The following is a 122,557-nucleotide window of genomic DNA, read 5'->3' as shown; positions in this document are numbered from 1 at the left end:
GTTGTTGTTAATGTATATTTTCCACAACGCAGTCCTATTTAGTTTAAATTAGTTTAAAGATGGAAACAGGCCCTTCGGCCCACCAATCACTTGTCACAGCAGTTCTACGTTGACACACTTTTTCATCCACTCCAGACACACTAGGGCTAGTTTCACAGATGCCAATTAACCTGAGAACCCGCACGGGATCTTTGTTTGGGATGTGGGAGGTAACGGGAGCATCCGGAGGAGACCCACACGGTCACAGGGAGAACGTGCAAACTCCACACAGACAGCAGCCCAGGTTAGGATCGAACGCGGGTCTCTGGCGCTGTGAGGCAGCGCCTAAGTTTGATTGTATCCTTCGCTCCAGTTTCCGGGTGTGCCTTACAGCTTACACTTTCTGAATCATCTCCATTTTCTGTGATTCTGTGCGCGTTCGCCCGAATCCACATGCCCTAACCCCTTTGTGTAAGAAAGAACTGCAGATGCTGGTTTAAATCGAAGGTAGACACAAAATGCTGGAGTAACTCAGCAGGACAGGTAGCATCTCTGGAGAGAAGGAATGGGTGACGTTTCGGGTCGAGACCCTTGTCTACTTACCCTAATAATAACCCCTGTCTTCATTTGACCTCTCCTCAGTTCTTTTCTCGTTTGATTTTCCGTGTATCCTCGAAATTTGGTCCCGTTTTAAACACGCTGGCCCTCCAATTCACTTTATTCCCTCTATCATATTTTGATATTTTTCTTTAATGCTTGCCGCCCCGTAATTTGGCCTTTTGCTGTGTTCACAAGGGAGCCCGTGAATGTGACAGGCTAATCGTTTTATGCAAACCATTTATTTTACCAGTCTGAAGAAGGGTCTCGACCCAAAACGTCACCCTTTTCTCCAGAGATGCTGTCTGATCTGCTGAGCTACTCCAGCTTCTTGTGTATTTGTCTGGAGGCAATGGAGCTCTTTACATATTTCGTCCATCTAACTCCTTCAGAGAGACACAAGGAACTGCAGATGCTGGAATCTTGAGCAAAATACAAAATGCTGGAGGAACTCAGCGGGTCAGGCAGCATCTATGGAGGTAATGGGCCAATGACGTTTTCTGTCAGGATGCTTCTTAATTCGCTTTCACATTGTGTAACAACAAACAGCAAAGCTATGAGGCATCTTTATTCAAATATACAACAAATTATCCAAGCATAGTTTTGGTGTAACATAGATCAGTGTGTATGTTATATAAAGTTGCTCATTGATTCAAGAGTAAATTAATCAAACACCGATTGAGACAGTGTATCAACACTGTTGGCTCTTTCAATTAAATATTTGACCACCTTGGCCATGATTTCCCCTGTTTATCACCATGACCCTGTGATCTTTGTTGGTGTTTGCTTATTCTAGAATGTGTTCATTTGAGAGGATGCAGAATGTAACACTTGACTTGGCAAATGGCTTGTAACAATCACATGTTAATGCAGATCGAGAGGGTGGGGTGTGCAGAAATAGTATTTATTTAAAAAGGAAGCAATATTTGTAAAGGCTTTTCGCTTCACATTCTCGGGTGTTTTGCAGGTTCTGCACTGTCCAGCACCACAGAGAAGGTGCTGCTGCAACGTTGAAAAGTTATTTAGTCTGTTCGGATGAATGGCTCAAGATATAATTATTAGTTAGTTTAGCTTAATGTCACATGTACAAAGCTACAGTGAAAAGCTTTTGTTGCATGCTGACCAGTCAGCGGAAAGACTATACATGATTACAATCAAGCCATCCACAGTATACAGATACATGATACAGGGACAAACGTTTATGCAAGAAAAAGTCTAGTAAACTCCGATTAACGATAGCCTGAGGGTCTCCAATGAGGTAGATAGTGGCTCAGGATCACCCTCGAGTTGTTGATAGGATGGTTCAGATGCCTGATAACAGCTGGGAAGATTGTGGTACAATAGGAACAAAAACAAGGACTTCACTAGAGACTGGAATATTGAGCAAAAGAAAGATCGCTAGAGCAGGGTCTGAAGAAGGATCTTGACCTGAATCATCACCTATTCCTTATCTCCAGAATGTTTTTTCCAAAAAGCTTTTTGTGTCTATCGCTGGAGTAGGTTTAGGCAGCATCTGTGGGGGGAAATAAGCAGGCAAATAATTTGGGCTGGGACCTTTCTTCAGACTGGGATCCCAGCCAACACTTTCTTCTCAACTAAAAGCTCCGAAAACATCTCTTATTTTATCTTGCAGCAATTTGCGTGATCTGATGAACAACATACTTACGAATTGTACGATTACAATTTTTAATTGTATCATTTTGAAATATCGCGTTTTGTAAAATTCCGAAATCCCTTCTCAAGCAAGACCACTAAAAGCAGTTATTTTTATCTTGTGCTCTTCGCATGACCTTGTTGTGTGCAAGCAGCTCATTTTTTATTGTATCATTTTGTAGTGTTTTTTAATTCAGAAAATGTTTTAAATATGGGCAGCAAATTAATGGTTTGTATAAAAATAAACTGTCTCTCCCACCAGTGGCACCAAACATAAACCACATGTCTACTACAGGATATACAGTATATACAGCTGAATGGAGCCACGAGAGACTGCATATATCCAGCTGACGTGCCTGAGGCCTGACATCTACTCATGTCTCATGTAGGAGACACAGCAGCTGGTGTAATTTTATGAGGTTTTCAGTCAGTCAACTCCTTTCCTGAACTCTTCTTTATCAGTCTACATTAAAAAAATGTAGAGCTACTGCGGATCTCCAGATTTATATATTCTAGTTTAGAGATTAAGTGCTTCTATAGGAAAATAAGATAATACCCGGTTCATAATTCAATTGGCTTCTTCCCCAGATTCCACACAAAGAAAACAATTGTTTTACTTCAGTGTTGCTGCGCACATCAAATGGTTGCAGTTAAAACTAATTTCCAAATAGAAGAAAATATTTATTGGGCTTTTTTCTAGTTGAAGTTCATGTACTCAGTTGGGCAGCAAGAATATTACTCAATTTGTCCGAAAAATATATTGTCCTGCAAGGTTCTACTATGGAAAAAATATTGAACAATCTGGGCATCCTACTCTTTTTTTGCTAGCATACTTTCTGTGTTATAAGCATTAGCGTTGTCTAAAGCACGAAGTAAATCAGACACACGGAACTGCAGATGCTGGTTTTCAAAAAAAGTAAAGATACAAAGTGCTGGAGTAACTCAGCAGCGATGTTTTTTCCTGATCTGAAACGTCACCAATCCACGTACCCCAGAGATGCTGCCTGACATGCTGCATTACTCTAGCACTTTGTGTCCTTTTTTATTTATCAATAAAAACCAGATGGGTTCATTCTGAACATCTTGAAAAAGAAGTTCTTTCGCAACACACACATAAATTACTGGGGATGCTGTTTAGACTGATGCTCCTGTGCTATGGTCTATGACATTTGTTCTTTTCATGGCAGAGCGATTAAACACATTAACCCTGTGGAGTTTTTTGGAGTCTCAAGAAGTTAGTCCCACTCATGGAAGAACGCCACACAACTTTGCTTGTTGCCATCCTCTTATAAAATAATTCCTACTTTCTGGATCTTGTAAGCAGCACTCTGATGAATGGCAAAGATCACATTACAAAAGTAAGTAGTTATTATTGCTGCAGATGAATGAACTCAGAACCCAAAAAAAGATTGAATGCATCAGAACATTTTCTCCGAGATCTTTGGTTTCCTCCCACACTCCTCCAAAGATGTACAGGTTTGTAAGTTAATCGGCTTGGTAAATGTAAAAAAAATGTAGGATAGTGTTAATGTGCGGGGATCGTAGGTCGGCGCAGACCCGGTGGGCCAAAGGGCCTATTTCTGAGCTGTTGTCTAAAACTCTAAAAGTACGTCAACACAGACTTATATGCGGATATCTGGTTATATCTGACGCGAACTGCATTTGAGGGAAGCTTTGTCAGGAAGATAGCTATGTAGACATGTGAATTTATTGCAAGTGGAACTGCAAACAATCTATATCACAGCAACAGTAGTGTCATTAACAATTAAGATCAGTACCATTCTCTAGCTTCAATATTTTTGACGTCATCAAGGTGACCTCTAAATCAATTTGTAAGGCAGAGATAGAAAACAGATTATTGATACATAGTTCCGGAGGGACAACCTGATCATTAATCTAAAGGGAAAAGGAGAAATTGCAGATGCTGCAAATTGGCTTTGATTGAAGGCATCATCTTAATAGCAATGGAAATATAAATTATTTTAGTCTTTCAGAAAATGTACGTCGTGACCTAGATAGTCAAATGAATACTGTCAGCAACTTGTATCTTGGGAAATGAAAACATGTAGTCAAATAAAGCAAATCTAAAATGCTGCTATTCATAATCAGTTTGTAAAACAATAAACAAGTTGGAGATACTCAGTCGATGAACCAACATAGTATCATAGCAATATTTACCAGAATGATTAAGAAGGAACTGCAGGTGCTGGAAAATCGAAGTTAAACAAAAAGGCTGGGGAAACTCAACGGGTGAGGCAGCATCTATGGAGCGAAGGAAATAGGCAATGTTTTGGGTCAAAACCTTTCTTCAGACCCTTTTTGTTTACCAGAATGATGCCTGGATTACTGGGTATTAGCTACAGGGAGAGGTTGGACAGACTTGGCTTGTTTGCTCTGAAGTACCGGAGGATGCGGAGAAACCTGATAGCAGTATATAAAATTATGAGAGGCATAGATAGGGTAGACAGTCAGAATCTTTTTCCCAGATTGGAAAAATCAAATACTAGAGTGCATAGCTTTAAGGTGAGAGGGGCAAAGTTTAAAGGAGATGTGCAGGACAGGTTTTTTTTACTCAGAAGGTGATGAGTGCCTGGATTGGAACACACTGCCTGGAATAGTGGTTGAAGCAGATACATTAGTGCTATTTTAAAGACTTTTGGAAAGGCATATGGATATGCAGGGAATGGAGGGATATGGTGTATTTGCAGGTAGATAACTGATGGTTTTGCCATTATGTTTGGCACAGATATTGTGGGCCAAAGGGCCTGTTTGTGTACTGTACTGTTCTATGCTCTACATTCTAGCATCTGTGGAGAAATTAAACAGTTGTTTGAAATATAATTTAGAACTCCTTTGCTTGGAGCAACCAAACACGGAATGGGTGACCAATTTGTAGAATGCTTCTATTTTGTTATTAAAGGTGTCTCAGTTGCTTGTTACTTTAATTCTTCTTTCTATTCTCACTGTAACCCCTCACAGTCCGTGGCCTTCCACACTGTTACCACAAACCCCAACACAGGACAAGGAAATGCTACTCATCTTCAGTCTGGACACATGGCAGTTTTAGTTTTTGAGAACTGTGAAACTTGGTCAGCATTAAAATAGGAAATACTGGCAGTCCCGTGCAGAACTGCACGCAAAAGCCAGCAAATTCTTTGCCAATGGGTCAGGTTGTCCGCCAATGCTCCTGGCTTCCACAGTGGAGTCGGAAGGACCTCATTCAATATTTTAAATCAAATTTACAAATGTGTAAGATCTTAATTATTTTCCTGTTAAACTATTTCAGATAAACAGTCTTTCCAGTTTCTGTCAAATCTGGCAGTTCTGCTGGAAGGTCATAAAGCATGTAACATTCACCTGGTTTTGATCTCCACTCAGATATTACCTGACCCTATGAATATTTCTGTAACTTCACTTTTTTGCATCTCACAGTTCCAATATTTATCTTCCCTGTTCTCAATTGTCTCTAATTTCACATCCTCCAGTCCAATTGGTTATGTTTAAGAGGTTTTATCGCTTTTTTGGATGACATGTATGTTATCTCATGACACAACAGATAGATAGATAGATATAATTTAATTGCCACACAACCAAGGTCGGTGGAATTTGGGTTGCCAGCAGCGGTACAGTAATAAAGAACACACAACCACAATAAAAAATTTACACAAACATCCACCACAGCATTCATCACTGTGGTGGAAGGCACAGAACTTGGCCAGTCCTCCTCCATTTTCCCCCGTGGTTGGGACCTCCACCCTCCACAGCCGTTGCTGCGGGCGTCCAGATGGTAAGGGACAAAGTCAAAGTCAAGGTGAGTCCAGGATCGGCTCTTCCCAACCAGAGACCGCGGCTTCAGGCTGGTGTAGGCCGCAGGCCGGCGGTCAAAGTTTTAAAGTACCTGCCGTGCCGCAGCCGGAAGCACCGCAGTCTGCAGGGCCGGCGGTCGAAGCTCCCCTCCAGATGGTTATGTGTGACATGAAAAGCTGGAGTAACTCACAGCATGTCTGGAGAAAAGTAATAGGTGACGTTTCAGGTCGATCCGATTCCTTTTCACCAGAGATGCTGTCTGACCCGCTGAGTTACTCCAGCTTTTTGTGACTCCCTTCTGTTTACACCAGCATCTACAGTTCCTTCCTACACAGATGGTTATATGCTATCTAGGTTTTCCAAGATTCCCTTGGTTTTCAATCTGTCACAGATATTCCCTTTGTCCTCTTCATCCTTCCTTTCGATTTGCTTGACACATCCTTGTTTTCGTATATTTTCATCTCTGAAAACATTAACTCTCTTTTCCTCTGCACATATAGATTTGATTTATTTGACTACATTTTTAAAATATTTCCAAGATACAAGTTACTGACAGTATTCATTTGGATATCTGGGTCCCTATATACATCTATGAAAAGAGCTAAAATAGTTCCTATTTCCATTACTATTAAGATTATGCAGATCAATGTCATGGTACCCAGTCAAAGCTTATATGTCAACATCAAACAAAAATCAATTCTCAGTCTCAGAAGTGATAAGTTACTTATTTGCATCAGCCACAAAAATAACCCGAGTGCAGATAAATTGAAATTTAAACAAGATCATTATAAAACATATCACAGATATGTTGAAGACACAATACTTCAGAAAACTGAATATATGTTACAGCACACCGGCAGAAGATTATTGGGATTTTCATTCTTTGGTGCACATTGTGTAATTTTGGTCTACAAAGAAATTTAATTATTAAAGAAAAAACAACCTCCGGTCAAGGCCAGAAAAGGTTATAGATAACTATCAAGACAAGGGCCATGTAGAACCATCAGTGTACTCAGTATTAAATTACCTTGAACTGTTAACTTTCATTCTTCTGGGAGTCATCCCACTTTGGAAGTAGTAAGAACATTGAACGGTTGCAGCATTCCAGTGACATTCAGGTGGCCCTATATTTCCATCTGTTTGGTCATGAGGTGAAAAATAGGAAAGAAAATAGCTTTTCACTGTACCTTGGTGGTCGTGACAATAATAAACTAAACTAAACTACACATGGTGTAAGGTCCCTTTTGTTCCTTCTGTGCAAGGCGTCCAGGACAACATGCTGAAGAATGTACAGAAGGTTATTTGACCCATTGCAAAGACTCAATTGAGAAAGGCCATTGTATAAGGATCTGCTACCACTGACGACCTGGAACCCATGCAAATTCCTTAATCCATTTGTTCATGAAAAGATCTGCAAAAGGAAAATCAATGTTATGCTGATATGATCAGCATCTTTAATGTAAACAGAGGTGCCTGCCTTGTGCTGTGAATTGTACAGTATGAATGAACATAAGCTGCAATGCAAAATTTCTGAAGGTTTGTTTTTGAGATAAAAAGAGAGCCTTCCTCCAGTGAAAGTTTTTGTCAATGGAAATTAGCAATAAATTGTTGTCAGTCTTGGTTCAGCAACTGTTCTGCACAAGACGATTGCAAAGGGTTGTGGATGCGAACCAGCCCATCATCCAAACCAGCCTTCTCCCCCATCAACTCCATCAGTCCAGCTACACTTAACGCTACCTCAATAAAGCAGCCAACATAATCAGGGATCACTTACACCCCAGTCATTCCCTCTTCTGAACGAACTAACCCTAGTGTGCGATATCTGGAACCAAGAGCCAACATTTAAAATTCAGGAGTCAGACTATCAGGAGGGTGTTGCAAGAAATCTCTTCACTCAGTAGGCACTGAATATTTGGAAGATAGACACAAAGTAGTGGAGTAACCCCGCGGATCAGACAGCATGTCTGGGGAAATATTTGGAATTCTGTACTCAAGAACAACAGGAAAGGTTTGTCAGTGGGTATATTGAAGACAGAAAGTAGATTTGGATATTCAGAAAATCGAAGGTTGTCACATCAATGTAGCAAAGTGTAACTGAAGTAACAGTTCAAACATAACTCATGGAATAGCCTACTCTTCCATAGCTTCCATAGAATCACAGAAGCACACAGCACAGAAATTAGCCCTTTCGGCCCATGCAGACCATGATGTCCGTTTACCTCCTTCCCTCTATGTATATCCTATTTAGAAACATAGAAAATAGGTGCAGGAGGAGGCCATTTGGCCCTTCGAGACTGCACCACAAAAGGGGATCTAAGCCCCTGTACAAATAGCTTTTTAATATCTTAATTGTATGTGACTCCACCACCTTCTCTGGCAGCTCGTCCCAGATAAACACCAGCCAATGTGTGAAAAACATCCTTCAGATCACCTTTAAATTTCTCCCCTCCCACCTTAAATCTATGCTCTCTAATTCTAGGCCTGCTTGCCCTGGGAAAGAAGACCATGCACTTCATAATGTTATAAACTCCTATTTAGCTTCCTGAGAATAAACCCATCCTATCTAATCTCCTTATAATTACATCTCTCCATTCCAGGCAAGAACCTGAATCTCCACTGCACTCTATTTCACTATTTGATTGATTGAACTGATTGATTGAAAGATACAGCATGGAAACAAGGTCTTCGGTCTATTGAGTCCGCCAACCATCGTTCACCCATTCACACCAGTTCTATGTTATCCCACTTTCGCATCATTAGGGGCAATTTGCAGAAGCCAATTAAGCTGCAAATCCACACATCTTTGGGATGTGGGAGGAAACCAGAGCACCCAGGGGAAACCCACGCAGTCACAGGGAGAACGTGCAAACTCCAACTGCAACAGCACTCAAGGTCAGGATCGAACCCGGATCTCTGGTGCTGTGAGACCGCAGCTCTACCAACTGTGCTGTCGTGCTGCACTCTCTCTTAATACAATTCTTCATGTTGTGTGCTGATCAGAAGTACAAAAGGACTTTATGTTCTTCTGTTAAGTTAAGAAAAGCTTTGATCAAATCATTTACTGTTTTGATTAAATATTTCTAAAATGTTTATGAAAATAGAAAAAAATGTAACAACTTAAATTATTGGATAACTGACTTACTTCAAGCTAATATTTTCTCTTTGTAAAGTGCAAATCACAAAATGCAATCATTTTGCAGAAAAGCTGTCAAGGTGAAAATACTGAAAACATTAAAAAGAAAAAAACAGAATATTTTAACTAAGATTCTAAACTCTAGAAATATTTATTTAGTCGGGTTAAATAGTCTTATGAAGGAAGTATTTTGGCGATCTAGCCCACTTAACCTGTCTCTTACGTGATTCCAGAATTGTTTCTTTTGATGATATCCTTCTCCCTGACACCAGGCTTGAACTAGACTATTCGTTTCATGGTATAACATGAAATAGTTCAGCAATAACTTTCTGGATTCAGCTAAGTCGTACATAAAGATTTACTACCCTTTGAAGGCTCAGAAGGCCAACTTTTAACAACCATGTTTTCCAAAGGCAAGGGTTAGTCTTTGATAATTCTTTCCACTGTCAGTCTCCTGTGTTTGAAGTCAGTACCAAAAGTCTTACTGGAGCCTTACTGAATCTCAAGGTGGTGATTTCATTTTAAAATTCCATGGAGGATCCAGTAATAGAACTCAACGCTTGCAACGCTCTGTAAATGATTAGTGATAGTGCATTTTCAATTATCTTCTGATATCCTAGAACAATGGCTGGGAATAATACAGAAGATGCAGGGTCAGTTCATTCCAAAGAGGAAGAAAGGTTCTAAGGGGAGTAAGGGGCAACCGTGGCTGACAAGGGAAGTCAAGGACAGTATAAAAAGAGAAGTAAAACATAGCAAAGAGTGGGAAGCCAGAGGATTGGGAAACTTTTAAAGAGCAACAGATGATAACTAAAAAGGCAATACTGGTGAAAAGATGAAATATGAAGTAAGCTAGCCAAGAATATAAAGGAGGATAGTAAAACCTTCCTTAGGTATGTGAAGCGGAAAAAAAATAGTTAAGACCAAAGTTGGACCCTATGAAGCCAGAAACAGGTGAACTTATTATGGGGAACAAGGAAATGGCAGACAAGTTGAACAGGGAAGACACTAAGGAAAACACAAATAAACTCCCAGGTGTGGTAGTGGCCAGAGGACCAAGGGTCACTGAGGAAGGAACTGAAGGAAATTCACATTAGGCAGGAAATGGTGTTGGGTAGACTGATGGGACTGAAGGCTGATAAATCCCCAGGGCCTGATGGTTTCAAACCAGGGTACTTAAGGAAGTGGCTCTAGAAATTGTGGATGCATTGGTGACCATTTTCCAATGCTCTATAGATTCAGGATCAGTTCCTGTGGATTGGAGGGTAGCTAATGTTATCCCACTTTTTAAGAAAGACTGGAGAGAGAAAATGGGGAATTATAGACCAGTTAGCCTTATATCGGTGGTGGGGAAGATGCTGGAGTCAATTATAAAAGATGAAATAGCGGCACATTTGGATAGCGGTAACAGGATTGGTCCAAGTCAGCATGGATTTACGAAGGGGAAATCATGCTTGACTAATCTTCTGGAATTTTTTGAGGATGTAATTAGGAAAATGGACAAGTGAGAACCAGTGGATGTAGTGTACCTGGACTTTCAGAAAGCATTTGATAAGGTCCCACATAGGAGATTAGTGGGCAAAATTAGAGCTCATGGTATTGGGGGTAGAGTGCTGACATGGATAAAGAAGTGGTTGGCAGACAGGAAACAAAGAGTAGGGATTATCGGGTCTCTTTCAGAATGGCAGGCGGTGATTAGTGGGGTACCGCAATGCTCGGTGCTGGGTCCGCAGCTATTTACAATATACATTAATGATTTAGCTGAAGGGATTAAATGTAACATTAGCAAATTTGCAGATGACATAATGCTGGGTGGCAGTATGAACTGTGAGGAGGATGCTATGAGAATGAAGGGTGACTTGGACAGGTTGGGTGAGTGGGCAGATGCATGGCAGATGCAGTTTAATGTAGATACATGTGAGGTTATCCACATTGGTGGCAAAAACAAGAAGGTAGATTATTATCTGAATGGTGCCAAGTTGGGAAAAGGGGAAGTCCAACAAGATCTGTGGGGTACTTGTTCATCAGTCACTGAAAGTAAGCATTCAAGTACAGCAGGCAGTGAAGAAAGCTAATGGCATGTTGGTCTTCATAACAAGAGGAGTTGCATATTGGAGCAAAGAGTTCCTTCTGCAGTTGTACAGGGCCCTAGTGAGACCACACTTGGAGTATTGTGTGCAGTGTTGGTCTCCAAATTTGAGGAAGGCATTATTGCTATTGAGGGAGTGCAGTGTAGGCTCACAAGGTTATTCCCGGAATGGTGGGACCGTCATATGTTGATAGAATGGAGTGGCTGGGCTTGTATACTCTGGAATTTAGAAGGATGAGAGTGGATCTTATTGAAACATATAAGATCATTAAGGGATTGAACACGCTAGAGGCAGGAAACATGTTCCCGATGTCGGGAGAGTCCAGAACCAGGGGCAAAATTCTTAAACTAAGAATAAGGAGTAGTCCATTTAGAACGGAGATGAGGAAAAACCTTTTCACCCAGAGAATTGTGAATCTGTGGAATTCTCTGCGTCAGAAGGCAGTGGAGGCCAATTCTCTGGATGCTTTCAAGAGAGTTGGATAGTGCTCTTAAAGATAGCAGAGTCAATGGATATGGTGAGAAGGCAGGAATGGGCTACTGATTCAGCCATGATCACATTGAATGGCGGTGGGTGGCTCGAAGGGCAGAATGGCCTATTCCTGCACCTATTGTCTATTGTCATTAACACTTCATTCAAACATTGAGCTCTCGCGTTCTTTTCCAAGTTTTGTGCGGGATGTTTCGTGTTTGCACTACCCTGTACAACTGTAAATGTTTTCCTGATGTGCAAATAAGCATTAAAGTACAGTTTGATTTACATTAAATGATTATCCTAATTAGTCATTAGTGGACCTTGCGAACAATGCATTCATCAGGTTAAAGTGTTTCCTGAGTCACTTAACAGTTTGCTCTCTTGCATACGACCCACCGAAAAACAGAGGCTATACTGAGGTTAATAAACTTCAACTGAACCCAGGCCAGCAGACTTCGTTTTGTTGCCAGCTGAGGTCAATGATTTCGAAATTGCTAATTCTGTCAGCAAACAGGACACATAAGACGTTGCTCAGAATAGTGAAATAATAGGCTGGAGCTAGCCACGGATTATGTACTGGGCTGCAGAGCAACAATTTAAATGGAATAGTCATGGCTTTTTGGTTTGTCATTAAGGGAAGAACCCCCAGCCTTTTTTCTGCCTCAGCTGTTAACCAGCTTCAATTGTAATAATTTTCAGAAACTTGTTTTGATAACTTACAGACAAAGAATGTTAAAGATAGCCACTCTGCTTGGTCCCTAATCACATTTTAGAGATACAGCCTGGAAGTAGGCCCTTCAGGCCGAACAGCAATCACCCCGTACGTACACTGGTACTATCCTACATGCTAAGGACAATTTACAATTTACAAGGAGCCAATCAACACCTCCGCTCGGTCCGCATTAACCAACCTTACCTCCCGATGGCTCAGCACTTCAACTCCCCCTCCCACTCCGTATCCGACCTCTCTGACCTGGGTCTCCTCCATGGCCAGAGCGAGCAACACCAGAAATTGGAGGAACAGCACCTCATATTCCGCTTGGGGAGTCTGCATCCTGGGGCATGAACATTGAATTCTCCCAATTTTGTTAGTCCTTGCTGTCTCCTCCCTTCCTCAGCCCTCCTGCTGTCTCCTCACATCCCCCTAGCCTTCGGGCTCCTCCTCCTTTTTCCTTTCTTCTCCCCGCCCGCCCACCCCCTATCAGTCTGAAGAAGGGTTTCGGCCCGAAACGTTGCCTATTTCCTTCGCTCCATAGATGCTACTGCACCCGCTGAGTTTCTCCAGCTTGTTTGTGTACCTTCGATTTTCCAGCATCTGCAGTTCCATCTTAAAGAACCTACAAACCTGTTTGTCTTTGGAGTGTGAGTGGAAACCGGACGGCCATGTGAAATCCACGTGGTCACAGGGTGAATGTACAAACACCGTACAATCAGCACCCGTAGTCAGGATTGAACCTGGATCTCTGACGCAGTAAGGCAGCAACTCTACTGCTGCGCCACTGTGCCACCCTAAGCTAATTTTAACTAATCTGCGACTGCTGTAATGGCATAAAACATTTGCCTTTCTTTACATTTTCAAATCTTCTTCAATTCCTTTCTTCATTTTTTGTGCTTTGTTTTCCCCTCCTGCAGTGTCGTGTCCAATTTGTCTTATTTTCCTTACTCGGAAGCTGAGTTTGCAACCTGTTCCCTGGTTCTTTGCTGCATAACTGGTTTCCAGAGACCTGTGTGCTGATTGATTTGCTTCTCGCCTACGGGGAAATACTTTGACTCGTGCACATTTACTGATTTTCCCAGATGGCTTACTGAAAGCTTTGTTGGAAGAATGGCTGATATTGATCTCCATGCTCCTACTCTGCATGCAGTCTGTTTGTGTATATGTTCAAACACTCATCAAAATATACTTCTGATGCACTGTGCGGCAGAGTGGCGCAGTGGTAGAGTTGCTGCCTTACAGCGCCACAGACACAGGTTCAATCCTGACCAATGGTTCTGTTTGTATGGAGTTTGGACCTTCTCCCTGTAACTGCGTGAGTTTCCTCTAGATGCTCCGGTTTCCACCCACAGTCCAAAGGCGTACAGGTTTGTAGGTTAATTGGCTTCTGCAAATTGTAAATTGTGCTTAATGTGTAGAATAATGCTAGTGCACAGGGTAATTGCTGGTCGTCATGGACTTGGTGGGCCTGACGGCCCAAAGTAAAGTGATGACATTGGTCTCGAACAAGCACCACCCAATGTTTTATGTGCAGGTGATCTAAAGGTACAGTTATGGGCCTGTCCCACTTAGGCGATTTTCAAGTCACCGGCAGTCGCCTGAAAAACCGGGAACTGGAACGGCGACTGTCAGAGTGGAACACACAAACACATCGCTTCCTTCACCAGCCCGTGTGATTTTTTTAGGCAGCGCTCACCCCGCTTGCCCTGTCTAAAAAATTCACACGGTGCAAAGCCAAGGTGATACAGACACACACCGCGATAAACCGGAAGGTTGGCGCTGTAAAAAGACGGCTAAAGCACAGTGTACGGTAAGTCTAAAAGAAGGGGGGGGGGAGAAGGAGTGGAAACAACTTTTAAGAAGCCAGAGATACACGGCTGTGAAGCTCGGCGAACATTTAACGTTACCGGTCAGTTATCCTCGGTTCTGAAAACTACTGCTTTACCTTTTTTTCCCCAATGAGCCAATGGAATTCACCGGTTAGCACTGGCTACAACCTTCGAGAATCTCCGAGAACCTTCGACCTCCTGACAACCCACTAGGACTTCCTGGCGACCCACCTACGGCTCGAGAATTCTCGCTATTCTCCATGGTGGCTTCATTCTAGTCTACGCTAATTCACGGCGACAATAATGAGGCCGTGACTAGTCCTTTGAGCCAGCACCGCCATTCATTGCTGATTGTCCCAAATCAATAACCCGTGCCTGCCTTCTCCCCATATCACTTGATTCCACTAGCCCCTAGAACTCTATCTAACACTCTCTTAAATCCATCCAGTGATTTGGCCTCCATTGCCCTCTGTGGCAGGGAATTTCACAAATTCACAACTCTCTGGGTGAAAAAGGTTTTTCTCACCTCAGTACTAAATGGCCTCCCCTTTATTCTAAGACTGTGGCCCCTGGTTTTGGACTCGCCCAACATTGGGACCATTTTCCCTGCATCTAGCTTGTCCAGTCCTTTTATAATTTTATATGTTTCTATAAGATGCCCCCTCATCCTTCTAAACTCCAGTGAATACTAGCCCAGTCTTTTCAATCTTTCCTCATATGACAGTCCTGCCATCCCAGGGATTAATCTCGTGAACCTACGCTGCACTGCCTCAATCACAAGGACGTTCTTCCTCAAATTAGGAGACCAAAACTGTACACAATACTCCAGATGTGGTCTCACCAGAGCCCTATATAACTGCAGAAGAACCTCTTTACTCCTATACTGAAATCTTCTTGTTATGAAGGCCAACATTCCATTAGCTTTCTTCACTGACTGCTGTATCTGCACGCCAACTTTCAGTGACTGGTGTACAAGGACACTGTAATTTTTACTGTGTAATTTTTAACGCAAAGGGAAAAATAGAAGTGGACGGTTATGTAGCAACTCTGGAGAGAAGGAATGGATGATGTTTCGGGTCGAGACACATCTTCTGAGTTAGACAATAGACATTAGGTGCAGGAGTAGGCCATTTGGCCCTTCGAGTCAGCACCGCCATTCAATGAGATCATGGTTGATCATCCCCAATCAGTACCCTGTTCCTGCCTTCTCCCCATATCTCCTGACTCTTCAGGCCCTTCAGCCCGCCGTGTCCACGCCGACCAGCGATCCCCACACACTAACACAATCCTACACACACTAGGGACAATTTACAGCCAATAAGCCTACAAACCAGTACGTCTTTGAAGTGTGGGAAAAAACCGGAGCAGCCGGAGAAAACCCACGCAGGTCCCAGGGAAAACGTACAAACTCCGTATAGACATCACCCGTAGTCAGGAACTAACCCAGGTCTCTGGCGCTGTAAGGCAGCAACTTTACCGCTGTATGCCGATTTATTGTATTTTTTAATTTTATGTTTCATTGTTCCATTGTCTGTACACAAGACAATTAAACATTCACGACTCTTGATGTTGGTAAATCGCTTCAGTGTTTCCTCTAGTCTTGGCATCATTTAAAAAATACTTCAAATAGTTTCTCCCCATATGGGCCTCTCCTCTCTCCATAGCCTTAAGGCTTACTTTCTGCACCATTTCCAGTACTTTAATCTGTGAACTAAACTTGTACTTTTAATGTTTTCTAGATCATTGCATATGAATAACTATTTGCATGCACTTAATTGTCTCAATACTGTAAAGCCTGATGGTACTGTTATACTTCTTAATAATGCTCACAACATTTGTTATAAATTCTCTGGTGTCTCCTTGCTTGTTCAAATAAATTTTATCACCTACACTATCATCAAAGCAAATCCAAAAGACAAATTTGAAAGGTAAGGTAGTAAAGATCTCAAAATAAAGAGGTGTGCATTAATGCAACTGTTTTCATACCCTCTAAATGTCCTTAACTAATTAAAAGTAGCATGGAAAGAGGGATATTCTGTAATACGTAATAGATGAAAGAATGGATTGACTCGGCTTATATTCACTGGAATTTAGAAGGATGAGAGGGTATCTTATAGAAACATAAAATTCTTAATGGATTGGACAGGCTAGATGCAGGAAAAATGTTCCTGATGTTGGGGGAGTCCAGAACCAGGAATCACAGTTTAAGAATAAGGAGTAGGCCATTTAGGACTGAGATGAGGAAAAACATTTTCACCCAGAGTTGTGAATCTGTGGAATTCTCTGCCACAGAAAGAGCGGAGGCCAATTCACTGGATGTATTCAAGATAGAGCTTTTAAGGCTAACGGAATCAAGAGATATGGGGAGTAAAGCAGGAACGGGGTACTGATTTTGGATGATCAGCCATGATCATATTGAATGGCCTATTTTCTATGTAATATACCAATGAGCAGATAATCTGATTTAATGGCATTGACTTAACATTAACATTTTCCAGTGTAATGCAGGTAAAACTCCTCTGTTATTTTAGACATTGGTACAGAATCTTACACCTCCATCAATGAGGCCAGGTGGAGCTCACATATATACACCCCTTCCAATAATTAAATTCCTGTAGAATGGAATTGATTGGCATGCTCTAGCATGTGGGAGAAATTCATTTTCATTTGATGTACACAGTGGAAATCGTCAATCATCATTTGTTGTCACCTTTCTCAAGTTGAGTTTATGCACAAAGATGGTGCAGTAGATACAATGAAAATCTTGCTTGCAGCAGCATTGCACTTTATTTCTGCAAAAAAGTATTTGTTTTGGTGGGAATGCAAATTGGTCAATGCTCTTTGTGATAAAACCACAAGCGTCTGTAAAACTAGCTAACCTTCCTGTCCCCCACCAGTGTGAATGATGTATCATACTACAAAATATAGAAGGCACCGAGTTCAAGACATTACAATTGCACTCACTTTTAACTGGTGATAGGCAATGGACGTTCCCCATTTCTAATGGATTATTATTTATTTTACGCCTTGACAATCACTGATTAAAAGGATTGCTCATGGTATTCATACTAGAATTAGCATTGCTCCTCAGTTACACATTGCAACTTTGAATATAACCTCAGGAAAAAAAAAGCAACAGGCACCAAGAAAACATCACGTTTGCTTATTCGAGTTTCCGTATCAAAGATTCATCACGTCAAATTTAGAAATGCAATCAACCTTTTGATAGTGATTGTATTTTGTTTTTATATAAAGTGCAATGCTCACTTTCTGCCAGTAATTTGTGCTCAAAGTAAATATCCAGAGAATAATCCAATAAATACATTTGCAGTTGCATAATGAGTAAAATATGCTACACAAACGTCTGCTAAACATCTCTTCTCAATACAATACAATACAATACAATTCAATTTATTGTCATTAATACCACATCTTAAAAAATAATAGCAAAGGGTAGCAGTCTGTGAACAATTCATTTGGGCTTATTTTATTTCTGAGTTTAGGTTGGGGAGAGCAGGCAGTTGTTGAGATCAATGCAACAACCAGGCAAGAGGTACAGACGTCTGAAAATTCATACCTCCAGATTCAGGGACAGTTTCTTCCAAGCTGTTATCGGGCAACTGAACCATCCCATAACCAATTAGACAGCGGTCCTGACCTACCATATACCTCATTGGGGACCCTCGGACTATCTTTAATCGGGCTTTACTGGACTTTATCTTGCACTGAACATTATTCCCGTTACCTGAACTGTGGACTGCTTGATTGTAACCATGTATAGCCTTTCTGCTGACTGGATAGCACATAACAAAAAAGCTTTTCACTGTACTTCAGTGCATGTGATAATAAATCATGGAGTAAGCTGCAAACCTGGCAAATTTTAAACATCGGGTCTCATTTTAATCCTCTCAGTTGTTTGTTTCCAAAAGGAAACAGGTATCCAGCTGGACAACCTGAAGACATTTCTCAGGGCTGGAAAGGACACAATGTGCTGGAGTAACCAGGCAGGTCAGGCAACATCTCTAGACAATATGGAGACGTGATGTTTTAGGTAAGGACCACAAGACAGCTTGAAATGTCACCTATCCATGTTCTCCAGAACTGCTGCCTGAACTGCCTGGTTACTCCAGCATTCTGTGTCCGTTTGTGTATTAACCAGCATCTGCAGTTCTTTATTTCTACTCTCATGATGGGAAGCCTGCTGTGAATTTCAGGGTAACACTCTTAAGTCTCTGAGAATATTTTTGTTTACATAAAGAACAGCCTTGTGCTCACACAGATAAATACAGTTCCCTGCACGATACATGGACTCAAAAAGGCTTGTGCTGGGAGAGATAAGGCAAAGTAACATTTTATTCACTATATTTTCAACTTGATTGTTAATCCCAAAGATATAATGGAAACCGACAGGCCGGGGCGGGGGGGGGGGGGGGGGGGGGGGGGGTGGATAGAGAGAAGATATCTCCATTTGTTAGGAACTCTAGGGGACTTGATGGGACTAGCAAGGACAATATATCCTTACCTCAACTCCAGACATATTGGGTATAAGAAAGGACTGCAGATGCTGGTTTACACCGAAGAAAGACAAAATGCTGGAGTAACTCAGCAGGTCAGGCAGCATCTCTGGAGAAAAGGAATAGGTGATGTTTCGAGTCAAGAGCTTTCATCAGACTCAGATCTGGTGAAGGGTCTTGATCCACACATCATCTTTTCCTTTCTGCAGATGCTGCCTGACCCGCTGGGTTATTCCAGCATTTTGTCTCTTTCTCCAGACACATCCATGTGGTTGACTTTTAACATAGACCTTGGACAAGTAGGAATGGATAATAAATGCAAGCTTTATTAACATTTACAGCTTGAACAAATAAAAACAAACCTTTCCTTAAATTCAAGTTATCCATGAATAGAATTAACCAAAATGCAAAATACATTTGCATTTAATATTATTTGTAATAAATAAAGACATTAATTCTGACTTAAAACTTTTTCACCCAAGTTGGAGCCATCTACTTATATAATGAAAAATGACAAACCAGATTTCTTCAAATTAAATACCTTGGGAAATCTGAATAAAATGTTCATTACCTATAATCAGCAGCAGAAAAAAATGACGACAAATCACAAGAAAGCAAGTGACCTAGAGCACATGCAGTGGCCAACAGTTTAAGTCTTGAAACTGATTAAAATATTTATTTTACAAGGCCCATGAAATCATGAAAGACAGTCTGTAGAAAATCATAGTGACTGTTTATTACATTTTGTGAGTAATGCACAAATATCAAATGATCATATATTATCTTTTTATTGAAACAATTAATATTTTAATGCATATACTACTTAAAAATCCCAACACCAGAAAGAAATAAAGTGTTTAGATAGATAAAGAAGTCATTGAAATTTAAAAAATAGGCGCATTGGAAAAAAAAAAAAAAGATTTGTAAACAATCTTATTTCAAATTATTCATTGTATCCAGCCCACCCCCCATGATGAAAATTTCTCCTTTCATTAATCAAAGTATAAGAACTGAATCTTTACTCTATATTGGAAACAATCATTGTTGCACTTTGATTTTTCTAAATGTTTGTAAGTATAAACAGGTTCGACTTTGGAAAAAGATTATAAATATATCAAGACATCCTTTGATAAACACATTTTTCTATTGCATTAATTTTTTCATTTATTCCCATTATACTAAACTCAACCACTAATATAAAAAATGCACAAGACTTACAATACATGCAGCAAATCTGAAAAGACTGCACATTTTAAATTAAGGCAAAATATACACTTTACTTAGAGATATGGCTCGTGTCCCAAAGACATTGACATTTTGACATCAGTATCTACTGAAACAATTTTTTCCCTCTATTTCCATTCACCTCAGTGCTGAGATGGAGAGTTTAGAATTTAAAAAGACAACATATACAAAGTGTACGTGAACAGTGTTTAAAAAGGATTCAATTTTTCCACAAGAAATTGCAGCACGTTTTCTTAGGATGGAAAATGGTAATAGCCATTGTGTTAAAAATTATGTTACACGCGTTTAGGTTTTACAAAACAGTGCAGTAAAAGATGGACAAGTTTGGACTTCAGTGCTCACATTCAGTATTGTTGATTCATATTAACGGACCCAGTCTTTGGGGGTTTTTAATACCTCAAGTATTTCCGCCTCCCTGGTGCCTTTGGCAGGATTATGCATATATTCCCATCTGCAGGACAAAAAAAAATAAGTATAGAATATGAATGAACTGCAGACTTGATGTCTGTCTCCACTTTTCAAAATAACCAGGTGACCTTTAATGAAATCGGCATAGCTTTGTGTCTATCCATGTACCAGCGGCTTTGACACCCCATATCTGCTAAAACACTACTTTATCTTGTGAGAAAAATCACTGTTAATGTGAGATTTCAAAATTATCAGTGAAATGAAGGAAATTATAACTGCAGGAATCCAATTTGGATGGGATAAATTCAATGTCACATAAATTATTTTAGTATCTTCACCATAGTTGGGGAGCACTGGTAAATGAAAAGATAAAGAACAAATGAGAAGTATTACCAAAAAAAGGTAATGATTTGTTAATTTTTGCACAAATTTCAACTATTTAATGAAATACATCTTGGGAATTCTCAGATTAAAAGTAAACATGATAAAATGAGTATGAAATATACAGCAGGGTAAAACTAATGCAGTTGGTAGAGGTTTTGTGTAATTCAAAATAATTAAGCTTCAAGAATTTTAAAGTGTCATTTTAATTAGCAAGCACCAATGCAACTATACACAATCCATCACCATGAACTCAGTTTTTCTAAATGATGAGAGTATGTCAGCGTTTAATGCGAGATGGTTAACGGGCAAAGCTGATGAGACTGTCAACATTTGTAATGAGCCCTTACCTAGCTGTCAGGGGAAGAGACATCAGGATGCTTTCTATCCTGGATCCTGGAGTTGCAAGACCAAACTTTGTTCCTCTGTCATAAATTAGGTTGAACTCTACATATCTAAAAGAGATAAGAGATTTTTTTAAATGACAATAGTTAGGAAAACAGGGCACACTCTGGCAATATTAGAATACAGCAGAACACTAAGATCGTGTCACAAAGTGCTCGAGTAACTCAGCGGCAGCATCTCAGGAAGACATGGTTAGGTAACCCTTCCTCGGGTTTCTGACCCGAAATGCCACCTATCCATGTTGTCCAGAGATGTTGCCTGACCCGCTGAGTTATTCCAGCACATTGTGCCCTTTGTTGTAAACCAGCATTGGTTCATTGTTTCTACAAAGATTGTGTTAGTTTTCTGCATTAAATTTGATTGCAAGGTAATGGACTAAAGTCTAGAAAAATGCCAGAGTTTAAAAAAAATTTGAATATCATATAATTTTGCAACAATTTTTATCATTCCGAAGCGCCTTCAGGGCTGTGGGAAGAGGATACAACTATTCTTTCTTCATTAAAGACATTGGTTCAAAATGATTGTTCTCTCCAAATGAGGACCAAACATACAATGCCACCTACTGGATCTATTTTGCATAGTTCCACTCAGGGAACTATGTTACAAAAGTTTTCTGGAATCAAACAATGGGCTAGTTACTATATCATTTTTCCCCACAGAATTTCCTTTGCTTGGTATCCGTACTCTTCCTCCTCATCCTTGTCCTCCATGAGGCAAGGCTCAAATGAATCAGCACTGGAAAGCTATCTAAAACCTTTTTGTACACATCTATTCACCTTCAACCTCATGCAATCCTTTAAATTTACCGTAACAAATTTAAAATGTTCAAATATTTTGCATACTGGCAGTGAAGGTGGTTAGTAATAATAACTTGTGCAAATTAGACCTAGTCATCTCAGTGTCCAACTCATTTGGTTTTATACTAGCCCATGAAGAAATAAACTAAACTTTGCTTGAAAAAAGAGCCAACTCTTGTATTAATAACTACATATGAGAAATGTAATGAAACTTGTTTTTCTTTTAACATTTGATGCATTTCAAATTCCCTCTATGGTTTAAGTAGGTGGCTGCTGCTGTTTATTTGAAGGGCCAGTGATGCTTTGACAACTCCCTGAGTTGTGGGAGATAGCAGATATTATCAATACCTAGAAATGGAAAGCTCGGACAAACTGAAATTATTTTCTTGGAAATGGAAAAATATTTCTGCAGGCTTCCAATCTGCTTCAGGTCAGATACAAAACCTACGCATAACACAAGATATAGAAGAGTAGAGTAGGCCATCTGGACCTTCAAGCCTGTTCTGCCATTCGTCACAGCCATAGCTGATCTCTTATCTTAGCACGATAGCCCTGCACTTTCCCATTATCCCTCAATTCCCATAACATCCAGAAATGTTATTAATTGCTGTTTTGAACAAATTCATTGAATGAGCTTTTGAAATTCTCCAGCTTGGAGAACTGTAAAAGGTTTCCCATCCATCAAGTGAAGAAGTAATTTCTCCTCATCTCAGTCCTAAAATTGTCTCTCACTTTTCTAATACCAGACACCGTGATTTCTGGTTAATGACTCTACAGCCAGGGAAATAGCATTTCAACATTTTCAGTCAAGGAGGCGACAAGTTTACTGAGTTCAGCTACACTGCAAATAGTGTGCCTCATGCTTCATCCTGAGAGCTTTGCACTTCTGGTGGAGAAGACACTAATAGTCAAATAAGGTGACACCTGCAATACCGACAGATTAGATCATGGTCAGAAAGTCTGCATCACTCACTCAGGCACACAAAACAGAGAAGTAAAAATATGTTAGCATTTTCTAAGTAGTGAGAGAATGGGAAAAGTTGATGTTCCAAATGACTTGGGTGTTCCTATATCAAATCAATGAGAGTTAGCAGGCAGATGCAGCACGCATCAAGGTGGGCAAACAGTAAATTTAGTTTTTTTGCTGTATTTTGTCATTGCCCTAGTTTGCGTGGATTGCCTCCCAATCTTCTGATTTCTTCCTACATTACAAAAACATGTTGGTAGGTTAATTTTCTGCTGTAAATTGTCCCTCAGCGCAAGGTAATGGCAGTTGGATCAAGGCTGAAGAACCCAGAGTGTGTTACTTTGCCAATGTACCAGGACTGAACAATGTAATTCCTACAATTGAAATCACAGAAAGATGATGGGCATGTGATGCAGAATAGTTTACAGCAATTAAGAATAATGGGACTGATGAGAATGTTCTGTGAGCTGACACATCAGATTACTACTATATTCAATGGAACTGTGGATGGCGATTTATCTGCATCTATTTAACAAATGTGCCTTCTGAACTTCTAGTGGTTAAAATAAAAGCAAATGTTTCCCCTAACTAAAAACCCTTCAATCAGTCATTATATTGGACCATTGGCATGAATCAGCTTATTACTGAGAAAAAGTTCCTTGCAAAAAGATGACAGCAACTGCTGGCAAAGAATTGAAGATTGTTCTGAAGACAACTCATTTACAATAACCTTTATTGCTGATGCGCTATTTTGTTTGGTAGTTCTCTAGAGTTGTGACACTCAAGACTGTTTGATGTTTGATCCTTGTTTGATATTAATAAAGCTCAGATTATTGGATTACCATATTGCTGATTATAGGTACTTGCTTTGTGTAAATTTGCTGATGTACTTCCAACATTACAATAACAACATTTCAAAGCTACTTATTTAAATTGGGCAACATGGTATAGCCTGAAAGGGAACTAAAAGACACTTTGTAAAGTATCTTTTTTATGGGGAAAGAAGACTTTCAAGCAACCACATGGTGATCAAATAATCAGGTTCGACAAGATACTTTCCATCAAGGATTTCACTCAACCTACCTGCCTCTTCGGAGCTGCTGCCATGCTTTTTGCTCTGGTGTAAAAGAGTCATGGACGTGCTTCTTCACAATGGGAACATAGCATGGAACCACTGCCTGGGCACAGCTGCGCACAAATTTGAAGAGCTCTTCCGCGGAGGGTGAATCCAAGTCATCAAAGAATATACCGCCCACTCCTCTCCGCTCTCCACGATGCTCGATGACAAAATAATTGTCGCACCTTCATGTGGAAAAGTGGGAAGGTGGCAGTTACATATTAATAAACATTCCCAATTCCTCTTTCTCCCACTTGTTTAATAACCATGTTTTGACTATGGTGGTGCACATACTAATGTACACATTGACATGATTACGAATGTAATTTGTACTTTGGGGCCAGAATTGGAGGAACATTAATTTGAAGGTTAGAGCTGGCAAAGATGATAAACTTCAGAAGGATGCATTCACTTTTATTACAAGTGCAAAGAAAAACCATAAATAACTTCCATGTGGCAAGAGTTTGAAATTATTACCTACGGCAATGAATGATTAAGCATAAACCATCCTTTTGGATCTCTCTGGAGTTCCAAGTCTATAAAATTACTCCACGCTGGGATGCGACATTCATTATAAGAATTAAGACCAATTGATAATTAGTCCCCAATGCCAAATTACTTGGACAGTGTGACCATTGCAGCTGCTAGAGTGATTAATAGTAGAGTAGTGCAGGGAGAGAAAGATTCCTTGCAGTACAACTCAGTGGCGATCACATTTGTAAAAAAAAAAAACCTCAAACTGTAAAAATATAATGAAAGCCTCTGTTCTTCCAGCAGCACCGTCTTGTATAGGTGCTTGGATGCCAAGTATTACCACTCTGGTTAACCAGACAGGTATTTCAAACACTCTACTTCTTATACCTTGAAAATTACCACGCGGGTTTTCTCCGGTTTCTTCCCACATCCCAAAGACAAGCAGGTTTGTAGGATTATTGGCTTCGGTAAAATTGTCCCTAGTGTGTGAGATAGTGCTGGTGTACAGGATGATCGCTGGTTGGCGTGGACTCAACGGGCTGAACAGCCTGTTTCTGCACTGTATCTCTAAATTCTCTAAAGTCTAAAGGATGCATTCTCATGGTCAGACTCTCAGACATTAAATGTTTAAGCACAAACTTATACCATCACCCGGGTATTATTACTACCAATCCATACATTGGCTAGCAAGGATGCTAGAAAATGGTAGGTCAAAGACATTATGAAGCTGCTAACATCTTCCATGCGGTTGAACATAAAATTCAGTCTTTGAAGCAAACAATTGGATGCACAGCGGAGCATACAGCGAGCTTTGTACAATTAATCTTGAGTGAAGCATCAACTTTAAACAGTGACCCACCCACTACTAACTGCTAAGTAAGTGATAAGCACTGACATTCATGACCTTTTGTTTGCCCCTGATTATGGCATCCTCGTCCAAAGTCACTGTGATCTGCCTTCAAGAACAAAATTCATGCGTAATCTTACAAATATGTTTGGTAATTTATCTGTTATGACTCTTATCAATGTGAATAGGTCGCAGTACTTGCGACATGAAGGTTACTCTAAATCTCCCCAGTGGTCTGCACACGTAGCTTTAAACATCAGGCATATTCAGGCAAAGAGAGCAAACTTTCAATGTGCAAATGTGCTGTTAAGCAGTGAATTTAAGTTGATCCAAACCATATTGTCCCATTTCTCCACTCGCTGTATTATATCACAGCGAAACTCGGTATCGCAACACATAGAACAGAAGGTTCTATTTACGTGGAAAATGTGCTAGAAAATAAATTATAGCTTGTCTATTTTACTGTATATTAAATGCTAACAGTGAGACATCCTAACCAATCTACAACCATCTCATTAACATTTAAGATAACCTGACAACTAGTTACAGAACTTTTTGCGCCTCTCAAAAGGTCCCAAATGGTGTGTAGAATGATGCTTTGTTGTAATAATTTGTGAATTATGACAAAGTCTAGTGCAGAAAAGCACTGCACAGGAACAGGCCATCCAGTCCACAATGTCTGTGCCGAACATGATGCCAAGCTAAACTAATTTCATTTGCCTGCACCTGAACCATGTCCCTTATTCCCTGCTTATCTATATACAAATGTACAAGCTTCGTAAACGCCGCTATTGTATCTGACCTCTGGCAGCATGTTCCCAGCGTTGTTTGTTTGTGTGTGTGTGTGTGTGTGTGTGTGTGTGTGTGTGTGTGTGTGTGTGTGTGTGTGTGTGTGTGTGTGTGTGTGTGTGTGTGTGTGTGTGTGTGTGTGTGTGAGATCACATCTACTCAGAAAAACAACGCGCGTACGGGAAATTTTTTACAGATTCCTGTAGTTTTATCCCGTGGAGTCCAAAATTGTTTTGTCTGAAAAATTAACGCTTTGTTTCTCGAGTCATTTATGAAAATGTTCACATATCTGAAATGTCTTTGAAAATAGAAACCCAGCGGCTTTGGCTGATGACGCCACAATGGCTCGGCGTGCTGCGTCTGCCCCCCCGAGTGACGTCCCCCCCCGCAAGTTGCTGACTCCTCCCCCAACGAGCTGCCACCCCCCCACGAGCTGCCGACCCCCCTCCTCTCCTCTCTCCCCCCTCCGCTCTCTCCATCCTCTCGCTCTCTCTCTCTCCCCTACCCTCCCTTCCCCCTCCCTGCTTCTCCCCCTCCATTCCCCTCCTCTCTTTCCCTCTCTGACCTGCCCCTCTCTCTCTGTTCCTGCCCCCTCTCTCTTTACCCCCCCCCCCCCTCTCTAGATGCGCCTGCGAGTTGGGGGCTATGCATCAGTGGATAGGGTGGGTATGGGGTAAAAGGAGTGAATTAATAATATTAATATATCAACGGGCGTGATCAGTGTGTGTGTGTGTGTGTGTGTGTGTGTGTGTGGGGGGAAGATAGTTAGTGTGTGTGTGGGGGGTGGTTAGTGTTCAAGTGAGTTTATTGTCATGTGTCCCTGATAGGACAATGAAATTCTTGCTTTGCATCAGCACTAGTTTTTCCCCTTCTCTTATCTGTGAATTCCATTTCCCTCCATCTCCTGTTTGCTTTTATTCAATGCAGGCAAATATTAACATACAGTGAGGATTCTCCCAAACAAGCAAGTATTGCCCACCCAGTATTGCATGCAGCTGAAGTTCCGGTTGGGTAATCATTAAAACCAGCGTACAACAACTTTCCTCAAGCATTTGTGGAAATTTTGCAGTAAATATGTCAAATTATCCATTTTACTCACCATTTTTTAAAAGCTGGATAATAACTTCGATCATGTTTATCACAGGCTACCTTGAGAGTTTTGTGAAAATGAACTGCATCATCTTTATTTAGGTACGTAGGCGTCAGATCTGTCCCACCACCAAACCACCATGTCTTTTGACCTTGCAGACAAAAATTAGCAAACTTAATGGGTAGCCTAACAGCAACATTTACTTTGCACTTACAGGAACATTCAATTTATAGAATAAGAGTAATTGTTTTTTTTAAATAGCACTTCATACCCCACGAGTGAAAAATGAAGAGTCTCTACATGCCGTAACAAGCGGATATTAAAGATTGATCACAAACACCAGGTTAATGTGGCATCAACAGTCTTTCTCTGCTATAATGTGTGTCTTGATAACATAAATTAGATATAACGTGATTAATAAATTAGGGAGCAATTTCTACCATGGCTATTTTAACCAATGTCTAGAAAATTACTCAAAAACAACTTTAGGAATTGTCAAACAGAAAAAAAGTTTCAGGCAAAAAGTTGTTTCCATTTAACCTCCCCCCGATAATCAGATACCATTGACTCTTAAGAACATTGTCTGTCAATTTCACAGCAGATGGCCAGTGAAAAGCAATCAATTATTTTGACACTCGTGCAACAAAATTCTATTAAACAATGCAACATTCAGCCTTTAGTATTTTTAACTTTCAGTAACAAAAATACTTATACCTTCTAAAAGTAACTCAAGGTAAAATATTAGCAGACACAATATCATTGCACACATTGATTAATAGAACTATACAGAACAGAAGTAGGATCTTCAGCTCAACTTCTCCATGCCAACCAAGGTGCTTAACCAAGCTAGTTCCATTTGCTTGCACCTGGCCCGTATCCCGCCAAATCTTACCTATCCACATACCCGTCTAATTGCCTTCTAACATTTCCCCTTAAGAAACCTCAATCATATTGGTGAGACACAATTACTTATGCACAGACCATGCTGACTACTCCTAATCAGCCCTTCCTTTCCAAATGCAATAAATTAGCAATCTACCATTAAACACATAGAACATTTTAAAGTAGTTACCATCTCCTTCTTCAATTTCAAAATATCGATAGTTGAAATGAATGGTTGGAATGTGAGGATTCTTGGCATGGATCACAGAACTCACTCCCATGGCACAAAATGGTAACTTCCCTGCAAACCAAAGCAATACATGCCAAAAAGGTGACTAAGCTATATTCATGGTTTATTAAACGTTTACTTTTACACATTTATATCCTGAACCAAACCCAGAAGTTCTAAGCATAAAGAATTCCCTTTATTACAGATCCTCCTCAAATCAAACCAGCTTCAACAAACAAAAGAGGTGCACTACTCAGACACAGGACATCACCGTGACCGCCAATGGCAACTAAAATTGTTTGAAAGTGGATAACTGTAAATAGGCCTTGGACAGCAGAGTGGTGCAGCTGGTAGACCTGCTGCCTCAGAGGGCCAGATCCTGACATTGGATGCTGCATGTATAGAGTTTGAACGTTCTCCAGGTGCATCCCAAAATATGTAGGTTTCTAGGTGAATTGACCTCTGTAAATTGCCCCTAGTGTATAGGGGTGTTGATGGAAAAAGTGAGATAACATAAAACTGGCGTGAAAGGGTGGTTGATGGTCAGCGTGGACACAGTGGGCTGAAGGGTTGTATCTCTAATCTAAACTAAAATCAAAATCTGGTAAAAAGGGATCACATGCAGGTCGATGCTACAAATCAAAATTCATGTTGTTGTATTCTACAGATAATACAAGTGAATGTGATCATCTGATAAGCTCATTGCTAAAATTGAAAAGTGTCATAAAACTACTTTTGACAACAGCAAAATGCACAAACAGAATAGATCAGGCCGCATCTGTCAAAAATGTCACGTTTTTGTTTCAGGTCAGAATCATCAGAATTGGATGCAGGAAATGAAACTGCATTAATGTGCAGAGAAAATGTCCCTTTCCACACATATCCCTCCCCTGGTTTTATATTTCACTCCTCTTCTTCCTTTATCCGACACGCTTTTGTCTCATTTTTATCTCCAGCTATTCTCACTTACTCGACTCATCTGCCACCTGCTCCCTCCCGTCACCAGTATCCATCTATCACATCAGGCACAGCCCCAACCCTACCTCCCTTTTCCAGCTTTCGCCCCCCCCCCCCCCTTCCTCCTCCCCTCTCCAACACCCTCACCCCCCCCCCCCCCCCCCCCCACTTCCTATGCCATCAGTCTGAAGGGTCCCAAATCCAAAAAGGCATCTGTCAGGAACCTAGGAGTATATTTGGAGAATTAGGAATGGAAGTAGTAAAGGCAAAGGCAGCAAATAAACTGTTGTGCTACCCAAATAGCTTTTGAGGTACAATCACAATTTCATATCCTAGGATTGCTCCTTTACCATCTTTTGACTTCAATGTTTTTCCTCTGCTCCTCATCTGTTTTGCAGCATCTTCGGAAAGATTTCCAAATACCACAGAAACATTGACCCCAGCTTTCTCGAAGACTTTCCCATCTTGAAGCACGCAGCTAATGCCACCACCACCTGCAATTATAAACAAGCCCCAAAGTAATACTTCGAAAGAAAATTAATTCTATCGCCATAGTCATGTTACATAAAATACTTGCATTGGGCATTCACTTAATCATTAGATTCACATTTTTGTTTGCTTTAAGTTGTGGATAGAAACATACAGGTAACGCCTTCTACAATTGTGCTCCACCATAATTGAGATTAAGATCTGATCTTCGCCTTTATTACGAGGGAACTATAATATAGAGGAGAGGACATCTTGCTTCGATGATATCAAGCACCAAACCAGGCCACGTCTAGAACATAGTAGAGAGTTTTGAGCACTACATTCTTAGAAAGGATACATTATATTGTAAGAAGTGCAATATTGAAAGGATATGCTATATTGCAAGGTGCAATATCAAATTTCCCATGAGAGCTTAAAAATGTGAAATTCAGACAGGACAAATGGTTATAGGGTTCCTTCATTCTGTCGTGTAGCACCAAAATTATGTTTATTGATGCAGCAAAGTGCTGGAAATACTCAGCAAGTCAGATTAAACCAGAGGGTAGAGAAAAGGAAATTAATGCTGCTCAGCTCGAAGATTTATTGTCAGCAATGAGTTACTAAACAACAAAACCTGGCTGTAACAGATGGAGTTAATAAATTCACCCACGGAGTTCTACTGTCCTGCTACATGGACTCACGAATGATGATGAACAATTAAACAGCTAATGTGAGGAGACGGTTACATGAACATCCTTATGGGCCTATCCCACGTACGCAACTTTTTCGGCGATTGCCAGTATCTGTCATAGGTCGTTGCAGGTCGGCAAAATTTTTTTAACATTTTGAAAATCCTGTGGCGGCCAGAAAGACCCCACGATTCTTTGGGCGACTGAGGAGACTACTCACGACCATACAGGTGACAGCCCGGCGACATGTCGCGGGGCGAAGCCTGTATGGTCGTGTGTAGTCATGCAAATAGTCGTACCTTGTTCTGGTACTAGTTTAAAGATACAGAGCGGAAACAGGCCCTTCGGCACACCGGGTCCGCGCTGACCAATGATCCCTGCACATTAACACTATCCTACACCCACTAGGGACAATTTTTACATTTACCAAACCAATTAACCTACAAACCTGTATGTCTTTGGAGTGTGGGAAGAAACCGCTTATCTCAGAGAAAACCCGTGCAGGTCATGGGGAGAACGTACAAACTCCATACAGACAGCACTCGTAGTCGGGATCGAACCCGGGTCTCTGGCACTGCATTCGCTGTAAAGCAGCAACTCTACCGCTGCGCCACCGTGACTGCCCTGCGCCACTCTTTTATTCCAATGTTAATCCCCGGTTACATTAAACAATAAAGCATAGGAACAGAACTTGGACATTTGATCCTGCCCCATAAATCAGTATGATCATGTTCGATCATTCACTCAACGACCCTGGTCCCACCAACTTTAATTCGAGCATAAATATATTCAAGAAGGGAGATAGACACAAAATGCTGGAGTAACTCAGCAGGATAGGCAGCATTTCTAGAGAGAAGGAATGGGTGACGTTTCGGGTTGAGACCCTTCTTCAGACTAGTCAGGGGAAAGGGAAACGAGATGTAGACAGTGATATAAAGAGATATAGAACAAATGAATGAGAGATATGCAAAAAAGTCATGGTGATAAAGGAAACAGGCCGTTGTTAGCTGTTTACTAGGTGAAAACGGGAACCTGGTGCGACTTGGATGGGAGATGGATGAAGGTTCAAGAAGGAAGATATATTGGAGAATTCCACAGGGCCCACCATCTATTAATTGAACAAATTTCTCCTGTTGTGGATTCCAAATGACATATCCCATATCCTGACACTGTGAACCTTACTGTTCCCCATCCATCATAAACATCCTCCCTACACCTGGCAAGTACCATTGAAATCTTATAGTTTTTGTGAGATCTCTAAACTTTCTCACAAACTTCTGTGACAATCAGACTACATAACTCAATCTCGCCACCTCATAAGAATGTCCAGTAAATATTTGTCGCACTCTCCCCACAGCATGCACATCAGATAAGGAGACCAAAACTGCACGCAAAATGCCAGAGATCAAGGTTGAGTATAGCCGCTGTAAAATATTCCTGTTCCTATACTAGTGGCACCATCCAACAAAAGTCGGCAAAATAATAATTCAAGAGTAGTTCAGTAACCCGACTATACTTTTGTATAAAGTAACCTGATGATTGCCTCTTCCACAGTCCAAGTCGAATTGAGCATGTGTGCAGGTACACAAAAATGCTGGAGAAACTCAGCGGGTGCAGCCACATCTATGGAGCGAAGGAAATAGGCAACGTTTCGGGACGAAACACGTTGAACTTTTTTTTGTCTCGTTCTGTACTATGTTTACATATTCTGTTGAGCTGCAATAATCTCATTGTCCTATTGGGGACATATGACAATAAAACACTCTTGACTTGAAATTAACCAAACTATTCAAAATATCGGTTCTTGATAAAACACTGTGATGGTTCGTCAACCCCAGGACAAAGTCTGTATGCTTCATCCACAATACTCTGATAGTATCAATGACACTGGTGTCCCTACAACTTCCTCTACTGTACTCGACATGCATGGATATCAGCACGTAGACGGACAGTATTGGGAAATACCTTCTTCGCGTTGCCATCGGTCTACTTTGAATACCTGACTGTCTTCGACCTCAGCCAAGGCTTTGCAAACATCAGCCTGGACTTCCATGATCAGCAATTCCATCTTAGTCCTCATGTCATCCTTATTTTCCAGCAGTTTGTTGATATCGGTCACCGGATCCGACATGAAGTGATTGCATTTCTGTAATATTTCATCCAACGCGTGCTGTTGCTCTCGGTCAGACGGGCTCTTGGAAACCATCAGAGCTTGGTTACGTCTGAAGCCAAAGCCGGCTACCGTCACTCCAACCAGTGCGGCGGCGCCCACCAGGAGCCCCTTGTGAAAACCGCCGGCCCGCGCTGTCTTGCCCGAGAAGCAACGGGAAACGGCGGTGCTGCGTGGGGTGGGGACGGAGAGAGCGACGCCGGACTGCGGGGCTCTGGCGGCGGGGAGAGCCTGAGCAGTGGCCGGGTTGCTGGTGCCCAGCACGGAGCGGCGCAGCGCGGTCAGAGCCAGGAGCCGCGACATGGCTGCAGAGCAGAGCGCGAGACGCCGTCCAGCGCCGGGTCCACGTTCCAATCGGGGATGTCAACTGTCAACTGTCAACCTGGACAATGTGCGCGCGCGACCCTGCAGCCCCGGGAGGAGCAAAGATCTTAAGCTATAAGATCTTTGAGGAGGAGGAGAGGGTAACACAGAGGAGGAAGGGGCGGGGGAACGGGGAGGGGGAAGAGGAAGGGGAGGAGGAAAGGGCGGGGGAACGGTGAGGGGGAAGAGGGAGGAGGAGAGGGAAGGGGGAGGGGCGGGACAACCCGAGGAACAGCTGCTGCAGTTAGTTGGCCGAAGTACATTCTGGGATTTGTTGTCAAATAGGGAAACAGTCGCAGCCAAAGATCCTAGATGATCCTAAAGATGGGAGGGAAATGGGGGAACAGGGGGAAAACATTTACAATAAAATTAACTAAAATATGTGATGTGATAGATGAGCTATATCAAACACTGTTCCCTACAACACTGACTACACCAAGGATGATAGAGCGGAGTGCATACCGGAGTCGCGTTTGCATAAACAAATGGCGGCCGTGACGTTCCGTTACGTACTACACGTCAGTCCATTGGATTTCGGAGGAGTGATTCCTCTAGTATCTTTGGTCGCAGCGATTGATCGTCCGACCGAAGTTTGGTTGGAGGATTGTAAATGATTGAATAAACCACAGTGCACCAAAGATGCAGTACACTGCAAATATCCTATAGCAAGCAAGGTAGACCACTCCTTCTAAATGCAAGCGGAACGTGGGCCTTTTTTTCATCCATTTCCGTAACCTGACCAGACTCGCAGTGTAATCAACGTTGCGGGGGAACAGTTTGTGATAATAAATTATAATTCTGAAAATGAGGAGAAGATTTTTCCCAAATAACTTTGATTTTTACGAGGATGTTTCTGTAACCGGCTTCCGTCTCCGCACTCGTATCCTATGGGATCTTTGGTGCGGAGACGGAAGCTGGTTACAGAAATGGGGCCTAAAATTACCCATGAATCTGCCCATGACCGTACTACGTCCTTTTCGTCGAGTGATCTATCTTGCTTGCTATAGGAGCTTTGGTGCACTGTGGTATAACTTTCGGTGTCACGGAAAGCTAAAAATCTGGTCACAAAGTTTGAATTCTGTGAGACTGGTAGAAATCCAAAATTGCGGTGCCCAGCGGGTACATCGAACGATTGGGTGAGTTCCAGCAAAGCCAGAAAAAAGTTCAGTGCGTACATTGAACGTTTAGAGATGTTTTTTGTGGCAAATAACATAACTGAAGTAGAAGCTTCTGATGCGGAATCAAGACGTATGAATGAAGCAACAAGCTAGGAAAAGAGCAATTTTCCTCACTGAAATGGGTCCCAATGTTTATGATACAGTAGAGAATTTGTTAGCTCCAGCCAAACCAAAGGACACGCCTTTGAAGGATATTCTTAAGAAGTTAACAGAACATTATGACCCTAAGCCCTTAGAAATAGCTGAAAGCTATCGATTTGTAACGAGATGCCAACTTCCAGAGGAGGACATTGGTCATTTTATTGTGGCACTCAAGAGGTTATCAATTCATTGTAATTTTGAAAATTTCCAACATCGGGCGGTAAGAGACCTTTTCCTGTGTGGACTGAGAAGTGAGCGGATCCGAAGTAAGCTGATGACGGTATATCACCTGACATTTGAAACAACTTGTAAAACTGCTTTGTCAATGGATATGGCAGAGAGGGGTTCTAGAAAAGTCAGGACAACTTCTAGACAAGCAGCGGAAGAGTTGAACAAGCTGCAATCCAGCAAACCAAAGACGCATAAGTCGACAAAGACGTCAGCGAATCGTTATCCATGGAAGGGTAGCTAGACTAATGCAAAGTCATGCTATCGCTGGTAGGGCTCACATCTAGCATAGTTTTGTCTGTTCTTCAAGGCGGTGTGTTACTCGTGTCACAAGACGGGACATTTAGCGAAGGCTTGTCGCTAGGCTAGGCAGAGCAAAGGTTCATAAACAAGTAAGCATCTTCATTCTGTGGAACAACTGCAGGCAAAGGAAGAGCCTTTCGACATATACACCATCTAGAGCAATGAGCTAGTGAACCAGAAGACAAAGAATGTGTCTGTGCAAGTCCAGTTGAATTGAGTTCATGTTAGCATGGAAGTTGACACAGGAGCATCTGTGAGCGTGATTCCAGAATTTGTGTATCGGGAGAAGCTGAGTCAAATTCCTTTGGAAGCAAAGCGAATCGAGCTACGTGGCTACTCTGGAGAGAAGATTCCAGTGTTAGGATGCGTACAGGTACCAGTTAGGTATAAGGAGCAACAGGCAGAGTTGCCTCTCGTAGTTGTTAAGGGAGATAAGCCTGGTTTGCTAGGTAGGAATTGGTTGCAGATTTGAAGCTCATCTGGGACGAGATATTCCTCGTTCGCGAAGAATTTAAGTGTCCGGAGGACGTAATCGAGCAACATCCGAAGGTGTTCAGCGACCAGGGCCGTATGTACTTAAGGACAAGGTTGATAAAGAACTGAAAAGACTTGTAGCTGAGAACATTATCAGTAAGGTAGAAAGTAGTGAATGGGCAACACCCATTGTAGTTGTACCTAAACCTGATGGTACTGTTAGACTTTGTGGGGATTATAAGGTAACCGTAAACCAGGTACTGGAAGGTAGCATACCAGATACCCTACCAACGGCAGAAGATTTATTTAGCACCCTCACAGGCGGCCAAGTCCTCACAAAAATGGACTTGACAAATGCCTACTTGCAGTTAGGTGTAGATGACGAATCTAAATCCAAGCTGACTATCAACACGCATTAGGGATTGTTTCAGTTCAATAGGCTCCCATTTGGCATATCATCAGCCCCAGGGATTTTTCAAGGGGTGATGACACAAATTCTAGAGGGAATTGAAGGGGTGGTGTGTTACTTGGATGACATCCTCATCTCTGCCCTTGACAGGCAGACACATGATGAAAGGTTGGCAGTGGTACTCAAATGCCTTGAAACACACAGTTTAAGAGTGAAGGCACAAAAGTGTGAGTTCTTTCAGAACTCGGTAGAGTACTTGGGTCATAAGATAGACAAGGATGGTCTACACCCTACCAAGGGTAAAGTTGATGTGATCAAGATCGCGCCCACTCCCAGAAACATCTCTGAGATCCGATCATTTTAAGAATTAGTGCATTATTATGGGAAGTTCGTGCCAAATTTGTCCACCTGTTTACATCCCTTGAACGAGCTCTTGAGAAAAGATGTACCACGGAAGTTGGCACGTGAATGTGACCAAGCCTTCGAGGCATGTAAAGCTCAGTTGGCAGAGAGTACAATGCTGGTTCATTACGATGTCAATAAGCCAATGAAGTTCACATGTGATGCTTCACCATACGGTGTTGGTGCTTTGATCTCTCATGTGCTAGAAAATGGAGAGGAGAGGCCAATAGCATTTGTGTCTAGAACACTCAGTGCCAGTGAGAGAAATTATGCGTAAATAGAGCGAGAGGCTCTTGCATTGATTTTTGGCTTTAGGAGGTTTCACAAATACTGAATGGTAGCCATCGACAGTGATCCTAAATCCAAAAGCGCACATACCAACTCTGGCAGCAGCCAGAATGCAAAGATGGGCATTGATATTGTCTGCATACCAGTATGATATTCAGTATGGTAAGGCAGCAGAGCACAGCAATGCTGATGCCATGTCTAGATTACCTTTGGAATTGGAGGTTACCCCAAACAAAGAGGACGTGTTTTATTTCTCTCATGTAGATGAGTTACCTATCACATCAGGGGACATTCGGAAGGCTACTCGCACTGACAGACTTTTATCAAGAGTGCAGGAGTATGTTACAAATGGATGGCCATGCAAATTGCCGGATTCAGAGGCGGAACTGAAACCATTCTTTGTACGTAGGAATTAACTCTCAGTAGACTAAGGGGGTGTCATGTGGGGAGCGAGAGTTGTAATCCCTGAAAGATATGGAGTAAATATGCTAGGAGATCTTCATGATCAGCATTTAGGAATGTGTTTAACAAAGAGTCTAGCTAGAAACTATCTATGATGGCCTGGTCTAGATAAGGACACAGTACAAATGGTGAAAGAGTGTAGCACAGAGAGTGGTGAATCTCTGGAATTCTCTGCCACAGAAGGTAGTTGAGGCCAGTTCATTGGCTATATTTAAGAGGGAGTTAGATGTGGCCCTTGTGGCTAAAGGTATCAGGGGGTATGGAGAGAAGGCAGGTATGGGATACTGAGTTGGATGATCAGCCATGATCATATTGAATGGCGGTGCAGGCTTGAAGGGCCGAATGGCCTACTCCTGCACCTATTTTCTATGTTTCTATGTCAAGCAGTTGGAAAGAATCCACCAACAGTACTGCTACAGCCATGGAAATGGCCGGCTAGATTGTGGCAAAGATTACACGTTGACTTTGCAGAGATAGATGGACAACAATTGTTCATTGTGATTAATAGTCACTTCAAGTGGGTTGAGTTGTTTCTGATGGACAAAATGACATCCAGCAAAATGATAGACATTTTGCGAGGATTGTTTGCGTCCTATGGATTTCCAAAGGAAATTGTGTCTGATAACGGACCTCAATTCTGTTCACAAGAGCTTGCGCAATTCATGAAAGGGAATGGTGTAAAACACACTAGAGTCGCTCCATACCATCCCGCTTCAAATGGAGCAGCAGAACGCACAGTGCAAATTGTGAAGCGCACATTAGTCAAACAACTGCTGGATCCAAATCCAAAGAAAAGACTTGTCTCTATCTCACAAACTGGCTAACTTTCTGATTACATATCGAAACACACCTCACACCACTACGGGTCAAACGCCAGCTGAACTGTTCTTGAAGAGAAAACCAAGAACAAGGTTTTCACTGTTGAAACCAAACTTGGCTCAAACAGAAGAAGAGAAACAGGAGAAACAAAAAGCATATCATGACAGAAGTAAAGGGAAGGAGTGTTGAGTTGAATCAGAAGGTAAAGGTGAAATACCATCATCACAAGTGGGTAAAGTGGTTACCTGGAAGAGTAGTGGGAAAGTGCAGACCACGGACATACTTGGTCAAGATGTTTGGAAGTGGAAAGGTGAGAAAAGTACACATTGACCATGTCATGCCTATGCAAGCACAGACAGGTTTGTAACCAGATCAATTAGACGAGTCAGATAATTTGGTTACCACTCAAGTACAGGTACCGACGGATGTACCAGAAATGGTACAAGAAGGTTTCCAAGATAGTGAGAGTTTGAACCAGCCTGAAAATGGAGGTTCAAGTGTGGTTGACAGTCAAACAATATTGACTGATGGACTGAAATCTATGAATGTAGGACAAAAGGAAGACTTGACTCGATCAAAAAAATGAGTCCATGTGGTTCTTAACAGTCAGAAACTTTTGGTCAGGGAAGATATCCAGAAAGAAGGAGAAACCCAATGGTTAAGTTTAATTTGTGAAGTTTATTTTGTGAAATGCACATATCATTGTATATGCAACATATATGCATGATGCCCTCATTTTATTCAAGTTATATACAAATAAACTATCAGACAAGATTGTAATAAATTCATACCGTTTTATTATATTCAAAAATGTCAACAATGTTATATTCAAAAATGTAAACAAGGTGATAACTTTTTCATTAAGGTGGGAGGCGTTGTAATAGCGCCCCCTTTGGTCGGAGGATTGTAAATGATTAAATAAACCACAGCATACTGTGCAGTCGATTTCCGGTCACCAGTGAGTCAACTCGTGTTCTGTGTCTGAGCAGAAGATATCACAGTTACTTGCTGGAATTTGTATTCCAACCCAGGAAGCAGCCACATGCAACTGATTGTCCCACTGAGTCGCCCCAGCTTTTTGTGTCTATCTGCAGTTCCTTCCTACACAACTGGTCTACTGAAGTGCTTTCTGGGAGTTGTAGTCATACCCTGGGAAGCAGCCACAAGCAACTGATCGACCGAAGTGCTTTCTGGGATTTGTGGTCTTATTCTCGCAGCCAGAAGGTGCTTGGCCCAGAAAGTCACTGAAAATAAAATAAAACTCCATTCGTTGGAAATACGAAATAGAAACATAGAATACTAGAAATCCTCAGCAAGTCTGTGGAAGGAGAAACAGAGTTAATGTTCCAGGTGAAGGTATTTTATCAGAAGGCCTATAGAGTTGATATGATATGGGTCCTCGCTTTGTGCTGCATTTGGTCGACGACACTGCAGCATTGAATCATGTAATTTAGTCTCTCCTGCTGCTACGGATGAAGAGGTGATATTAATTCTGCTCGCACTCGGTCTGATGCCTTGAAACTTCATGGGATCTGGAGTAAATGTTGAGGTCTCACACGATTAATGTAACCCAAGTTGGAGGACTATGACACCCTGGCTGTGAGGATCTTGAGAGATCTAAAGAGTCCCTGAAGAAAATGCTGAAAAGATGCACTCCCTAGATTCTGAGAACCTTCAACATTGGAAAGCCCACAGCCACGGCTCCCCTATTTAAGAGAGGGAGGAACTAAACCAGAAGCAATAGACCACTGAGCTTAACAACTATTACTGGGAAAATGTTGAAATCTAATTCAAACAGCAACAATAATAGGGAATTTAAAAATCATAATACAATCAAGCAGTTGACAAAGAGTTATAAACTCACTGGGTTGTGTCGAATAGAAACGGGTCGTCGACCTACCACATCCATGTCTACCTCTTTGTCTATCTGCACTATTCCTTTTTGTCCACATAAGGTATATGTCCTATACTTTGCCTCTTCAAGTGTCTGTTTAAATATCTATTAAACATAGTAATTGTGTCTGATATCACCATCTCCTCTGGTACCAAATTCCAGATATCAATAACTCTCTGTGAAAAAAAATGTTATCAAATGCCTTTAAAATCTCCTTCCTCTCACCTTGGGATTCCCTTCAATCAAAGAAGGGATTCAATCAATCACTTTGCCTCCTATTTTTTTTTGTAAGTGCTCTTCTATACACTGTACACTTTAAAAAATATCCTTGATTTCAATTTTTAAGACCTTCCACATTCTTCCTATTTTTTTCCAATCTAACCTTCAAGATCCTTTGTCATTCTAGGTACCATAATCTCGCAAATTTGTCTTTCACCTTGACTGGAACATGCTGGCCCTGAACTCTTACTAATTCTCTTTTATAAGTCTCCAATTTGTCAGTTGTCATTTTGCCTGCAAGTATCTGCTCCCAATCTATTTTTGCAAGGTCCTCTCTAACAATATTGAAATCTGTCTTTCTCCCAATTGAACACCTTAACTTGAGGACCAACTTTATTGTTTTCCATAACTACCTCAAATCTTTTAAATCAGCTTCTGGATTGATCTATATTTGATATATACAATGACGATTGAGGAGATATATTCCTTTCCCCCAATGTGGCTTTGCAAGAAAAGACAAATGTATTGCTATATTTATTTTCCCCAATATGTCTTTACAATTATACTACCTCAAATTTGTTGATCTAATATTTAGCTTGAGTTTTCAGATGCAGCAAGGAAACAGGCCTTTTGCCCACCAGGTCCACGCCGACCATCGATCACCCATTCACACTATGTTATTCCACTTTCTCATCCACTGCCTACACAGAAGGGGCAATTTGCTGAGGCCAATTAACCTTCAAGCTGATGAGTCTTTGGGACGTGGGAGGAAATCGGAGCACCTGGAGGAAATCCGCGTGGTCACAGAGAGAACCACACAGGCAGCACCCTAGGTCAGGATTGAACCCAGGTCTCTGGAGCTGATGAGGCAGCAGCTCTGCTGACTGTGCCGCCTGTTGAGATAAATTCAATTGAAACTTAAGGAGTTACGATTTTTGAACATCACGCATTAATCTTCTTTCGAGATTGATACATGACCGTTGATATATACAAAAAAGAGGAACAAGACACAAAAAACTGGAGTAACTCAACGGGTCAGGCAGCATCTCTGGGGAAAAGGAATAGGTGGCCCGAAACGTCACCTATTCCATTTCTCCAAAGATGCCGCCTGACCCGCTGAGTTACTCCAGCTTTTTGTGTCTACATTCAGTTTAAACCAGCATCTGCAGTTCCTCTCCACACAAAAAAAGAGGAAGACGTAGCTGCAATGTCGTGTTGTACCACAAGTGGGCGTGCGTTGCAGTCCCATGAATTTTTACCTAACATTAGTAATGCAGTAAAAACATATATATCTGAAATGACTTTATACCATTCAGCACTTGGACAACCACGAATTGCTGTCTCTCCATTTAGCACAAATTTAAGATTTTAAGTGTTTGTGGTGCAAATTAGGACTACCATGGAAAACCCCTGTTTTGACACATTTATCTGGAAAGCTAAATTGCACCGAAACTAAAAAAAAAGCGACATCAAGTGCCCAGGGTTTCAGGAGACGGGCACTGTGCACTTAAAAAACCGCGACTGGGACAAGAATGCTTAAATTTCTTGGCAAAACAACAATAGGCGTCACAGGTGCGTAAATTTGCTTGCGGACACTGAATTATTTCGAGTAGGGCGGATTCTCACCTTTCTTGGGCTCTCATTTTCAAGTATCTCCCAGTCCTATTTCCTTGTACCGTGAGCTGCAACAACAGTATATGTTTAAATGCATTCTCCCTTTCTCGCTACGTACATAATTTTACGCTTCTGAATGCGAGTACTTAGATTACTGGTTCGCCAGAGACTGGAATTGCTTCAGCCTCCATTAATTCAAGGTTGGTGGAAGAAATAGGATTACAATCGGTTCCACCCACAGCTGCTGACGCTCTGGTGGTGTCAACCCATCCACCAAAACAGTCGCAATAAGGTTTTTTTTAAATCCGAAGATTCTAAAGTCATCGAACACTTTGGTGGAAGCGGTAACGAGATTGTGACATGAAGGCGAAACACCTGGAATAGGAAAGTTTTTGCTCTCTCTATTTCGCAATGATTTAACGTTTCTTGGTTAGAGTTGGATGAAAAAACAACAACCGTGAGCTATCAGGATTAGCGAACACCTCTGGAGGAGGCAGAGACTGGCAGCAGTGTTGGAGTTGTACAAGAGTTGGAAGCAGTGGGCGGGAATATTTATTTCCATCTGCCTGTGAAACTGACAAGGAGTAACACGACATCCATTCACCGTCCCTGGAGAACGGGAATTCTGCAGAAATTACGGGGGCGTCAAGTGATGGAAAAAAACCAGTGCCAGTGCCAATTGGGAATTAAAGCAACCCTAACATTTTTCTAAATCCAGACTGCACCAAAGAGACAAAATCGAAAGAATCAAATCGTTTTTTGAGCAGCATTTAGTTCGCGGCAGGGAATGTCTGAATTGCGCAACGCCATGATTATTTTTTAAACAAAATCGAGCGTGACACGTTTTAAAGTACTCGTCCTTGGCAAATTGCAATAAAAAGAATAGGGTTGTGGATAATGTAGACCAATTAAGTCAGACTAAGTGTTACCGCTCCACATTCAGCAAGAAACGGAAAGCAATGTCTGGGCGTTGAACATCTAAAAGTTACAATTTCCTCCCAACTCTTCTCAAACTGGGGACCAAATAATTTTGAAGGAAACTAAGAACCACACCCCCAAAAGGCACACGCAAGTAAACTGCGATCAACAGCTATTGTAGCCAAAAGCGGAAAGATGCGGGATGGAAACAATTCAAGTTTGTATTTTTTGGATATGCTTTGTCAAAGAACTTTGCAGCAGGTGGGGCGAGAAGCCACGTAGGATATAACGCAGCATAAAACAACACTTGGACGTTATAATGAAGAGATTGTAATTGCAGTAAAAACTTTCAGGCAGAACTGGACCTTTAACAAGAAAAAAACCCACGAAAATCGGTAGCTCTGACTCGCAATGTGATTTGGACTCGCCTGCTCTCGGGAAATTGTATGTGTACCAATCAGGTAGTAAGATCCTGCTGTCCTTGTGCCTTCGGGATAGCGTTCTACTCCTTCCCGCGTGCGCCCAAGGGTGGTGTTCTATCCCATCCCGCGAGTTAAGGGCGGGGTTCCATCCCGCGTGCTCCTCTGTATAGCGTTCCACTCCTTCCCGCGTGCTCCCCGGGATAGTGTTCTATTCCTCCCCGCGTGCTCCACGTAATAGTGTTCTATTCCTTCCCGCGTGCTCCCCGGGGCAGTGTTCCATCCATTCCCGGGGCGGGTGCTGGCCTGGGTAGTGTTCTATTCCACCCCGCGTGCTCCCCGGGGTAGTGTTCTATTCCATCTCGCGTGCGCGCTGGGATAGGGTTCCATCCCATCCTGCGTGCTCCCAGTAGTAGTTGACATCCGTTCCCACGCGCTCCCTGGGGTAGGTCCTATCGCGTGCTCCTAGGGGTGGGGTTCTATACTTTCCCTCGCGCCCACCAGAACAGGTTTGTGTTCTATCTGCACGCTCAAGGGGCGAGTGAGGCGATTCTTCCCCACTTGCACCCCGGGGTGGGTGGTTCTTGTCTGCGCACCCCTCGGCTGGGTTGGATTGCATTATCGCACACGTTGTCGATTTTGTGCCAGTGCCTAAAAGAGGCATTGGTTGTGGACCCTGGATCTCCTGGAAGGGAGGTGACCGTGGATAGCATCCTCTCCTTTCCTGGCGTAGCACTCCCCGGACGTGTGCTGGACTTCTGAGACGTTGCTGGACATTTGAGTCGTTGCTGGACCCCTGAGACCAACGTCACTTAGAAATGGGCGTGCAAAGACCGATTTGAAACGATGTGAACTTCTCATCGCACTTGCACGATGACCCTGTTCGATGGAAGTCCAGGGAGACAGATAACAGCGCTTGCCATTCTGGTCTATCTTCTTATCCTCATCCGGACCAAAGAGATGAACGCCTCGGCCATCTTTTCAGGTAAGAGTGAATTTAACAAGTTTGCACAGAAACTGATGTGTAATTGACAATATCTCGAAGCAAATCAAAATTACCGCAGCAATTCAGTATTTGTTGTAATTCTTATTTAATCTCGGTGCCTTTTAATATCAACCTTATTGTTTGTTACTATCCCAGAGGAATGTGATATGCAAACACAACGTTCTGTATCCATGCATCGTATTTGACACATTTTCTGTACAATTACGAGAATGGGAAGTAACTTTCTATTTGATTGCTACTTGTCAAAGATCTTTATTTAAATGATGCAATAATTTTGGTTTGCCGCGTTAACTCCGCTCCTGCTTCTCCATGTAGACAAACTTAAACCATTTTTTGGGTTACTTGCACTTAGGGGGTAATGTCAACATTGTAAACCTTTGTATGCTGTAAAATGAAGCGTGCCAGGGTAATGTGGATGATGCATCCATATGACAGTTGATCCTCAACCCACGTGTAAATTGAATTTTTTTTAAATATCTGTTTAAGCTTTTTTTTTAAATTCCCTCTGAGTTTTCCTATCTGCCGCATGTAACAAGTGGATAGTTGGCCAATTAGCTTTCTTCTTTCCCACTATAAGATAGTTGTTAAGGCACCTGTTTTGTGACTGGGTTACTTCCACATTAATGTAAAGCACTTTTGTTTGAACATCAGTATAAGATAACTGAAGAATGTAACTTCACTGAACACGGGGAGTTTAATGACATACGAGAAGTTGATTTCCTGTCCTACTTGAAAATCATATTTGGTGCAGTATACTGCGGCCCATTGTTAAAATTCTTTGGTGGCTTTCTGCTTCTCAAATGTTTATACTTGCTGTTAAATATTACAAAAAACTAACATGGTGAGGTGGAATGTGCACATTGTGTTGACGGTGATTGGTACAATTGCAGTGTCCACTAAAATGAAGTAGTATGCAATATTTTCATGCTTTGAATATTTCACAGAGCTGCGGCCATTGAACAACACCTGATAGAAGCAGATAAGATTATGTGAGACATAAATGGTAGATGGACAACATTCCATTTCCATGGTATGGGCATATAAAAAAAAGAGTATAAAGGAAGGATCTTTAAAAGGGATTTGAAGGAAATAGTTTTACCAGAGTGTGGTTGACATCCAGAACTCGCTGCCAGAGCAGGTGATGGAATCGTCTACAATCACTACAGTTACGCCACATTTAGAAAGGCACTTGTTATAGACAAGGCCTAAAAGGACACAGTCCTAATGCAGGCAAATGTGATTTAGCCAAAACGTTTAGCATGGACATGACGGACCAAAGGACCAGCTTCAGTCCTGTACAACTCTACGACACTGACTCATACATAGCCTCCTCTTCAGACAGAATATAAACATAGCAGCAAATTTGACAAGCCAAGATGTAGTTTGACTTCAATAAGCGGATCAACAATTAAGGATCGGCAGATAAAATTGAGTTACCTACAGTTGATGAATATATTTTCGTAGGGTCAAGAGGAACATGGCATGGATATTTATGTTAAGTTTTGGAGTGAATCGCAGTAGTATCTCTGAAGAGGCTGAGGGTTTATCGAAAATGCATTTATGTTTGAAGTAGATAACTCAAATTAATATTGCTTTTGATTATGTGGTTGTAAAGTCCTCCTCAAGATTCCAATCTCTCCCAGTGTTACAATTTTGCAGCCCGGCAGACCTGATCCAATGTGCATGTCCAAATACATAGCAGCAGTCTCAAGGAAGAGTGCAACTTATTACAAGGGCATTCACCTGGTCCAAATCTTACATCAGCTCACCGTAGGAAAGTAGAATTACGGAAGCTGAAAGGTATGTGAGGATGCCCTTTAGTCAATTGCTTTTTGCTGCCAGGAAGTCTTTGGCCTCCACTCCTAGCTGAAGACATGGCCTAGACAGAGTACGCTGCATCGTGGAACAAAGCTGAACATATAGTTTGCACTCTGTTTTAATCTATACTGCTATTCCAACATGCTGCATCATGCAATCCTTGTGCCTGTTCTATAACTTCCATCAGTAATTACTCGTAACAGAGTTAAAAACATCAGATAAACTGAGGAATTTGTAACCAAATTCCGAGAGTTGTGTTGAAAGTTGTCAAAAATTCTAACTGTGCTGGTAATAGCAAAAAAAAACGGCGTGTCATTGGAGGCCTGTCTAAATCAATGTATCACTAACACTCGTACCATTAGTGTCACTTGTAAGGACTGAAGTAATAAATTTGTGAATGTTTAAACTTAATATCTTTCACTTTAAGATGGGCCATGTACAAATTCAAGAGTCAAGAGAGTTTTATAATATAAATTTGCCCTAGTGTACATTTTCTGAGTGAAGTAAAAATTTAATTCTGGGCTAACAATTGTGCTGTTAATTGATTGAGTAAAAATTATTGCTGCATATCTATCTCATAGCTATCTAATTTATACAGTTATACATGATGAAAGTTCATGATATTATAGCTATTATTTAACATAACGAATGAAGAGAAGGATTAGCAACTTAATACTTGGATTTTTATCAAAATGCAGATGGATTAAAAAAGAATGCGGTGGGAGGGTTGCTGATGTTTTATATTGGTTGAAGAAAGAAATCTTGTTGTGATGTCCAAGAAAGATGCAAGGAGTAAACGGGTCCTTTTCACAATGGCAGGCAGTGACAAGTGGGGTACCGCAAGGCTCAGTGCTGGGACCCCAGCTATTTACAATATATATTAATGATCTAGGATGAGGGAATTGAAGGCAATATCTCCAAGTTTGCGGATGACACTAAGCTGGGGGGCAGTGTTAGCTGTGAGGAGGATGCTAGGAGACTGCAAGGTGACTTGGATAGGCTGGGTGAGTGGGCAAATGTTTGGCAGATGCAGTATAATGTGGATAAATGTGAGGTTCTCCATTTTGGTGGCAAAAACAGGAAAGCAGACTATTATCTAAATGGTGGCCGACTAGGAAAAGGGGAGATGCAGCGAGACCTGGGTGTCATGGTACACCAGTCATTGAAAGTGGGCATGCAGGTGCAGCAGGCAGTGAAGAAAGCGAATGGTATGTTAGCTTTCATAGCAAAAGGATTTGAGTACAGGAGCAGGGAGGTTCTACTGCAGTTGTACAGGGTCTTGGTGAGACCACACCTGGAGTATTGCGTACAGTTTTGGTCTCCAAATCTGAGGAAGGACATTATTGCCATAGAGGGAGTGCAGAGAAGGTTCACCAGACTGATTCCTGGGATGTCAGGACTGTCTTATGAAGAAAGACTGGATAGACTTGGTTTATACTCTCTAGAATTTAGGAGATTGAGAGGGGATCTTATAGAAATTTACAAAATTCTTAAGGGGTTGGACAGGCTAGATGCAGGAAGATTGCTCCCGATGTTGGGGAAGTCCAGGACAAGGGGTCACAGCTTAAGGATAAGGGGGAAATCCTTTAAAACCGAGATGAGAAGAACTTTTTTCACACAGAGAGTGGTGAATCTCTGGAACTCCCTGCCACAGAGGGTAGTCGAGGCCAGTTCATTGGCTATATTTAAGAGGGAGTTAGATGTGGCCCTTGTGGCTAAGGGGATCAGAGGGTATGGAGAGAAGGCAGGTACGGGATACTGAGTTGGATGATCAGCCATGATCATATTGAATGGCGGTGCAGGCTCGAAGGGCCGAATGGCCTACTCCTGCACCTAATTTCTATGTTTCTATGTTCTATGAATAAGGAAAAACCATCAGGTCTAACCATCGACTGTTTAAGAAAAGGTAGAAAAACAAATAAGCAGGCTAATTTTGTTCCCGAGACAAAAAAAGAAAAGTCAGTAAGTCTAAACTGCAACTATTCTAACAAAAGCAGTATAAAAGTATGAGTTTGCAGAAATTGCATTCAAGAGAACATTTGAAAAAAAATCTATACATTGCCAACGAACAAGAGCAGGGACAGTCCTGAACATGGATTCATGAAATAAAACTGGGAGGTTGGTACTGGTGGCAACAATAACACTACTTGTGGCAGTGGTGAATATAATTTCTTTGTAATGGAAAAGGACTAAAAATAAACCAGCAGTAAAAGTTCTGGTTGGAATGAAGCCAATCTTCTGAGACACAGAAATCATTTGGCAAAAAATGGATAGCAAGCAGCTAATTTAGACTTGCGTCAGAGCAGTGGGAGGTGTTAAAGGATGAAACCGAGTTCAGAACATGTACATTCCAACAAAGAAAATTCTGTCCCCTCCGAAGATGTCAAGGCAAAAAAATGAAGCCAGTGTCCTGAGAAATCAACTTTGCTGTAAGTCAGAGCACAGAAAATGTAAAAAAAATTTAAAAGTGCGTTTTGTTTAGTTTAATTTAGAGATACATCATGAAAACAGGCCCTTCGGCCCACCAAGTCCACGCTGACCCTTAATCACCCATTCACACTAGTTCTACATTGATCCACTTTCCCATCCAGTTCCTACACAATAGGGGCTTCTTCTTACTGCTTATGGCGTGCACAGCCTAAAGTTGCAGGACAACCTGTTCTATTTGATCTTATTTGATTGTGCATGCCGGGTTGATTGCATTCGTTGAAACAGGGCGGACCACGTGAAGGTTGCAATGTTCCACCCCACAATAGGGGCAATTTACAGAGACTAATTAACTTGCAGGTCTTTGAGATGTGGGGGGGAAACCAGAACATCAGGAGGAAACCCACTTGGTCACATGGAGAACATGTGAACTCCACAATGACAGTACCTGAGGTCAGGATCGAACCTGGATCTCTGGTGCTGTGAGGCACTAACTCTATCAGCTGTGCCATTGAGCCACCCTATTAAGAGCAGCATAGAAAATGTAAAAATGTGAGAAATATAGTTGCAAGTATCATCAAGATAAACCTAGATTTTTTTAATGTAGGTTTATCAGAAGCAGTGTCACTGACAACAATTAAGAAGTGACTAGATGAGCATTTGGATGCGTTCAGTTTAATTTATGGTCACATGTACCAAGGAACAGTTAAAGCTTTTGTAGTGTGCTAACCAGTCAGCGGAAAGACAATACATGATTACAATGGAACTATTCACAGTGCACAGATACATGATGAGGGAATAACGTTTAGTGCAAGATACAAACAGTAAAGTCCGATCAAAGAAAGTCCAAGGGTCACAAATGAGGTAGATAGTAGTTCAGGACTGCTCTCTAGTTGTGGTAAGATGGTTCAGTTGCCTGATAACAGCTAGGATGAAACTGTCCCTGAATCTGGAGAAGTGCGTTTTCACACTTCTATCCCTTTTGCCCGATGGGAGAAAGAAGAGGAAATGGTCAGGGTGCGACTCGTCCTTGATTATGCTGCTGGCTTTGCCGTGGTAGCATGAAGTATAAATGGAGTCAGTGCAAGGGAGGTTGGTTTGTATGATGGCCTGCTTCCATACTGTGATTCTATGACTCTATGAAATATAACAGTTGGTCCTGCAATTTGATCTGAAGATGTTGTAGTTCAGTGTTTTGGCTAGATAATCAAATGCATAATACAGTATGTGTTAGCAACTGGGAAATGCAGAGAAACTAAGAGAGGAAGAGTATGTCTAAAAGTAGCAGGTTTAGTGGAAAGGATGGATTAGGAATGTAGGATCGTTGCATTTATTTGCTGAACAGGGAATTCATGGTGTTTCAAGGAGAGATAGTGTGTGTGAGAGAGAGTGTGTGTGAGAGAGAGACATTACTAATAATTCCAATGTTTGCAATGGCTCTCCTGGCATCTTCCATGATTCTGTGCAATTCCAATGACATCCCAGGGTTCTGCAAATTTTCCCTCAAGTTGCATATAATGGGGCAAACAGTACGTCACGTTGGAACAACAATCACCTTCATGTAAAGTGGAAGCACGGATTATGAAGCAGCTGTCAGTTGTTGCTGTAAGGCAGTGGAGGCATGTGGCAGCTATGGTTCTTTCCTCATCCATCAGCCTTTCAGATTCAGTGGCAGCAGCAACAGTTACAGTGCAGTTATAAGGTCACAAGATGATAAGAAATAGGAGTAGAATTAGGCCATTTGGCCCACCTAGTGTACGTCATTCAATCATTGCTGATCTATCTCTCCCTCCTAACCCCATTCTCCTGCTTTTTCCCCATAACCTCTGACACCTGTACTAATCAGGAATCTATCTATCGGCCTTAAAAATATCCACGAACTTGGCCTCTACCGCCTTTTGTGGCAGGAAATTCCACAGATTAGCCACCCTCTGACTAAATACAATTTTCCTCTTCTCCTTCCTAAATGAATGCCCTTTAATTCTGAGGCTATGACCTCTAGTTCTAGACTCTCCCACTTTTGTTTTGAGAGACAAACCACTCAGATTTGAGAGACAGAGGAACTGTTTGGCGGGACACAAGTCCTTCAATGTAGAGAGGGAGGGGAGGGGCGTGGAGAGGGAGGGGGGTAGATAGGGAAGGGGAGGGGAAGGGAGAGGGAGGGGGGTAGATAGGGAGAGAGGCAGAGAGGGAGGGGGTAGAGGGAGAGGGAGGGGGTAGAGTGGGGGGTTGGAGGGTAGAGAGGGTGTGGAAGGGAGAGGGAGGGGGGGTAAAGAGGGTGGGAGTGAGGGTAGATAGGGAGGGAGGTATCTCCCTCTTCCACCACTCCCCATCTTCCTCCTCCACACCCCTCCCCCCATCTCCCTCTACCATCCCACTCCCCACACCATCTCCCCCCTCCCCATTTCCGTCATCGTCCTCCCCTCACTTCCATTCCCTGTCCCAGGACCTACCGTGGAACTCGGCCTGATTCTCGTACTCGGCCCGGCCCTGGCTGTAGACTCCAGCCGTTAGCTCGGCCGCCACCTGGGCTCCAGTCCAGGTCCTGACTTAATCTCCGGATTCGTTCCTGAACCCGGAAGCAGACTCATCATTGGTTCCTGTGGCGTCTTCTTTCTCGGCCCCGGGCTGTTTTTAAAACTTTAAATGATTTTAAAACTTGGGAAATATAGGGAGGAATGCGACGGGAAGATGATTATCGCCTCGACGGGCAAAATGTGAGTAGAATGTGTGACAATGGGAAGGCTGTGGCCTAGGGTTTGGAAGAAAAGCCACAAAGAGAGTTTTAGTATTATACTAGACTAAGTGGGATGTTCACACGGGAGGGCTGGTCCCTCAACACAATATTCCACCTCTCCACTAATTCCAATACTGCTGGCAGGTGGGGGGGGGGGGGGGGGGGGGGGGGGGGCGGGCTTTCTGGAGCGCTAGTATGGGTGTTGTGGGCCAAAGGGACTGGTTTCCAGAGAGCTAGTATGGACATTGTGGGCTGAATGGATTCTTGGGCTGGCAGCTCAGTCACTCAGGCCTGGTTGGCTGGCAGCTCAGTCACTCAGGCCTGGTGGGCTGGCAGCTCAGTCACTCATGCCTGGTGGGCTGGCAGCTCAGTCACTCAAGTCTGGTGGGCTGGCAGCTCAGTCACTCAGGCCTGGTGGGCTGGCAGCCCAGAAACTGCCAGAAATTCTACCCAAAACATGTGAGAGACTGTGTGAGAGAGAAGGGGAAGAGGGTGGAAAATCAATTTTAGAAATGTTTCATCTTTTTCTGCAGATCACAGCAATGAAGGAGGAAAGTCTATCCTGGCCTGGATCTCTCATAGGGATCAACTGAAGGGAGGGAGAAGAATACTGGGGTGAGGTTTAATACTTGCAGGGGGAATACTTACTGATGGGCTGAAGGGACTCCTGGGCTAGTACAGGTCTGATGGACCGAAGGGGCTCTTTAAAAAATAATCTGAGTGAAATCTCAGTGAAAGGCACTTTTTCTGGACTTTTCCTGGCCTGGGACAGGCCTTTTGGGCCAAAGTGCTCCTCCTGGGCTAATATGGGCATTTTGGGCAAAGGGGACTGGTTTATCGGCTAATAGGGGTCAAAATTAGTGGATTCAGGCAGGCCAAACAACTCATTTCATTTCCAAATGCATAGCAGTTTCAAGCACAGGGCAGGCCAAATAGCTCATTGCATTTTCATTTCACTTCCATTGCCGTTGCAGTTTCAAGCACAGGGCAGGCCAAGCCAAACAGCTGATTACGTTTTCACTTCATTTCCATTGCCATTGCACTTTCAAGCACAGGGCAGGCTCAAGCCAAACAGCTCATTGCATTTTCACTTCATTTCCATTGCCATTGCACTTTCAAGCACAGGGCAGGCCCAAGCCAAACAGCTCATTGCATTTTCACTTCATTTCCATTGCCTTGCAGTTTCAAACACAGGGCGGCTAAACAACACATTTCATTTTCATTAAGGTCTAACAAATCATTTATTCAAGTACATTGCATACTCACAGTTCTGTAGTTTCCCAGCTCAGACAGAGAGTCGTGACCGCTCCCTCGCCATCTTGTAGCCCACACTTACGGGTTTTATAGTCCCTCCCCCCTCCCACCGGAAGGGGTGTGGCCTTCATGGCGGTGATTGACAGGAGAGAGAATCTCAAGATTTTTTAAACATTAAAAAGTCTTTTATTTTTCACCAATGGGAAAAATCCTCGGGGCCTGCGCAGCAGAGGAGGACTCTGAGTGAGATGGCCAAAAAAATCACAGCCATATGTGGTAACGTATTTTCTAAAATCAAAGCACTGTGCAAACAGGAAGTGGTCAAGATGAGACTTTTAATTATATAGATATAGATAAAGATAGATACCAACACGCAATGCAAAAAGGAAAAAAAATAGTATGTATTTCAAGCAAGGACAGAACAGTTTTAATTCTTCTGGTTTTGACGTCTATTTATCCTGAAATGATTATTTCTCAAGGCGACATGATATCCCTCATAATGTCAAAATGGTAAACGAGGAATTCATGTAGAAATATTTCACAAAGTTTTTCAGATATTCAGAATAAATGAAAGGTGGTTGAGGAAATGAAAATGTGTGCATTCCGTTTTGGTTCTGCATAATGTGAAGAAGTAGAAGTCAAATAATGGCCAAATCCTAATAAAGGTCCATCACCTCCAAACAGTAAGAGTGAATGGCTTCCAATTAAACCATGTCAGTGTCCTGCTATCTTCTTAGTAGCAGTAGAACAAAGAATTTCCAACATGGTTAAATTGAGCCGCCAAAGTTTATGGTTGCATTTTAAAACATAACCCGGCAAAATCGGTTTGAGGATGGCGGGAGGGGAAGGGGAAGGGGGAGGGGGAGGGGGGGGGGGGGGGTGGGAGAATGGTATGAGTGTGTAAAGTTTACAGAGCTATTAACCTCCTTCTCCCATTTACTTGTTAGAGATCTGTCTCCTTTACTGTCATCTTATCGATAAAATGGCAATAAAGGGCACAATCATCTTTCTTAGCTGTCAGCTCCATTGTCTTCCATAAAACATAACGGGAATTACATAGTCTGATGTTGTACAGCTTGCAGCCATTTGGAAGCCATGCTAACACAAAGGCAAATGTCCTGGATCACTAACACATAACACACTGACAACAATTAGAAGAATAAAATGGATCTGTGTATTGGATTTGAACTGCTACCAGGAGTGAATCAAGAGGTACAGAGCTTGCAGTGAGCGACGAATCATGTAGCACGGAACCAGGCCATTTGACCCATCACGTCCATGCCAACCTTTTTGCCGAGCTACACTAATCCCATTTGCCCACATTAGGCTCATATACTATGCCTCGCCAATTTACTGCTTGTCTCAATGTCTCTTGAATGTAATGATTGACTGTATTTGATTCCACCTAGTTTAGGTGCAACCCATCCTCCTTGTACAGATTCCACCTGCCTCAGTTGCAATTGCAATTGCAATGATCCAAGTACTAAAGACCTCCCGCACAACCCCCTGCCCCCGGCACCAGCCCGTTTTGAAGGGGGAAGTTTTAGGACCGAGATGAGAAAAACATTTTTCACACAGAGAGTGGTGAATCTCTGGAATTCTCTGCCACAGAAGGTAATTGAGGCCAGTTCATTGGCTATATTTAAGAGGGAGTTAGATGTGGCCCTTGTGGCTAACGGGATCAGGGGGTATGGAGAGAAGGCAGGTACGGGATACTGAGTTGGATGATCAGCCATGATAATATTGAATGGCAGTGCAGGCTTGAAGGGCCGAATGGCCTACTCCTGCACCTATTTTCTATGTTTCTATGAAAGCGCCGTTGGCGGAGTTGCAGGCAGCAGCCGCAATCAGGCCGGGCTGGGTGCGGGAGGAGTCGTTGTCGCTGCTGTTCGGGGCCCGTCATTCGCTCCGACCCTCTGTCACGCCACACTTAGCATCTTTCCCACGCATTACAGCCGTCGCCGACACAAAACGTCACGTTCCTTTCTCCAGAGATGCTGCCTGACCCGCTGAGTTACTCCAGTTTTTTGTGACTATCTTCGGTATAACCTCGGCCCCGGAGCGGTGGCGGCAGCGGCAGCGGAGACCCAACTCGGCCCCGGAGTTGTGGCGGAGGCAGCAGCAGCGGAGACCCGACTCGACCCCGAAGCTGTGGCAGCGGCGGCAGCAGCAGCGGCAGTGGAGACCCGACTCGGCCCCGAAGCTGTGGCGGCGGCGGCAGCAGCAGCGGCAGCGGAGACCCGACTCGGCCCCGAAGCTGTAGCAGCAGCAGCGGAGACCCGACTCGGCTCCGAAGCTGTGGCGGCAGCAGCAGCAGTAGCGGAGACCCGACTCAGCCTCAGGGCTGTGGCGGCGGTGGCAGCGGCAACGGAGACCCGACTCGGCCCCGGAACCATGGCGGTGGCAGCGGAGACCCGACTCGGCCTCGGAGCTGTGGCGGCGGCAGCGGAGTTTGGACCGGCCTGTTCGCGGAGCACGGTTGAGCCGCGGGATTTACCATCACCCGGTGAAGTCACAACATCTGGAGCCTGGATCGCCTCGGCATAGAGGGAAGAGACAGAGACTTTAAGATTTTGCCTTCCACCACAGTGAGGAGGTGTTTGGTGAACTCACTGTGGTGGATGTTAAATTTACGTTGATTGTGTGTTTTTGTCATTTTTTATTATATGTATGACTGCAGGGAAATGACAATAATCGAATCTAATCTAAACCAGTATCTGCGTGCCAAGCCGGGGAAAATGACTCGCCGTTTAGGTTGGCCGGTGGTACTTTGGGTGGTCAGTGGCACCCGGGCAACCGCTAATTTCGAGCCCTGCTGAAGCATATTCTGTCTGACAGATGGCATAGTTTAAGACCAGATCATTTGAAAAATATGCTAGTAATTATGTGCAACCAGGGAACTTTGGCAACATGTAGTATACCTTTATATTTTCATTTTTAACCATATTTTGGCAATGGAAACATCTTTTTATGCCTTTTTTTGGTCAATACATGCCTTTCTCGTGCTTTTTTTGTAATTTTATTATGCCTATTTGCCTTCCTATTTCAGAGATTTCTAGTGCCTAAACATCCTGGCTCTATTAATGACATATATATTTCTGTTATACATATTGTTATACTCGGCCCAGCTTTTTATTCAATTATCTAAGCATCCCCTCCCCCCCCCCCCCCCCCCCCCCCCTCACACAAAATTACATAATCTTAAAGGGCAATAAGTTTATTTATATTTATGGTATTGAATTTAGCTCCTTCTATATTAGATCAAGTTCTTGAAAGGTTTCATTAGTGTTCGTCATCAGCACTCCAGTGACTTATGGTTACGTAAAATACATTTATAACAATGTTAGTTGAGGTCAGTGAAAGTCCACTGCATTCAAATTATTTATAGACCTTTGCTATTGTTCTAATTCAGCTGATGATTAACTATTATTTTTGTACTGCATAGCCAAAGAACAAAATGTGCTGTACCTTATCTGGGATTTTAACTTCTTCTACCGTTATGCTACTTTTGTAAAATTTGTTCTAATAAAATTGCATACACAACGTGTTAAACTTATGAAATGCTTACTCTCTCTTCCTGTCAATCCACAAATCCAATTTATATTTGTTAGTGAGGAGAGGTTAGTTGTTTCAAGGGTTAAGCTGCTTTTCTGATATCTTGGCAAAGTAAAATCTTGATTTTAATTGAGGGCACTCGTGCCTTCCGCCAGGACTGTTGGACACAGTATTTTGCCACCATTGTGCTTGCTGAAAACATTGTTTAGTTTCCTATTATTAGAAGGAAATATGTTTACATGCCTTGAAATCTCCAATAATTAACTAAAATTTTCAGAGCTTTGGACTTTCACTGATCTGTCAAAGAAATTTCCATTATCATTAGTCATAGCTACTAAGGTATTATGGGCTCCAGTGCTTTTGCTTGGCTGCAGGGATCATGGAAGTTGTAGTTCCCTCGGAACAGGAAAATTGGGGCACATGTGTGGCGCCGATTGAGAGAGGCGTGTCAGGAAAGACCATTATTCATAAGATCATGCTTTTCCGAAAACATGATTTTCCAGCAGAGCTGTACTGTATGTCCTTGTGATGCTGCAGCAGTTCATGTGATCTCTCATCCCTTGCAGGAGCTTATTGTTAGAGGCCTCAGGCACACAGGTTCAGCCAAATATAAAATACATATCTGCAATGTCTCAATATTCCTGCCATTTTGATCCATGTTACTTAACATTCACAGCTGGTTAATCTTATCTCGCTACCTATCTGTTTTTGCACCTGTTCTATTTCGAATTGACATATTACTGGACAAAAAGATTGACACTAAATGGCAACTTTTTCAAGTAATAAATAATGTTATTCTGATGCTGAAGTGTTGTAATGTTAAACATTACTTTTGAAGTATTCTGTCAAAAATATTCTGTAGCATAGCTAAAATGTTTTCAAAGCTGAATTTGTATCTACTAATGTACATTGAGAACAATTTTCTTTGAACTTGCACCAGTAACTAAATTGCAAATCATCAAGTAGAGAAAATAGCCTTTAGTTCTTCCTCTACATTGTTACAATGACGGGAGGGCAACTTTAATGAACAATTAACTTACTGGAATGTTTTATTTGAATTCAGCTGTCAGTGGCAGAAGCTTTTTTTTAAAGCAAGGATTGAACTAAATTAGAAAAACAAAATCTACCTATATCTATCTATATAGGCCAGAATCTTACGTTGGGGAACGGCTTGAGTTGGAGGACCACGCCTCCCGTTGGGACTATGGGTAGGGAACGGGTGCGTTGGGGTAGCATGACCAACGGGTCTTCACTTGGTATAGTACAGGTGCACAACCTTTTATCCGGAGTTCCGGAAACCGAAAAGCTCCGAAAACCGGACATTTTTTCCAGGATGTCGTCTGCACACCAAAGCTCGCGTTTGGCGCCAAACTTGACCCGGCGCTGTGGCCGCCGACTCCCAACATCGCGGAGCTGGGGCTGCGGGCGTCCGGTCGCGGGCCGCGCTGGATTTGGAGCGCCGCGCAGCCAGGGGTAGAGTTGCCGGGGTCGGAGCTCCAACCGGAGCGGCCCGCGGCCGGACGCCCGCAGCCCCAGCTCCGCGATGTTGTGTGTCGGCGGCCACAGCGCACCGGAGCTTACCGCACAGCGACCCAGTAAGGCATTGCCCGCTCCCCGCTGGTATCCCAGCGCTGCGACGCTGCCGACTCCCAACATCGTGGGGCTGCGGGCGTCCGGCCGCGGGCCGCGCTGGATTTGGAGCGCCGCGCAGCCAGGGGTAGAGTTGCCGGGGTCGGAGCTCCAACCGGCGCCGCCCGCGGCCAGACGCCCACAGCCCCCAGCTCCGCGATGTTGGGAGTCGGCGGCCACCGTGCTCCGGAGTTTACTGCACGGCGACCCGGTAAGGCATTGCCCGCTCCCCGCCTCTCCGACCAGGTAGGGGACTAAGAATTAAAGTTTCCCCCTTCACCCCCCCCCACCACATAAAATCCCTCCAAACTAACTGACTAACATTTAAGCAATGATTCACAATGATTCCCCGGTCTCCGGGGAGGAGGCAGCCGCTCCAGACTTTTCAAGCCGCCCGCGCTACCTACCTAATTACGCTAAAAATCTTCCATTCGGAAATCCGAAAAATTCCGAAATCTGAGAAGTGTCTGGTCCCAAGGCTTTCGGATAAAAGGTTGTGCACCTGTACTTATTAAAAGACTCATCTTGTATGTGTGTGTGTGTATGTATGTGTGTGTATATGTGGTTGTCTTTACATCTTCGCAAAAACACTACGCGGTAACGATCACATTTTTACATATTCTGATTCAGTTTCCCCCTCTAGGCAGAGATCACTGAACATTTTATGCTTTATTTCTCAACTTATTCTTGACTTATTACTGATTAAATTATTTTTTAAATCAAAAGACTTTGAAGTTAAAATGACCAGCTTCAACTGATGACGTCACGATGGCTCGGCTAGCAGTGACCAGCTTCACTGAAGATTTCATCCTATATCTCACATGTTATTCGCGATTAAAGTTTTAAAAATGCCAACTTTTAACAAGATTTTTACTGTTAAAATCCTTCCTCCCAGCCTCCAACACACTTAGATACAATGTTGCAAGACAGAAACACTCTGAACTTTTCACCTCAATGGGATTTTTCAACAGGAGGGGAAGGGCCAATTGGTATTGCAGTTGAAACTTCTGCGGCAGGTAGGGGAAATGCAATTGGAATTTCTTTTAAGTCCACTGCTGAGGGAGGCAGAGGAGTGCTGGAATCTTAACCTTGGGGAACGGGTTAAGTTGCGTTGGAGGAACGGCTGAGTGATGGAATATTGCGTTGGGGGAAGCAGACATATTCTGATTCACAATTTTAATTAACATCATTACTGCCAGCTTCCAACACACTTCGATACAAAGTTGCGACACAGGAACACTGAACTTTTCACCTCACAGGAGGGGGAGGGCGAATTTCTATTGCAACATGGGTGGGAAGTGCAATTGGATTTTTTTTAAAGCCCACTGCTGAGGGAGGCAGGGGAGTGCTGGAAACTTTTGTTCGGGAACGACTTGAGTTGGAGGACCATGGGGGAGGGGGGGAAGGGAGCAGGGTGTGGGCAGCGGGGCGCACGTCAACCAAAGGATTGCGTGTTCAGCGGCTACAATCCAGAGTCCTGGGGGGAGGGGTCATCACGGAAGGGCTGGTTCCCGAATGCAATACTCCTTCGCTCCCGACTGGCGGCTCCCGGCTGCAGGCTCCAGGGCCCGAGTACGGGAGGGGGGGGGGGGGGAGTTGTCGCAGGGGTTGACGTCACAGCATGTGGAACATAGCGCAGGTCGTGCGAAGCAGATCCATTGTGACGTCATCATGTCATCAGCCAAAGCAAGGTGTTTTTTTCTCTAAGTTCTTTCAGATTTTTGAACATTTTGATTAATAACTCGTGAAATAAAGCATTAATTTTTCAGGTAAGACGATTTTGGAGACGACGGGATAGATCTCTACCAGAACACACACACACACACAACAGTACAACTTGATTATTAAAACAAGGACAACTTCAATTCTTGATTTTAAAAAATGGATACAACAATGACCCCAATCATCCCATTCCACCCACTCATAATTCTTCACTCAATCAAAATTATTTCTGAAATATTGGTCATAAATCTGGTGCAAAAATGCTCCAAAATAAGGTTCAGAATGCACCAGAGAGCATCTAAAACCCCAGAGCTTCCAGCGCCCTTAAGCGGGCCCTGGACCCCGGCCGTGTGTGACTTCATGCTTCGCACTCATGATGTGTGCTGTGCACACATTACTTTACATAACATTTTTGTAATCCTGTCATGCCACCCCCCCTTTTTGAAAAGCTTCAATAGGGCCTGCGTCACCTATCTCCACAGATACTGCCTGACTCCAGCAATTTGTGTTCTACTTGTGTTCACCCACACCAAATCCTGGCATCACATCACTCCAGTCCTCAAAAAACTTCACTGGCTTCCCATCTCCCACCGGATCACCTACAAAATCCTGGTCCTCACCTACAAAGCCCTCCACCATCTGGCCCCCACATATCTCATTGACCTCCTCTCCCCCTACCAACCCTCACGGTCCCTCAGATCCACATCAGCCGGTCTCCTCTCCATCCACAAGTCCAACCTCCGCAGTTTTGGGGACAGAGCCTTCTCCAGGGCAGCTCCCAGGCTCTGGAACTCCCTCCCCCAACTGATCCGCAATTCCGTGTCCCTCCCCATCTTCCAGTCCCGCCTCAAGACCCATCTCTTCACCTCTGCCTATCCTTAGCCCCACGTCCCCGTCCCTTTTCATCTGTGCATTAATTGCCTCATGCTGTGTTTTGTATTGAATTCTGTCTTTACTTTGTGTACTAGTCATGTCTCTACTATTTATTTCATTCCCCTTACATGTTTTTCCTATACATGCTCAATTTTTGTAAGGTGTCCTTGAGACTCTTGAAAGGCGCCCATAAATAAAATGTATTATTATTATTACTGCATTCTGTACCATACCATACCAAGATGGCTGTCGGAAGGGAGAGTGTACGCTGGCGCGGTTTGGCTGCCGCTGCTCTCTCTTCACATTGTGTTTTTGATTTTTTTGTCTTTGGATCGAATTCTGTCTTTAATTTGTGTATTGGTGATGTCTTTATTATTTATTTTATTCCGATTATATGTTTTTTTACTCTTGTTAATTTCTGTAAGGTGTCCTTGAGACTTTTGAAAGGCGCCCTCAAATAAAATTTATTATTATTATTATTATCCTCTCACACAATGGTTTGTAAAGAAACCATCTCACTTTGACTTGGTCTTTTTTTTTTTCTGGCCATGGTTTGTTCTGGTTTCTCTGGAATGAAATGAATTGCCAAAGAGTTATTAGGGCAGAATTTAGAAATTGTGTGATTTAGGTCTATTATTTGTCTCAGCAATAATGATGAACGATTGGGAGAGATAAGCAAAGAAAATAGGTCAATGCTCCTAATTTCAAATAAAAAAAGAACAAAATGCTAGTAATATAAAAATCAAATTGCTCAGGAAATTAATTCATATCCAATTATAAAGATGTCCATACAGATTGATGCTTCCCTAAATATTTGAATATGGACCTAATGTAGAGATGATACTCAGATCATTAAACCTGGTCCTGGTTTCTGAGTTTTCAGTCTGGTGACCGCCATAACTGATTTTGGCGAAATGAAAGACACATTAAATCCATGAGGATATATCGTTTCTGTGGTTTTATTATAGTGGTATTGTTTATAGAAAGATTTGTACTTTGTGGTTTCACGTTATTTTGCCAATTTTCCACAATATAAGCCAAAATATGTAGCAAATTGGCAAGGATGAATTTCTTTAGACATCTTGGGCATTAGTGTCTCTGGTGACCAAGCTGTAACACTGATTTATCCTGCAACAAGCTGAGAACATCATTTTGGTAACGAAATATGCAGTTGGAATGGAACTATTGAGTGATCATTGAGATTGATTAATTAGAGGTAGCAAATAATTAAATTATCAATTAAACTGCACAGAAGTATGATGGAAAGCAGTTCAATAATAACCCCTCCGAGCAGCAATTTTAATTTTAAAAGGACTTTTGTGATTGATAAAATGACTTTGTTCAACTGTATCACATCTTTACCAACCCTCCAGCAGCTTTTAGCCTGGATGTTTCCCCAAGACTTGCTAAAAAAGAGTGAATGCCATGGTACTCCAGCACAATAGATATCTTAGAAATGTTGCTGAAGGAAAGGAAATGTTTAGATATGTATTGATCTTGTGAGGAAAAATGGGAAGACTAAATGAGGTAACGAGTATCAGCAGTAGAAAGAGACAAAAGGTTATGAAGATTGGAGGAACATGGAAATACAGATACTGGTTGACAAAAAAGGACACAAAGTGCTGGAGTAACTCAGCATGTCAGTCAGCATCTCTAGAGAACGTGGATAGATGACTTTTTGGGTTGCGACCCTTCTTTAGACTGATTGTAGGGAGGAGGGAAAAGAAAGCTGGGCGAGAGAAGAGGGAGGTCAAAGCAAGGCACGTGATAGGTAGACACAGTCAAGGTGGGGGGAGGTAATTGATAGGCACATGGTTGAAAAATGCCAGAGATTAAAACCCATGGGCGGAAATCGCTTTTGAAACATGGGGGCGGACACAATATCCCACCCTCCTTTCATCACACACACACACACACACACACACGCACGCACGCACGCACGCACACACACACACACACACACACACCTTACTATAACAATCCTGGGGCCTGGGGAAGACTTGAGAGAGTGAAAATGGCGAAAATTAAAATTGATATATATTTGCGCTGAGGCCTAACATCGAGGAGCTGGTGGCCTCCAACTGAAATCGACCTTGAGGACTCCTGTCGCAGAGCCTGTGGACTTACCATCACAGAGCTGGCTGACTTCGGAGGCTGTGGTGGTTTTGCGGCTGCGACTCGACTTCGGAGGCTTCGGCTGCGGGCCCTGTGGACGGTAACATCGGGAGCTCGCAAGTCCCTGGTTGGTGACTGGCTTTCGGGAGCTCCAGCAACAACAGCAGCTTCTTCCACCCCAAATCGTGGGGCTTGAATTGGCCCGTTCCCAGGGCCTTTCATCGCCCGGCGAGGCTTAAAATCGGCCGCGGGATCTACCATCGCAATGACCATCTAGTGTTCACATTAGTTATGCACGAGAACATTTGGGTACCTATCATCTTAGTACATTCAATAGGGCTGGTTGGAAGAAAATGAGTCATCTCCCTCATTCTCCAATCCCTCTTGATGTGTGTTATACGGCACAATCCATTACTCAAGTTAAATTGAGTACACGGAGACCTGCCTATATAAAATTTATTTAAATTTGCACCTGAGTGCTAAAATCGCTATATTTTTTATAATTATAATACATTTTAGCATTTAGAAATTTCAGCACTTTGAGACATAGTTAAATCATAACTTTCACTAATTAACTTGAAAAGTACAAGCTGAAATCAAAACCTATACATTTAGTACAAAAAAAATGAGTTGACCATTAAGTGATTTAAAAAAAACCTCATCCATGCAGTCAAGGATATTTGCCGAATAAAATAAATCTGGTCATGGTTAGAAAAGTCTGTCATGGTCAAATGATGAGGAAGAGATACTGGAAAGAAAATCCCTGCTACAGATTGCTATCCAGTTCATGTGTGGTCTAAAACATGAAAGGATGCAGTTGAAGGTTTTTGGTTCATAAAGTATTATGCTTGGTATGGTGTATAAGAAGATTGTGACTATCTTGGAGATGGTAGCGAAGAATGAAATTCTGTCCTGTGTTAGCAGTAAATGTAGTAATAACCTACAGTGAAAGCATGGCTCTCAGAGCTTTAATCACGGAGAAATTAGAGCATTGTGTGACTGACCGCAAGTGCTACAAGTCACTGTTCTAGATATACCGACAGTCATTGCTCATATGAAAGGCTGTCTGCTGCTTATGTCAAGAAGTGACAAGTAACATTACCTTGTAAAACAAAACACAAGGCAACAGGAGATTTTCTTTCCTGTATTTATTTTCAGGATCTGTGCATCACTGCTCTGGCAAGGCCAGCATTTATTCCCTATCCCTTATTGGTCTTGAGAAAGTGGTTGTGAGATGCCTTCTTAAACCGCTGCAGTACTTGTAGTCAAGGTACTCCCACATATGCTGCTGTTTAGGGAATGCTAGGATTTTGCCTTAGTGATGATGATAGACCTGTACCTGTAATATTTTTCCCAGTTAGCATGGTGTGTAATTGGAGGATAATCTGCAGATCTTGACTTCCCATATATGTGAACATATTGTCTTCCTTGTTGGTAGATCCAACCGGGGGTTTGGAGGTGTAGTTGGAAAAGCCAAGGTGAATAACTGTAGTGCATTGCCGGAGATGCGATTGTTTTCCGGGTCATATCTTCGGTCGGTCTGGGGTCCAACAACATGGAGTTAGCGTCCTTGCTTGAGACTGACTTTGAGCCCCACGCGGGGCCGTGGACTTACCATCGGAGCCTGGGATAAACTCTCCAGCCGCGGCCTGCAGATTTCACCATCGAGTGGGGGGGTGTGTGGGCGGGGGGGGGAGTGTGTGGGCGATGGGGGTGTGTGGGTGGGCGATGGGGGGGGGGGGGTGTGGGTGGGGGGGGGCGGTGTGGGCAGGTGGGGGTATGGGCAGGGAGAAAATACGGGGGTTGTGGGGGATATCACGGGGGGGGCAGGAGCCAGCTGAACGGCAGGAGAGGAGATCGATCGCTCTGTACGTGCGGTTTTTAAGATCTTTAAACCTCGCTAAAGTTTACATTAAACCACCGATCGGAATGAAACTTGGTGCAATCGCAGCACAGGAGAACGGTGAGTAAGCTGGCGAAAAATCGTAGCGCTATCGCGTAACATTTTTGCGCAAATAGAATGACCGCGCAACCAGAAGATAACATGATCAGAGCTTTAGTTACGTATCGATGACTGAATGGCAAATCAAATTCCTCATATGTTGCAAAACATACTTGGCTAATAAAGTATGATTATGAACACAATCACTCTGCATGAGTGTGAAGCTTTAGGGTGGAGTTAAATGGGCTGCTTTCATGCTACTTGAAAGTTGACTGACGACACTGATCCAAGCAAGGGCAAAGTATTCCATACTCTTGATTTGTGGTTTGTAGATATTGGAAATGCCTTAAGCCCCTGTCCCACTTACGTGTCCTTGGCGCACTAATTACGCGACCTCGTGGTCACGTTGAGGCGTGACGGTCCTGCGAAGGTCACGCGCGACTTCATGCGTCCACACAGCCGTCTGGAGCACGTGACATCATTTGGACACAAAATGCAGGAGTAACTCAGCGGGACCGGCAGCATCTCTGGAGGGAAGGAATGGATGATGTTTCGGGTCGAGACTCTTCTTCAGTCTGAAAGAAGGGTCTTAACCCGAAAGAAGGGTCTGATCCAGAGATGCTGCCGGTCCCGCTGAGTTACTCCTGCATTTTGTGTCTATCTTCAATTTTCTTGGCCCCGCTCTGGGAGTAGGAGTGGGGGCGGATCCGGACCACAACGGCCGTGGGCCCCACGCTGAGTTCAACAATCGTTTGCCTGCTTATGCTGCTGCCTGCTTCTGCTGCTGTTGGAGGTGAAATGTTGCGTCGCGCCAGGGTCTTGGGCCTGTCCTACTTTGCACGTCAGTTACGCGACAGGCCGGTGGCGCGCGAAGATTTTGTTCACTACAAAATTTCGGAGCGCAGCACGATATTGCGCACAACTGCATACCCCTCCGCGCTTTTCAATGGGACCGGCCCCGAGTGGCCACACGATGTCCGTGCGCCTCAACGTGATGACGAGGTCATGTAATTTGCGTGCCAAGGACACGTAAGTGGGACAGGGCCTTTAGACTGTCAGGAAATGAGTCACTCATTGTAAGATACCTAGCTATTTATGCCACAGTATTTGTGCACATGGTCCACTTAAGTTTCCGGTCAATGATAACCCCACCCATGTTGACGGTGGGGAGTAGACAAGAAAAATGAAAGTCAAGAATAGGCGACGGGACTTTCTTGATGTAAATTTTTTTACCAAGGATTCATTAATAAAAATCCATCTCTCATCTCTTTAAATACATTGTTACAGGAGTATGGATAGGAAAAGTTTAGAGGGATGTGGGCCAAATGAAACTCATTCAGAAGATACCTTCGTTGGTAGGCAAGGACAAGTTGGGCCGAAGGGTCCGTTTGCAACTCCACATCTCTGACTCCATGATGGAGATGGTCATTGCCTTGACACAAGACGAACTGCCGTGGATGGAATCTAGAACAAAAATCATACTTGATTGATCAGAACAAGAACAGTGATCATTGCTTGGCACTTTATTGATGTATATGTTATTTGTCATATATCAGTCCATGCCTGAATGTTGTGTAAGAAGGAACTGCAGATGCTGGTTTAAACCAAAGATAGACACAAAAAGCTGGAGTAACTCAGCGGGACAGGCAACATCTCTGGAGAGAAGGAATGGTTGACGTTTCGGGTCGAGACCCTCCTTCAGACTGAATGTTGGCTTGGTCTTTCATTCTGTAGGTATGGATAGGCTTGTTTGCTGACGTGTGAATTGAAATGAACTTCTTGCAATCATTAGCAAACACCCCCAATGCGTGATGGAAGATAGATAATTGATAAGCAGCTGAAGATGGTTGGGCCTAGGATACTGCCCTGAGGTCTGCAGTGTATCCAATCCAATCCAATCCAACTTTATTTGTTAAGCACTTTAAAACAACCAATGTTGACCAAAGTGCTGTACAGAAGAATAAACAAGACATAAACAGACAACATAACAGCTCACATTAGGCGCAAAAATTACGTATTACGTATTACATATTACGTATTGGTGTTGGGACTCCCAACAGCCACATCTATGTCCTCTTGCGGGCGTATGACTAACCATTGAAGTGATGGACACCTGTGGACACTGAATATACAGTATGTATAATGATATCAATACAGAGTCCACCACTGTTCCAGAGACTCCTAATAGCGGTGAGTCAAGTCAACAAATAGTAAGGAATGAAATCAATATCACTCAGAGAAGAGTCAAATTTTCCTCTTGTTCATAACAACCTATATTTGAACATGCTGCTCACATTTGGCTATAAAGGCTTACCTCTAATAATTTCAACAGAGACAAAGAGTTGGAACTCAGTTGTCAGGTACCCCAGCATAAAAAATTATTGCCATCAGCAGAGGAAAACAGTAGGGATACATGTCTTTGAATCGTTTTACATTTTTGTGTTTGAAAGGTTTTTAATTCATCATCTTGATTACATTTTTGTCACAATTTGGATCAGATCTATCACAGTGTGAATCACAATTGAATGATTTTGATTCAGCCTTAAAGACTTTTTGATTTGCACTCAACAATATCAATACAACATGACTAATTCCTCAATTTTCTCACCTGTATCTTATTTATGTCACGGTAATTTCATAAAAAGAGAGAGCACTAAAGGTGAGGTTGAGATCAAAGAATGAAATGCAAGAATGAATTGCTTCAAGGTGGCTTTCACACGCCTTTCTCTGAGTGGTATCGTAAAGGTTTTGTAGCCTTAAGGCTAGGGATGATTTATAGCAGGAGAAATTAATGATATTTTCAAAAGGAAAGCAGCTTTAGGGGTGAAACATTAGGTTCATGCCTGATACCTATTATTTAATTGAACATCAAATCATATAGATTACGATCATGTGTCTTTTCTAAGTTTTGTTTTCTGGTGCTAATTTTAGATGTTCTGTAAAGATCAAACATTTGTAAAGTGTCTTGGTGGATAAAAAATCTAAACTGGTGTTTGAAATCTGATGGTGGCCTTGTGTTGCATGTAAAAATCAAATAGTTCAAGATGTATTTTTATAATATAATAATTTAATTTTCCATGGAAAATGAGACCATTTGTATAAGGTGGCAATATAGGGCAAAGATAAATAAACCAGGGATATGAAGGTATAATTCAATCTTCATTCCATTTGCTGACAACTTGCAAATAAACATTTAAATAATTGTTGCACAGTGGCACAGCTGGTGGAGTTGCTACCTCACAGCACCAGAGATGCAGGTTTGATCCTGAACTTGGATGCTGTCTCTGTGTAGTTTGCATGTTCTCCCTGTGGGTTTCCTCCAGTGCACCAGTTTCCACCCACATCCCAAAGATGTGTTGGTTTGTAGGTTAATTGGCTTCTGTAATTTGCTTCCAGTGGGTAGTGAGTGGACCTGAAAGTGGGATATCAAAGAAATAGTGTGAAAGGGTGATCGGTGGTCAGTGTGGACTTGGTGGGCTGAAGGGCCTATTTCCATGGTGTGTCTATAAACTAAATTAAAAGTAGATCTATGGATAATTTGCTCCAGGAAACTAAGAGGAGCACATGCCTTGAGGCCAAGTGTGCCACTAATGTAGTCATGCATTAGGAAAGTAATTTCCATTACACTGTCTGCACTGGCAACTAATGGAAATAGCAATGGTTCTTGGAGAGAAAGTGACTGGCCCGGATGTCAGAACTTGCACAAACTAGCTGGCAGGTGTATTCTTAGACATTTTAACCTCTCCCTAGTCCAATATGAGGTGCCCACCTGCTTAAAGAAACCCATTACCATCCCAGTGCCAAAAGAAAGCAAGGTAAAAAACCTTAACTACCATATAGTGGCCCTGGTATCCATCATCAGAAATTGCTTTGAGGATTGATCATGGAGCACATCAATTCCAGCTTCCGAGACAGCCTTGATCCATTATAATGTGCCTACTGTGGCAACAGGTCCATGGTAGATGCCACCTCCCTGTCTCTATTCAGATTTACAAAACAATGGAGCCCTCATCCCTGGAACATTTGGATAACAACACCACCCATCGGCGGCCCTACACTCAGCCCTGACCCACCTGGACAGCAATAACACCTATCAGGTTGCTGTTCATTGATTTCAGCTCCGCCTTTAACACTGTCATCCCCGCTAGCTTGATCACCAAACTCAGCGGACTTGGCATCTCCACCTCCCTCTGCAACTGGACACTGGATTTCCTCACCAACAGACCATAGTCTGTTAGGGTCAACAACCTCACTTCCTCCACTATAACACTGAACACCGGCGTGCCACAGGGCTGTGTGCTCAGCCCTCTCCTCTACTCCCTCTTCACCCATGACTGCATCCCTAAGTATGGCTCTAACGCCATCATTAAATTTGCCGATGACACCACGGTGGTAGGGCTGATCAGTGACAACGACGAGTCAGCCTACAGGGAGGAGGTCCAGCACCTGGCAGCCTGGTGTGCCAACAATAACCTCGTCCTCAACTCCAAGAAGACGAAGGAAATTATTGTTGACTTCAGGAAGAATAGAGGGGGCAGACATACCCCCATCCATATAAACGGGACTGAGGTGGAGCGCGTCTCCAACTACAAATTCCTCGGGGTACACATCTCGGAGGATCTGTCCTGGTCCCTCAATACCACCAAACTGATCAAAAAGGCGCAGCAGCGCCTTTACTTCCTGAGGAGGCTCAAGAAAGCTCACCTGTCCCCCCAGATCCTGACCAACTTTTACCGCTGTACCATCGAAAGCATCCTGACCACCTGCTTCACGGTATGGTACAGCAATTGCACCACAGCGGATAGGAAGGCACTACAACGGGTGGTGAAAACCGCTCAGCACATCATCGGTGCCCCGCTCCCTGCCATGGATGCCCTCCACCGAAAACGGTGTCTGAGACGGGCCAGGAAGATCATCAAGGACCCCTCTCACCCTAACCATGGACTGTTTGCCCTCCTCCCATCAGGGAGGCGGTACAGGAGCCTCAGGTCTCGAACTAGCAGGATGAGGAACAGCTTTTTCAACAACACACTTACATTGCTGAACTCGGAGTCCCGTCGCTAGATATCTTTGGTCTCTCCATCCACATTGTTAACTTCAATACCATAATTCCAACCATGCTCATCTCCAAACACCTGGACCAAGGACCTCAGTTCTCATCTCTGTACAGGATCCTTGATTTCTTGACCCATAGTCTACAATTAATAAAGATAGTTGATAGAACATCCTCCATGATATGCTCTAAACCAATGTCCTGCAAAGCTGCATTCTCAGCTCCTTATTATACTCATTATGTAACTTCATTGATGTCGTACATTAATCCACCATAGTCAGCTGTACCTCAAACAATGATAAGACGGTGTGCAGGTACGAGATAGAGAACTTAACTGCATAGAATAAAAACAACAAGCTCTCCTACATTTTCAGCAAATTTCAAAGAAGCTTGGCATCGACTTCATGAAGCAGGGTGGAATACACACCTGTATCAATGGTGCTGAAATGAAGGTGGCCAAGAGCTTCAAGAACCTAGTTGTAAATATCACCAACACTTTCTCCTGGTCCCACCCCATTGACGCTACAGCCAAGAAAGCACAGCAACCCCTCAACCTCCGCAGAAGTCGACGGAAATTCAGCATGCTTTCACCGACTCTTCACAATTTCTACGTAGAATGCATCTTATCTGGATGCATCACAACTTGGTATAGCAACTGCTTTGCTCAAGACTACAACAAATTGCAGAGAGCTGGAAATGCAGCCCAGTCCATCATGCAATTTAGCCTCCCCACTTCTTCCTCCCACCCTCAATGACTCCATTTATACTTCATGCTGCCTCGAGAAAGCATCAACGTAATCAAGGATAACTCTCACCCCTTTCATTATCTCTTCTCCCATCTTCTGTCGGGCAGGAGATATAAAAGCTTGGAAGCATGTACCATCAGATACAAGAACAGCTTCCTCCCTACTGTTATCAGAATCTTGAACTTCTCAAATGCTAAGGATGTATTTCCAATCTCCAATTTACCTTGTTGCGACCCTTGCACTTTTTTTAACCACCCTATCTTTATCTGCACTTCCTCTGCAGCTGGTACTCTATATTCTGCACTCTGTTTCTATATATTTTTTTGTACTAGCTGATATATCTGTAAATGGTATGATTAGCCTGGATAGTGCGCAAATCAAAGTTTTCCACTGTATCTTGTTGCACATGATGAAATTAAACCCTAACAAAAATACCAATAGCAAATGGGTTTTTACATCATACCAGGTTTCTTGTGTTGGTAGCAGCTTATCCAAAATAAATGGTGGGTGTGCTGCTCACCAAGTTGTACCTCCACCTAAGGACAATGACATATGGATCTTGGACATCAGCGAGATAACCCAGATGCTACACCTATAATCTAGGTAATGAATAATACGATGGGTGGCAGTTGAAACCATTCCTCAGAAAAGATAGACAGAATATTACGTACTGAGCAATATAATTTTATAAACATTCTTAATCCTTGCTTCTGAATAAATATTATGCCGGGCAATTTTATGAAACATTTAAAAACCTCTCTAAGGAATTACGTCTACCTACCCTATTTTTATTTTACATACCAATAATTCCATTAATTAAAATAAGCATGCTCGGATTTGCAAATCAATGGTTCAGTCACAGTTGGGTCTCAAACATGTCAGCAACTGCAACTATCTAATCCTAAATGTCAACCAGGTGATTCACTGTGATATCAGTGCATTGTAGTAAGTTTCAGCCAACTGTAGATGTGTGTGTTCTCTCAGGATTCAAGAGCTCCAAACCGCAAGTGTAATTTTATGTAATCTAGTCCTGCTTTCTCCTCTATTTGTTCCCTGCTCTTTCTTTCATTGATCAGGGAGATAAGCCAACAAAATGTTCAGAAGGTGCCTTGTGATTTTTGGCATTATTGCACATTATCAGATCAACATTCTGAAAATATAGCGCAATGTCAATGGCATACATAAAATTCCACTCGATACTTTTCTGTGCCTAGCCAGCTATTGCTGCAAAATCTTTAGGAAGGAACTACAGATGCTGGTTTAAACTGGAGATGGACACAAAAAGCTGGAGTAACTCAGCGGGTCAGACAGCATCTCTGGAGGTCTCATTGTATGTTACTTGTTTTCACCAAGGCCATAGCAAACAATGACCCGTCTCCTTTATCATCATTACATTTTTGCATATCTTTAATTCATTTGTTCTAAATCTCTATATATCACCATCTATATCTCTTGTGTTCCTTTCCCCTGACTCTCAGTCTGAAGAAGGATCTTGACCTGAAACGTCACCTATTTATTTTCTTCGGAGATGCTCTCTGACCCACTGAATTGCTCCAGCTTTTTGTGTTCATCTTCGCTGCAAACTCTTTGTTTTATTCAGGTGTGAAATATTAATCTCTCAAATCTCTAATTTTCCCATGCCTAAGCAGTCAATTAGAGCCCCCCATTATCAGCCTATAACTTATTTATTTTAGAGGTAAATAATTATAATAACATGCAAACTGTACTGTTCAGTCAAAATCTTCCACCATTAAATTGATTTGAATGATATTGTAAACATTTTATAAAGTTTTGTAAAATGACACTGGAATTATTTGTGAATTATTGTGCCAGGTAGAAAGCAGCAAACGAAACACTGGACGATGATGGCTGTTTAAAGCAATTGATTACGTATGGAATCTTTAGCATTTAGAAATGTAAAACAGATCAAACTTCATTGAAGAAAAAGTTTATGTTATTTTAACTGATGGAAAATGGCCATTTTCGAAATATTTACAAGATTATTCAAGATAAGAATGAAACCTAATACTGAAATGATTATATTTGGAGTAATGGAAGATGAGAATAAATTGAAGACATCTCAAAATTTATTTTTTAACTATGGTTTAATAATAGCAAAAAAATTAATACTTAAATTTTGGAAAAATACATCAATACCAATGCTTAAAATGTGGATTGCAAGTATGTTGGACACCGTACATCTTGAGGAAATGCGATTCCTCCTAATGGATAAATCAGACCAATTCATAACGAGTTGGTCTCCATTTGTTGTCTTTTTGGAATCATATGGTGCAACACAATTGTAAAAACTAACTGTTTCAGGACTGGACGAGGGATGGTCAAGATTATAAACAATGATCTCCTTACCTTCATTTATTTATTTATTTATTTAAAAAATTTTTTTTTTAAAGAAAAAAAAAGATTTATGTCTTATTCTCTTTTTTCTATTTTCTTTTCCTCAACTTTCTTTACTCATTCGTCTTTTTTCTTTTCCTTCACACACTATATATCTCACGCCTTTCTATCCTTTACTATCTAATTTATTTTTCTTATTCTCATCTTTCTTTATTATAACAAAAAAAATAAGAAGCTGTACATAAAATGTATTATGAAAATATATATTAGGCACTTTGGTGCCATATGGTTGTACTTCTAATAAAATAAAATATTTAAAAAAAAGAAAATGGCCACTTTTTAAATCTACTAAATTGTTTAATCTAGATGAAAGTAGTGTAGATCTATGGGCTTTTCAAAAAGTTACGTAATCTATTTAGAATTACTGTTGAGGGTATAAGGAGGACAAACACATGTTCATATGGTTAAACTGTGGAGCACTCCACTATGAAATGAATGTGATTTTACAAAATGTTGCGAATCCAAAACTTTCATGGCTTAGAGGACAGAAGGCTTGATATCTGTTTTGGAGAGAAGAATCAAGAGTGTTTTATTGTCATATGTCCCAGATAGAACAATGAATTTCTTACTTGCTACAGCACAACAGAATATGTAAACATTATAGAAACATAGAAAATAGGTGCAGGAGTAGGCCATTCGGCCCTTCGAGCCTGCACCGCCATTCAATATGATCATGGCTGATCATCCAACTCAGTATCCTGTACCTGCTTTCATTCCATACCCCCTGATCCCTTTAGCCACAAGGGCCACATCTAACTCCCTCACTTATACACTGTAAACAATATAATAAACGCCCAGCGTATATATATACACACACACACACACACACACACGCACACGCACACGCACACGCACACATACGCAAAAAACAAATAATAGTAGTGCAATAATAACAATAATAGTCTGTAGTTCAGAGCTTATTTGATGTTGTGTTTAATTGCCTGATGGAAGAAGCTGTTCCTGAACCTGGACCTTACAGTTTTAGGCTCCTGTACCTTCTTCCCAATTGCAGGGGTGAAATGAGTGTATGGCCAGGGTGGTGTGGGTCTCTGATGATGCTGACTGCCTTTTTGAGGCAGCGACTCCGGTAAATCCTTTCGATGGTGGGAAGGTGAGAGCCGGTGATGGACTGGGCAGTGTCCACAACTTTTTGCAGTCTTTTTCACTATTGTGCATTCAAGTTGCCCAGTCAAATAGAAAATAGTAATGGTAAAATTCTGATCGATTTACCCAAACTATTTGAATTTTTATAAGGGATAGAATTCCCCCATATCAAGGGGACTTAACAGGGTGGACTTCCACAGTGATTGCCAAGGGAAATTGTTCCTTTATGCCCTCAAAAGGACGAGAAAGGTCATACGAGCTGTGGCTATTCTCTTTGGCAGCTTCTGAAATGTACCGAGAGTATTTACTAATTAACTAACATTTGAATGGGATCAATTATTTCACAGAGGTTAATTGACTCGGATTTTAACTACTGGGACTTTCAATTCGATTGAATTTGTATGAGCTTTTACAGGCAATCAATTGAGAGCCCAACCTATGCCATTTGTTGTGGTAATGCAAATAAACAAGTTTCCAGTATTCAAGATGAATTATTTTATTTTAAAGTAATTAAACCGCACAGTTAAGTCAACATCTTTCATGATGAAATATGCATACTTTATAAAAGGACAATGAAATTATTAGTGGGTAAATTTTTCCTCCAACTTAAGAGGTGGGAGAAAATGAATTTGAGCTGGTGATGCCAACCTCAGTTCAATTCAGTTCAGTTTAGTTTATTGTCGCATGTACCGAGGTACAGTGAAAAGCTTTTTGTTGCGCGCTAACCAGTCACCACAAATACAATATATGGTTACAATCAATCCATTTATAGTGTCTAGATACATGATAAGGGAATAACGTTTAGAGGGAATAACGTTTAGAATCACTGTATTTTAGGACACCTGTTTCATAAAGGTTAACTGGTGTTATTTTCTTGTTTAATGTCAGGATCATTGTATTAAATTATCTCCCAAAGTGGCCAGCTAAGTTTGACTTTTGCCTTGTGGCTTTAGACATTTTAAGAGATTTCTATTTCACCTACTTATTTAATATGACAAAGGTGTTTCTTTAATTCAAAAATATCAACCTTCATCAAATACTTCTAACAAGTTGTGGCAATTCCAAATTCCTAATTGGACACCTCCCAATGCAGGATCAAAGCACAATTTTACCATGTTCTCAGTCTACATCAGTATGGGAACAGGCAAAGTATTCTCAGCGCTCTTTTTATGTCTTTGAATATTACATTTTCATTGGAGTTTTAATATTTTACTCTGAATTTCATCTTGTGTTGCTATTTGCAGAACTTTCAACGTTTTTCCACATCCTTTCTAGATTCTAATGATGTACAATATTGCCCAGCTGAGAGAATGCCAGGGTTTAATGTTCATAGTAGGGGATGCCTGAGATGACTTGTCTTACAACTTCACCCTTGCTTTCTGTGGTGCACGGAGCTTCCCAATGTTGCAGTTACTTTGTGAATTACTTGCAGTTATGTCGTTCCATTCTATATTCCAAAGGAAGATTAAAAAAAAAAATTATTAGAGATAATAATAATATTCTGATTGGTGAGTAAGGATTTCTGCATACTTCCCCAAGATATAGTGACCACATACTATTTTAAAGACAGACAGCAATATAGGACCATACTAGAAAGCCGAGCCATTTTGTGGTTCAGTCATTTACTCAATAGATTATGCATCTGCTTTATTGTTTGAGTTAGTGTTTTTCTCCTCAAGTGATGAAATGGGTGATATTTTTCATGTTCTCAAAACTCAGCAAATATTAACTGGCCTGTCTATATAGTGTCCTTTATGTTTGGTTTAAAGAATATTGTTTTTTGGGTAACAGTGATCTCCAGTGATAGTCGATAATTCGTGAAAAAGTAAACAAAAAGAGATACGTACATACAATCATAAAATTTAAACCACAGAAAATTACCAATCAAATCATAGTGCTTGTGCTGGTGGAATTGATAAAGCGTTGCACAGCTGGATACACTTCATTCCAATTTAACAATTCGTTTTACTGTTTGAAAGGCAGAACTCATACCAAAAGAACTAAGTGATAGTGAGGTCAACAGGAGCGGAAAATTAAAGTGGTCTGCTTTCACGCTAATTTGTCCCTCGATTAAAGCTCATTCTACAGCATCTCCCCATCAGACTGCCAACTGACTCCTTCTATAAATCATCACAAAATTTGACGTGGTGGCAGATTAGCTGCAAAATAATTGAAATGCACACAATGCCTTCCAGTGATCATCTGAGCAATAGCAACTTTTCCAATTTGGTTAATGAGAATTGGTGTTACCTTTTTATTGATTTGTTGAACAATGAAAACAATATTTCACCTAGTACAGGTGCACAACCTTTTATCCGAAGATCCAAATAACGAAAACCTCCGAATAGCGGACATTTTTTCGGTCCTTGAAGAAAGGTCCTTGAAAACGTTCACCGAGGGCGGCCCGCAGAGGTGACAGCGGAACCTCCGGTCGGTCCTCGAAGAAAGGGGAACTAAATCCCCATTCATAAAAGAGAAGGTGAGGGTATATTGCGCGGGAGGGTTAATAATTGACAATATGCTGCTGCCTGCCCGCTGAGTTAAAAAGTTCCCACGGTAGACTCACGATACACAGTGTATCGTGAGTCTTGCGTGGGAACTTTTTAACTCAGCGGGCAGGCAGCAGCAGCAGATTGTTGCTGCCTTCAGTTTCACCCCACCTACACCCCTCTGCTTCCCGGCCATGTGTGTGACCCCTTCCCTCCCCTCTCCAGCTCCCCGCCCATTGCATCGGCGCGGGGGCTTTGCACTGTCTTCATGTCAGCGATGCTAGCAGGTCAGTGCCAATCACCGGAGACGTCAGGACCAACGGGACACCGACCCCCAGGCCCACTGCAAGCACGGAGATCCCAGAGACCCACAGCCAGCAGCAGCCCAGCCCCGTTCCAACTCCAGAGGAAAACTGCAAACTGGCCGGAGACATCAGGACCACCAGAAGCCGCTCCCCGATGGGCCGCTACGGCGACAAGTGGCAGTTCGCCCACAGCCCCCTCATCGGGACACCGACCCCCAGGCCCATTGCAAGCACGGAGATCCCAGATCAACAACTCCAGCCCCGCTCCAACTCCAGAGGAACACGCTCCCCGTATGGGGAGAAGCTGATGGTGTGCAAGGTACGTCTTGTTCTTGGGGTCGCGCAGCTCGGGCTGTGGGCGGACAGCCACTTGTCGCCGTAGCGGCCCATCGGGGAGCGGATTCCTCTGGAGTTGTGTCTACTGTTGTGTCTACTGTTTGTGGGTAAGGGTGTCTGTTTAGTGTTCAGCCATGAGCGAATGGCGGTGCGGGCTCGATGGACCTGGTGGTCTACTCTCGCACCTACTTTCTATGATTCTATGAGTTGGAGGGGGAGGGGGGTATTGTGCTGTTTGATCGCCCCCTGCTATCCCAGGGACAGGGAGACAGGACGTTCACCGAGGGCGGCCCGCAGAGGTGACAGCGGAACCTCCGGTCGGTCCTCGAAGAAAGGGGAACTAAATCCCCATTCATAAAAGAGAAGGTGAGGATACATTGCGCGGGAGAGTAGGAATCCCAAGACAAAGTTGAGTGAGCGTTCACCGAGAGTGGCCCGCAGAGGTGACAGCGGAACCTCCGGTCGGTCCTGGAAGAAAGGGGAACTAAATCCCCTTCATAAAAGAGAAGTGGAGGGTATATTGCCCGGGAGGGTATATCGCCTACCTGGAAGAAACCGGACATTTTTTCCAGGATGTCGTCTGCACACCAAAGCTCACCAAAGCTCACGTTTGGCGCCAAACGCACGTCGCCTCTGCTGCACACGGATATAAGAGTGTGAAAATGTCGCCTTAGGCCGCCTAAGGGCATGAAGCCCCGCTAGGGTGACATGAGTGCGAGAGGTGATTCAATGCTGCGGTCACATTTACAAATTCAGGAATTCATTCAACACACTGCATTTCATACAGACATTTATTCTGCAAGAAAAAAATACATTGAAGACTCAAACTCGCGACCGAGGAACTGCCGGGATCAAGGCGCAAACTCGCGACCTTGCGGATATGAGCCGAGCACTCTACCACTGAGCCAGCCATTAAAATCTACGCTAAAAAAATTCCATTCCGAAGACCGACAAATTCCGAATTACGAAAAGTGTCTGGTCCCAAGGCTTTCGGATAAAAGGTTGTGCACCTGTATTCTATTAAAATCTTTCAACCAATTCAAAACTTTCTGCTTTAATCTTTTTAAAAAAAGCATTTTTGTGGCTTTATAATATGAACTGGGCATTATAAGTTTATTTTTATTGGCCCTACAAATAGAATTTGACATTTTTAAAGGGGTGCATTCATGTCATTAAATAGCTATATTTTTTCTAGCTAGACAGTCACTGCTTCAGGGGCTCTCAGTGCACAGGGCCAAATATTTCTATTTCTTTGTTGCAAATCTTAGATTAAACATTGGTGTCATGCCTTCTGTAGATTTGGAAACAAAAGGATTGTATTCACATTCTGTTCTTGTTCATGCCATGACAATTAAGTCTGCTTCAAAAGAAATGGTTTGAGTGGATATTACATTCCATCGCAATACTGCTGGAGCAAGACCGCAATAAATTTTTGCTAAAGCCCTGAATGCATTCTGTTTCATTGCTAAATTCAGAAAATAATTGCCTTCCACCCAATTCCTGCTCTGCAGGTTAAAGAGCATTAATGTAATATCACTGGTACTGGTCGTATCACTGGTGCAGTCTCACTATATTTTGTACTTCTGGATGTAGGGCGGCACAATGGTGCACGGTGGAGTTGCTGCCTTGCAGCACCAGAGACCTGGGTTTGATCCTGACAATGGGTGCTGTCTGTTTGGAGTTTATACATTCTCCCTGGGCCACGTGGGTTTTCTCTGGGTGCTCCTGTTTCGTTTCTCATTCCAAAGACGTGCAGGATTGTAAGTTAATTGGCTTCTGTAAATTATCCCTAGTGTGTAAGATGGAACTAGTGTACAGGTGATTGATGGTCAGCGCTGACTCGGTGGACGAAGGGCCTGTTTCCATGCTCTATCTCTAAACTAAACTAAAATATATCTAGCAGATAAATAGACCCATTTCCACAAAGTTGTTTTCCTTGCAGAGAAAACCATTTTGATGTATGGAGATAAGTCTTAATTTCATTTGATTAATGGTCTTTGAATAAAATTTATATTTTATGGTCAGTAGCAAATAAAATGGAAAGAAATCTCTGAAGATAGACACAAAACGCTGGAATAGCTCCGCGGAACAGACAGCATCTCTGGAGAAAAAGAATAGGTAATGTTTCGTGTCAAGACCCTTCTTCAGACTAACAGCATGGGGAATTGGAGGAGGAGATGCTACACCAGTCCATATAAGTTAGTGGAAGAATTGGGTGGAGGGCAGCTATTTTCTGACATGTGTGCAATGGTACAGTGGAGTGCACTCATGGCTTCAACAAAGTTTTATTGGGGTCCTGCTCCAGTGTTATTGTGGAGGAATATAAGGTGAGGGAGAAAGATTTAAAGAGGACTTGATGGACAAATCTTTCATACAGAGGGTGATGGAACAAGTTGCCAGAGAAGGTGATAGAGTTACAAGTAAAACATTGAAAATATATTTGGACAGAGAAGGACATTTATACATGGATAGGAATGATTTAGAGGGATATGGGCCAAACACGGCCAAATGTAAATAGTGGTAAAACATTAGAGTCAACTTGGTTGGCATGACCGATTTGGACCGATGGGCCTGCATCAATGCTGTATATCTCTATGAATCAATTTATGAAAGTGTAGCTAGATAATTACTCTCAATACTTATGGCACCTTTATGGCACATCAGGGATGTGTACCTTTGATATGTAGCATTACTAATGCCAAGTCCCTTTCCATCAGCTTCCCTAGCAATGACTAGAAACACAACTGAATTTGCTACTGTATGTAAATATATCAATGCATGCTCAATATTTGTGTTAACTTTTAGAGATTTAAAAACAAAATGCAACTTTTTAAACTTAATTTCAATGACAACTTGTGAGTTTTGGCACTTTTAGTTCTTGTGCACATTCATATCTCAGTTAAATTCCATTACCATGGAGCTCATTGGCTTTTATCTATATTCATCAGATTGCATTATTCATTATACACAATTCTTAATCTTAAAGCTTTTTTGTTCATTGACACCATAAAAACTACTCCCTGTCAGTGCAATTGTTACTGCATTATTCAATATTGCTAAGTGTTTGTGAGCTGTTTTGACTTTTAAAGGGTCTGCATAAATGGAAGAAAGATTTAAATTCTTACACCTGCAATGATATAAACTTACATGTGTCAGCTGCGCCTATTCAATATCTCCTAACACTCAAGGTTACCAAACCAGGTCTGGATGAATGGTAGTTAGTAAAAGTCTGCAAGTCTGAAGAGGGTCAGGCCATATGGTGATGGACAGTGAAGAGGTGAGGTTTGTGTCTTTGGGATATTTACATCAGGAGATCAGTCTGTGGTGAAGTTGAGTGATGAGGGTTTTATCATGATTGGGACATGGAGTCATGGGTAAGATAAAAAAGGGAGCAGCTAATGAATAAAACCAATGAACGCCTTCGTGAGCTAGCTATTAAAGTTTGATTGGGTCAAGACTGCCCAATAATAAACATGCCTTGAATCACTTGACCATTAAGCCATTATTTTTTTTAAGTAACATCCAGTCTGTCTTTCTTTGCTGTACTGTAAAGCAATTGAGCCATATGATAATTGCTGTATTTCATAATCCATAATAACATGGAATCTTGTTTACTTTGCATTCCTTAATATAATTCTAATTCAAAAATAAGTAGGAGTTGGTGCCAAAAATATAATTGTGAAAAACCACATTTGAAATATACGCCCATCTTTCTAATCAGAACAAAGGCTCAGTATATCGAAACAAGTACAAATACAATTCTGATCCAGACATGTCTTTACAATATTGTATATCACAAAAAGAAGACTGTTAGAAGAAGAAGAAGTCAAGACTCCTGTAGTAGAGAATTATCATCAGTAACTTGAAACTTGGTAAAAAATGTAGTGTGTTAGTGTGGTACTTATATTTTAATTGCCATTTAACCAATATCAGTTGTAAGATCTTCAAAGCACTAGCTGTTCTGAATTCGTATTCCTCTGGTCTTTTTTTAATCTCTTTGGTCGAAAGCTCAAAACTCGGTGACCATCAGTGAACTTGTTACCACAGAGAAATCTCTGCAATGGAGAAAGATATGCAGTGAAGCAAAGAGATGCGGGAGACAGCAGTTTCCATCACAACCGATAGAGGATCATGGAATATACAATAGGTTCCAGGCGATCTTTCAACAAAAGGCCAGTCATGGTGCATTCCCGAGCCATACACCTCAGCACTGAGCAGATACACAACTCGCTCCAGCCACTCAACATCACCACTCACAAGCAGCCTCTCCCACATTGACTGATCCACATCGAGCAATTAATTGCTAGATTCACACTGGGTTTCCATTACAGCTCAGGTAGGGCAGTGGTTCATGGCAGCTTTCCGCACAACAGCCTGAATAGATATCTTTGAAAATTGCTGATGTGGGGAAGGTCAATGTTCAGATGGAGAGCCGTCAGTCCACAACAAGTCAGCACTCTGAAGGGTAGTGTATGGGGTGCCAGTGTACTGAGAAATCTGCCACCTGACTACTATCAATTTGGGGGAAAGGGGAGCAAATTAAAGTTTAAAGGCTGATCATCTGTATTTCATTATTTCAATTGTATGATTTTATGCCTACATTTTATGTTGTAAATTGATTATTTACATTTAGGATTCTGGTATTGCAACAGGGAATTTTCAGGGTAGCTTCCAGAGTGATTGTGAGCCAGGAGAAAAATGGTGCAAAGGTATCCTTGTCGATTGTTGAATGGGAAGCCTTGGGGTACAAGCATAAATTTTCTCAAAAGTGGCCACATGGATAGATAGAGTGATGGAGAGGGCATATGACATGCTTGCTTTCATCAGCTGAGCCACTAAGTACAAGAGTTGGGATGTCCAGTTACAGTTGTGCAAAATGTTGCTGAGACCGTACTTGGAGCATAGTGTGCAGTTGTGTTTGTCACACCCCAGGAATCATGTGATTAAGATGTAGAGAGTGCAGGAAATATTCACAAGGATACAGATATGAAAGGTTTAGAGGGATATGGATAGGAAAGATTGAGAGGGATATGGTGGATTAATGTAGATGGGTCATTTTAGTCAGCATGGGCAGGTTGGGCTAAAGGATCTGTTTCCATGCTTTGACTTTATTACATTGCCTGGTTTGGAGGACTTTGGATAAGGATAAATTGGAGCCATTTGTCCTGGCGTAAAGGAGGATGAGAGATAACATAGAAAATTTAATTATGAGAGGCTTGGATAGGTTTGTTGGTTAGAATCTCGAATGAGCTGCCAGATGAGGCGGTAGTGGCAGGAATAAGAGGCGTTTGGACTGGTACTTAAATGAGCAGGTATATAGTTGACAGATCACCTGGAATCTATTGAATGAGTGATATAGAATTAATGTGGGCAGGAAAGCAAGGTTGTATAGATAAGCATGATAGTTAGTATAGATGGACTGGGCTGAAAAGCCTGTTTCTATACTGTTCAGTTCTACGACTAGAACATTAAAAACTTTTTGTAATTTTACACCAATTTCTTTTATGCTTTTCTCCATGAGAAAGGAAATGTGTAATAATGCACGATATATTGAATATCTGTGTCTGCAGATTTCCTGTCTGCTATTTGACGCCCCGCATTCACACATCCAGTGCCAGTGTTTTTGTTATAAATTCTTACATCTGCATTAATAATATCGAACTGTAAATAAGTCCTGTAACTGAATCACCTTGCGGGACTGCTCGGAGTCGCATATATGAATATTGTTAGAGAGTGGTTTTGAAAATGTTTAAATAATTGTCGATCCTTTCATTTTCTGTTGAAGTGAGTGCTGCTCTTAACTTAGGCTACATTTTCTCTCTCAGATATTTGGCTTTTTCCAGCTTGGTTCTAAAATTTTTATATAAAATCTGGTTCCATTGCTAGGATTCTCAGCACTTTGAAAACAAATTGACTGCATTTCAACAAATGTTTTTATATCTTTTTATTTTTCTTAAAATATATGCTTTGAAACAGGATTTGACTATCCCTATTGCCTCAGGCTTTCCCTGGCATGCTGTGTGTACACTCGTGGTGCAGCCACTACAATGATATTTTAGCTCTCTTCTATTTTTCCTAGCCATTGGTTATGCTTGAAGGTCACCTTGGCAGATACTGTATGTGTACTCTCTTTTGCTCTTTTATTTGCTAAGAGATATCGATGGGGCTATTGGCATGTTGCCAGATGCTGTTGAACTAACCTAACGAAATAACATACTCTCGGCCACAAGTGCTAGGCACTCTCAATGTTACTCCTTTCTTGGTCCCAGATCCTGGTCGACTGCTGCCTGTTCTTGACCTTCCAGCTTTTAATTCTGTAAGTTTAATGGAGAAACGGCAACGCAATACAAATGTAGGGTCATTTATGTAGCCACTTGGGTATCCGAGGATGGCAGTTTAGGCTGTTTATATTATCCAAACAACAAATGAATTCAATAAGGGTTTCGGCCCGAAACGTCGCCTATTTCCTTCGCTCCATAGATGCTGCTGCACCCGCTGAGTTTCTCCAGCAATTTTGTGTACCTTCGATTTTCCAGCATCTGCAGTTCCTTCTTGAACTCAATATTATTGGTGATGGGAAATTGTGATGATAAATTAAATGTAATTTATTTACCATTCTGAAGTAATTAACAAGAAGTTTGCTTCAAACCAGCCAAGGTGATCTGAGAAAGACTACGGAAAAGATGTATAAGAATTTTAATGTATCCTCTTTTTGGACCAGAACTACAAAAGCACATAACCATACACAGCTTAATGATTGGGAATGGGTGCTATTGGCCATGTTTGCCATTGTGCTGTTCCCTGCACATCCACAAGATTATGGGAAGTTTCTCACATCTTATGCTCTTTGTCGAAGGTCTGTATAAATAATTTAAACAGCAGGCTTTTGAATGTTACACCACATAATTAAGCAGCTTTTATGGTCTGCATCAAGATAAATAAGTTGCAATGGAGATGAACTAGTTAAGTGATTGGCATGAAGATGGTAGATAGCATATAAGATGAAGATATATAAAAATGCACCCATGAATAGGAAGAATGAAACAGTTGAATATTATTTGACACAAGTGCGGCATGGTGGCACGGCGATAGAGCTGCTGCCTTATGCCCCTGTCCCACTTAAGAAACCTGAATGGAAACCTCTGGAGACTTTGCGCCCCACCCAAGGTTTCGTGCAGTTCCCGGAGGTTTTTGTCAGTCTCCCTAACTGCTTCCACTACCTGCAACCTCCGGCAACCACCTGCAACCTCCGGTGCACGAAGGAATAAAGAGGGCAAAATTAATTATTAGTCCATATTACTAATGTGTAAGTAAGAAACATTGAACAGTTTACAAAATAAATAGGAGCAGAAGTAAGGCATTCAGTCTTACACACTTGCTCATCCATTTGAAATTCAATACAGTTTTCCAGCTATCTTCCCGTATCTCTTGATCCATCTGGTCTGTAGAAAATAAGTGAGGATGACTTGTGGCACTAATAAGGTGGATTAGGATTGACTACTTGTGGAATACTGTGAAATTAAAATAGAAAATGCTGGAAAAGCTCACTACAACAAACAGCATCAATGGAAAAATAATCAGAATCCATGGCCCTTTGTGTGGCAAGGAACTGTAAATGCTGGTTTACACCAAAGATAAACACAAAATACTGGAGTAACTCAGCGGGACAGGCAGCATCTCTGGAGAGAAGGAATGGGTGACATTTCAAGTCGAGACCCTTATTTACACCCTTATTCTGAAGAAGGGTCTTGACCTGAAACGTCACCCATTTCTTCTCTCCAAAGTTGTTGCCTGTCTATGACCTTTTCATTGGTTCTGAAATATTGTGCACAGTTTGTAAGGAATGATACCCATGCCTAGATTTGATGGAACAGTCTATACCAGATTAACTCCCATACCATAATGGTGACAACATTTCGGTAAGTATTTAATTGCATAAGTTTGTAGTGTGTATTATATATGTCAATCCTTTTTTAATGAAAGATATGTCCAATGAGAAGTGATGGAGTAGAATAAGGCTATATTCTTTTGAGTTTAGAGGACTGAGTTGTGATGGGACAAAATAGGATGGTCTCCAACTAGAGAGACCAATCTCAAGATAGTATGTCAGCAGTTGGAATATTAATATTTTAAATATGAAAAATAGAAATACCATGCTCTCTCTATGGTTGATATTTGAACGTTGAAATGTTCTACTCCCGAGGGATAAGGATGTTTAGTCATTAAGTGTATTCAATATTGAAACTGCTAGATTTTTAGACATTTAGGAAATCAAAGAATAAATGAAAGTTGGACAAGAAAATAAAATTGATGTAAGCATTTAAACATCACTATTGAATGGCAGAGTATGCATGAGGAGAATGTACCCTGCTGTTGTGTTTATATTTTCTTAAATTACAGTTGAAACGAGACATGTTGGCTTGGCCAAAAACCAAGTCATTTCTTATTCTTATTTGAGTATGCTGCAAACTGGAATCAGATTTCTACAGATTCAAAAATTATATTGAATGCATGTGCAGCAACAAGTTCATGACTGGTTGCAACAAATGGACCCTTGAATCTTATAATTATATAATTTTGTTTGATTTATTTTATTTCAATCCGGAAATAGTTTTCTCCCAATTCAGTGTTCAAAACCTGGCATCTTCAGATTGAGGTCATGTAGTATTTCAGATTTTGGCAGTATTACAGTAATATATACATTTTAAAAAATATATATATTTGGTGTACTTAACAAATATTCTTTCTGTTAACCTTTTCCAAAGTGAGGTTAGGCCTTTCAGATTGGCAAAGTCAGAGATGCTACAGCTTTTTGAACTTGAAGAAATGTTCAGATCTCAAAGAGCACAACCTTTGGCTTCAGGCCTGTATCTGTAATTCAATCAGCACCCTACTTAATGTCAATGTAAGAACATTGAATTGTACTTAAAGAATACGATTTGTTTATGGATTTTCTCAGCCCAATTTTACAACACATACACTCTGGAAAAATTCCAAGTATTAAATCACATTTATTCCCAGCTTTGTGATTATAGCTAGCTGACGTGTGTGTGTCAGCAAAATGCTATATTAATGACAATGAAAGGAAATCTTTGGCACAATTCTAGTCATTTGGCCACAATGTCTTGCTGCACTGTGAATGCAATTTTATTATTGCAATACAACTAGCTATATTATAGAGAAGGTAGATATATTCAAAGCTAGAAGTGTCAACTTTTTTGCCCTTTGCAAATAAACATACTACTATTCCTGGCTTTTGACCATGTCTCAGTAAATCTTGTGAAAGTAACTGAAGTTGTGTTTAATAATAGGGTCCTCAGAACTCATCCACTTGCTGCCATTTTGTGAGCTATCAGCACGTATACAAGGCTGATAAAAACCTTTTCTCCTAGGGCAATCACAGCATGAATGACTGAAAACGTCACATATGCATACTCTCTAGAAATACTGCCTGATCTGCTGAGTTACTCCAGCATTTTGAGTCCTTTTTTTGTAAACATCTGCTGTTCCTTGTGTCTATCATCAATCATCAGATCTTTGAACTGCACAAAGAATGGTTTTGCTGCCTCAATATATCTGATGGATTTTTGTGATTAAACCCATAAAGATCTGCCCACATAGGCGCAATCTGCAATAATTTGTTGTACTATTGAGACACAAATATGGAGTTACAGAGCAAGCAGACTTTTTGCCATCCTGAAATAAGGACAAAAGTAGAACAAAAGGCAGAAGTATAAAACACATTGTATTAGTTTTCAGACAAGCTATCCCATGAGAGAGGAGAAACCAGCATGCAGGATGGTTAATATTGTGGGCTGACAAACTGCAAACCATGCCATGAACAAATTGTTTCAAATGGGTTGATGAAATAATCAAAATATTTTCAACAAGGAAGTTTCTCGCCATCTGCCTTAGATATTCAATGAGATTACCCGTGCTGAACTGCCAAAGGCCCAAAGTCTCTACTGATCAGAATGTAGAGGTACCAAATGTCGTGAATAAACAAGTTCTTTATTCAAGCATTATAGGTTAGATATACATGCACGTTTAGTCCTCCAACACAAAAGTCATTGTTGTGGAGGCTGTTGCCTCGTGGGCTCGAGCTGAGCTCCTGCTGAGTGGCAGGACACTCACGCAAAGAGAGAGGAAGAGCAAGAGAGAGGGAAGGTTGACCCGGGGTTCGTTATATACTAGAGCACACCCCTATACCCCGTGACAACTCCTTCCTGCCATTGCCCAATCACGTGACCCTACCCCCGACTGCCAAGGGTTCGCATAGCAAGTGGCCTAACCACTGGGTGCCGCCACAAGAAGCTCAAATGGGCTAGTTGCATAAATACTGCAGCTACAGAGCAAGTTTGGTATCTTGTAGCAAGTGACTCAACTCTCAATCCAGTAAACCTTTTCCACTGTCTACAAGACATAAGCCAGAGGTGGAATACCCTGCACTTGCATGCATGAATGCAGCTCCATTAATATTATTAAAGCTTGATGCTATCCAGTGTAGGGCGGCTTACTTGATTGGCATCTTATCCACCACTCTAAACATTAAATCCCTTCATCACCAGGGCAGCACGACTGCATTGTGCACTATCAACAAAATATAGTGCAGTTATTTGCCTGTGCTACTCTGTTAGCATCTCTCTTATCCTTGACCTCTACTGCCATGAAGGATATGAGTAATAGTTACATGGGAATCCCAGCATCTGCAATTTCTCTACTAAGTTGCACACCATGCTGACTTTAGAAACATATCACCATTCTTTCATTGACAATAGACAATAAGTGCAGGAGTAGGCCATTTGGCCCTTCGAGCCAGCAGTACCATTCAATGTGATCATGGCTGATCATTCCCAATCAGTACCCCGTTTCTGACTTCTCCCAAATCCCCTGACTCCGCTATTTTTAAGAGCACTATCCAGCTTTCTCTTGAAAGCATCCAGAGAACCTGCCCCCACCGCCCTCTGAGGCGGAGAATTCCACAGACTCACCACTCTCTGAGAAAAAATGTTTCCTCGTCTCCGTTCTAAATGGCTTACTCCTTATTCTTAAACTGTGGCCCCTGGTTCTGGACTCCCCCAACATCGGGAACATGTTTCCTACCTCTAGTGTGTCCAAGCCCTTAACAATCTTATATGTTTCAATAAGATTCCCTCTCATCCTTCTAAACTCCAGAGTGTACAAGCCCAGCTGCTCCATTCTCTCAGCATATGATAGTCCCGCACTCCCTCAATAGCAAGAATGTCCTTCCTCAAATTAGGGGACCAAAACTGCACACAATACTCCAGGTGTGGTCTCACTAGGGCCTTGTACAACTGCAGAAGGACCTCTTTGCTGGTAGCTTTATTTGTAGAACTTTCCTCTCCTACAATATTATGGGAAGAGCTTCACAAGAATGAGAGGATCAGCTTGAGGGGACTTTGGTATGGACAATAAATGCTAATCTAAAACTATTATTAAAAACATGTTGTCAAACAATATTTTCTCCCTAGTGTGTTGCTTGTGGTCTTTGCCTGTTCATGTGCTGTTTGTCCAGTGGCTCATCCTTGGAATAGAGGGGGTAGCCCAACTGCTGAAAGAAAGATCAGTCGAGATTTTACTGATCTGTTTACATCAAAATCATTGGCTGAATATTGCATTTCATTCTTCTTCAGTATTACTTCTGCTGTTACTAGTCACAGCAAAACATTTTAGCAACAGAAATTTGATTTTGTTCTTATGGTGAGTATACTGAGGTACTAATTTTATCTTATAGATGATGGTGAAGTAGCAATCGTTCTTCTTATCAACCATCTTAAATGTGTTCCCCTTATTTTAATCAACGTGCATTTTTGGATTTCTCTTTCCTTAACTTTCTTTGATCATGATCTATTGTGATATAATCTATGCTTCAATAGATATGTACTCTGTGTAACAGACAGATCAGAACTATTTGTTTGAACCAGTGGAATACACATGATTATCATCAGCTATAGTTTGCTTAACTTTGTGGAACTACAAATGTTAGGTTTTCATTGTTACAGTTTTATCAGTATTATTTTTGCGTGGAGATAAATAATCATGAAAGAGAAACACAGTGGAGCAATGGAATTTCTTTTTTGAAAGCAGGCTGTAGTGGAAAAAAGCAGGAGACTGTTATCTGAAATGAAATACCAAACATTCCTGATGCATGATGAGAACATTCTAAATTGAGCTAGTAAATATGTGTTAACCAACATATAACGTTTTAATGTGTAGGAAGAAACTGCAGGTGCTGGTTTAAACTGAAGATAGACACAAAAAGCTGGAATAACTCTGCAGGTCAGGCAGTATCTCTGGAGAAAATGAATAGGTGATATTTCGGGACGAGACCCTTCTTCAGACTGAGAGTTGAGAGAAAGGGAAATGTGAGATATAGAAAGTACATAGGACAAATGAATGAAAGATATGCAAAAAGCAACGATGATCACGGAAAGGTGGAGTCCACAATGGTCCATTGCTGGCTGTGGGGTCGGTGATAAAGAGTTATACAGACAGTGAAACTCAACGGGACAACAATGAAACTAGTACGACGATTAGGGTGGGGGCAGAACCAAGAGAGAGGGCTGCAAGGGTTATTTGAAAGTAGAGAAATCAATATTCATACCACTGGGTTGTAAGATGCCCAAGTTTTAATCTTGGAGAGAAATTTCAAAACTATCATCATCAGTTAAATTTTGGGCTTCACAAAGGGATTCCTCTGGAACTTAACGATTACATCAGTTAAGATAGCAATCATTATTTGCTGAATCTGTTATCTACTACATTTGAATTTAGATTTTTGCTGCTTGCATCTTCCAAATGTATGATAGACTGGCATTTCAGGATAGCAAATAAAAACATAGATAGATGACGTTTTGGGTCAGGACCCTCCTTCTTTCTCCTTGGAATGCTGCCTGACCACTGAGTTACTCCAGCACTTGTGCCTATCTTTGGTATAATCCATCATCTGCAGTTCTTTTCTATTCAATCATATAACCTGTCATGTTCTCATGGGAAAGATGAAGATTATGTGATAATAGGATAGTTTTTGATTTCTAAAGGATTAGATAAAGGTATTGCAACTTATCCATAACACTAAAATACAAAGGTACAACATATGTGTGAAGGGGGTTAATCCAAACTATACTGTGAAACTTTAGTGTGTGGGTAGTGGAGGAATGGGAATACAAGATAATCAAGATAATTATCCAATTTCACTGTCTGAGGAAACAATCCAAATTTCACTTGTTTCTTAACCGAAGTCCCTTTAGTCTATCATTATTTGAATACGTTTCTTCAGAGATCGATGTTTGTACATGTACATTTAAAAATGACACCCTTTAATTAGTATTGCCTCACCTTATCTTTCCAAAGCTTATTAGTTTTGCAATAATTACCAGCAATCCTTGGTATTACTGGTTTGCTTTGCCAAGAGTACAAGAGAGGTCTTGCTCCAATTATACAGGTCCCTGATGAAACTGCATTTGGAAAATTGTGTACAGATTTGGTTGCACAACCAAGTTGGAATATACTTCCAATGAAGAGATTTCACCTAAGATTCACCAAATTAATTCCTGAAATTGTGAATTTGTAATGTGAGGAAGGATTAAGCACATTACGTGTATACTTCCTAATATTTAGAAGAATGAGATGTGATTTCATTCAAATGTACTTCGTTCTTATAGGGCTTGTCAGAGTAAATGTAGAGTTGATATTTACCGTGACTGTGGGCAAAAACCTGGAGTCACAGTCTAAAAGTAGGGAACAGGCTTTCAGAATTTTAGTCCAAATTCTCTATACGAGGCGCTTCAGTTGTCGAGTTTATTCAAAGCAAAATTCAACAACATTTTAAATATTAAGCAAATCAAGGGATATAGGTTTGGTGCAGAGTTGCCATTGAAGGATTGAGAAAGTGAGGTGATGAATTGTCTTTCTAGTTTGTGTTTCTAATGTTCTTACTGAGAGCATTGATTATATGTTAGCATGTAGTGAGCAGGCTTTCTGCTATATTGAAACAAACATTCTTAGCTACATCAACATTGTAGGAGTTACTATTTATTCTAAGGCCTTGACATCAATTAAATACTTTTTTTGTTTTATGGTGATTCCCAAGGTGTCAAGGTAATCAAAGAATATCTAGCTCTTAGCTCCAAGACCAAATATAAGATTTGATTTCGTGGCAAAAGTTAGCAGATGGAGAACAATGAAATGATGGGGGGAAAGTACTGTAGATGATAACACCAGCTGCTCTACTCTTAGTTTCCTGAACCTCCAGAGAGTGGTGAACACTGTCCATTCATCACTTCATTCCTTTCAGCCCATCTTCATAGTTGTTTACATCGGAAAGCTGGAAGTGTTGTTAAGGATGCCTGCCACCCTGACCATTCCCTTTTCCATCTTCTACCTTTGGGAGAAGATACAGAAGCCAGACAGTCCAGGCAACTGAACCATTCTATCAACAACTAGAGAGTGGGCCAGTGCTACTATCTACCTCATCAGAGACCCTCAGACTATCTTTAATCAGACTTTACTGGACTTCAACTTGCAGTTATTGTTATTCCCTTTATCCCATGTCTGTACACTGTGGATGGCTCGATTGTAATTATGTATTTCTGCTGACTGGTTAGCATGCAACAAATGAAACTAAACTCAACTAACCTACTAAAGTCCAGACTGAAGAACAGCTTCCTCCCCACTGCTATCAAATTCCTGAACCAATCACCCTTTTCACACAGCCTTCCTAGAGAGGTCTTTCTGTTATGTTTACCTCCTTTGGTTATTCTGTTATTGGACTTTAGTAATTTTTTTAATACCTAAATCGGATTGCACAACCATCGATACACCATTCTGCTGCTTTTGTCATTGTATTTATTGTATCTTTCATAACTGTTTGTACGCTATTTACTCTGTGAACTTCACGTGAAGAAGGAATTTCATTACATCCTGGTGTATATGACAATTAACTAATCTGAATCTGGTCTACCAATGATATTGCAACAGTTGTGTTACACTAAGCTAAGACTTACAATTCTTACTAAAATATGTTATTTTTAAGTAATTCCAACATTGTTCTTTTTTTTTCTCTTATAGATTACTTATCTAAAGTTTTACGTAGCCATACGGAGCAAGCTTGTGATGGCAGTCACCTAAACCTACATTGTCCTCGAGATACAACATTAAGTATACAGTCAGCATTTTATGGACGTAAGGTGCCAAGTTCCCTTTCGTGTCCAAGCTTAAATCCTGGAAACACTGTTGAAGAAAATCTAAATTGCACAGCACCTACCACTTTACAGGTAGGACATGAAATTATTAGATATGCATTACTGATTTTATAATGTTACACAAAAATATCAGTAAGAGGCACAAATATATTTACACAATTTTATGTTTAAAATTATATTTTTAGGTAATACACTTTGAATCAAGTTGTTTCTATTGTGAATAGATATCCATTTGAATCAGTGAGCTTTTTGCAGTGGTTTATACTGTTTGGCCATGGACTACCCAATCCAAGATTCAAGGTTAGAAACTCGCCATGTAAAAGCACATCATGAATCAACATTGGAGGGCTCTGCAAGACCTTGGTCATAACCTCAGCAGAATAATATTCCAGCACAGATGGTGTGCCATGTATGATTTATGTTAGAATCATGAACCCAGGTGTTATTTGTGTGATCGCATATAAGATGCATATGAGGGCCAGACTCTCACGACAAGCTAACGTTTTTATTGATAATCTCCTTTGGTGGTTTTAATGTTTCTTCAACTAGAGGAGCTGGTTTGGAATCAGATTTGCCCTCAAGTGGGTAATGAGTGCTAGCGCCATGTGACTCTATTACCTGTTGTACTATAATGGTATTAGAGGTGAGTACCCAAGTGAAAGTTTGTACTAGTCCAGAAAACCTGGATAAACTGTAAATGTGTAAACCAATTGGGATTCTTTGGAACGATGGAAGTCAAATATGGACACTCTTTGGATTTGGACTATTCACATTCATGGAGGAAAAATTGAGATATAGTATGAGGAGAAAGAGAGGCTAGCAGATCAAGACCGAACCACAGAGTCATACAGCACTGAAAGAGGCCCTTCGGCCCAAAGCCCACGCAGACCAAGATGCCCCATCTACTCTAGTACTATCTGCCTGCGTTTGGCTGTTATCCCTCCAAATTTTTCCTATCGATTTACCTGTCCCAATGTATTTTAAATCCCTGCCCTGTACCGCAATAACTTTAAAATTGAGATAAAAAATAAAGCTACTTAGAAAAAAATGGATGATATATGTAAACCTTTAGGAATCTAAATGGCCTGAAGCATCATGAGATTATCATGGACCAATGATGGGATTACAGGGTCATTTATGTACCTGATCTTGCTGAATGAAGTGGGTTGCCAGCTGCACAGCAAGTCTAATTCTAGATCTAATTATCAAAAGGCTGCTCATAGTCAAAGTGACGTTTAATCATCTTGATCATTGTTGCCAAAATAGAACCACGAGTATATTGCATAACTCTTTCTTGATTATGCTATGATTTAGAGACTTTCTTCTTGTTCATTATAAATTTTAACATAGTACTTAATGCTCTTTTATTGTGAAAACACGTTAGATCATATATTCAATCTAAAAGTAATGCATGGGTCTGTACTTGCAGATAATACCTTTTATTCCTGAAACATGTCTTCTTGCTTTCATTGCTGTCAGAAAATACTGGATGAATGCCAGGACCAACAATCTTGCCAACTCCTAGTCAATAGAAAGGTTTTTGGACTTGACCCGTGTCCAGGCACCAGCAAATACCTCCTTGTCTCCTACAAATGCAAGCCCAGTAAGTAATACTTTCACAGTTAATGAGCACCCATTCTCTCATTAGACCTTTCAATTCATGTTTAAGAGTGTGAACTGTGTATTATGGTGAGTACCCAAGTGAAAGTATCCAAGATAAACTGTTTAACATGTGATAGTAATTAATTGAAAAGCTTGTATTATTTATAGCTAATTTGTGGTAATCTGTTTATTTTGACTTTGTCCTTTGAACAATCCCCTAATTCAAATTAAAAAAGAATTAGTACCTATCAAGTTCCTGCTGCATTTTTTGACAACCATCTTTGCTATCTACAATACCACCCACTTTAGTATGAGCACCAAGTGTTTAACGGAACTATGTTTCTATTTTAATTTGTTCTTTTAAATTGTGTTTTTTTTTAATGTGGCATAGTGGTGCAGCTGGTTGAGCTGTTGCTTCACAGCACCAGTGATCCAGGTTTGATCTTGACCTCAGGTGTTGTCTATGTGGAGTTTCCAGGGGTGGAAATCACTATCAAACCCTGGGGGGGGGACACATTTTGGGGGGCATAATTTCTTGGTGGCCGCGCGCACGCGCGCGCACACACACACGCGAGGCTTCGGCCGTGGGCCCTGTGGACGGTAACATCTTGAGCTGACCTGGTTGGTGACCGACTCTGAACTCCAGAAGCAGCAGCTTCCTCCGCCCCGAATCGTGGGGTTTGAATCGCCCGTTTGCGGGTCTTTCATTACCCGGCACAGCTTAAAATCGGCCGGCGGGGACTTCAACTTCGGGAGCCTCGATCGCCTCGACGCAGCAGTTTGATTTTAAGCCGCGCTGGGCGATAAAAGGCCCAGCAAACGGGTCGATTCAGCCCTTAGAAAGCGTCTGATACCAGCTTGAATCTTTCAAAAGCTACAATGACACTTCAACAAATAAAACTGAAGCAAATAAAGGCAAACAGAAGAACCAACTTTGGAGGGGGGAGAGAGAGAGAGATGGGTAAAACATACTAAAAATTAGCGTGAGTGACCGTGAATGTGGGACTTACCTGCAAGCCAGCCAGGAAACCCGTTCGACCGGAGCCCTTAATGACATGACCCGTTTAAATCCGATACCTGTTTAAATCTTTCCCATCCACCAATACATCCAATTAGATCAAATGGTAACTGTACCCACATCAGATAGCTTTAAGAAATTCTCTGTGAATACCTTCAGTAATACTTGAAGGTCAAAACACAATTGGTGACACATCGTGTTAATATGATGTTAATAGAGACATTTAACAAGCGCTTAACAGTCGACACCTCCACTGCCTCGCGGAGAGCGGAGATTTTAATAGAATTTTTTTCACCGAAAATCAAAATCCCCCACCTCTCAAAACATGTGTGTCCCCCCCCGGGATTTCTGCGCATGGGAGTTTGCATGTATTTTCCTTGTGACCGCGTGGGTTTTCTCCGGGGTCTCTAGTTTCCTCCCTCATTCTAAAGATATGCGGATTTAGCATCTGTAAATTGCCCCTAGTGTGTAAGGAGCAGATGAGAAAGTATAATAATGTGGAACTAGTGTGACTTGGTGGGCAGAGGGCCTCTTTCTGTGCTGTTTCTATAACTAAACTTAATCATATATTTTACCACATTGAGAACAATAGGGTTAATTTATTGATTCATTATCTAATGGGATATCTATCCAAGAAAAAGCAAAGGGTAGAAACTTGGCACTTCAGTTTAATAGCCTCATGCTTGACAGTGTTCTGACTGGAAATGTATTCTACGATCTGTTCTAGATAGGAATCCCCCTAGATAGTGCCCCGATTTAATACCGAGAAGTGTGAGGTGTTGCATTTTGGGAAGTCTAACTAGGGCAGGACCTACACAGTGAATGGTAGAGCTCTGGGGAGTGCTGTGGAGCAGAGCGATCTAGGAATGCAGGTAAATTGTTCCTTGAAAGTGGTGTCACACGTCATAGGATTGTCAGAACATCTTTCAGCACATTGGCCTTCATCAGTAGGACATTTGAGTATAGAAGTTGGGAGGTTATGTTACAGTTGTACAAGACATTGCTCAGGCCACATTTAGAGTATTGTGTTCAGTTTTGGTCACCCTATACCTCTTGACACTTGCCAATTCTTAGCAGTTATAAGGAAGTAATCAAAACACACTGCATGAAAATGGGTGAGTAATTGCTCAATGACACTAATATCAAGCTAATTATTACCTTTAACTGTTTTAAAAAAACAAACTCTGCGAGTAGCCATGTAAGTGCTAAGCAATTGTTTCAACTGCAATCACAGTTGCAACTCGAATAAAATTTCTCCCTAAGACCAGTAAGAGAAAACAACCTAACTTTTCTGTTTGGGTATCAGTTGTCTCTGAGGATCTAATGATGCAATTAATGAATAATTAAATACATTAGTGTTTTCTGTGGTCTTATGACCTGACAAAAATAAACTATGGACTGGAACTGTTTGCAATTTGTCTTGATGTCCGGCTGTAACTGGTGGAAAGTAAGTGGAATCTCCCTTCCATCACAGTTTTGAGATATTTATGCAATTCTATGGAACATTTATTAGTTTTCTGTTAATGATGAGAAATAAGCAGTATTACATTTCAGAACCTCTAAATTTAAAACCTAGTTAGGAGAAAACAAGAAATATTTATATGTTGTTCATATGTTAAACAGTATCAGCAACAACTACAAAAAGGATGATTATGCCTGACTAATCACCTTACTTATTTTAAAGAAATAATATCTCCCATATGACAATCTAAAAGTAGAAAAAATGACCATTAATAATTTTTTTTTTTTAATTAGTTAGAATTATTCACAAGTGTTCCACACACAGATGAAACAAATGACAAACTTCTGATGTGATCTGTGTGTAAATGGAGCATAGAGTTTAACGTTTTAAATTGTGTATGTTGTAATCATCCCAGAAGTGCAGCAGTGATTTAATATATTACCTTTTCTTGCAGAAGAGTACAAACGCAAACTAGCCTGTGAGGGCAAAGAACTTAAAATTCGTTGTAAAAATTCCGCATTGATTAATATCTATTCAGCAACGTATGGCAGAATGTCAAATGGAAATAAAGCTTGCCCTTCAAATCTCAAGCTGCCTGGAATTGGTAAGTTATACGGAGATGCAGCTTTTACAACATATGTTTATTAAAGAGAAATAACCGCTTGGTTCTTAATAGGTACACTGTGAAACATTGGCCAATTTAAAGGATGCCGTTTAAAGTATATAGCCTTAAAATTCTTATTTTATTTTAAGGCGATAAACTAAATCAAAATTAATCATGTATTTCAATTAATATCCCAAGTGTAAACCATAGATTGCCTTCATAGAGAAATTGATGGAAGATCTTGGTTTATTTAAAGTGGACGATATTCTTAAGAAATTCTGGCAATTGATCCAGTCGGGATTGGTGTCACTACTTTACAACATCCTTAGGAAAATTAAAAGAAAGGCAAATACAAACTTGAGATCATTTAGTGGCTGTAGCTGAGGTCGCATTAATCGTCTTTCATTTTCTTGCTCAATACCAAGAAGACACTACAGGGCTTGTCCCACTTAGGCTATTTTTTAGGCGACTAGGCTGTCGCCACATGGTCTCCAGGGTGTCGCCTTTATGGTCGTGAGTAGTCTCCTCAGTCACCCAAATAGTCGTAGCGTCTTTCTGGTCACCGCTGGATTTTCAACATGTTGAAAATTTTTCGGACACAGTCGGCGACAGTGGGTTTGGCGCCAATGAGCGTAGCTTGACTTCTCCTGACGTAAAAACATAGAAACATAGAAAATAGGTGCAGGAGTGGGCCATTCGGCCCTTCGAGCCTGCACCGCCATTCAATATGATCATGGCTGATCACCCAACTCAGTATCCTGTACCTGCCTTCTCTCCATACCCCCTGATCCCTTTAGCCACAATGGCCACATCTAACTCCCTCTTAAATATAGCCAATGAACTGGCCTCAACTACCTTCTGTGGCAGAGAATTCCAGAGATTCACCACTCTCTGTGTGAAAAATATTTTCCTCATCTTGGTCCTAAAAGATTCCCCCCTTATCCTTAAACTGTGACCCCTTGTTCTGGACTTCCCCAACATCGGGAACAATCTTCCTGCATCTAGCCTGTCCAACCCCTTAAGAATTTTGTAAGTTTCTATAAGGTCCTCCCTCAATCTTCTAAATTCTAGTGAGTACAAGCCGAGTCTATCCAGTCTTTCTTCATATGAAAGTCCTGACATCCCAGTCTGGTGAACCTTCTCTGTACTCCCTCTATGGCAAGAATGTCTTTCCTCAGATTAGGAGACCAAAACTGTACGCAATACTCCAGGTGTGGTCTCACCAAGACCCTGTACAACTGCAGCAGAACCTCCCTGTTCCTATACTCAAATCCTTTTGCTATGAATGCTAACATACTATTCGCTTTCTTTACTGCCTGCTGCACCTGCATGCCTACTTTTAATGACTGGTGTACCATGACACCCAGGTCTCGTTGCATCTCCCCTTTTCCTAATCGGCCACCATTCAGATAAAAGTCTACTTTCCATTTTTTGCCACCAAAGTGGATAACCTCACATTTATCCACATTATACTGCATCTGCCATGCATTTGCCCACTCACCCAGCCTATCCAAGTCACCTTGCAGCCTCCTAGCATCCTCCTCACAGCTAACACTGGCCCCCAGCTTCATGTCATCCGCAAACTTGGAGATGTTGCATTCAATTCCCTCGTCCAAATCATTAATATATATTGTAAATAGCTGGGGTCCCAGCACTGATCCTTGCGGTACCCCACTAGTCACTGCCTGCCATTGTGAAAAGGACTTGTTTACTCCTACTCTTTGCTTCCTGTCTGCCACCCAGTTCTCTATCCACATCAATACTGAACCCCCAATGCCGTGTGCTTTAAGTTTGTATACTAATCTCTTATGTGGGACCTTGTCGAAAGCCTTCTGAAAGTCCAGATATAACACATCCACTGGTTCTCTCTTATCCACTCTACTAGTTACATCCTCGAAAAATTCTATAAGATTCGTCAGACATGATTTATCTTTCATAAATCCATGCTGACTTTGTCCAATGATTTCACCACTTTCCAAATGTGCTGCTATCCCATCTTTAATAACTGATTCTAGCAGTTTCCCCACTACCGATGTTAGACTAACTGGTCTGTAATTCCCCATTTTCTCTCTCCCTCCCTTTTTAAAAAGTGGGGTTACATTACCCGCCAATCCTCAGGAACCACTCCAGAATCTAAAGCGTTTTGAAAAATTATCACTAATGCATCCACTATTTCTGGGGCTACTTCCTTAACTACTCTGGGATGCAGCCTATCTGGCCCTGGGGATTTATCGGCCTTTAGTCCATTCAATTTACCTCACACCACTTCCCGGCTAACCTGGATTTGATCCCCAGTCCCCTGCTATTTCCGGCAGATTATTTATGTCTTCCTTAGTGAAGACAGAACCAAAGTAGTTATTACTGACGTAGGTGCTATCGTAGTTGTCGCCAGTTTAACGGAGGTTGTCTCCGGTGCTGACTTTTTTTTGTTGTTAAAGTAATGATTCTATGTCAGATTTTATGTCAAAGGGGGGTCCAGTCGCCGTTTTTTTGGCGACCTGCTACGACTATTACAGTCGCCGGCAGTCGCTTAAAAATAGTCTAAGTGGACCTTGAGGGTTTCATGCCATTTTCAGGCATGGGCTGCAAATGTTTCATAAGTAGTTCATTGCAATGTGGTGGATATGCCGCATCTGAATGGTATCATCACCAGCATTGGTTTAATGCCCGTAAATTGGGGCAGGAATTCCAATTTCTGGATTCAAGATGTTATACAACATGCATATACAAAACATTGCTTGCAGTATAGTGTGCAAACTCACACAACCTTTTAAGATCCTATTTTTGCTTCCAAGTTAAATAACTTAAAAATTGGTAAAGTCCTTGCCAGCCAACTTGAATTATTTGGTGTTTGTGACTAGATTAACATTATTTGTGGCTTCAACTAAACTAACAAAAATCAGGATCAATGACTACAATTAATTTGACGTTGATAATTTAAACTTTATTTCAAATCTTGGATTCAACACCTGCCATGAAAATTTAAGTGTTTTGAAAACACCGGTTGAAGGATCCATGGATTTAAATCAAATTATTCTGAGACAGTTCTCAAATAACTTGTGAAGCCAATGAGACAAACAAGAGCAGACTGGCAGCCCTTCTGGTCAATTCTCAGGTGCACAAATGCTCTTTGCAAAAATGCTGGAGAAACTCAGCGGGTGAGGCAGCATCTATGGAGCGAAGAAAATAGGCAACGTTTTGGGCCAAAACACTTCTGCAGAGACAAAATGTTGGTGTAACTCAGTGGGGTCATGCTGCCTAACCTGCTGAATTACTCCAGCATTTTGTGTCTATTCTCTAGCATTAAATAGTGTCGGCTTGATAAACTGCTGTGGGCCATTCGTCGGCCCGAAACGTTGCCTATTTCCTTCGCTCCATAGATGCTGCCTCACCCGCTGAGTTTCTCCAGCATTTTTGTCTACCTTCGATTTTCCAGCATCTGCAGTTCCTTCTTAAACAACCATCTGTACAGATAGCCATCAAAACGTAAATTTTCTTCGGGTAATATACTGCCTTCAGCTGAATTGAGGAACAGAGTAAAAACTATGGGTCAGAAGTATATACCGTACCTGAAGCCCTTTTGACTGCACATCAAGCTGGTAAATGGTTTAACAGTGACAGATTGCAGTATACATTAGATTGCTATACTGTGTGTGCATAATAATTTCAACACAGCTGGCACCCCATTTGTACTGATTGTCCTGGGAGGATATCAATATCATGAATGGCCCACAGCAGTTTGTCAAGCTGACACTACTTAATGCCAGAGGATAGACACAAATTGCTGGAGTAATTCAGCAGGTCAGGCAGCACGACCCCACTTTGTTAAGAGCCTGTCCCACCAGCATGCGACTGCATGCGGCGAGCGCGACCTAACGTGGTCGCTTGAGCCGTACAGCCTCGCGGGGCTGTTCCCAATTCGATCGCCGGAGCTGTATGGAGTTGCGCGGGGCTGGTCCCGACATCGCGCGGGGCTCCGAAAAACAGACACTGTCCAAAAATTCCGCGCGGCAACGGCCTGCCGGCCCGCAGCCGCATTGAGGCCGTACGCAGCGTCTCGACGGGCGTACGCACCGTCTCGACGCCGTACGCACCGTCTCGATGCCGTACGCAGCGTCTTGATGCCGTATGCAGCGTCTGGACAGCGTACGCCTAGCGCATGGCGTTGCGCGATGACGTCACCGCCCGGCATGCCGTTGCATGATGACGTAACCGTGCAACGTCCAAATTCAGTCGGCCCGCCTCCTGCGCAGCTGATTGGTGAGTATGATGTCAGGACCAGCCCCGCACAACTCCAAACGGCTCCGCGGTTGGAAGTGGGACCGGGCCCGTGAGGCCGTACGGCTCAAGCCACCACATTTGGTCACGCTAGACACATGCAATCGCATGCTGGTGGGACAGGCCCTTTACTCCAACATTTTGTGTCTCTCTGGTATACACCAGCATCTGCATGTTCCTTCCTACACTACTTAATGCTAGACTGCATCTTTTATAGGATGGTCTATTTTTGTTTGGAGCAAGTGCTGGCAGATGTTCAAAGAGTGAATCTGACACTCCTTGATTCACCACCCACCACGATTCACCCACTCTATTAACTAGGATACATACCTAACATTCAACTGCTTGCACACACACTTAGCTCTGCTGTAAGCCTCGCACTGTGATCTTGCAGCTAGTTATTTAACCATTTCAGAAGGGAGTTTTATGGCACTCCCTGACAGGAAAAGTGGCACACAATCAGAGGCAGGAACTGGATTATATTTGATAATGTTTCTATGAATCACTGTGGGGTGTGTAGCTTTCCTTTCTGCCTTGCATTCTTAGTTGCTGACATCATGGCTGTTGATTACAGTGTAGAAGGTTTTTCCAGATTTGTCACAGCAGTCTAACAAGCTAACATCCAAAAGTTGACTAGGGTCCGTTTTGGGTCAGATTGATTGTGGGGAGGGCAGTAAAGAAAGCTGGAAGAGAGGAGAGTACGGACAAAGCATAGCCGGTAATATGTGAACTCGGAAGAGGGTGGTTGTTGATAAGCAGATTGTTGGACAAAGGCCAAGGAGATGAAAAAAGGATAAAGAATTGTGAATTGTGTTCCCCAGAGATACTCCTGACCCGCTGATTTATTCTGGATTTTTGTGTCTTTCTTCGCTACATCAGCATCTGCAGTTCCTTGTTATTACAGTTTACTAGGATCGCTGAGGCACAGCCTTGCAGAATTGGCAATGGCTCCTGTGGGCATGAATGTGCTCCCTCTCTTTGGAAGACAGCACTATTCATCCACCTGTTCCTGTGCTGCAAACTGTCAAATAGCCATGAGGAGGTGCAGTCCATCGTCTTGGGGAGGTGCAGTCCATATCTTAGAGCACTGGATGTTCCTTTCCATCATCATATGCTGTCTCCAATTATGAAAAGTGTATAAGATCATGAGAGAAATAGCTGGTAGATTAAATGACCACTCCGAATTTTGCCCAAACGTGTAGGTGAGTGGTAGAATCATGGCAGGGAGAGGGGTGAAGGGGTAGATGGAAGGTAGAGGAGTTCATAGAAATGTAGAGAGAATTTTCCTAGTGAAAATTAGTGAGAAATGTATTGGAATTATTCTATGTGTCGACAGAAACTTGATGGACTCAGTTGGCTTAATTGAATAATTAATGAAGTAAGTAAATAGAGAAACGTTGTCAACAGTCTGTGTGTGTTTATGTACAACATCAGGATACTGATATAGTGAACCTATATGCAATTTAAACAAAATTGAAAATACTGGGAATTCCTCAGCAAGTCAGGCAACATTTGTTGGGAGCATTAATATTTCAGGTCAGTGCCCTTTTGGAACTGGGAAAGAGAGAAAACTAATTTTAAGTCGCTGAGAATGAGGAAAAATGTGATGAGACCAGGAAAGAGCTTTAGCGGCTGGGTGGAGGTCAGAAGGAATTGACTAAAGTCATGATGGGACCTGGCGGTGACGCTTTGCGAATGACAAGATGTTTGACCAGAAGAGGTGTAAAGAGAAAACAAATAAAATAAACACAATTATCGAAGCCACAGATATTTAACTGTGTTCCCAGAATCTGCGCAATCACTTTCTCAAAAGCAAATGGAGCTGACTCAGATGACTTTAATTGACATATGGCATCCAGGATTGCAACATCAGAAATGGAACGACAGTGTACTCATGTATACAAATGGCATGTCTATGATTGAGTTGCATTCCCACATACTAGGTGTGTCAGAAAGGATAATGGCTATTTGTTAGTTGTGGGCAATCTCCAAAATACAGAATTATTTTTTAAAAATGTAAAGGTATTTAACGTTGACGTTTCATTGCCGTTTGCTCTGATTTCATTGGAGTTGAGGGATCGCTTGGTGTGCCTTGCAGACATTTTCCTCTTCCTGTCAGCTCAAAACATTTTGCTCTGTAGGTTTCTGTATGTGTAAATCAATATCAGGGCAGACCGGACTTTGCCAGCAGTGTGTGCAAAGTACTTTTGATACAGAGTTATCGAGATGAGTATTGTAAACTAAAACACAACATGGCTGCCCACATGCACAAGGTGGCGGTGGCGTGGGAAACCTGACATGTATTATGGATCAGGTCATCAGCAGCAAAACCAGTCACGGATTAAATCAGCAACACTGTTTGATCTACATCCCCCGTCTTGGGCTTTTGCACAAAGGGCAAACATAAAGCATGCAGAAGTAATATGTATATAACGCTGTAAATAATTAACCATCATTTACAGTAAAGCAATGGAGGATATACTACAAGTAATATAAGTAACATCGGTTATAGTTAATTAGAATCCAAGATCTGCATATAGACATATTCCCCGTATCTAGACACCAGCTTGCTGACCAGTCCTGCATGCGTACAGTGCAGGCCTTCAGCCGTGCCCCTCACAGGAGATGTCGCCACAGGCACGGCCTCCATTGGGAGTTTCTTAACGGGCGACGACTCAACCAGCACAGGTTTCATAGGGGATTTGTTGACAGGTTTTACAGGGGTCAACAAGTAGTTTGAGATCGATCTGCTCTCCACTGCTTCTGCTGCGGCGGTCGTCAAGAAACTTGCGAGGCATTTTTCGGTCCATGGGGGACCTCAAACCCTCATGTCTGACAATGTTGGCCTCCTTATGGATTATAAAACGAAACAAGAATGGTGAGGAGGGAAATGGGGTAATCAAATCAAATAAATAAAAATAAATAAAGGAACATAGAAAGAGAGATCTTTCAAACTTTAGATGGGGAAATATTTCATCAGTGTTCATTGCTATTACAGACCACTTAGGTAAGCATATTGAAATTATATTGCAATAATAAAACTAGTTGCTCGATGTATTTTCATCATTTGAATTGTGCCACCCTGGATTAGCGAGACTTCCACCAAATTCACAAAATCAATTCCTTAGCACAAGGTCAACAGGAATAACGAATGTCCATGTGTAGCAAATCAATGTTCCACCACAATCATTTTTATGCACAGGAAGGGAGGGGGCAAGTATTTGAGGGGCAGCACTCCGCACTAATCATCTCCAAAACTGCAAAATGAGATGGGTCTGAAGAAAGGGTTTGGCCTGAAACGTTGCCTATTTCCTTCGCTCCATAGATGCTGCCGCACCCGCTGAGTTTCTCCAGCAATTCTGTCTACCTTCGATTCTACAGTATCTACAGTTCCTTCTTGAACTGCAAAATGAGATAATGGGTGCCAACAGTATTTCATGCAAAGGAGCTCTTATTGATTATTTATTCTTAACCCGGGACCAGTGAGACCACTGCTTGCATTGACAAAGCTTACTCAGGATTGGCCAGCAATTGAATCAACCGCTGTCCGTGTGTGATTCCCTTCCCGACTGTGCACCAAACTAACTGAAAAACCACCAAGGGATTACTTGAGTTTAAAATAGTTAAAACCTTCTTTAAAAGAAAGCTCTTTGTTGCTGAGTTTATGTTGTCCTTTTCTATCCAAAAATACAAAGAAAACATTTTATAAAATCTTTCACTGACGTCTTGAAAAGATCCTGCTGTTTCTTTGTAAAAGGAAGGAAGTTGAAACTATATCCTGCTGTCTTTGCTCTCCATGTACAATTGACTGCCACTCGCCCCCCCTATACAGCTCAGATTTTTCTCTGGAAAGTCAGTTCTTGGAATTGCTTGCTGGTAAGCATGAAACCAATGTCTTTGTAACTGACAGGAAATCATTAGTTTACTCTAAATGTCACTGGCACTATTTCAAACCCTAAGAAATGTTGCACATAATTATTTTAAAATAGGCACATTAGAAAATGTGCTTCTCTTAAATACAAGTTTTAAAAAATGTGAACATGCCAATTTATTAAACATAATTTCCATGCATTACAGGATTTTAGACTGGTCAATCTATTGGTTTAAAAACTGGATAAGGAATAAGGTAAACTTTGTCATCTAATCTTGTCCACAGTAATTTTCCGGTATTTATTTATTTATGAAAAATACTGAGTACAGAACTTTGGTTACGTGAAGAATTTAATTGTCCTTGTTATCATTAGATTACTTGCAAGTTGTGTAATATTCCAGTATCCATTAAATCAACAGCAGCGATAAAATGAACTTCTGAAGTCATTATAAATATTTTAAGGAATTGAAGAGCATAATTTTATTTTTTGAATATGTTGTTTGGAAATAAACTGCAATTGTTCAGTAAGGTGGACAAGTATTTTCAGAAACAGGAAAGAAAACTGGGAACTACTAACCTGTTAGCCTAACTTTAGTAGTAAGGAACATGTTGGAATCTAGAATAATGCACATTCTTCCTGTAAACGTGTGGGTTTCCCCAAGGTGTCCAATTTCCTCCCATGGGGAGATGGGGGCAGGACAAAGCCAGCCAATGGATAGGTGGCTACAGGTGAGAGGGTTTTTGATTGACTATACAGCAAGCAAACAGACCCTTCGGCCCAATTCATTCATACCAACCATGTTGCCTACCTGAGCTAGTCTCATTTCCATGCATTTGGCTCTTATCCCTCTAACCCATTCTTGTCCATGTACGAAATGTTCTTTAAACATTGTAATTCTGCAGACTTTTGTACTTCCACTGGCAAATTGTTCCACATGCACACCACCCTCTTGTGAGGTAGTCTTTCAATTCCCTTATTTAAACTTCTCTCTTTAAATATTTCCCTTCTCACCTTAAATCTATGGCCACTTGCATTCTATGCCATGATTCATGAAGGCAAGTGTGTTAAATGCCTTTTTCACTACCATATGTGTTGTCACTTTCAGGGAACTATGTGCATACCATTCTAGCTCTCCATTCCACAACATCCTCAAGGGCCCTTGCCATTTACTATGTAAGTCCTGCCCTGGGAAAGCTGCTTGAGACCATACTAAAAAATTGATTTGCAAAATAAAATTCAGCCATACTTAATTCATATGAGACAGTAAATAAATGTTTTAAAAAAATAAATCCAGGTTTCTTGACACATGCGCAGATGATGTGGCTTCACACTAAGGAAAATCATGATGACGAACTTCTCCAGGAACACAGACTCTCACCTCGCCCACCATAATGTGGGGATTGCCAGTACATCCACAGTCATACACACGCTCCAAACGTGCAATTAGATTAGCTTAAGGGTGTTCAGTCAAGCATGAAATCAGGGCACTGCTAATTTTGTTGATCACCCTAACAATACATGCATTATCTTAGCTGATTGATGAATTAGTTAATGTCTATGATTAATGCATATTGTAAAATCCATAGTATTAATGGACTAATTAAGCAGTAGGACACAAAGTGCTGGAGTAACTCAGAAGGTAGACAAAAATGCTGGAGAAACTCAACGGATGAGTCAGCATCTATGGAGAGGAATAGGCGACGTTTCGGGTCGAGACCCTTCTTCAAACTGATATGACTATCCATTTCAGGGAACTCAGAAAGTTAGTCTGAAGAAGGGTTTCGGCCCGAAACGTCGTCTATTTCCTTCGCTCCATAGATGCTGCTGCACCCGCTGAGTTCCTCCAGCAATTTTGTGTAACTCAGAAAGTGAGGCAGCATTCATGGAGAACATGGATAGGTGACATTTTGGGCCAAGACCCATCTTCAGAAGTCTGAAGGACCTCGCCATCAATCATTTTCTATCCATGTCCTCCAGAGCCTGACCTTCTGAGTTGCTCCAGTATTTTGTGTCCTTTTGTGTATTAACTAGCTGCATATACCAATCAAGCAGTGCATGGAAAATAATAATTGGAGTCTTGTACTAATGCCTGGCCATCTGAGTATTTCCAGCACATTTTTATTAATAATTTATATGACCATCTCAGCATCAATCTAGCTACGTGCTTTTTCTCTTTCAGATATTTTTTCACAATTTCAGGGTCTTTTTAAATACAAATCTTTGCACGCCTGACTGTGACAAAGTAATCTTTGACTTTCAGTTCCCATACTGAAGGTGTTTGGTGTTGCTGGTTTTTAATTGAAGTTCTTGATATATTTCTCCTTGAACATTTCCTTCCCTCCGCACATGGACAGAAGAAAACAAAGAACAATTATAGATAGATCACACTACACCCCATGCTAAATGGGTTGCTGGACCATTACAGGAACGGTTATGAACCATACTTATTATTATGGGGACTTGAGTTACATATTTCCTTCAATAAAATATATTAGTGGACCAGATTACCTTTTATAATAATTTGAGTGGTTCATGGTCATCATTACTAAGGTCATTTTAAGAATTAATTTATATATATATTATTTAATTAACTGAAGTTAAATTTCCCACCTCCCATGACAGGATCCTTTTTTGCTCTGAGTCATACCCAGGCTACCAATACACTACTCGCATACCATCAGCATGTAATCTCAGATGAGACATTCCTAATTCCAAATTAGGTTGGTCGTTTCTGCTACCGAAGCACCCAAAGTTGAAGGTCTCCTGTTCTATGTCTCTCCATAAACAACCCGTGCCACTGGAGTGTTTTTGGAGAGTCTGCATATTGAAAGTCTGCATATCTTGGTGGATTTAGATTTGTAGTGGAGTTCTCTTTCAAAAGGAAATTTAGTTTTTAATTTTGGAGATACAGGCCCTTCAACCCATCGAGTCCACACTATCCAGCGATCACCCTTACACTAGCACTATCCCACATATTAGGGACAATTTACAGAAGCCAATTAACCTACACGTCTTTGGAATATGGGGGGAATCCGGAGCACCCAGAGAAAGCCCACACGATGGTGATGGAGAACGTGCAAACTTCGTACAGGCAGCACCCTTAGTTAGGATCGAACCCGGGTCTCTGCCGTTGTAAGGCAACAACTCTAACACTGCGCCACTGTGCCACCCACTTTTTAGGCCATTGCCTTTTTTTTTTGCCAGGATATCAGGTTTGATTTAAAAGACATATTTCTCCAATAAGAACCTGGTCTGGCTTTGATAGTCACATCGTTTTTTTTTGCTTGCTCATATGTCTGACAAGATGATGGTTCCCAGCAATGTTTGAATCCCTAATCACATGCTACTTGTATCTGTGGAGTTGTTTAGAATAGAAGGTTACTCCATGTCCAACTGGACATCCAGGAAAATCCTGCATAAGGCTGCGCTTGATGTAACTTGAGTTCTAGCCAATGTTATATATGTTCTAGTACATTCACATCTATGCTTGGATGTGAGTGCACTAAAAGGATTACAGGTACTCAACCATGAGGTATTTCTGCAAGTACAATTAGGGAAGTATTTAAGGTGGATCATAGTAAGTCACTGTTGGACATCTCCCCAGATCAAAAATAACATTGTAAGTCACCCTAAGGCATCCAACCAGATCAAGAATGCGAATGAATGGTAATCATTGTAATTCGCATACTTTCTGCAATTTGTAGTTGTGAAACGTGTTTGCCATATGGAGACAATTTTAAGTGATTCCTCTCTGATTTAAGTCAATGTTTTATTTTTAATTGTAATAAAACATCTGTTTTGCAACTTTAAAAATTATGTTGAATACTATAAACACAGTAGAGACTGATATAATCTATTTGGTTCATTTGAATAGTCTTAAATTGTTTGAGAATATTTGCAATATTTTATTTAATATTTTTTATTTATTTATGATTTTAATTATTTTAGCTTTTAAATTGCTCTAGTTGTCTTGATCAAGTTTTATATCTCAGAAGTTTTTCAGGACTTTGACTGAATTTTGAGCTGCAGGTTGTGGCTTCAGCTAATGGTGAGGTGTTACCATGCCTACTGCCCAGGATTCTTCACACAATCCCATTGTGTCTCAGCAGTCTACTCGCAAGGCTACACTAAGAGGGAGGGAGAAGAGACTGCAGATTCTGGAACTGCTGGGGGAACTCGGTGTCTCGCAGTATCTGTGGAGTCAGAGGGATGTAGCATCATGACCCGAAAAGTCAACCATCCCTTTGCTTCCAAAGCTGCAGCTTGGACTGTTAAATTCCTCCAGCAGATAATATTCACACCACAAGGGATCTATATTCCTCACAATCACGTTGCCACAGAAAAAAACCTCACCATATTCGTAAAATCTTCATTCAGTCATCAGTGGCAAGCAATTTGCCAATTGTTTCAGGTTTTGAGCTTAAGTATTCACACAACTGGATAGTGTAAACAGCTAAGGTACACAAAATTGCTGGGGAAACTCAGCGGGCGCAGCAGCATCTATGGAGCGAAGGAAATAGGCGACGTTTCGGGCCGAAACCCTTCTTCAGATTGATGGGGGGTGGGGGGGGGAGAAAGAAGGAAAAGGGGAGGAGGAGGAGGAGCCCGAGGGCGGGCGGATGGGAGGGTGGGAGGAGACAGCTAGAGGGTTAAGGAAGGGGAGGAGACAGCAAGGGCTAGCAAAATTGGGAGAATTCAATGTTAATGCCATACGGACGCAAGGTCCCCAGACGGAATATGAGGTGCTGTTCCTCCAATTTCCGCTGTTGCTCACTCTGGCAATGGAGGAGACCCAGGACAGGAGTGTAAACAGCTAGACAGGCACACATCTCGTTCAGGATTCCATTACAGTCCTAGACAGACAGGTCAATATGGTTGGCAAATTCTCCTAAACAATTCAAGAATAAAAGTGTTTCCTTTCAATTGTAGTATTGGTCAAAATCGTAATCGGGATGTGGGTGTAATAACTCCAGGAGAGGAATTTAAGGTTGATGCAACAGCTTGGCATTTTTTGTATGTAATTTTGCTGAAGCGTCACAACGAAAGTCAATATGATAATGTGCTAACCTTAGAACAGAGTTTGATTCGGAGCCAAATCTGATAGATTTTTCATGAATTCATGAGGAAATGGGAGCATGTAATGAACAAAGTAATGGAAAATCTGATATGTCCTGAGGGGAAATAAGATCTCTAATTTGTTTGCTTCTGTTTCTGGATCATGTGTTTCAGAATCATTGAATCTGGAGTATATATTCAGTCTAGCATTCAGAGGTGTGAGACTATCGTAATTATATAGATGCCAAGAGAGATACCACAACTCACTCTCGTTCTTTCGCGTGCTCTCCTTTGCTCTCTTTCCCATTCTCAGATGCATTATAATCAAAGTAGCATTTAGATTGGATGCCATGCTGATTTTATATTGTAAAAATCCCTAAAGCCGTTAATGCAATTTTATCTACCTAGAGTTATAGAATGATACAGCGCGGAAACAGGCCCTTTGGCTCATCTTGCCCATGCCGGCTAACATGTCCCAGCTACACTAGTCTCACCTACCTGCGTTAGGCCCGTATCTCTCCTAACATGTCCTGTCCGTGTAGCCACAAAATGCTGGAGTAACTCAGCGGGACAGGCAGCATCTCTGAAGAGAAGGAATGGGTGACGTTTCGGGTTGAGATCCTGTCTATGTACCTGCATAACTGTTTCTTAAATGTTGGGATAGTCCCAGCCTTGTTAACAAATACAGCAGGGAGATTAAAAAAAAATTTTAATTGCCGAAAACATGTTTTCTTTATCAGAACCCGAAACCTAAAACATTTCTACAAAGACAGGAAAAGCCTTTTATTCTACTGTAGAATCCAACCCTACTTGTAAGGAATTGTTTGACTGATTTGAAGCCAAAGTGTTGTGAGACTGAAAGTAAAAACAAACTGCAGATGCTGGAAATCTGAAACATGCTGGAAATACTCAGTAAGTAAGGCAGCATCTATGGAAAGTGAAACAGTTAGTGTTTCAGGTCCAGAATTCTTTAACAGTTATGATCTGCTGAATACCATTTGGAGACAGTCTTGAAGTACTCATCTTGCCATGCTGAGCTAAAATGTCAGGTACTACTCTGGTTATACTTTGCAGTAGGTGTCAATATGAAAAAAGCCACTTGAATTTGATGAAGTCTGCAATATGTCCAGAACAAGGCGTCACAGTTTAAGGATAAGGGGGAAATCTTTTAGGACCGAGATGAGGAAAACCTTTTTCACACAGAGAGTGGTGAATCTCTGGAATTCTCTCCCGCAGAAGGTAGTTGAGGCCAGTTCATTGGCTATATTTAAGAGGGAGTTAGATGTGGCCCTTGTGGCTAAAGGGATCAGGGGGTATGGAGAGAAGGCAGGTACAGGATACTGAGTTGGATGATCAGCCATGATCATATTGAATGGCGGTGCAGGCTCGAAGGGCCGAATGGCCTACTCCTGCACCTATTTTCTATGTTTCTATGTTTCTATGACTGTTATCAGTGTAATAAAATCTACCGAGGGAGTGGTCCAATTACATTTGGGATTTGGTGAGCTATTCGATGGGCGCAACACAAAGGTTCCAATATTAGATGGCACATAACACATGGTTCACAAAAGGAGAGGTAATTTTTGTTTTGAAAGGAGAACAAATCTTGGACTTTATATGTTATGAATTTTGAGAGAGAGAGTGAGGATTATCATAAATTAGATTTTTTTTTGTTATAATCCATGGCAATGGTTGTTGTGTGGCAGAGGTTCAACAAAACATGTAATCTCAAATGTTTTAAAAGTGAATTCATCCCTGCTTTTACAGATTTGTTTGGTACGGGCTGTAACTAATCAAGTGAATTGATCGACAATTTTAAAGATGAAAAGTAGTTTTTTGACACTCTAAAGATGTAGCCAGAAAAATGACTGGTTTGGATTTGCATCCGCTCAAGCCCTCCTTCCCACCGAAGCAACCTGTTGCCACCGGTCATTACATTAACAGGACCGCTGACACTGCCATCTCCAGTGACAAATGTGGAGGCACAATAAGAGTGAACTTACACCACGCTGTGTTGTTGATTAATGCATTTGTTAATTTATATCTTGTTTTCCTGTGTTACAGAATGTTTGTCGCACACTGCCTTGCAAGTTGTAACAACAAGCTGTTATGGTAAACAAAACTGCAAAATTATTGTCAGTAGCCACTATTTTGGAGACCCTTGTTTACCTGGAATGCAGAAGTATCTCAGTGTCGTCTATATATGTGGTAAGAATAAATAGTTTCAGCATTAAAATATTTATTTTCAGGGAGAAGTGATTCAGAATTCGCAAGAGCTGTCATTATTTATTTTGTGGCATGGTAGCATAAGATTAGATTAGATTAGATTAGATATAATTTATTGCCACACAGCCAGGCTGGTGGAAATTTGGGTTGTCTGCAGCGATACAATAATAAAGAACACACAACCACAATAAAACTGTAACACAAACATCCACCACAGCATTCATCACTGTGGTGGAAGGCACAAAATTTGGCCAGTCCTCCTCCATTTCCCCCCCGTGGTCAGGACCAGAGTCCAGAGTCAGTCCAGGATCGGCTCTTCCTCACCGGAGACCGCGGCTTTAAGTTGTTGTAGGCCGCAGACCGGCGGTCAAGATTTAAGTCCCCGCCGCAGCCAGAAGCACCGTAGACTGCAGGGCCGGCGGTCGAAGCTCCCCTCCAGGGGTGATGGTAAGTCCATGCCGGACCCGCGGTAGAAGTCGGCCGCGGGCCGGCAGTGATGGCTTCTTCTTCCCCCGGGTCCCCAACGTGAGATCCCGGGCTGTAAACGCCGCACCAGCTGGAGCTCTGCAGACCGCGACTTCAGGCTGCGACTTCAGGCCGCCGGCTGCCCCGGGCCAGCGAAACGGAGCGCTCCCCTCCAGCGAGCCCCAGCGAGGGCTCACCCGCTCCACGCCGAGAGTCCACGCTGCACCCGCTGCTGAAGCCCCGGGCGCGTCTCCGGGAAAGGCCGCGTCGATCCTTGATGTTAGGCCACGGGGGAGGCGACCTGGAAAAACTCGCCTCTCCGTGGAGGAGGCGACCGAAGCGGTTCCCCCTTACCCACACCCCCCCCCACACAAAACACACAAAGAAACATTAAATACAGACTTTAAAACATACTAAAAAAAAAAATTTGAAAAACTGACGAGCTGCATGATGGCTGCTGCCAGAGCAGCGCCCCCTCAGAACTGAAAATTCAATGTAATTAGGTCTGCGTGCATATAAATCGATTTGAATTTAACTCAAGAAAGGTGCAAAGTGATGTAGTTTAGGAAGTTAAATTAGGACAGGGCAAACGCAGTGAATGGCAGCACCCTGGGGAGCATTGTTGAATAGAGACACCAGGAGATGAGAGTATATAGTTCTCTTAAAATGACAGCGCATGGATGGGATGGTGAAGAAGGCATATGGCACATTTGCCTTCATTAGCTGAGGCACTGAGTACAAGAGTAGGGATGTCATGTTACAGTTGTACAAAATATTAGATAGGCCACATGGAGTACTGTGATTAGAGTACTGAGTGTAGTTTGCTTGCCACATTGCAGGTAACATAGAAACATAGAAAATAGGTACAGGATTAGGCCATGTGGCCCCTTGAGCCATCACCGCCGTTCAATATGATCATGGCTGATCATCTAAAATCAGTACCCCGTTTCTGCTTTCTCCCCATATCCCTTTAGCCCTAAGAGTTAAATCTAACTCTCTTGAAAACATCCAGTGAATTGACCCCCACTGCCTTCTGTGGCAGAGAATTCCACAGATTCACAACTCTTTGGATGAGAAAATGTTTGCTCATCTCAGTCCTAAATAGCCAACCCCTTATTCTTAAACTGTGACCCCTGGTTCTGGACTCCCCCAACATTGGGAACATTTTTCCTGCATCTAGTCTGTCCAATCCTTCAAGAATTTTATGTTTCTATAAGATCACCTCTCATCCTTCTAAATTCCAGTGAATACAAGCCCAGTCAATCCATTCTTTCATCATATGTCAGTCCCACCATCACGGGAATTAACCTGGTGAACCTATGCTGCACTCCCTCCATAAAAATAATGTCCTTCCTCAAATTAGGATACCAAAATTGCACACAATACTCCGGGTGCGGTCTTACCAGGGCCCTGTACAACTGCAGTAGGACATCCTTGCTCCTAAACTCAAATCCTCTCGCAATGAAGGCCAACATGCCATTAGCTTTCTTCACTGCCTGCTGTAGCTGCATGCTTACTTTCAGTGACTGATGCACACTAGGTCTCGTTGCACCTCCCCTTTTCCTAATCTGACACCATTCAGATAATAATCTACCTTCCTGTTCTTGCCACCAAAGTGGATAACCTTACATTTATCCACATTATACTGCATCTGCGATGCATCTGCCCACTCACCCAACCTATCCAAGTCACCCTGCAGCCTCATAGCATCCTCATCGCAGCTCACACTGCCACCCGGCTTTGGGTCATCCGCAAACTTGGAGATGTCACATTTAATTCCCTCGTCTAAATCGTTAATATATATTGTAAATAACTGGGGTCCCAACACCAAGCCTTGCGGCACCCCACTAGTCACTGCCTGCCATTCTGAAAAAGACCCATTAATTCCTACTCTTTGCTTCCAGTCTACCAACCAGTACTCTATCTCTAATTTTGCACACTAATCTCTTGTGTGGGACCTTGTCAAAGGCTTTTTGAAAGTTCAGATACACCACATCCACTGGCTCTGCCTTATCTGTTCTACTTGTTACATCCTCAAAAAATTCTGAAAGATTAGTCAAGCATGATTTCCCCTTCATAAATCCATGCTGACTTGCTGACCCTGTCACTGCTTTCCAAATGCGCTGCTATAACATCTTTAACAATCGACTCGAGCATCTTCCCCACTACCGAGGCTTCCCCAAGGCTAACTGGTCTATAATTCCCCATTTTCTTTCTCCCTCCTTATATATACTGAACTTCTTTTTGTTTATTATATTGTTTACAGAGTACTACATTTGCATATCCCTATTATAATATATATATAATTATATATTATGCCATATATATTATGAATGAATATGTCATATTACACACATATGTGTATATAATATGTAGATTAAATATATTATATATATTATATTATCTTATATATACATGCACACACATATCCTTGGGTCCCGCCTCACCTCCAAGTTCTTCATCAGACATGATTAAGCTAGAGAGGGTGAAGAAAAGATTCACAAGGACTTTGACTGGATTCGTGGCCTTGTCAAAATGAGAGATTGGATTGGCTGGGTCTGTTTTCCCTGGAGCAAAGGAAGCTGAGAAGTGATGTGATAGATGTATATAAAATAATGGGAGGCATAAATAAGGTACATTGGCTGAGTTTGGTTCCCATGATATGTATGGGTGTCTTACAATAGAGGGCTTGGGTTTGAGGAGAGAGACAGGGAATTTAAAGAGGGACTGAGGGATATATTTTTCAAAGGACGTGGTGGAAGCAGGAACAGTAACAATATTTTAGAGGCATCTGGATAGGTACTTGGATGAGCATATAGGAATATGTAAATAATGTTGGCAAGTGGGATTAGTATTGAAAGGCATGATTATTGGCAGTGATGTAGTGGCCTTGAAGAGCCGGTTAGTGCGCTAAAATCATTCCTCCACCCATTATCAATAAAACAAAAATTAATTAAACATCACTCACTTTTTTCACCCATTTCAGTGTTTATATATTCATTTATCACATTTTACTCTCATACCGCTGAAAATTTCAAGTTGTTAATTCATTTATTATCTATCAATTGTTACCAATTTGAAATAATGTCTTGACTTGATTAAACGCTTTTCACCCTGTCTCCCCTTAATGAAATTAGAATTTATGGGCCGTTTTCACAAACTTAGTACAAGTTAGGTCAAATTAGAAGTTTAAAATACCATGAGGTCCAAGTGGTCCATTTACAGGATTTACCAGTAATGCAGATGTGAATAAACAATAATGTCAAATTTCCAAAAACGGCTGTTAAATTCAATACTGAAAAGAAAACCCATGCTACTATGTGTTGTAAGAATACTGTAGAAACAAGGAATTTCAGATGCTGGTTTACAAAAAAAGGACACAAAGTGCTGGAATATCTCAGCAGGTCAGGCAGCATCACCGGTGAGCATGGATAGGTGATGTTTCGGGTGGGACAGACATTGTAGAGGGGGGGGGGGGGGTAGAAAGCTGAGAGAGAGGAGAGGCAGAACAAAACGTGGCAGGTAATAGGTAGACACAGTCAAGGGAATTTTTGATAGGCAGATGGTTGGAACAAAGACCAAAGATTAAAGCCAAAAGGTGTGAAACAAATGGATTGAAGAGTTGCGAATTGTGAAGCCAGCGGAAGGATTGCGGGTGGAGGGGGAGAGGAGAAATTGTTGTGAATCCAGTTGGGGTACAGGAGGGCGGGGGGGTGGGGGTGGGTAAGAGAGGGGGGTGTGGGGGGAGAAAGGGTGTAGTAGTAGGGGTTACATAAATTGGAGAATTCAATGTTCATACCATTTGGTTGTAAGCTGCCCAGGCAGAATACGAGGTCCTGTTCCTCCAGTTTGCATGTGGCCTCACTCTGGCAATGGAAGAGGCCCATGACGGAAAGGTCAGTATGAGAATGGGAATAAGAATTTTTAACTACATTAAGATAAATGAATGCAACTGCTATTTTGAAATGTATTTGATTTACTTTTTTCGATCTTTTTCAGTTTCCAAATTGTTGCTACAGGAAGCTGATCCTGGTTTCTCTGCTCTTGCACCTTCGTGGATTTATAATGAGAATGGTAGGTTTATAACCAATGCTGTAAAAGTTAAATTACTGATAACATGATATCTTGGAATATTTACTGGCATTCGTACAGAATCATTTTAATGTAACTATTCAATAGGAAATGTTTGAATTTGAGTGCTACATCCCAAAAGTCACCGGAGGCATGGATTTTACATCATACTCTTTACACACTATGTGGAAAATTCTGGAAGTCCAGCTTCATTTTCTGAAGCCATATAATGAACGTGTCCTTTGCAGTATCAATAAACATCAAACATTCTGTGATATTTGTCAGAGGGTTTGCCGACATCCAGCCAAGTAACACCACTGAAGTAAAAATCAGTCAAAGGGTAATTCACCTCAGTGCTGTTAGTTGGATCTCTCTTTGAAAAAAGTTTGTTGAAATACTGAGTAAACTTTAAAATTATTTCATAGCATGTACATCACTTTGAGGTACAAGCTCTTCCTTTTCTCATTACAATTCATTTTCTTTACCTTTGTACATCCATAGCCAACAAGTCTTTGAGCCCTCAAGAATCCAGACTTTCAACAAAAGAAGGAAAAATTGTAATCGGCACCCTGCTTATATTTGCTTATATTAAAAGTAAGTGTTCATTTTTCTAGTATATTTTAATTGATATAGAACTGTAGTAATCCCAAGTTGGTGCTCTTTGAAGAAATACTTAAATTGAGCAAAGTTACAGAAGATGCTGAACATCTCCAATATTTTTAGTTTTATTATATAAAAATTAGCATTTGATTGTGTAAAAAAGCTTAGAGCTCAAAATATATTAAATAACCATGGAAGTTGGTAGTTTGAATACCAAATTCAAATATCCTTCTGAAAGACAAATCAAATATTTAGAGTCATAGAGCTATACAGCACAGAACAGGCCCTTCAGCCCAACTCACCCATGCCGACCAAGATGTCCCATCTAAGCTAGTCACATTTGCCCGCGTTTGGTTCATATCCCTCTAAGCCAGGGGTCGGCAACCTATGGCCCCTGGGCCAAATGCGGCCCATAACCTGAAATCATCCGGCCCACAGGTTGATTTGTTTTTTCCCGTAATCATCTGGTCCCCCGAGCACCCGCCCCAAGTGCGCGGCCGAGCTCTGGCTGTACCCCATCCTGCGCAAAGCCGCCGGCACGGCTGCGCACCTTCTGTGAACACGTTTAAGAAAGAACTGCAGATGCTGGAAAAATCGAAGGTAGACAAAAATGCTGGAGAAACTCAGCGGGTGAGACATGCAAGGATTGCATGAAGCTGCCTCACCCGCTGAGTTTCTCCAGCATTTTTGTGTACCTTCTGTGAACACGTGATTTCATGCCTGCCATCTGGGGCGGGATGGGGGCGGGATCCATGTGTACACGTGATAGATGTGGCCCGCCATCCGCTCACAGACATGCGTCCCGGCCCCTATGCAGAACAAGGTTGCCGACCCCTGCTCTAAGCCTTTCTTAACCATGCACCTGTCCATGGTATATGGATCGAGCTGCCCAGGGAAGTGGTTGAGGCAGATACAATAACTATATTTTGTCTATTAAATATAGTTCTTTTATCTATCTCAACTATTTCTCCTGGCAGCTCGTTCCTCTCTGAAAAAGTTACCTCGGGTTCCTTTTGAATCTGTCATTTCTCACCTTAAACCTATACTCTCTACTTCTTGCTTTACTTACCTTGAATAAAGTATTGACCCTCTCACCCTCTCTATTTTCCTCATGATTTTATACATCTATATAATTCCCTATGTTCCAAGGAATAAAGTATACGCTCTCCCTGTAGATTTGGCTTTTAAATGCTCATATCTTAGAATGTCCAGCATCACTGACTGCTACATGGATTAACCTCAAGATATCTCCATTAACCTTTCCAAGTTCCCTAGTCTTCATGTCTTTTCTGCGGTAACAACAGAAGCTCATTAAGGAACTTGTCCATCCCAGCTACATATACGTGACCCATGTTGTCTTCTTATTCCTGCCGAGAGTGTCAATTTCTCTCATCATCCAGGGTTCCTTACTCCTTTGCCCTACACTCTAACAGGAACATGCATACCTTGAACTCTCACTGTTACACTTTTAAATAGTTGGCAGAAAATAATAGTAGTCTTCACCATTTATTATATTTCATTCATTATCAACATTTAATAGAAAAAAGTATGAATATTATATATTGGCTGAACAAAAAATGCAATGCCATATTCTTAAGGAAGTGTTATAATATTACTTTTCCCATATACAAAATATTGCTTGTGAAAGCATAAAAATGAAAGAATACCTGCACGTTATCCAGATTATAAACTATATAGTAATCTAATAACGTGCAAATGTAAGTTTTATTGAATTGCACACACATGGGTGGTGCATATATTGTCCAAACAATAATATATAAGGTCATAAGGAATAGGAGTAGAATTAGAACATTCAGCACATCAAATCTACTCCGCCATTCAATCATGGCTGATCCATCTCTCTCTACTAACCCCATTCTCCTGCCTTCTCCCCATAACCCCTAAAACCCATCCTAATCAAGAATCTATTTCCCTGCCTTAAAAATATCCACTGACTTGGCCTCCACAGCCTTCTGTGGCAATATTGCTGAAAAATAGCTGTGTGCAAACCTGAAAGGAGCTCAACAAGTTCAAAGAATTCAAGATACCATGTTGCAAAGGTTATAAGTGACAGGAGCAGAATTAGGCCATTTGGCCCATCAAGTTTTCTATGCCATTCAATCATGGCTGACATCTATCTCTCCCATCTAACCCCATTCTTCTGCCTTCTTCCCATAGCTCAGTGATGCAATTTGCTGCTTAATTTAAAGTGCTCCACCATGCTTTCTACACAAGTAGTATTGTACTCTTCCTCTCCTCTCCATCATTTATCAATAATTTGTGTCAAATAATAGCACTTTTTTTTGTGTTGTTGCAGATAACCCAGAAATAGTTGGTTTGTTGTTTGTATCCAGTGTCTGCATTGGATTAATATTCACACTGTGTGCAATCATAACTCAAGTATTCTGCAGAATAGACCTGCGTAAAATTTACCACAAGAAAATTGACTCACCGGAAACTTACCACAGGAAAATGGACTGTTGTCAGGACAATAGTGATGTTGAAGGCAACAGCAACAGTGATGAGTATGAAAGTACCGATGAAGATGATGATGAAGAAGTGAGTTCCTCAGACTTTACTTTTGAAGGATTAACAAAATTATATGGGACCACAGGATCCAGCAGTGCAGAAGCAGCAGAAATAGCTGAGAGGATAGAACGTCGAGACAGGATAATACAAGAAATCTGGATGAATGGAGGCTTAGAAGTACCTGTCGTGAGGAACCTTAATCTGTATTACTGATATCTAAGGAGCTCAAAATCATCAGAATGAATGTATTGGCTATTTGCAATTCGTGGACTTATTTCAACACAGCCTTTATTATAAAGACAAAGTTATTTTTATTTTATTTCTATAGATCCATTTTAGCTACGTTCCTTCTATGAAGGAAACCGATTGATCTAAAATGCATTGTGAATTCAAAAATTGATATTTTTAGCAGGGTGAAATCTTTTGGCCAGACCTCAGCTTCAGGGAACTGTGAACGGTTTTATGAACTCATCTATTTTATGGTAAATTTAAAATTTCCAGATCACTGGATCAGACCATTGATCAGAAATATTCTGAAACTGAAATGTATTCCATGGTGACCATGTTAGATTGCTTCGGCTTGTGTTTATACATTTCACTAAGTCTGAATAAAATGAACATTAAGTTGAAGGGAAAATGAATTTTTTCAATGTCCATAAATTTGATCTTTCAGATAAAAATATTGTCATTAAAAAATTAATATTGAACATTTTGAATATATCTATTACATATGAAGACAATAATGTAAGTATTTAATCCATCAGTCTACCCCTGTAGAAAGGTACCACTTTTCACTTAGTGATTTAAATTACAATGTTTTGCATTATTACTATACTGTTTCTTTGCAGCAATGATGCTAAAAGTGGTTTTAAAAAAGGTTTTTACCAACAGTGGACATTGAAAAGTTGGACCTCGATGAACACAAGAAAATAAGAACGGGGTAGGCCATCAGGCATTTCAAGCCTGCCCCATAATTTCACATGAAGGAAGGAACTGCAGATGTTGGTTTAAACCTAATATAGACAAAAAATGCTGGAGTAACTCAGCGGGGCAGGCAGCATCTCTGGATAGAAGGAATGGGTGGCGTATCAGTTTGAGACCCTTCTTCAGACTTCATCTCTATCCAGAGATGTTGCCTGTCCCGCTAAGTTACTCCAGAATTTTAGTGTCTATCCATAACTTAATGTTATCATAGCTGATCTATGGTGGTCTCATCTGCTCTCCTGTGTATTTTATCCATACCAATTAATTCCTTGATCTATCAAATATTTATCCACAACCACTTTGATTACATCTAATGATCCAGCTTCCATCACCAATTGGGGCAGATAACTCCTGAGATCCATTTTTATCTGCGATTTAAAAAAACTCTATGTTCCACAGTTTTAAATGACAAACCCCTTTAAGTAATATACCTGACTCCCTCCCCCCCCCCCCCCCCCCCCCCCCCCCCCATCCCCCCACAACCCTTTCCTACAATATTCTGACCACTGGTGGATCAGAGAGAGGTCTTCCAGTGGCTGCTAATGCCTGAAATTCTAACCTCCGTATTCGAAGTATGTAAGAAAGATCCCAGACAGCAGAATTAGCCTCTCTTTTGTTATTCCCTGATATTACACTGGGAAATTGACACTCAGATCATGTACCAGTTTGAACAGCGTTAGAAGTAAGATATGTTTCAATTATTTGGATTCATTGTAATTTTTAAAATATATATTTTTAATTTTCTCCCCACATTTAATCCTTTTTAACTTTAATAACTTAGATGTCCCCGAATGTTATCATTGAAATCAAACTCTATTTTCACCCTTCCATCAGTCCTGCTTTACCATCTGCTAGTAGTGTTGCAGCAGCCCAAGAATCGATCACTTTTTAGACCAGGCCATTCTCTATGACCTCTTGCCCGTCACCCACCAGTCGCTGTGTCTTAACACCACTTCTTGCTCTCCCCCCCACTGAGCTCCATCATCTCTCTCCCCACCAGGTTCCACCTTTCACATGCCACCCCTTATCTCTCCCTCTCACCTCTATATACTGGCTATCTTCCCTCTACACTCTCAGCCCTAATGCAGGGTCTCGACCCCAAACGGCGACCATCCTCCTGCTTCCACAGATGCTGCCTGACCTGTTGAGTTCTTCAAACAGTTTGCTTTTTCATCCTGATTATAGCATCTACAGTCTCTTGTGTTTCTCACCATTTTGTTTCTGAGCTGCTGTCCATTTCCAGTATTTTCTGCTTTTAATATATAATTTTAACATCTTTAGTATTTTGATTTAGTTTATTTGAAGCTGCTGACAAGGCATGTTAGCAGTTTACCTACATTACACAGACCTAGCTTGGGAAGATCAATAAGCATTGAATTTTCAACATCATGCAACAATATTTGATGGAAGAAAGGGCTACCTGTGGAGTGGTTTCATGTGATCAATATGGTTAGTGGCATGATGTCGATCCAGGAAGATCAGCTATGGTTGATTATTTCTGGAGAAATTACGGAGATACAAATTTAAGGAACAAAAACACTGGAAGAACTTAGTGGCTCAAGCAGCATTTGTGGTAGCAAAAGATGTACTTCTGCAATTTGGGTCGAGTCTCCGGATCAAACTTTGTACAGCTTTTGTCTCCACAGATGCAGCTTGGCATGCAGAGTTCTTCCAGCATTCTTTTGTTTTGTTCCAGATTCCAGCATGCTCAGTCTCTTTTGTCTTCAGTTTTAAAACAAAATCATCCTCTGTCACTTATGCTAAAACATAAGTGTACAAAACGATTTGATTCCACTGAAGTCAAGGTAACCAAATTTCAGAAGTGGAGTTCACTTACATCCACGGTTGTTTCCTTAGTTCAGATCATGTTACAATATAAATCCATCCAACATGATTTAGCCAGAAAAGCTCTTGAAAATATTTGTCAGTTCACTGAATATTGTGGTGTGAGAATAATTATTCTGCCTAAGCATAGGATCGTACACAATTGCAGTGCTTTTTATTGTTCAACAACCTATTAACTATCATTGTTTAAGTCTCTGCATGAGAAATAGTCCATTGGCTGAAGTGTTGAACTCTTCAAAAGTGGTGGTCTTGTTCAAGACTTTAAACAAGTATTCTTGCAATTGAAGAAATATTTGTGCTGTCAAATGATGAGAATTTAGTTACAAAGATACTCGTCAAACATGAAAACGGTGCCCCTT

General features: G+C 41.6%; 2 protein-coding genes across 2 annotated transcripts; one reads left to right on the top strand and one right to left on the bottom strand.

Moving 5' to 3' along the window:
• Nucleotides 1–19,452: 19,452 nt before the first annotated feature.
• cpox (coproporphyrinogen oxidase) lies at nucleotides 19,453–33,202 on the bottom strand. The gene is made up of 7 exons (XM_033032588.1): nucleotides 32,502–33,202; nucleotides 29,730–29,873; nucleotides 28,384–28,494; nucleotides 27,321–27,462; nucleotides 24,078–24,296; nucleotides 21,176–21,280; nucleotides 19,453–20,487 (listed from the first exon to the last, which is right to left on the bottom strand). The coding sequence occupies exons 1-7, from the start codon at nucleotides 33,007–33,009 to the stop codon at nucleotides 20,400–20,402; spliced, it is 1,317 nt and encodes a 438-aa protein (XP_032888479.1). The 5' UTR covers nucleotides 33,010–33,202; the 3' UTR covers nucleotides 19,453–20,399.
• Nucleotides 33,203–41,812: 8,610 nt separating this feature from the next.
• eva1c (eva-1 homolog C) lies at nucleotides 41,813–120,061 on the top strand. Its single transcript, XM_033032587.1, has 8 exons — nucleotides 41,813–43,822; nucleotides 91,454–91,659; nucleotides 93,067–93,190; nucleotides 96,124–96,273; nucleotides 111,543–111,686; nucleotides 116,169–116,243; nucleotides 116,742–116,834; nucleotides 119,158–120,061. The coding sequence occupies exons 1-8, from the start codon at nucleotides 43,711–43,713 to the stop codon at nucleotides 119,580–119,582; spliced, it is 1,329 nt and encodes a 442-aa protein (XP_032888478.1). The 5' UTR covers nucleotides 41,813–43,710; the 3' UTR covers nucleotides 119,583–120,061.
• The last annotated feature ends 2,496 nt before the right edge of the window (nucleotides 120,062–122,557 follow it).

This window comes from Amblyraja radiata, chromosome 14 (genome assembly GCF_010909765.2).
Source record: "Amblyraja radiata isolate CabotCenter1 chromosome 14, sAmbRad1.1.pri, whole genome shotgun sequence".
Classification (NCBI taxonomy): Eukaryota; Metazoa; Chordata; class Chondrichthyes; order Rajiformes; family Rajidae; genus Amblyraja; species Amblyraja radiata.
The sequence above is the reverse complement of the archived record's forward strand: the minus strand, read 5'-3'. Positions and strand labels throughout refer to the sequence as shown.

Bases quoted from the DNA above. Each gene is read 5' to 3' on its own strand.
- cpox (XM_033032588.1), bottom strand. From the start codon at position 33,009: ATGTCGCGGCTCCTGGCTCTGACCGCGCTGCGCCGCTCCGTGCTGGGC. The intron at 24,297-27,320 runs GTGAGTAAAATG...TTCCACATGAAG, and splicing joins TATCCAGCTTTTAAAAAATG to GTGCGACAATTATTTTGTCA. The intron at 20,488-21,175 runs GTAAGGGCTCAT...TTTGTCCTGCAG, and splicing joins TCTCTTCCCCTGACAGCTAG to ATGGGAATATATGCATAATC.
- eva1c (XM_033032587.1), top strand. From the start codon at position 43,711: ATGACCCTGTTCGATGGAAGTCCAGGGAGACAGATAACAGCGCTTGCC. The intron at 111,687-116,168 runs GTAAGAATAAAT...GATCTTTTTCAG, and splicing joins CAGTGTCGTCTATATATGTG to TTTCCAAATTGTTGCTACAG. The intron at 116,835-119,157 runs GTAAGTGTTCAT...GTGTTGTTGCAG, and splicing joins TATATTTGCTTATATTAAAA to ATAACCCAGAAATAGTTGGT.